At 52.1% G+C, this 111,118-nt stretch overlaps 8 protein-coding genes, 1 long non-coding RNA gene and 1 pseudogene across 36 annotated transcripts; 7 read left to right on the top strand and 3 right to left on the bottom strand.

The window, feature by feature from the left end:
* Nucleotides 1–337: 337 nt before the first annotated feature.
* RRAS (RAS related) lies at nt 338–4,202 on the bottom strand. Its single transcript, XM_077845193.1, has 6 exons — nt 4,017–4,202; nt 1,988–2,075; nt 1,758–1,860; nt 1,568–1,676; nt 766–884; nt 338–690 (listed from the first exon to the last, which is right to left on the bottom strand). The coding sequence occupies exons 1-6, from the start codon at nt 4,167–4,169 to the stop codon at nt 606–608; spliced, it is 657 nt and encodes a 218-aa protein (XP_077701319.1). The 5' UTR covers nt 4,170–4,202; the 3' UTR covers nt 338–605.
* Nucleotides 4,203–5,722: 1,520 nt separating this feature from the next.
* SCAF1 (SR-related CTD associated factor 1) lies at nt 5,723–19,344 on the top strand. Of its 3 annotated transcripts, none has more exons than XM_077845080.1 (11): nt 5,723–5,874; nt 8,542–8,655; nt 8,894–8,951; nt 9,703–9,797; nt 10,125–10,225; nt 10,320–10,435; nt 13,243–16,107; nt 16,764–16,846; nt 17,077–17,295; nt 18,495–18,623; nt 18,908–19,344. In XM_077845080.1, exons 2-11 carry the CDS (start codon nt 8,548–8,550, stop codon nt 19,097–19,099), a joined length of 3,966 nt encoding a protein of 1,321 aa, XP_077701206.1. In that variant the 5' UTR covers nt 5,723–5,874; nt 8,542–8,547; the 3' UTR covers nt 19,100–19,344. The 3 variants fall into 3 exon arrangements, with proteins under 3 accessions (XP_077701206.1, XP_077701216.1, XP_077701226.1); XM_077845090.1 differs by lacking the exon at nt 5,723–5,874 and adding an exon at nt 5,901–6,328; XM_077845100.1 differs by lacking the exons at nt 5,723–5,874; nt 8,542–8,655; nt 8,894–8,951 and having other exon boundaries at nt 9,703–9,801.
* A 1,121-nt stretch (nt 19,345–20,465) lies between these two features.
* Nucleotides 20,466–26,303, bottom strand: IRF3 (interferon regulatory factor 3). 6 transcript variants are annotated; one of them, XM_077845132.1, is made up of 8 exons: nt 26,065–26,303; nt 25,094–25,271; nt 24,234–24,405; nt 24,078–24,148; nt 23,001–23,193; nt 22,522–22,902; nt 21,200–21,315; nt 20,466–20,719 (listed from the first exon to the last, which is right to left on the bottom strand). In XM_077845132.1, exons 2-8 carry the CDS (start codon nt 25,256–25,258, stop codon nt 20,534–20,536), a joined length of 1,284 nt encoding a protein of 427 aa, XP_077701258.1. In that variant the 5' UTR covers nt 25,259–25,271; nt 26,065–26,303; the 3' UTR covers nt 20,466–20,533. The 6 variants fall into 6 exon arrangements, with proteins under 6 accessions (XP_077701258.1, XP_077701248.1, XP_077701246.1 ...); XM_077845122.1 differs by having other exon boundaries at nt 25,094–25,266; XM_077845120.1 differs by having other exon boundaries at nt 26,069–26,303.
* Nucleotides 26,240–34,538, top strand: BCL2L12 (BCL2 like 12). 3 transcript variants are annotated; one of them, XM_077845159.1, is made up of 7 exons: nt 26,339–26,505; nt 27,142–27,256; nt 27,467–27,609; nt 29,118–29,204; nt 29,300–29,391; nt 31,346–31,633; nt 34,318–34,538. In XM_077845159.1, the coding sequence occupies exons 1-7, from the start codon at nt 26,367–26,369 to the stop codon at nt 34,366–34,368; spliced, it is 915 nt and encodes a 304-aa protein (XP_077701285.1). In that variant the 5' UTR covers nt 26,339–26,366; the 3' UTR covers nt 34,369–34,538. The 3 variants fall into 3 exon arrangements, with proteins under 3 accessions (XP_077701305.1, XP_077701295.1, XP_077701285.1); XM_077845179.1 differs by lacking the exon at nt 31,346–31,633 and having other exon boundaries at nt 26,240–26,505; XM_077845169.1 differs by lacking the exon at nt 27,467–27,609 and having other exon boundaries at nt 26,329–26,505; nt 27,142–27,219.
* A 2,410-nt stretch (nt 34,539–36,948) lies between these two features.
* On the top strand, nt 36,949–37,080 carry LOC144289610 (U4 spliceosomal RNA; annotated as a pseudogene).
* Nucleotides 37,081–40,192: 3,112 nt separating this feature from the next.
* Nucleotides 40,193–50,252, top strand: PRMT1 (protein arginine methyltransferase 1). 4 transcript variants are annotated; one of them, XM_077845038.1, is made up of 11 exons: nt 40,244–40,343; nt 42,522–42,575; nt 43,130–43,231; nt 44,013–44,168; nt 44,310–44,373; nt 46,196–46,338; nt 47,107–47,194; nt 47,300–47,415; nt 48,330–48,480; nt 48,756–48,877; nt 49,951–50,252. In XM_077845038.1, exons 1-11 carry the CDS (start codon nt 40,308–40,310, stop codon nt 50,032–50,034), a joined length of 1,116 nt encoding a protein of 371 aa, XP_077701164.1. In that variant the 5' UTR covers nt 40,244–40,307; the 3' UTR covers nt 50,035–50,252. The 4 variants fall into 4 exon arrangements, with proteins under 4 accessions (XP_077701166.1, XP_077701164.1, XP_077701186.1 ...); XM_077845040.1 differs by lacking the exon at nt 42,522–42,575 and having other exon boundaries at nt 40,193–40,343; XM_077845060.1 differs by lacking the exons at nt 40,244–40,343; nt 42,522–42,575 and adding an exon at nt 42,783–42,883.
* A 113-nt stretch (nt 50,253–50,365) lies between these two features.
* ADM5 (adrenomedullin 5 (putative)) lies at nt 50,366–52,199 on the top strand. The gene is made up of 2 exons (XM_077892786.1): nt 50,366–51,760; nt 51,947–52,199. The coding sequence occupies exons 1-2, from the start codon at nt 51,657–51,659 to the stop codon at nt 52,197–52,199; spliced, it is 357 nt and encodes a 118-aa protein (XP_077748912.1). The 5' UTR covers nt 50,366–51,656.
* Nucleotides 52,200–53,131: 932 nt separating this feature from the next.
* Nucleotides 53,132–73,983, top strand: CPT1C (carnitine palmitoyltransferase 1C). 6 transcript variants are annotated; one of them, XM_077845004.1, is made up of 20 exons: nt 53,132–53,387; nt 53,921–53,983; nt 54,106–54,260; nt 60,308–60,447; nt 61,810–61,981; nt 62,252–62,353; nt 62,443–62,580; nt 66,104–66,181; nt 66,405–66,512; nt 66,642–66,726; nt 67,437–67,632; nt 67,768–67,950; nt 68,659–68,764; nt 70,727–70,843; nt 71,195–71,359; nt 71,596–71,730; nt 72,372–72,524; nt 73,101–73,214; nt 73,354–73,446; nt 73,663–73,983. In XM_077845004.1, exons 3-20 carry the CDS (start codon nt 54,120–54,122, stop codon nt 73,846–73,848), a joined length of 2,412 nt encoding a protein of 803 aa, XP_077701130.1. In that variant the 5' UTR covers nt 53,132–53,387; nt 53,921–53,983; nt 54,106–54,119; the 3' UTR covers nt 73,849–73,983. The 6 variants fall into 6 exon arrangements, with proteins under 6 accessions (XP_077701130.1, XP_077701115.1, XP_077701147.1 ...); XM_077844989.1 differs by having other exon boundaries at nt 53,921–53,997; XM_077845015.1 differs by having other exon boundaries at nt 53,145–53,255.
* Nucleotides 73,984–93,906: 19,923 nt separating this feature from the next.
* On the bottom strand, nt 93,907–109,387 carry TSKS (testis specific serine kinase substrate). 11 transcript variants are annotated; one of them, XM_077844887.1, is made up of 12 exons: nt 109,065–109,387; nt 108,469–108,694; nt 99,265–99,360; nt 98,955–99,038; nt 98,528–98,611; nt 97,703–97,989; nt 96,805–96,999; nt 96,213–96,386; nt 95,668–95,754; nt 95,388–95,523; nt 94,189–94,388; nt 93,907–94,086 (listed from the first exon to the last, which is right to left on the bottom strand). In XM_077844887.1, exons 1-12 carry the CDS (start codon nt 109,304–109,306, stop codon nt 93,930–93,932), a joined length of 1,968 nt encoding a protein of 655 aa, XP_077701013.1. In that variant the 5' UTR covers nt 109,307–109,387; the 3' UTR covers nt 93,907–93,929. The 11 variants fall into 11 exon arrangements, with proteins under 11 accessions (XP_077701013.1, XP_077701049.1, XP_077701069.1 ...); XM_077844923.1 differs by having other exon boundaries at nt 94,221–94,388; nt 109,065–109,386; XM_077844943.1 differs by having other exon boundaries at nt 94,189–94,345; nt 109,065–109,386.
* On the top strand, nt 96,724–101,492 carry LOC144281966 (uncharacterized). Its single transcript, XR_013350350.1, has 3 exons — nt 96,724–97,080; nt 99,172–99,383; nt 100,783–101,492. It is a non-coding gene; the product is annotated as an uncharacterized LOC144281966 (long non-coding RNA).
* Nucleotides 109,388–111,118: the final 1,731 nt, after the last annotated feature.

Raw genomic sequence — 111,118 nt, 5'->3', positions numbered from 1 at the left:
ACCACTACCCAATAAATTGAAATAGCCATGTGTAGCTTCTGGCTATCTTAAGTGAACAGTGCAGTTATAGAACTTTCCAGCAAAGAAAAACTTTTTTTCAGGTGTTCCACCCCTATCCCAGCAAAATGCCCACTGAAACACAACAGGGCAGAATGGCCCTGTTGAAGGTGAAACGGGTCCAGACACCTGGCCTGTCTTGTCTTCTGAACCCCCCCTCACCACCTCCCTACCGAGTCAAGGGTTCAAGATCCTATGGACAGAGGTGGAGTGAGGCTTTACGTGTTTGTACCCAGTCCACCCACCACCCTGGAGCCACTTTTCCCTTCTCAAGAAGCACTTTCTGACATTGGCAGTGACGTTTATTTCCCTGGGGGTAGAGAGGGGAGTTATATACAGCAGTGACCCAGAAGCCCGGGAGCCCCTCACCCAGGGGCTTGGGTGGGGAAGGAAGGCTTCGGCAGAAGGCACACAGTGGCGATGTCCTGGAGAAGGCCAGGAATTTGGGATGGGGGTGTAGTGTATCCTGGGAAACCCAGAAGGGGAAAGAGCTCAGTGAAGGCAGCTGGTCCCGAGAGCTCATGCTGGCTGCTCCTTTTGCACCCGGGCTAGAGGAGGACGCAGGGACAGCCTCCGTCTTTCTTCCTGGGGGCACTGGGTGGGCTGGGCGGGAGCTCCTGCTCCTGGTACTTCCTGTGGGGAGAAGCTGGTGAGTCTGGGTCACAGGGGCCAGGGGCATGGACAACAAGGGAAGGGCGCTCTGCTCACCGGACAGCCCGCACCAGCTGCTCAAAGGCCTCGTCCACATTGAGGCGCAGTTTGGCTGAGGCCTCGAAGTAGGCCACGTGGTGGGAGGCGCCAAAGGCAGAGGCTTCAGATCGGGGGACCTGGGACAGGGACAGGAAACAGGGAGGAGAGGTATCAGGTGTCTGTGCTCGATGCAGGGGGGGGGGGGAATGCAGCTGTGGGACGCACAAAGACACTATGCTCTAAAGGGGGTGACAGTGTGGGGGTCACATAACAGAGTTGAAGTTCCAAGGAGATCATGAGGAACATGCTAAGGAGGCTCGGCACCATTAAGGAGTCTGGGAGGGCACCACAGACCTTTGCACTTCTGAACATCTACATCAGATAACTGAGGTCACGCCACACTCCCACCCGCAGAGAAGTCAGGGTGCTCCCTACAGAGGCCTGAGCAAAGGTCCCAAGGCTAGAAACCCCCCAAAGGCTTCATTTGAAAGATGAGTTCTGTTGTGGCAATCACCATAGTCTCTGTGTGTAGGAAGTGCTGAGAGCAGAGAAAGGAAGGGACAAGACCTGGTGGGAGTCGAGTGCCAGGTGGAAGAGCTGGGGAGCCCTTTGTCCCATCCAGCCATGGTCTTCCAGGGAAGACCCAACTTGGAGGATTTAGTGATGTGCGTGACAACAGAAAGAGCAGGACCAGGGGAGCCAGAAGAGGATGCTGCAGTGAGGACACAGAATATGCACTGAAAGAAGCCTCCGAGGCTGAGATGGGGCCCCCTGGTGTGGCGCCAGGGGCAGGGAGTGGGGGGGATGGGGTATCCCAGACCTGGCGCTGTGTCTCCAGATCAGCCTTGTTCCCAACCAACACGATGGGGAAATCGTCTCGGTCCTTGACTCGGAGGATCTGCGTGAAAAGCTTGCCCACCTCGTTGAAACTGCGGAGGAAGCCCGAGGGTGAGGTCTAGCCAGCCGATCGGCGCGGTCTGCCCTGCTCCACCACCCTCGCCTCCTCTCACCTCTGCCGGTCATTAATGGCAAACACCAGCAGGAAGCCGTGGCCAGCGCGCATGTACTGCTCCCGCATGGCACCGAACTCCTCCTGGCCTGCGGTGTCCAGGACTGCAGATGGGGAGAGGGGCCGCTGTGGGGATGAGGCTCCCAAAAGCCACTCCAGGGAGCCCTCAGCCCCACCACGATCCCCAGCCCTCCCCCACCTCCCCCTGGGTCCACTCCCTGCTGCCCTCACTGTCGAGCCGGGCCGGGACACCATCCACCGTGCAGATCTTCGTATAGGAGTCTTCGATGGTGGGATCGTAGTCAGACACAAAGTAGGACTGGTGGGGCAGGGAGAAGATACTGTTACTGCAGCTCCTGCAGGACCCGCAGTGCCCCAGGAGAGATGATGTAGCCCTGCTCCTGGACTCTGTCTCCCCCTTCATTCTGGGTCCCTGTTCCCCTCTCTGTGGGTCTCTCTCTATCCCTTCCTCCCGCCCTACCCAGTCTCTCCTTTTTCTGAGTCTCTCCCAATCCTCAATCTTTCTGGTATAAAACACATCTCCTACATGGTGATTACATCCTGGCTGTGTGGCACTGAACAAATCACTTCCCCTCTCTGAACCTCAATTGGAAATTAAGGATAAAAATAGAACTACACTTAATCTAGCGTTTGTGAGATTCCCGGGAAATCCCTGTTAAGCATTTAATGTATGGCCTGGATATAGTAAGTGCTCAGTTATTGGGAACTCTTATTGTCCAGAATATCTGCCTGTCTGTATCTCTCCCTCCACCTCCTCCTCTTCCCTCTTTTTTTCTCCTTCTTCTTCCTCCTCCTCCCTCTCCCCCTCCTTCTCCTCAGGCAGCTTCTTGTGTCTCCTCCCAGGGGAAGGTCCCAGTTCCAATCCAGCAGCAGAGAAGCTGCCCCACCCGCAGGCTGGGCCCCTCCCTTCCTGCCTGGGTCACGCCAGCCTCCAGCCAGGCCTTTGGCCAACTTTGGGTCTGCCCCTGGGTGCAAGGGGCCCAGGGCTGGGGCCTTTTTCTGTTTGGGCCGGAGCTCCCATGCAGGCACTGGCTGGGGTCTCTTGAGGGGTCTGGGGCTCAGCAGTAGCATCTCAGAAGCAGACACCTTTCTAAGGTTTCTTTAAGGTGGGAGGGTTCCCCTTGGGAATGGGGTGGAGGTTTCCTGGGCAAAGGGTGGATTTTCGGGAGAGAAGGGGTAATCTGGTAGCTGGGGGTCTGAGAGCCGCATCCTGTCTGTTAGGGGAGGGATGCTTGGTGAGGGCTTGTCCTGAAAGGAGGGTACAGGGATCACGCCATGGGGGGGATTACTGGCATGTCTTCAGAACACATCTGGAGAAGTAATCAGGGTGAGAGCTGGGGAGAGCCCAAAATGCACACTTGGGAGGTCTGTCATAGAATATAGGTGCATGTCTCAGATACCCTGAGATGCATTTATAGGGTCAGAGAAAGTCCTAAGAAATGGGTCTCTCTGGGGGTGTCAAGAATCTGAGGGCTTCTTCATGGAGGTGATTTGGAGGCTAGCCAAGGTTTCTGAGAGGCGCTCAAGGAGTTAGACTGAAGGAAAACTCAACATGGAGGAGTGAGTGGTTTTCCCTGGGGGAGGGTGGAGATCTGGGTCTGGTGGGATGGGGGCTCCTCAGGACAGGACGTGTGGTCTTAAGAGTCCTCTGGAATGACCGAGGGGCAGGATCTTTCTGAAATCTCTTGGGTCTGAGGGGGTCTCCCTCAGGACCAGATGGTCCTGGATGGGCCCCAGGCAAAGTCTGGGCACAATTTCTAGATTCTCGGAGAGCTAAGTATCTAGACTGTGGTAATCTCCCAGTTAGGCTTTGGGTGGCTAAGAGAGGAAGCTGGGATCTGGGATCTGGGGGAGATGGGGCCCAGGGTAGGGGGAAGTGACACCAGAGGGGTGGGGGCCTATGAGAGCGCTTAGGATCAAAATGGGGTGACTTCTGGACTTAGGTGCTCCCAGGAGGTGCTCAGGGTCAAGTCAGCAGGGAAGCGGGGTCTTGGATACTGGTGGGAGGAGGGATGGTGGGTTTCAGGATGCCAGTATAGGAGGAAGGTCCCTAGTGTAGGGGGTGGAGGCCCTGGAGGGGAGGGGACTCGGGGTCACCATCTGAGAGGATTTTTTTAAGATTAGAAGGTCTCATAGGAGGGTCTCAGTGATGGATCGAGAGGAAATCGGGGTCTCAGGGATCTCCCAAAGGGCTCAGTTCTGGGTCCCGGGGGCACCCCCCCGGGTGAGGGCCCACTACCTGGATGAACTGGATGGTCAGCGCGCTCTTGCCCACGCCGCCGCCGCCCACGACCACCAGCTTGTGTGTCTCGCTGGGTGGGGGGTCCCCGGGCCCCGGCCCCCCGCCCCGGGGCCGCCCCCGCCCTGTCCCGGACGCCGCCCCGCTGCTCATGTCGCCACCGCTGCCGCCGCCGCCGCTACCGCCTAGGGGGGAGCCGGGCGGGGCCTAGGGGGCGGGCCACACTAATAAGGCTACTGCATAATCATGAGCTCCGGAGAGAAGGACTCGAGTCTCCGGACACTTACGAGGCCAGGCCAGGGAAAAGGAGGAGCTATGCTAATAAGGGTAGGGGAAAGGCTTTCGTTGCGAAGGGGAATTCCGAAAGGGGCGGGAATATGCTAATGAAAGGACTCTGCTCGCCCTGAGCAGCGCCACGCGCTCTCTGCCGGCGGGCCGTCTGGGGGCGTGGCTATGCTAATAAGCGCTCTCACTCTTGCAGCAGACAGGTCGGGAAAAGTGTTCGGAGAGGTGCTATGCAAATGAGAACCCCGGAGACACCTCTTCTCAGGGCACCACCCCAGAGGCCTCGTCTTAATAGGCGGGGCTGGTCGACTCGCGCGCGGCCGTATATAGGCGCGCTCCGAGGAAGGAGCTGGTCTTGAGGGAGGCTCCACCTCCGTCCTGGGATCTCAGCCAAACTTCCGACCCGGGCGTCTAGGCTGGACGCTGGAGTCTCCGCCCGCTAAGGGACCCAGGCTTCCGGTTCCCGGAGTCCCTGCCAAGCGGAAGACAGACTGGGAGGGGAGATGGGGCCCTGGAGGGGGACAGCGGGGTAACGGGACAGGGAGGGGCCGTGAGATCACTGCATTCCTAATCCCTGAGCCAGCTCGCCCAAGCCGGGGTAGCTGGGTCATGAAGGGCCCAGGGCCAGGATTTCTGAGTCTTGAAGGAAGAAGAGGCTGAGGAACCAGATTCCGGGGTCTCTCGGAGAGAATGATTACTGAAGGCCTGGACTCCTGGGTCCGGGGGAGGAAGGGATCTGGGAGTCCTTACTACTAGGTTCAGTAAAGGAGGGAGCTGAGGTCCCAGACTCTTGGGTACAGGGGTTGGTGAGGCCGGGAATTCAGAATTCTGGATCCGAGGGAATTCGAGTTGGGAACCCCAACATTTGTGTCTGTGTAAAGAACGAGCTTGAGACCAGAAATGGTCTGAGGAAGGAAGGGCCCTCAGGCCCGACTCAGGGTTGTGAGGAAGTCAGGGTTGAACTCCCAAGTCCCAGGGAGGAGGAAAATGGGAGTCTGGACTCCTGCTAAGTGAGAGGAAATCGGAATTTGGACTTTTCCATCCTAAAGGAGGAGCGGGCTCCTTGGTTCTAAATTTAGAGGGGACTAGAAGACGGGGATTCTGGGATCCCCAGAAGGTGGGCGGCGCAACTCCCAGCCAGTCCAGCTTTTTTTCTACTGTCCACTCTTCAGAACTACAATTCCCTTGCAGCGGCCCTGCTGAGTGCTCTTACGTCACTTCCTGTTCCGCAGCTCTTTCCGCGCGCGCGCAGGGCACCGTGGGGCCTTGTTGCGGGCTACCACAGTCCCGCCCACTTCACCTCTCACCTCATTGCTGTCCCCGCGCGACGGTGGCGACGTGCGGACTACGCCTCCCGGCGTCCGTCGCGCGCGCCCCTGCCTAGGTGCCCCATTGACTTCTGGGAAACTGAGTCCGGAGCCTTCCCACCAGCCTTCACGGCACCGTGCTCGGTACTTGAAGTCCCGGCAAGCTCGGCGGCGTTTTAGCTCCGCCCCTCTCCTCCCTCTGCTCGCGAGCCCCCCCAGCCCGCCCCGCCCCGCGCCGGGGCCGGAGCCGCAGCCCGAGCGGCGGGGTAAGATGGCGGCGGCAGTCTGGGCCGCGGGGCTCGGGCCTATCGGGGTGGGCGGGGCGGAGTCGGGTCGCTAGTTGTCCCGGGGTCCTCCCCGCACGCCGCGGGGCCTGGAGGACTTAGCGGGGCGGCCTCGGGCCCGGGAGCGGAGACGGAGCCTGGCGCCGAGCGGGGGGCCTTCTCAAGGCCCCGGGACGCGTCTGTGGGTTCCGGGGGGCATCTGCGGGGCGTCCCCGTGAGGACTGGGGACGTCCACCGGGACTGGAGCCTGCCCTCCATCACTTAGCTGACCTGGGTCATTTCTCTAGACACTGTTGATCGTCTTTATGGGCTGACCCGAGGTTAGGGTCTGTTGATAGGGTTCTGGGGCCATCTTGAGATCTTGAGATAATGTCCCAGGGTGAAGGAGGTCTGCAAGAGCTGAGGAGTATCTGCAGAACCATCTCTAGAGCCCGGGGTATGTCTGTTAGGGCTGGGAGTGTCTACATGGGCTGACTTGAGGATGCAGCTCACCTGCATGGGTCTGGGGCCATTTAGCGGGCCTGGAAGAACTGTTCGAGGGCTAGGAAGTCTTTTAGGGCCACCTAGAGGGGTGGGATATGCCCACCAAGGGAGGGAGGCAAATACTGAGATGTACTGAGAGGCCAAGGTGGGTCTCTAACATCTGAAGAGTGTCTAATCTAGGTGACAGGAGGCTGGGGGCAGTTAGAAGGACCTGGAACCATCTAGGTGGCTTTCAATGTGACTGCAAGAGTGCAGTCTTTATGCCTGGAGCAAATTCAAATGCCTTTTGGGGCTGGATAATTGCGTGGAGAACAAGACAAAGGAGAGTATTGGAAAATTTGCCCAGCTCTTATGTACTTGCACTTATGAATGCAGTTCAAGTGAAAAATGTTTTTAAATTCTGTATTGTCCTGGAACTATAGAGATTAGAATTAGTCCACATTAGGGTGGGGGAAGTCTGTAGGATCCTCTAGAATCACTTAGTGCAATGCTTTTCGAACTATTTTGACCTTGATCTATACAGTAAGAAGTACATTTTTTTTATTGAGACCCAGTGCATACTGATACAGGTACTTAATACCAAAGTCCCATTAATTAGTATCCCATTTAACTACTTGTGATATACTGCGAAGAATTTTCTACTGCGTTCAATTTTTTTTTTTTTTTTTTTTTTTAAATAACAAACTATTTGTGAAGCACCATACTGCTATCAGACTGTAGTTTGGGAAACAGTGTTCTAGAGGGACATAGAATGTCTGCAGAACCTTTTCATGTTGAAAAGATCTAAGGAGCCATGGGCGTGTCGGCAAAGTCTGGTGCTTGTCTAAATGGGCAAAGGAGCATCTTCATACACTGCAGAGGGCTTGGAGATCTGTGTGTCTGTACTTAGCAGATCTTGATTAGGTGACAGTCACTGTAGCATGTGCTTCCCCCAGAGGTGCTGGAGAGCAGCTCCAGGGACTGGGAACTGTCCATAGGGGTTTATAGGCAGGACATGTTAGTGGGAGTTAGGGAAGGAACCACAGGCTCACAGCTGGAAGCTTTGGCTTGGCTTGGAAATCTATGGTAGGAGTGAGACCCGGGACCTGGGTGTTTGCTTTGCAGGTAGGCAGCTGGGAGAGCGGAGGAGATAACCTGGGCTTCTGAAGACAAATAATGCTAATCATTGTTACTTTGTATCAGGCGCCTGAGCTGCATTAACTCTGTGGGGAAAGTCGGTCCCCTTTCGTTTCTCACAGTCCTTCTTGGAGGTAGATATTTCAGTTGTGCCCATTTAAACACAAGTTGGGTGGGGGGTGGTTGTGGTTTCAAAGCTCTCTGGGAATTCTGAGACTGGATATTGTTTCCAAAGTAGTAGATTTGATGGTTACAGGGAAGCCTGCCTCTGAAAGTTATGGGTTCTGAAGCCCTAATCCAGACACCCACCAGTCTGAAGGATAATCTTTCAATTTTAGTATAATCTAAGAATTTCTGTACTATCACGAAAGCTTGAGCCATGCTTTCATACAATGGGCAGATGGGCAAGAGGTAGATGCCCTCCATGGGGTCAGGTGGACAGCATGTCTTTCTGAAAGTAGTGTTTTCAATTCAGTTCTGGTCTTGTACATCACCCTATTGTAGTTCCATCTTTTGTCTATAAATAAAATTTTTTGGTTCTGTGCTACTGAGGAGAATTGATGCTCTGGGAAGTTGTGTGATATTTGAGGTGCACCCAGCACACTGGCACACATCTCGGTTTGGGAAAGGAGGGTATACGAGACTATGGGACACAGTGTTTGAAGTCACAGCTCAACCAAAAAAAGTCTTGGCATTGGGTTGGCTCTTAAAGGATGGTGGGCAGTGAGGTCTTAAAGCTTGGTCATGGGGGAAACTGGGGAATTTGGGAACATGGTGTTGAAATAGGAGGCTGGGAAGCCCTCCCTTCCACAGAGAAGGCAGCAAGCTGAGATCCAGGCAAGGGAAGAGAGCCTGATCTGGTCCCTCTGATGTCTGCACTGGGCCTGGGACTCACCCAAAGACTGGAGTGTGGCGGAAGAGGAGAGGGATGCCGGACAGCATGCTGATCAAAGCAATGTTGGAGGCCCTTGAGGTCTTTGTGTCCATTTCTTGCTTCACCCCTGCCCCCCGCCGGCCTCCACTCCACACTCTCACCCCTTCAACCACCAGGTGACCATGGAGGAAGAAGATGAGTCTCGAGGGAAGACAGAGGAGTCGGGTGAGGATCGGAGTGATGGTCCACCAGACAGAGACCCTACGCTTTCTCCTTCTGCCTTTATCCTGGTAAGGCTGCTAGACACCTGGGGCCAAGGGAGAGATGGGCTGCAAGTTTGGATTTCAGGGCCCAGGAGTTGGGGAGGAGGGGCTGGGGGCCTGGACTTACGGCTCCGCTGAAGGGTTCCAGTATGTTTGTATGGGTGTCTGGAATGGCTGTCTCCCAGGAGGAGAGCTTGTGACCATTTGCACGAGTTCCCTGACTGTCCTTTCTTTCCATCCCGTTCATCCTCCACCTTTTCTCTAGCGGGCCATTCAGCAGGCTGTGGGAAGTTCCCTGCAGGGGGATCTGCCAAATGATAAAGGTATGATGGGTTCTGATTCCTCTTAGCCTCCTGTCCCATCTCTGTGTTCTTTATCCTAACTTCATTCAGAACTGCTTTTCTGAGGTCTCCTGGGTACCACCCTTGTGCTGGCACAGGGAGCCAAAGATGGGTCAGACACCACAGCTGCCTCGGAGGGACTCCCATCTGGTGGAGGGGAGACCCTGTCACAGCAAAGAAGTAGCCCAAGCACTATGAGAGGGCAGGAGGCCCGGTGAAGCTAGCGTGGGGGGCAGGGGGGAAGATGGGGTCTGGTAAAGCTTCCTAGAGGGGGAGACAGGTGAACTGGGTCCCTAAGCATGTATTAGGGCTGCCTGGTAAAGAGGAAAGTTTGGTAGGCAGAGGCACCCAGCAGGCACCCAGCACCAGGGCATGTTGCAGGACTGAGTTGTGGTTCTCTGGGGCTGGTGGGCATGGAGTTGTGAGCAGGAGGCAAGGCAGGAGAGCTCTGTGGGGACTGGGTCACAGCAAGGCTCTGATGCCAAGCTGACTTGTCTGGGCATCATCTTGAGGGCAGCTGGGAGGATGGATGGGTGAGAGTGTTGATGCCTCAGCATGCTGTTGGGGATGTCCTTCTGGGACCCAAGCTGGGACATGGTGGATGAAGGCAGGGAGAGCAAGCAGGAGCTTGGTTCCCTTGACGAAATCTAGGGCAAACTCCTCTTTCCCCTGCCCCACGAAGTCTCTGCAACTAGTCCCTTTTTTCCAATCCCCCATGCAAATCTCTCTCCAGATGGCTCCCGGTGTCATGGCCTTCGGTGGAGGCGCTGCCGGAGCCCACGGTCAGAGCCCCGTTCCCAGGAGTCTGGGGGGACTGACACAGCTACTGTGAGTAAGAACAGGGGGCTGGGGGCCCAGACTCTTGGGATGGGGGGATGAAGGTCACTGGGGCCTGGATCCTAGAGATGGGTTTGGGGACCCAGACTCCCGGGGCTGGGGTTGATCAGCAGTGGTGTTGGAGGATCTGAGGGCATCATCTGTAGGGGTGAGCCTGGAGTCCCAGAGGCAAGTCAGGGTGAGGGAATTGGTTGGATCCCTGCATTTTCTTGGGGTTTCTCATGTTTGGGTTCCTGAGAGTTTAGGGCCTGGGGAAATGGGATTTGTGGGTCCTCACATGAGCAGGGTCAGGTTGGAGCCCCTCCTGACCTATTCTAGGTGTTGGACATGGCTGCAGACAGTTTCCTTGCGGGGCTGGTGAGTGTTCTGGATCCCCCAGATACCTGGGTTCCTAGCCACCTGGACCTGCGGCCTGGCGAGTGAGTAGTTGGGCAGCCGGAGTGGGGGAGGCCTTTGGCATGGGAGCCAGAAGCTTCCCCCAGGTTCACTCACCCCCTTTCTTCTGCCCTGCAGAAGCGAGGACATGCTGGAGCTGGTGGCTGAGGTCCGAATCGGGGACAGGGATCCGATCCCTCTGCCCGTTCCTAGCCTGCTGCCCCGTCTCAGGGCCTGGAGGATAGGCAAAACGGGTATGTGGGGCCAGGGTAGAGCTGAGCAGGTGGCCTCAGAGTTGTGCAGGAGTCGGCTGTTGTTGGTAGTAATAGTAGCTAGCCGTCATGTCACTTAGACAAAATCTTTAGGTCTTTGCCTGTTAGACCAAAATAAAGGCTGTGCATACATGCAGACTTACGTAGAGCAAACACTGATGTGATCACCAGCACATAGGAGTAGTTAGTGCGTGTGAAGCACTCGGTGTCTAGGGCTCTCCGTGGCAGTGTAACTGCACTAGAAATTCATTTCCCTGAGACCTGGGGACTCTTAGCATCTCTGTCTTCCAGAGGAGTAAAGTCTGAAAATCATTTGTTGAAGGTGGCACAGCCAGTTGCTTAGCAGTGGTCCTGGGTTCTGAACCCCGAGCCCAGGTCTGTTGGAGAGAAAGCCCAGGTTTTTGACTTCTGTGAGGACAAAAGGAAAGTCTGCTCCCCAGTCCCACATGCAGTGTGAGGCTGGTGAGCAGTGTAGAGCAGTGCTGCTCAAAACCTGGGTAGGTATGAGAATCACCAGGACAGGCTAATACACAGGTTGCTGCACCTACTCCTAGGGTTTCTCCTGCAGTGGGTCTGGGCTGGGGCCTGGGAATTTGCATTTCTAACCAGCTCTTCTTTGATGCCACTGCTGCTGGTCCCCAGGACCTGGTGGGAACCCAAGGTTTATACTTCCTTTTTTGCATGTACATCCACAGTTGGGATGGGTGAGGAGGAGAGGAAGGCTCAGTCAGCTCAGGTACAGGAATAGGGCAGCCGGGAGTCCTCTTCTGCAGCGGACAGTGGCTCACCCATGCTGTGCCAGTTTATGTTTCCCTTGCCCTTTCTTTATAGCTGTGGATTGATTTGTCCATTTGGCTCAGGGAACACTGTACCTAGGGCCACCACACGCTAGGGGGCCCACAAAAATATCTTCATTTCTTTTCAAATTAGAAGCCATAGAGGATAAGTAAACACATGGACATGGCAGTGTCCTAATAAAACTTTATTGACAAAGACAGATGGCCTGGGGGATTTGGCTCCAGGCCTTAAAGTGATATAGATGTATCTGGAACCTAAGAGCTGTTTTGCAGGGTGGGGAGGGGCGGGTTGCTTGGGTTATTCTCTTATTGCAGGCAGTTTCTTCCTCCATTTGGAAATTCTTAAAGACTTACGGAAAAAAAACAAAACTCATCTGTAATTTTATGTCATATAAAAATTACATAAAGAGGCAACAAGTCTTACAGTTCCAGACCACTCCAGCCTGAGGACTGTTTTGTACCTCTGGTGGTAGTAATAATTCAGAAGCAGGATAGTAAGAGCTCATGATCACTGAGTCCTTGTGCCGGGCACAGCACCGTTCATTCCACATAGCTGCTTATCTGGTCCCCTTGTTCTTATGATGTGTGAATGCTATCATCACCATCCTTTTTTGTTCGTTTCCTCTCTCTTATCTCTTTCTTTCTTTCTTTCTTTCTTTCTAAGATTTACTTACTTACTGTAAAGGGGTGGGGCAGGGCAGGGGGCTCGATCTCACAGCCCTGAGATCATGACCTGAGCTGAAATCAAGTCAGTCGCTTAACCAGTTGAGCCACCCAGGCACCCCCTGCCCCTGCTTTATCTTATTCCACAGCCCTCAGCGGCTGGTGCACTTTCTGTGTGGCTCATTGAGATTTCTCTCCCTGCTCAATGTGAGCTCCTTGAAGGCAGGGTCTTTGTCTCTTGTGTTCACTGTTCTGTTTGTAGTACTCCAAATAGCTCTTCGCACAAGATAGGTGATTAGTAAAAATGTACTGAATGAGTGAGTGGACCTCCATTGTAGAGATGAGGAAACCAAGGCAGGCAGAGAGGTTGAGTTACTTGTCCTTGGTCATGTCACAGTTGAGGGGATGGGATTGAGAGGTGGCTCTGGGACAGCCCTCTTAAGCCCTTGCCTTCCTGACATTGTCCACCTGGCCATCCTGATGTCTTAGCTGTCGCAGGGTCCCTATGGTGTGTGGTTGAGAGGGGCATCTCTGCATCCCAGTGTGTGTGTCCAGAGGTGCAGCCCTGGTCTGTTGTCTCCATGTGTGGGATTTATGGCCCTGAGACATGTCTTCAGAAAGCAGAGGAGGGAGCACAGGAAAGCACAATTACTGGCTGATAGGAAGAGGTGAACGCTGCTTGTTCCTGTCACCTGTCAGGGGTGTCTCTGAGGCCTGAGAGAGGTAGCCCTTTGGATGGGGCTTGTTACAGAGTGAAGTACGTGAGTGAGGGCTCAGGTGTTCAGGGCTTCCCAACTCTGCCACTTTCTGGCTCTCCGGGGGGAGCTTTCGCCTTCACAGCCGCACACTATTCCCTCAGAAAACAGGATAAATTTCCACAAGAGGCAGCTAGAGCAGCAGGCTGGAGCTTGGCCTCCAGGTGGCCTTAGGTTCAAATCCCAGCCGCCCCCACCATGGCCAGTGTCTTCTGCGGTAACCCCAGTGAGGGGCTTCTTGGGCTGCAGACCAGGGGCTATTTCAGGTTATGGGGGCAACAGTGACTGAGTCTGTACTCCAGCTTCTCCCGGCCATGTGTCCTTTGGGAAGATACTGCAGCTCTCTGAACCTCCACGTCCTCCGGTTAGGACACAGTACCTACAGTGGGGGTTTTGAGGAGTATGCTGTGTTGCGAGCCCTGTACAGTGCTGGGAGCAGTACCTGCTGGCGCAACGAGGGCTGCTGGAGGGGGGCAGTGGCTGGGGGGCTGTCCTGCTTGTGGCCCCCCTCTTGCAGACCCCAGGAGGAGGGTGTGCACCTGACTTGCTCTCCGTCTCCGCTGTTCCTTTGCAGTTTCTCCACAGCCCCACTCTTCTCGACCTTCCTGTGCCCGCCACCTCCTTACCTTGGGCACTGGAGACGGAGGCCCGGCCCCACCCCCTGCCCCTTCCTCTGCCTCCTCCTCGCCCTCCCCTTCCCCATCTTCTTCCTCCCCTTCCCCTCCCCCACCTCCACCACCCCCAGCACCCCCGGCCCCACCTGCCCCCCGATTCGACATCTATGACCCCTTCCACCCCACCGACGAGGCCTACTCCCCACCACCTGCTCCAGAGCAAAAGTACGACCCCTTCGAGCCCACTGGCTCCAACCCCAGCTCATCAGCGGGGACCCCCTCGCCTGAGGAAGAGGAAGAAGAGGAGGAAGAGGAGGAGGAGGAGGAAGAAGAGGAAGAAGAGGAGGAGGAAGGTTTGTCTCAGAGCATCAGCCGCATCTCGGAGACCCTGGCAGGCATCTACGATGACAACAGCCTGAGCCAGGACTTCCCAGGTGACGAGAGTCCCCGCCCGGACCCCCAGCCCCCACAGTCAGCTCCAGCCCCTGGAACGCCGCCGCAGGTGGACTCCACCCGGGTTGACGGAGCCACCCGACGGCGTGTCTTCGTGGTGGGGACCGAGGCCGAAGCCTGCCGGGAAGGCAAGGTATCGGTGGAGGTGGTGACAGCTGGTGGAGCCGCTATCCCGCCAACCCTGCCGCCACCAGGCGACTCAGAGATCGAGGAGGGCGAGATCGTCCAGCCGGAGGAGGAGCCCAGGGTGGCGGTGTCCCTCTTTCGGGCCAGTGGCCGGGCAGCTCGACCCCCTCCTGCAGCCTCAGCGCCCCCCGCGGCCCAGCCCCCGCCCCCGCCGCCTGCCCCCCGGGCCCCTGAGGGGGACGACTTCTTGTCTCTGCACGCTGAGTCGGATGGTGAGGGTGCCCTGCAGGTGGACCTAGGGGAACCGGCCCCTGCTCCCCCGGCCGCCGACACGCGCTGGGGCGGCCTGGACCTGCGCCGCAAAATCCTGACCCAGCGGAGGGAGCGCTACCGCCAGCGCTCACCCTCCCCGGCTGCCGCCTCCACCGCTGCCGCCACCACCGCCGCCGCCGCCCCCGCGGGCCCCCCCACCCGCAAGAAGTCGAGGCGGGAGCGCAAGCGGAGTGGTGGCGAGGCCAAGGAGGCTGCCTCATCGTCTTCGGGTGCACCGCCCGCCCCGCCAGCTCCGGCCTCCCCTTGGGACTCCAAGAAGCACCGCTCCCGGGACCGCAAGCCAGGCTCGCATGCCTCGTCGTCCGCCCGCCGCCGTTCGCGGTCCCGCTCAGCCCGCCGCCGCTCGCGCAGCACTGACCGCCGCCGCGGGGGCAGCCGCCGGTCTCGGTCCCGGGAGAAGCGGCGACGGCGGCGGCGCTCAGCCTCCCCACCCCCGGCCACCTCCTCATCGTCGTCCTCGAGGCGCGAGCGGCACCGCGGCAAGCACCGAGACGGCGGCGGTGGCGGCGGCAAGAAGAAAAAGAAGCGGTCGCGGTCCCGGGGTGAGAAGCGGTCTGGGGACAGCGAGAAGGGCCCAGCGCCCACCCAGCCTCCTTCCGGCTCTGGCTCCGGCTCCCTGGGCGCAGAGCGCGACAGCCGCCGCCGGGGGGCCGTGCCACCTTCCATCCAGGACCTCACGGACCACGATCTCTTCGCCATCAAGCGGACCATCACCGTGGGCCGGCCTGACAAGTCCGACCCCAGAGGCCCCTCACCGGCCCCGGCCTCGTCGCCCAAGCGCGAGGTCCTATACGACTCAGAAGGCCTGAGCACCGAGGAGCGGGGTGGCAAGAGCAGTGAGAAGGACAGGCGCCGCTCTGGGGCTGCCTCCTCCTCCTCTTCCTCCCGGGAGAAGGGATCTCGGCGGAAGGCGCTGGATGGGGGGGATCGGGACCGAGACAGGGACAGAGATAGGGACAGGGACAGGTCATCCAAGAAGGCTCGGCCTCCCAAGGAGTCAGCGCCCTCCTCGGGGCCCCCGCCAAAGCCACCGGTCAGCAGCGGCTCAGGCTCTTCGTCGTCCTCATGCTCCTCTTCCTCCCGGAAGGTGAAGCTGCAATCCAAGGTGGCAGTGCTGATCCGAGAAGGTGTCAGTAGCACCACGCCTGCCAAGGAGGCCGCGTCTGCTGGCCTGGGCTCCATTGGAGTCAAGTTCAGCCGAGACCGGGAGAGCCGTTCCCCCTTCCTCAAGCCTGATGAGCGGGCCCCTGCCGAGGTGGCCAAAGCAGCTCCGGGAAGCACCAAGCCCAAAAAGACCAAGGTCAAGGCCAAGGCTGGGGCCAAGAAAGCCAAGGGGACCAAGGGAAAGACCAAGCCGTCCAAGACAAGGAAAAAGATCCGCAGTGGGGGCAGCGGCGGGAGCAGTGGGGGCCCAGTGACACTAAAGAAGTCCAAGGCTGATAGTTGCAGCCAGGCAGCGGGGGCCAAGGGGGTGGAGGAGACTTCCTGGTCCGGGGAGGAGCGGGCGGCCAAAGCCCCCAGCACCCCACCCCCAAAGGCAGCCCCTCCACCCCCTGCGCTCACACCGGACTCACAGACGGTGGACAGCAGCTGCAAGACACCTGAGGTCTCCTTCCTTCCCGAAGAGGCCACCGAGGAGGCTGGGGTCCGAGGGGGGGCAGAGGAGGAGGAGGAGGAAGAGGAGGAAGAAGAGGAGGAGGAGGAGGAGGAGGAGCAGCAGCCTGCCACCACCACAGCCACCAGCACAGCTGCAGCGGCCCCAAGCACTGCCCCTAGCGCGGGGTCCACAGCCGGCGACTCAGGGGCAGAAGATGGACCGGCCACCCGTGTCTCCCAGCTGCCCACGCTGCCCCCACCCATGCCCTGGAACCTGCCTGCTGGTGTGGACTGCACCACCAGCGGTGTCCTGGCCTGTGAGTGTGCCCAGGGATGGGGTGGGGTGGGGCAGGCAGAAAGGATCGAGGGTGAGGTCATGTGGGGACGGACTGAGAGGCAGTGGGGATGCCTCAGAAAGGGTAGGTGCAAGTACATAGTGACCCCCAGATTGTGAGGGGCCTGGGTGGGTGAGGGTTGATTGGGATCTGTCCAGAAGGCTCCTAGATGTCAGTGTGCTGGAAGGGAGCAGGCAAATGAGTGTGGGGGGTGGCTAGCCCAGTACAACCTGGAGGGGCAGGCCGTGTCCTGGGGGCCACCTAGAGGCAGTTGAGGCTAGGTGTAGCAGAAGGACCAGAAAGAGCAGGGCGAGCAAGGAGCAGTGTCCCTTGGGGGGATAGCAACGGGCCACAGGGGGCTTGAGTCAGAATCTCCCCTCCACCACTACCTTACTCCGAGTGACCTGGCCGTGTTTTCCCCTAACCACACACATATCTAAAGTACTGAGAACATGTGGGGGTGCAGAGTGGTTTCCTGGGGTGGCCGGAGCCCCCTTTTCCCAGCTCTGAGCTCGGGACCTATAGCTTTTCCAGCATCTTCCAGGGTGGGAGATGGCAACAGGGGGCCAGGCACCCTTCACCGGCTCCTCTTGTGTTAACTCTTGATCTCCTTGTCCTCAACACTTTGCTCCTTGCAGTGACTGCACTTCTCTTCAAGATGGAAGAAGCCAATCTGGCAAGCCGAGCAAAAGCGCAGGAGCTGATCCAGGCCACCAACCAGGTGGGCTCCCTAGGGGAAGAGTCCTCATGGTCCCTTCCCTCATCCCCTGACTCCGGTTAAGCCAGGAGAAGAACTGCAAATCCCAACAGGCCTTGGGACAAGGAAGGGATTGGCCAGAAGAAAGCCTCTGCCCCTGGGACTGTCGGGAAATCAGGGTGGGAATAATGGGGGTGCATATTCCCTCTTCCCTGCCCCTCCGTTTGTTCATCATCTCCAACTTCTTCCCACAGATCCTCAGCCACCGAAAGCCACCCTCTAGTCTGGGGGTGACACCGGCTCCTGTGCCCACCTCTCTGGGTTTGCCCCCTGGCCCCTCTAGCTACCTGCTCCCTGGCAGCCTCCCCTTGGGAGGCTGTGGCTCAACCCCTCCCACCCCCACTGGGCTGGCTGCAGCATCTGACAAGCGAGAAGGCAGCAGCAGCTCCGAGGGACGCGGGGACACAGACAAGGTGAGCTGGGCTTGGGGGAAGTGGGTGGACAGTGGCAGCTTTACAGAGAACAGGAACAGATGCTGAGATGCAGGGACCCGAGGAGAGTAGGAGACTGCTGCCAGCAAGCGGGAATGTAGAGAAAACCACAGTCATTAAACTGTAAGGAACTAAACTTTCACTCCCAAGGGATGAGTGGGAGATGGGCACTGGGCGCATATATATATATGTTTTTTTTTTTTTTAAATTACGTGCCCACAGAGAGGGAGAAGGAGGTACAGAAATAAGATGTAAACACACCCACGTGCTGACAGACGTCCCTACGACTGTGGACTTACTGGCTTTTTGTGCAAGAGGGAGGGTGGTTTAGAAAAGGATGGATCAAGCGTCTATTCCAGGGCAGGAGGCAGAGTGGTTGCCGGGCAGATTCAAACAGGTTTTCGTTCAGCTACGTCTGGCTCCTGCTCCTGGGCCTCCTTTTGGTCAGGCTTCGTTCGGTGCCTTTTGTCATGGTCCCAACAGCCCAGGAGGTGGTATGCTGCCCCACTCTGTCTTCGCTTTGTGTAAATTTTTTTTTTTTTAAGATTTTATTCATTGGGGCAGTCCTGGTGGCGCAGCGGTTTAGCGCCGCCTGCAGCCTGGGGTGTGATCCTGGGGACCCTGGATCGAGTCCCACATCAGGGCTCCCTGCATGGAGCCTGCTTCTCCCTCTGCCTGTTCCTCTGCCCCCCTCTCTCTCTGTGTAAATAAAAAGATTTTATTTATTTATTTATTCATGAGAGACACAGAGAGAGGCAGAGACTTAGGCAGAGAGAGAAGCAGGCTTCACGCAGGGAGCCTGATGCGGGACTCAGTCCGGGGACCCTAGGATTACGCCTTGGGCCGAAGGCAGGCGCTGAGTCATCCAGGCATCCCGCTTCATGTAAATTTTGTACGGGCAGTGGACACGAGTATCCTGGTCCCGGCCACCAGGGACCACTCAGGGTCCAGCCTGGTGGATGCTCAAGTAACACTCAGAGGCCCTGCCCAGCCTGTAGTCTGGGGTGACTGCAGCAGGAGGAGCACAGGGCAGACCCTAAGCCGGACTTCTGCTTCCAGGAGTAGCTGGATGGTTGGGGAGGCTGAGCTGGCAGGCAGGGGGCAGGCAGGCCAGGGGTTCCTGCGGGAACTCATCTGGCCTCTGCCATCCGTTCTTCCCACTCCATCACCACTTCGACCAGTACCTGAAGAAGCTGCACACACAGGAGCGGGCAGTGGAGGAGGTGAAGCTGGCCATCAAGCCGTATTATCAGAAGAAGGACATCACCAAGGAGGAGTACAAGGACATCCTGAGGAAGGCTGTCCACAAGGTGGGGCCCAGAGGGGAACAGATCACAGAGGTGGGGAGAGGATGAGAAGGAGAGACGGACGTGCGCGGACAGATGTACACAGACGGGGAGCCGGGAATGGTGGGTCCGCCTGGAAGGTGAGGAGGGTGACAGGAGGGCCTATTCGGCTGGCCTCGGGGGTACAGGCAGGGGCGTTGGCCTGAACTTGGGGGGGTGGCTCCCATTGTGCCAAGCAATGCTCAGCAGTCCCGGTGGAGGGGACCCTGGGGGATGGGCAGTGACCGCAGCTGCCCCTCACTCCCTAGATCTGCCACAGCAAAAGCGGGGAGATCAACCCAGTGAAGGTGAGCAACTTGGTGCGGGCCTACGTCCAACGCTACCGCTACTTTCGCAAGCACGGCCGCAAGCCAGGGGATCCCCCAGGGCCCCCACGGCCACCCAAGGAGCCTGGGCCCCCTGACAAGGGTGGCCCCGGCCTGCCCTTGCCCCCCCTCTGAGACCCTCAGCCACCCCTTCCCTCCTTCACCTCTTTGGAATTCTGGACGTATTTATGGCTCCACCTCCCCACTTCCTTCCCCCCATCAGTGGGATGATGGAGGGAGGGTTGCTGCAGGGAAGAGGAGAGCCCCCTGCCCTGCCCAGCCCTGTGCCCCTTGCCCCCAGGCCTGTCCCCATTGCCCCGCCCTTCTGTTTGTGCCCCTCCCCCAATTTCATTAAAGATTTCATGAAATGTTAGCCCCAAGCCCCATGATTTTTGCCCTTTCTTTTCAGAGTGGTTTGGGAAAGGGTTGGGAAGAGGTACGTAGGAAGTCTGGCCCAGTCTGAGGGTGGTTATAGCAGGCTGTGACGGGGGCGGGGGGTTGGGGGGGCAAGTGTACTAGCCGTGCTGGGCCTCGGTCTCCTGATCGTTGTAGCAGGTGTTGGAGGGATGAAGACACAAGCAAGTGAGGCACTTAGAACCATACCTGGTACATGGTAAGCCGTTGCTATTGACAGGAAGTGGTGGGTGGGAGGTTGGGGGTCCCAGGTCCCCCCCTGTTCTGTGTCTTCCAAGCTCAGGGCAACTGAGTGCTACTTGTCTAGGCCTGGACTTGCCCCAGCAGTAGGATTTTTGTCTTTCATTGAGTTGGACTCTCTTTACCAGTCCTATGGGGTTGAGGTGATCTTATCCACTCTCCTGAAGTAGAGAGGGAAACTAACAGGGGCCACACAGTGAGTCAGGGCCACACTGGCCTCCACACCATCCCCATTACCCAGAACCCAGACATAGTGAGGAGAGGTGGTAGCATCAGGGGTGCAGGAGAGGGTGGGCTTTGAGGCCGGGACACAGAACTCCTTTACAGCTGCCTGTTCCAGCCCCATGCAGAGGGGAGCCCACAGCTGGCTGGGACAGGAGGACCTGCCTGAGGTCACCCAGCAGGAGCTGGGAGGGGACCTAAGTCCCCCCCCCCCCCCCCCCACCAGCCAACAGGCTGATCCAGCTTACTGGACTGAACAATCAGTGGCCTCAACTGTTCATAGCCAAAACTGGGGTTCTAGATTCTACCCTGGGGCCCCGATCAGAAAGTAGCAACCCTGCAGTCAGACTGGATTCTAACCCATCTTGTGTCTCCTGTCTTGCTTTATAACCTTTGCTCTTCTCTAAGCATCAGTGTCTTGGTCTGTAAAATGGAGGTGACTGTCCCCTCCTCACCAGGTCCCTGGAAGGAGGTCAGGAGGTGACAGGTATCAGCGGCTCCCTGCAGTGTCTGGTCCTCATGCTGTAAGCATCTGGGTTGTGAGTTGCTTGCCAAGGAATAATGCCTAGCCCACATCAGGGCTAGCCTGGACCTAGCTAACCCCTAACACCAGGCACACAAGTGGTAACAGTGGCAAGAAACAGTTTATTGGCCAGGGTGAAGGCACAAGAAGGCAGCACCGGTGAGGAGGGGTCAGACCTCCCCAGTGACCCAGAAATCCATGTCCTCAACCAGGTCCTGGAGGTACGCCTTGTACTGGTCCGAGGTGAGAGTGAGTGGGTAGCTGTTGGAAATGTGCAGGTCCACAGTGTTCTCCAGGGAGGAAGCGCCCTCTAACCGTGCCATTTCCAGCAGGGCCCTAAGGCACGTGGGAACAACCTACAGGAGGTGGGGGGCAGAAATAAGGTGGGGTTGAGTGGACTACAACTTCTAGCAGCCCCCACCATAAACCAGGAATAACCATTAGGCCTAGGGCTGCTGGGAATTATTGTTTTCTCTGTAACTCCCACCATGGGAGGCCTGGTAAGTTTACTAGGGCTGAGATGCTGGAGGGGTTCCTGGAATGTAGGGATCCCACTCAGCAGCTGTGGTCAGAAGGACCCCTTAAGAGCTGTAGTTCCTTAAAAAGGCTGCTAGGACTTGTATTCCACTGACTTCCACATGGTTTTGAGAGTTCAAAACAGGTTTTGGGGGTGAGGGGCCATGAGAAGGACACCCAGAAGCTCCTGGGGATGAGGAACTGGTGGTTGCAAAGACTCTTGGAAGTTGTAGTTTCCCAGAGGGGCTTCTAGGAATTGTAGTTTCTCTTCCCTTTGTTAAGATCCACCCCTTAGCTCCAGGAGCCCAGAAATGCTGCACCTTGAGCATCACCAGCTTCTTGGTCCACGGCTGGTCTTGGGGCCATGGCTCCCCCACACAGAACCAGAGGGTGTAGCGTGGTGAGTGTCGGCTTCCTTTGATGAAGGCAATCAGATCTGGGGGTCCGAGATCCTAGTCAGGCATGGGAAGAGGACCCTCCACCTGCCCCTCCCTGCCCCCAAACTTGACTAACAGCCTCACCTTCTTCCTTGACCAGAAGCCCAACATGCCTACAACACCTCGACCAGATGGCTGCTGATCTAAGAAAAGTCCTGGCATAATCTTAAATGTTTCCCCCCATCCCCGCCCCCCCCCCCCCCCACCATTTGGGATAGGAGTACACTCCCTACAAGGATGTCCCCTGATTCTGGAATACAAGGTAGTTGGCAGTTTCTGCTCTTTAACCCCCTAAGGCCACAATCTCCTGATAGTGGCCACTAGCCACTGTGGCTATTTCCATTTAAATGGTAATTAATTAAAATCAAATAAAAGTTCAAACTCTCTTCCTCAGTTGCATTGGCCTAAGTACTCAATAGCCACACGTGGCTGGTGGATACCACACCGGACAGTTCAACTCTAGAGCATTTCCATCCCTGCAGAGATATTTACTGGATAACAAAGCCCTAAAGGACTTCTCTGTCCTGCATCTGTCTATCCACCCTACTAACTGGTAATAATGAGGACGATGGCAGTTAATTCCTTGAGCACCTTCTGTGCACTGGGCCCTGTGCCTCCTACCAGCTCTAGCAGAGGAGACAGTCCTCTGACAGACTCAGAGCAGTCCATCTCTTGCCCCAGGTTATAGCACAAGCAGAGCAGCAGGGTCTGAATTAGAACTCTGGGGTTTGGGGGATCTCTGGGTGGCTCAGTGGTTTAGTGCCTGCCCTCAGCCTAGGGTGTGATCCTGAAGTCCTGGGACTGGGTTCCGCATCAAGCTCCCTGCGTGGAGCCTGCTTCTCCCTCTGCCTGTGTCTCTGCCTCTCTCTGTGTGTCTCTCATGAATAAATAAATAAAATCTTTAAAAAAAAAAAAAAAGAACTCTGGGGTTTGGAGGTTTGAAAATTTTTTTGTTTTTAGAGAGAGGAGGATGTAAGGAGAGTGGGGACCAGGGGCAGAGGCAGAGAGCGAGAACCTTAAGCAGGCTCCACACCCAGTGCAGAGCCAGACTCGGCTTGATCTTGTGACCCTGAGGTCATGACCCAAGCTGCTATCAAGAGTCAGATGGTTCATCGACTGAGCCACCCAGGCACTCCCAGACCCCAGAGTTCTTAACCACCGTGACCAGCTCTTTCTACAGCAGAGCTAAGGCTTTGCCTCCTCACCTGACACGAAGGGCCTCAGGTCGAACAGGTCTCCATCTTCATCCTTGGGGACCTCGCCGCCAGGCCTGGGACTGCTGTCAGGGAGAAGCTCCTCGCCCAGGGCCCAGTATGTGTGGCAGTGCCCCAGCCTCCGTGCCCAGAGCTGCTGTCCTGCCCTCCACAGAGCTAGTCCCCCACCTAAGCAGCTCAGTACACGCCTCACGTAGCCCATCACGGTCTTGTCTGTTACCAACACCCCGGGGTCTGGCAGTATTATTGGCTGTCCAGGCAGCATCGTGTCCCCTCCTGCTGCTGCCACCAGCCGCAGGCCCCTTGGGCAGGAGACTGTCTGCTGGAAGACTTGGCGGCCCCGATAGAAGGCAGTCACCTCGAACTCCCACTCTGGGCAGTGGCAGAAGTGACATGAAGAGGGAGTGAGATTGAGAGGGCATAAGGGGCCCTGTCACCCCAGCACATCCCACCCCAGAGCTGCCACTCACCTTCATCAGGCACCAAGAGCCGCTTCAGCGGGTTTTCAGGGGGTTCTGAGTTTGGGCAGGGAGCGGGGAGGTCTATGGTGGGGCTCAGCAAGAGTGGAGGCGTCTGTTCTGGGACCACCACCAGGCTCGAGGGCCCCTCATCTGGGAATGGGGTCAAGACCATGTCACCCAGTAACTCCTCTAATGTGTCTTCCTGGAGAGAAGCAAAAAGAAAAGGATCTGGGCATTTCTGTAGCCTTTTCCGGAGACTTCATGTGGACCAGGCCTTGGGACCCAGAGACAAGTCAGATCTGAGCTCTGCCCTCAAGGGGCTTCCAGGGGGATCCCTGGGTGGCTCAGTGCTTTGGCATCTGCCTTCAGCCCAGGGTGTGACCCTGGAGTCCCGGGATCGAGTCCCACATTGGCTCCCTGCATGGAACCTGCTTCTCCCTCTGCCTTTGTCTTGGTCTCTGTCTGTCTCTCTGTGTCTCTCATGAATATATAAAATCTTTTAAAAAGGGGGCGGGGGCTTCCAGTTGGGGCTGGCAGGGAGGTGGGGGATAGGAGGTAGGTAGACAAGCATGGGCACAGATGACAAAATATATGCTCTGGTATATGATGGATGCTACTATTGGCCCAAGGGGAACAGCTAGTTCTAGCCCAAGGACCTGGCCCTGGGCAAGCAAGACCTGGGCAGAGAAGGCTGGACACTATTTCAGAGGGGACCTGCCCTGGCATGGACGTCAGCAAGACCAAGGATAGGGTGGTTCTGGGTTCCCAGGAGGCTGAGGGTACTCTACATAGCAAGAGAAACTGTGAAATTCTAGAAAGGTGTATTAGGGCCCTAAATGCCTTGGTGAAAGCTCTGCATTTTTTTCCTGAGACACTGGAAGCATCCATGGAAGGGCTCGCTATGAGCAGGAGAGGGACAGGGTCATCTCTAGATGAGTGGGTGGACAGCCCACAGGGGATAGGATGGAGGCTCAGGAGGAAGATTTGATGTGATGGTCCAGGGGGAGGAGAGGAAGCCTGAACAAGGCTGTGGGGACACAGAAGATGGGTCATCCTGAGGGCAGGAAGGATGGGGTGCATTCTTGCCTGGGTATCCGAGGTACTGTATCTGCCATTGGTGTCTGGAAAGGTGTCCAACTCAGGCAAGTTCCCAGCTCCTGCCAGGGAAGGTGGTGAGTGGAGCAGAGTGTTGGGGATGCTCAAAATCCCATCCCTCCACATGGAGCCCCACTTCTGGCACACCTGAGATCACAAACTCATAGACCTTGTGTGGGTCGTGGGGGTCTTTGCTCCGATCTTCAGCTACACGCAACTCCTCCTTCCGGTTCAGGGCAGATCGGAAATTCCTCTTCCAGGTGGGCAGATCAGGTTTATCCTTTCCAGGAGTGTAGGCACCGCTGACCTCGGCCCACGCCTGGGGATCCAGTTGGTACCAGGATGGTGAGTATGACTAAGACCCCGGCCCAAGGGCGCTCTCCCCTGGCACGTTCTAACTTGACAAGGATCCATCCCCAAACTCTTGGACTCTGCATCGTAAGCACCCTCCCACCCCCCCCCACCCCCCCCACCCCCCCGCTTCACCTATTCAAAAACTTTGCTTTCTAAGCCAACCTTCCAGGTCCTACTGGGCGTCTAACTCTGCCAGCAACCTGCCCCAGGACAGGTTGTAATGGCCCCGCCCCCTCGTACTCGAACTCGGGTTACCACCACTGGTGTATCCGAATTTGGTGGGAAATCACCTCAGCTTTGGGGCCAGGTCTCGCCTCGAAGGTTCCAAAACCAGCCCTCAGAATTCTACGACCCAAAGCCCCGCCCTCTGCGAGCCCTCAATCCCCAGTTTGCATTTCTCTCGAGTTCTAACCCCGCTTTTCCGGTTCTTTTTCCGGAACCTGGCCGTTCCAGCCGTGCCCGCCTTGCGACATCCGTCCGCTGATCCTCCTAACCCTGCCCAGTCCTGTCCTAACTCCACTCACCTCCACCTGCCAGCGTCAGCGCCGGCCGACCCTACGCAGGCTAACCCCTCCCTCTCGGCTCCGCCCCCTGGGAGTCCACCCCTCGGGTAGGTTAGCTCAGGGCTCCCCGGCGGCACGAAGCTCTCGCACCTGGAAGATGCCGAAGTCCTCCTGCTGGGCATCCTGCCGCAAGCCATGCTTCCAAGGGATGCGAAAGCGCGTGCGGCGCTCGTCCAGCCAGGCCACCCCCTCCAGCTGCCCTAGGTCCAGCTGTGACACCAGCCAGGGCAGGATCCGCGGTTTTGGGGTTCCCATGGTCCGGCCTGCGCTTAGAGGGCAGTTCGTGGGCGCGGATGGCCTCTTAGCTACCCGCCCCCACCCCCGAGGGTTCCGCTCCCAGACCTTCCTCTCATGGGGCGGCGGTGCAGCGTCCCTCACTTATATTTTCCTGGGGTATAAAACAAGACAACTCCTCTTTTCACCTCCAGACAGTCCCCCAAGTCAACGAGGACTTCCCGCCCAATCCATTTGAGACGGCCCGTCTTTCCCCACCTCCTCCTGAGCAGATCCTCTACCTCCCCAACTCCGCCAGGGTAGATTCTTCCCTCTTCCGTTGTAAACCCTCTCCTCCCCTCCCCTCCCCCACATCACCTAAGGCAGTCACCTCCGCGTCCAAGGTAGAGACTCCCCTGGTTATTTCAGGGCAGACGTTATTACCTTGTAGATCTCTACCTCCCGCACTTATCTGTGTTGCGGACTCCTACAGAAGAGCCCCTCACCCATTTCCACGGTGGACCCTCCATCCACCATCCTTCCCCCCAAACAGCTTCCTTCCTCTAGGGCACCCCCCCACACACATACTCTATAGAGTGGACTGCCTCCCATTTTCAGAGTCTGCTCTTCTCTGCCTTAGATCCCCCCATGCAGACGCCTCCCCCCCGCCCCCGCTACTACTTTTTATTTCACAGCCGACCTCCGGCAGCGGCCATAGCTTCACTTTTACTCGAACTCTGCTTCACCTTCCCTAGCGTACACCTTGCTCCTCTAGACTCAGGGCAGACCCAGCACGTCTCGCGTTTCTCGCCCCGGGCGCCACCAATTCCCCAGATCTTCCCAGTTACCTACGTAGAGGGTCGGGGCGCTCAGGGTGCTAGAACCCGCCCCTGCCTTTGGGGTCCGATAACTCTCGAACTTGCAGCTGCACACCCTACTTCCCGTCAGCTGAGCTTCAGAGAAAGAGGGTTTTCTTTTCTATCGATTTCATAAAACAAAAACAACTTTATCTGCGATTGGTTGACAAGACTCCAGAGCCAAAGAGGCGGCACCAAGAACCCGGACGCCCCCGGTTCTCCCCTCCCCCCCCGCTATGCCCTTTATAGGTCTTCCGGCCAAAGGCATGCTGGGAACGCCACATGCAAATTAGATGGGTATCCAGCGCTCCGCCCCTCCCACTACGGGGCTGACACCAACCCGGCCCAGTGCGCAGGCGCGGGAAAGTTGCACTAATAAAAGTTTGCTCAAGTTCGGTGAAGGAGAGGGGGTCGGCGGCTTCCCGGCCCCAGGTAAGCTGGGCTTTTGTGCAGGCTGGGGCGAGAAGGGAAAAGGACGGGTCTAGGAGCGGGCACCTCAGTCCCGCTTCCTGGACATCTATGCACCCCGGGTCCCCAAGATTCCAGCGTGGGTCAGATAATGGAACTACACTTCCCAAGGAGGCTGCGCGGCGCACAAGTGCGGACCGAGGGGAAGGTTTGCCATGAAGCCTGCTGGGATTCGTAGTTCCTGATTCTCTAAGAGCATGAGCGGCTTGGCGTTATGCCTCCAGAAACCAGAAGTCGTTGCCCCAAGTTCCGTTCTTTCTCAGACTCAACAATTCAGATCCTCCAGCCCCCTTCTCCAAAAAATCTTCAGAGTCCAGCCCCCAGTCTTTTGACCCCAGGAACCCGGGTCCCTAAGCCTCTTCCTCTCCAAGGATCAAGGAGTCTTCGGCCTCATCGCTCTTCTCCCTCTGAGAACTCAAGAGTCTGGGTCCCCAGACCCTAACTCCCCTAAAGGATTTAGGAGTTGAGACTCTCACCCCCTTCTTCCTTCGGGAATTCGTGGGTCCTGGCGCCCTCCTTATTCAGGGACTAGGCATTTGGGCACCAATCCTCCACTTCAGTTCAACCCTGGAGCCCATCCCCCAGCTCCCTTTTTCACAGGTGCCCCCATGGCAGGCTCAGAAGAGCTGGGGCTCCGGGAGGACACGCTGAGAGTCCTAGCTGCCTTCTTTAGGCGAGGTGAGGCTGCTGGGTTCCCCAGCCCTACCCCACCCAGGTAAGAGGAGCTGCCTTCTTTCCGCTGGGGCCTGCATTTGGGGTGGGGCCCTCTCTAACTTTTGTACCTGGTCTCTGTCTGCGTTCCCCTCTTTTATATCTGGCCCTTTATCCTTGTCCCTGGGGTTGCAGTGACAGGCCCTCAGTGGGAGGAAGAAGGGACTGCTTGCAAGGGGCCTCTGCAGTCATTCTCTGAGGTCCCCTTCCCCAGGAGTCCTGCCCAGGAGGAGCCAACAGATTTCCTGAGCCGTCTTCGAAGATGTCTTCCCTGTCCCCTGGGGCGAGGAGCAGACCCCCCTGTGTCCCCTCGGCCTTGCTCCTTGCCCCTCCGCCCATGCTATGTTTCAGAGCCTGGTAAGAGATTTTCCTAGATCACCTGGACACCAGCAGGGCCAAAACTTTGAACCTTTTTTTTTTTTTTTTTTTTTTTTTTTTTTAAGATTTTATTTATTTATTCATGAGAGGCACACAGAGAGAGGCAGAGATACAGGCAGAGGGAGAAGCAGGCTCCCTGCAGGGAGCCCAATGCAGGACTCGATCCTGGAACTCCGGGATCAAGGCCTGAGCCAAAGGCGGATGCTCAACCACTGAGCCACCCAGACGTCCCCAGGAGCTTTGATTCTCAAAGCATAGAAAGGAGAAGGAGCTAGTCCAAGATCACTCAGCTAAGACAGGAGCTAGGGTGAGGACTCCCCTCACCACTCTCTGATCCCCCACCTCCACCCCCAGTTATTGCTGTCTCTCAATTCTGTGAGCTGGCTTCAGGGGGCTTTGTCCTTTTCTGCTTATCTCTCCTCCTGTGCATGCTTCCCTACTTCTAGGACTTTATTGCCACTAGTATCCCCCCATCATCCTAGGGAGGCAGGAGACCTGGTTTTCGGTCACGGATCCCTGGCTGTTCGGTTACACAACTCAGGGAAATTCAATTTCTTTTTTGCTCCTATGCTTCCTCAGAAGTAAAGTAGCAATGTGTGCCTATGTGTGCATGTGAGAGTGGGAGGGGGTGTTGTTGGATTCCATTAAGAGTAACCAAAAGGAACTGAGAGTAACCAAAAACTCCTATGTAAGCCTCCATAGACTAGGAATGGCTACTGGGAGTGCTAGCTTGAAAAGAAAAGGATTTCACAGCAGGGAGGAAAGATCTGTGATCAATTGATGAGGCCTGAGAACGGCAAGGGATACCGTGGTAATAGCTGGGGTGCCCTGTGTTTGCCTTTCTTGGATAGGATATTCTTTTTTTTTTTTTTTTTTTAAGATTTTATTTATTTATTCATGAGAGACATACACACAGAGAGAGGCAGAGACACAGGCAGAGGGAGAAGCAGGCTCCATGCAGGGAGCCTGACGTGGGACTTGATCCTGGGTCTCCAGGATCACACCCTGGGCTGAAGGCAGCACTAAACTGCTGAGCCACCGGGGCTGCCCTAGAATATTCTTTCTTTTTTTTTTTTTTTTTTAATTTTTTTTTTTATTTATTTATGATAGTCACAGAGAGAGAAAGAGAGAGGCAGAGACATAGGCAGAGGGAGAAGCAGGCTCCATGCACCGGAAGCCCGACGTGGGATTTGATCCCGGGTCTCCAGGATCGCGCCCTGGGCCAAAGGCAGGCGCCAAACCGCTGCGCCACTCAGGGATCCCTAGAATATTCTTTCAAGGTCTAGTTCACCTCTAACATTCTAAGTCTAGTTTGGGCAACACAATAAAATGGGAAGTACAAAGCCCTTTGGCAAGTGCACTCACTGCCTCAGTTTACCCCATTAGGAAATGGAAATCAGTGCTCCCTGGCAAGATGGTTGGGACAAGAAGAGAATCCATAGGTTCCTGATGTCCCAGAGACCCATCACTGGCTCTTTTCACTCCAGGCCCAGCCACTTCCGATTTCTATGCTCTGGTGGCCCAGCGGCTGGAACAACTGGTCCAAGAGCAGCTGAGATCCCCACCTAGCCCAGGTGAGATACAGAGGGGCCCCGGAGAAGGGTGAGGGTGGAAGGGTTGGCAGGGTTCTGCCTCCAGCTGAATTCTCTCCTGCATCCCTAACCCCCAGAGGTACAGGGTCCCCCCCTCACAGAGAAGGAAGCCCTACTGCGGAAGCTGGTTGCCTTGCTGGAGGAAGAGGCTGAAGTCATCAACCAGAAGGTACCGGGCAGTCTGTTCCATCCCTTAGCTGGGATAGGGATTGCGGGATGGTTGAGCTCTGGGATCAGAACCTAGGTCTGCATTCTCATTAGATGGTCAGGTGAGGAGACGGTGGGACTCGGCTTCTATGAAGGGTCTGTAAGGGGCTCCAAGCTCATTCTGCTTGCAGCACCGTGGGTCAGGAAGTCAAGAGGCAAGATGTTGGGGTAAGGAAAGTGATTTTATCTGGAAAGCCAGCACACTGAGGAGATGGCAGACGAGTACTGTCCCAAAGAACCATCTGCCCCAGCATGAGATTGGCGTTTCTTTTATGTTAGGAATGCAGGGGAAAGGGGAGGTAGTTGGAGTCACAAAGGTTCCTGACAGTCTGTAGACAACAGGGGAAGATTGTGTAACTTCTTTTGTCTTTGGTCAGTTTTTTAAAGAGGTTTTATTTATTTATTTATTTATTTATTTATTTAAAGATTTTTATTTATTTATTTGAGAGAGTCAGAGACAGCCTGAGCAGGGAGGGAAGGGCAGAGAGAGAGGGAGAAGCGGACTCCCTGATGAGCAGGAAGCTCCCAGCAAGCCTGGATCCCAGGTCTCTGGGATCACGACCTGAGCGGAAGGCAGATGCTTAACCCACCGAAACACCCAGGCACCCCCTCCTTGGTCAGTTGATCTTTGTGTACAGGTCATGTCGTTCCTGTAAATCTTAAACAGGGGCAGGCCGGGTGGCTCAGCGGTTTAGCGCCGCCTTCGGCCTAGGGCATTATCCTAGAGACCTGGGATCGAATCCCACGTCAGGCCCCTTCAATGGAACCTGCTTCTCCCTCTGCCTGTGTCTCTGTCTCTCATGAAGAAATAAATAAAATCTTAAAAAAAAAAAAAATCTTAAACAGAGCATAGTTGTTTCTGTAAGTACTCCTTTATATCCTCCAGCGAGGTGGATTTTGGGTAGAATAGAAGTTTTTGCGAGTCTTCGCAGTAATATGCCTATGTGCGGGGCTAAGCAGAAGTTTCTAAGCTATTGGTCCCAGCAGTAAGGGAAATAGAAGCAGTATGGAGCCAGAGTGCTGGGATCCCTGGGTGGCACAGCGATTTGGCGCCTGCCTTTGGCGCAGGGCGCGATCCTGAAGACCTGGGATCGAATCCCATGTCGGGCCCCCAGTGCATGGAGCCTGTTTCATGGAGCCTGTTTCTCCCTCTGCCTGTGTCTTTGCCTCTCTCTCTGTGTGTGTGACTATCATAAATAAATAATTAAAAAAAAAAAAAGGAGTCAGAGTGCTAAGCTTCTCCCCTATAGGTTGAGGGACAGAGTTCTGGTTAGGGTAGTCCCTTAAACAGGGGCTTACATTCCCCGTAAGAGGGGCGTGGTTTAAAGATCGGGGGTGTGGCCACCCAAAAAACTGGGAAACTCCCTAGGACCAGTTGAGGAATTAGGGACTGCATGCATGGTGGTGAGAGGGGGGGTTGGTTTTGAGAGGGCTGTCTAGAATCTGAAGCCCTGCTTAACTGTATGGGGGCATGCCCTATAATGTGGGGGGAAATTAATCTGGCTTATGATGATGACTTGGTTCTGGAATTCGATGGGCTCAGGAGCTTGGACAAAGTGTCTGATCCTATAATATTAATAGTAGAGTGGAAGGCGAGGTTGTTGTAGGCAGGAGCCTGACCTCTGCGGCTCTCGGGGAACCCGTAGGGGGCGTGGCTATAAGATCAGTAGTCTAGAACTCGGCTAAGTAGAGCATGGCCCTCATTGGCTGTCGAGGCCTTCCCTTCTCACCCACTGCCCTAGGAATAGTTTGGCGGAGACCAGAGTCTGGTTTATGATTGGCTGGTGTGATGGATGGGGCGTGGCTCTGAGCATCAGTGTCGGAAAAGGTTCTACCAGAAAGCCCCGCCTCCTAGCCCCCGATTGGCTGGCCGCGGGGGCGTGGCCGACCCAGCCTCTTGTCTTCCTCACCCCCAGCTGGCCTCGGACCCCGCCCTGCGTGGGAAGCTGGCCCGCCTCTCCGCCGGCTCCTTCGCCCGCCTGGTGGAGCTGTTCTCTAGCCGGGAGGACAGCCCTCTGCCCAGCCGTCCACGCCCCTCCTTGCCCTGCCCAGGGCCTCCACCGCCTTCCCCGGAGCCCCTGGCCCGCCTGGCCCTGGCCATGGAGCTGAGCCGCCGCGTGGCTGGGCTGGGGGGCACCCTGGCCGGACTCAGCGTGGAGCACGTGCACAGCTTCGGGCCCTGGATCCAGGCACACGGGGGCTGGGTGAGCTGCCAAAGCTTCTCTGGGCCTCCCTTTATCCAGTTGTAACTTGTGCCTGTGTGGTAGGGGGTTGGCGTCTTTGGCTTCTTTTCAGACGTGATGCGTGTTCTCCTAGCCCTACCACTCATCCTTTCTGTGTTTATTGAGCACCTACTGTACACCGGTAGGTAATCGGTGCAGACACTATGCCTGGCTTAAACCATTCTGGTGGATACTGACAGTTGAGTGGGAATCAAGTGAGACCTCTTCCTGGGCCTCTGTTTCCTTATCAGTCAAGAGGGAAGAGGAGAAGTACCCATCTCAAAGGGTTATTGTAAAGATTAAAATGGAATCACCTCTGTAAGTCCTTGGCATCCTGTGGGCATTTGCATAGTTATCTTGTGCCTGTCTGCTTCTCTGACACTGCCTGCCAGAATGCGCTTGCCCAGGTATCCCCCTGCCTCGGTTCCTCTGCTCCATTCGGGTGTCACTCCCAGTGAGACCTCCCTTGGTTCCCATATAAAACCGCAGCCACCTCGTACCCTCCCACCCACTCCTTTTCCCTCTTCATCGCTTTACTTCCTTCCATAATACTCTGCACCTTCTAATACACAGCTTCTATCAGATGGTAGGATTGACCTGCTTTACTTACTTGTTTTTGGGTTTTTTTGCATGTTCTCTTGCCCCTGACCTATCAGTTTCACAAGACCAGGGAGTCTTACCAAGCTCGCTCACTGCTTTATTTATCTGTCATTTATTTATCTGAGGGAGAGAGCACAAGTTAAAGAGTTAGAGAGAGGGAGAGAGAGCACATGAGAGCGCAAACGCAGGGGGAGCAGCAGAGGGAGAGGGAGAAGCAGGCTCCCTACTGAGCAGGGAGCCCAACACAGGGCTCAATTCCAGGACCCTGGAATCATGACCTGAGCTGAAGGCAGACACTTAACCAGCTGAGCCACTCAGGCGCCCCACCCCCCTTTTAAAGATTTTATTAGAGGGATCCCTGGGTGGCGCAGCGGTTTGGCACCTGCCTTTGGCCCAGGGCGCGATCCTGGAGACCCGGGATCGAATCCCACATCGGGCTCCCGGTGCATGGAGCCTGCTTCTCCCTCTGCCTGTTGTGTCTCTGCCTCTCTCTCTCTCTGTATGACTATCATAAAAAAAAAAAAAAAAAAAAAATGTTAAAAAAAAAAAAGATTTTATTAGAGAGAGTATGTATATACAAGTGGGGGTGAGGGGACATAGGGAGAAGCAGACTCCCCACCGAGCAGGGAGCCTGTTGCAGGGCTCCATCCCAGGACTCCAGGACCTGAGCCTAAGGCAGAAGCTTAACCACCCTGAGCCACCCAGGCACTCCTTGCTCACTGCTTTAAATCCAGTGCCAGGCTCAGAACTTGATTGGGCTCCAGAGTACTGACAGTGTGACCTTGGCAACATCCCCAGCTAGCTGAGCACCAGTCTCCCCCAGCCCAACGGGCACTGTTCACTTCCCTGCCTGGTTGCTGTGGGGATTTGGTGCTCTCAGGTTGTGAGTGTTGCTTCACAGGCTGGCAGGAGCTGGCCAGGTGTGTTTGAGGAGCAGAGTGGAGGCCAGTAGGGCTGAAGCAGGGTAAGCGAAGGGGAGAGGGCGAGAGATGAGGTCAGGAAGGGCGGCCGGCCAGATCGCGTGGGACATTGTGAAAGTGAGAACTTGGACTTTGACTCTGAGCGGGCCTGGAGTCCCTAGACTAGCTCTCTCTGCGCCAGGGGCAAAGTGAGCTGACTTAGGTGTTGACTTGCGCCCTCTAGCGGCCGCATGGGGGAACACTAGCGGGCGAGGCGGAAGTGGGGAGTTGGAAGGAGGTATCCGCTCTGGTTCAGGGAGGGAGATGAGGGTGGATCACACCGCGGTGGAGGCGGTGGAGGAGTCCTCCAGTTAATTTAGAGGTAGAGTTGACAGATTTCGCTTATCGAGTGGATTACGAGTGCTATTTATGAGTGCCGATGAGGGGAAGACAGGAGTCAAGGATGCTGGCCTGAGCACCTGGAGGGCCGCATCTGGTGCTCCCTGAGATAGGAGTGAGGAGCAGGGGGAGCACGTTTGAAGAAGAGTCAGAGATGATTGGAAATGGTCCAGTTAGGAGGAGAGATGACCTTCAGACCCCAAAGGGAGATGAGGAGGGGACAGTGGATAGACGATGTGTCTGGAGCTCTGTGCAGAAGCTTGTTTATTGGTGAAAATGTTTTTCTTTTCGACCACGTGCATAGCCAAGGACTTAGGTGGAATGATTCCATTTAAATCCCACAACCACCTTATGGGATTGGATATTATCCCGATTTTATGGAGATGGATGAAGGGTCCCCCATGCAGAGGATTGGGATCAAGACTTTGACACAGCACCAGAGCTTTGCATCCTTAAAACCCCAGGACCCTGTTCCCTTTCTCTGGATCTCTCTTCCCTGTCTCTCTGTCTACCTGCCACTGGTGCTCTGCCCTCCACCCTGGAGCTTTGTCTTTCCTCCCTTTTACCAGGACTCTGGCCCCATCCACCCGTGGGCCTCTGATTCTTTCTTTAGATCTCCATCCTCCCACCCCATCCCTGTCTGCCTCCCTTCTGTGGTTCCTTGCCTCCCCTGTCTCTGCTCTCACTGGGCTGGTGGAGATGCCACTGCGAATGGAGGACAGGCTCTTACTGTGAGCGCTCACAAGCTCTTCCACTTTTCCCTTCCAGGAGGGCATCCTGGCCATTTCACCTGTGGACTTGAACTTACCCCTGGACTGAGATCTTCCTCAGAAGCCGCTACAAGATTAGACCTCATGTCTCTACATTCTTTGTGTGCTTTTCCAAGCCTTCCTTTCTCTACTCAGGGTTGTGGGGTGGTGGCTGCCCTCCCTGTGTTTGCCAAAAAGAAACTGTTTAAATTTTTTTCATATTAAAAACTTTTTCAAGTATTTGTTTCTCCTTTCTCTCGAGAACTAAAGTTCTAAGTAGGAGATTTGGCTCAGATCTCTCTCTCTCTCTCTCTCTCTTTCTTTCTTTCTGATTTACAAAGTGAGGAAAGAGCCAGTTCATTCACTCTAGAAATATTTATTTGGAGCACTCCTTCTGTTAAGTCAAATGGAGCTCGGTTGGTTCCTGCTAAAGTTGAGATAAACTCTATTATGATTTATCAAGTGCCTATCTCCTGAACATACAGCATACTTGAGGATATCTGTAGATACAATTTCAGCTAATCACATTTTTCTCACCTGTTGCATGATTTATTTATTCCAGCTTATCCTGTGTTGATGGTCCTGGGGTCTTTCCAGCCAGCTCCAGAAGAAAGCAATGACCTTCCTACACAGGGCATTCAGAACACCATGCTCTTCTCGTTTTTCTCCTCCTGCTGCTCCTTCTGAAAACCTTTTGGCTGGTTACTCCTCTATATTTAGACCGAGGGGTAGTCACCTTTTTAGGGCTATAGCCCCCTTCACAAAATTATGTTTGTAAACATATAAAATGAGAGGCACAGGATTACAAAGGAAGTCACTTAACGGTTGATCGTCATTATTCACGGATTCCATATTTGTGAATTTGCCTACTCGCTGAGATTTTTTCCCAGTCCCCATGTTAACACTGACCATTATTTTGTGGTTGTTGGTAGGCATGCAGATGCTCAGAGCAGAAAAGATTTCACTCACCCAACGTGTACCTTTTCAGCTAAGATTGAGGAAGATGATACTCTGCCTTTTTTTTTTTTGTTTTTGACACTCTGCCTTCTTACTTTAGCTCTCATACTGCAAATAAGCATCCTTTCCTCAAACTACTTAGTGCCACATTTCTTGGCATATTTGTACTTTTAGGGATGATTCCATTGTTTTTCTTTGAAGATTTTATTTATTTAGTAGAAAGAGCACAAGCAGGGGGAGCTGCAAAGGGAGAGGGTGAAACAGGCAACCCTTTGAGCCTGATGCGGGGCTCGATTCCAGGACCTCGGGATCATGACTGAGCAGAAGGCTGATGTTTAACCGACTGAGCCACTCAGGTGCCCCACAAAGGCCCCTCTCAAAGGGCTTCCATGTGGGGCTCCTGGCTGGCTCAGTCAGTAGAACATGTGACTCGATCTCGGAACTGGTTGTGAGTTCAAGCTCCATGTTGGGAGTGGAGTTTACTTAAAAAATAATAAAATAATAAATCAGTAAATAAATAAAGGGCTTCGGGGATCCCTGGGTGGCTCAGCAGTTTAGCACCTGCCTTCGGCCCAGGGAGTGATCCTGGAGTCCTGGGATCGAGTCCCACATCAGGCTCCCTGCATGGAGCCTGCTTCTCCCTCTGCCTGTGTCTCTGCCTCTCTCTCTCTCTCTCTTGTCTCTCTCTGTGTGTCTCTCTGTGTCTCTCTCATGAATAAATAAATCTTTAAAAATAAATAAATAAATAAAGGGCTTCTATCTGGTTAAGTCGGGCCTCTCCAGGATAATCTTCGTTTTAATTAAGGTGATCTGATTTGGGGCCTTAATTACATCTGTAAAATCTCTTACCCTCACCATATAAGGTAGCCTTGCCAAAGGAGTGACATCCATCCCTTTTGTCATGTGAGTCAGCCTACACCTTGGTATATCATGCCAGGGGCAGAAGTCCTGAAGGCCATCTTAGAATTCTGCTCACCACATGAGTATCTGCAACAATTTCATGTGACATCCAAGCACTGTAAGTTATGTTGCGGACCAGGCCACAGGAACTAATTCTACTTTGATACTTTGATGTGTTGCCCACATTCTTAACTGAAGGAAGAACTGAGTTGTGGTTGAGGGAGAGGTGTAAATTTCTCCTGTCCCCTTCAGGAAGCCTGAATTTTCAGCCTGACCCAAGTCAAGAACCTCCTAGATCTGCGTGCCTTCTTGTAATCACACCAACCCCATAGTGATTTTGTCCACTCCCATCTATGACCTAAAGCAGTGCTGACCAATAGAAATAAAATATGAGCCACATATGTCATTTAGAGTGCATTGTTACTTTGCTAGCACCATTAAAGGAAAGTAAAAAGTAACTGGTAGGGGTGCCTGGGAATTGCAGTCAGTTAAGTGTCTGATTCTTGGTTTCAGCTCAGGGTCCTGAGTGGGGCTCTGTGTTCAGTGGGGAGCCTGCTTGAGATTCTCTCCGTCTGCCTCTCCTGCTCTGCTCGCTCTCTCTAAAATAAATAACTTTAAAAAAAGAAACCTGTAAATTAATTTTAACAGTTTTTATCTGCCCTGCTTTGTATCCCAAATACAATCTTTTCAACATGTAATCAATATAAAAATATTAATGAAATAATTGCAGATTTTTTTAAGCATGAAATCTTCACCACTTGGAATACATCTTATTCAGACTTGCCACAGTCCAAGCTTTGCGCAGTGGCAGTATTGCAGCCAATGAGGTTTACCCAAAGCATGATTATTGCTAATTGAAAACTTTCCCCAAAGTCACCACAGTCCAGTGTGGAGTGGCTGCCATCTTCGAAATACATAAATTAGACACTGACAACTCCCTCATCTCTGACTTCAGCTCAGACCTCTTTCCTGGACTCTGTACCTGTATATCCTTCTGCCCAGTGCCACCTCCTTTTCTTCTTTTCTTTCTTTCTTTCTTTTTTTTTTTTTTTAAGATATATATATTTGTTTGTTTATTTTTGAGAGAGAGCACAAGCAGGGGGAGTGACAGGGAGAGCAAGAAGCAGGCTCCTCCCTACTAAGTAGGGAGCCCAATATGGGGCTGGATCCCAGGACCCTGGGACAATGACTGGAGCCAAAGGCAGCTGTTTAACCAACTGAGCCACCCAGGCACCCTGCCACCTCCTTTTTAATGACATTAGGTTATGTCCTAGTGTTATAGTTTGTTACAATTTTGTTCCTAGTAGCAACACAGAGCAAAAAGTAATTGATTGGGCCAAATACGTGGAAGTGAGGGGGAAAAGGGTTAAAAAATCTTGCTGGGAGGACCTGGGTGGCTCAGTGGTTGAGCATGTGCCTTTGGCTCAGATGGTGATCCTGGGGTCCTGGGATCGAGTCTTGAATGGGATACCCCTCAGGGATCCTGCTTCTCCCTCTGCCTGTATCTCTGCCTCTCTGTCTCTCATGAATAAGTAAGTAAAATCTTTAAAAAAAAAAAAATCTTGCTGAAACATTTGGAAAGGAGCTGTAGGATCCACACAGCCTCTATGTAGAGGTCAAGACATGCACTGATTTGATCAGTTGGACTTCATCAAAACTTAAAATCTCGGGATCCCTGGGTGGCGCAGCGGTTTGGCGCCTGCCTTTGGCCCAGGGCGCGATCCTGGAGACCCGGGATCGAATCCCACATCAGGCTCCCGGTGCATGGAGCCTGCTTCTCCCTCTGCCTGTGTCTCTGCCTCTCTCTCTCTCTCTCTGTGACTATCATAAATAAATAAAAAAAAAAAAAAATTAAAAAAAAAAAAAAAAACTTAAAATCTCTGGGCATCTAGCTGGCTCAGTTGGAAGAACATGAAACTCTTGATCTTGGTATTGTGAGTTCGAACCCCATGTTGGGTGCAGGGATGACTTAAAAAAAAAAAACTTGGGATGCCTGAGTGGCTCAGGCAGTAAAGCATCTGCCTTCAGCCCAGGTCAGAGCCCTGCAATGGACTCCTGGCTCAGCAGGGAGCCTGCTTCTCCTTCTTCTGCCACTCCCCCTGCTTGTGCTCTCTTGCTGTCTCTGTCAGATAAATAAATAAAATCCGGTCAGCCCGGTGGCTCAGCGGTTTAGCGCCGCCTTCAGCCCAGGGCGTGACTCCTGGAGACAAGCGATCGAGTCCCTAGTTGGGATCCCTGGGTGGAGCCTGCTTCTCCCTCTGCAAAGACACAGGTCTTTGCCCCTTTCTCTCTCTCTCTGTGTCTCTCATGAATAAATAAATAAAATCTTTAAAAAAAAAAAAGTTTACAATCATGAATACAAAAAGAACACCTATTGTAAAACTAGGCAAAAGTGCTCAACATTAGTGGTCAGGATGATGCAAACAACAGCCACAAGGAGAAACTTCTTCATACCCACCAGGATGGTTAAAATTAAAGATTCCTAAAAAAAAAAAAAAAAAAAAAAAGATTCCTTGTAACAAGTGCTGGTGAGGATGTGGAGCATGAGGCTCTTCATCCATTGCTGATGGGGATGCAAAATGGTAGAACACATTGGAAAACTTTTTGGCAGTTTCTTATAAAGTTAAAGGTATGCCTAGCATACAACCCAGTTATCTGCTTCTAGATTTACCCACGACAAAAATATACATCCACAGAAAGACTTGTACATGGGATAGCCACTTTATTCATCATAGTCCTGTAAAGTCATATGGGGGCACCTGGGTAGGCTCAGCCAGTTAAGCATCTAAACTTGACTTCCACTCAGGTCATGATCTCTGGGGTCGTGGAATTGAGCCCCATGTTGTGCTCCACTTTGGGCGTGGAACCTGGTTAAGATTCTGTTCCCCCCCCAAATAAACAAAGAAAACTTTATATGAATACAATTACACAGTACGTTCTCTTTTGTGCATTCTTTCACTGATTTTTTTTAAAAAGATTTTATTTATTTATTCATGAGAGACACAGAGAGAGAGGCAGAGACATAGGCAGAGGGAGAAGCAGCTCCCTGCGAGGAGCCCCCCGGGAGCCCCGCCCATGTAGGACTTGATCCCAGGTACCCGGTATGGCTGAGCCAAAGGCAGCCGATCAACCACTGAGCCACCCAGGCGCCCTAGGTGGATTAAATTTGAATGCATTTTCAGTTTATGATGTTTTCAATTTATCATGGGTCCCTGTAAGAGGAGGAACGCTTCCTGGAGGAGGTGGCATCGAAGGTGTGCCCCGGCTGATATATAGGAGTCGGCAGACAAAGGGAGGTGCGTGTTTTTAGCAGGGGGAGGGACTCGGCAAAGGCCAAGTGGCTTGAGTGGGGTTGTTGGATTTAAAAAACTCGGAAGTTAGGTAGAGGGCTAGGTGCTTATATGTCTCGAGGCCTGAGTCCTCTTGCTGACTTGCACCGCACACCAGACAAGCCCTCCTTTTCTCTGGACCTCTCAGGTCTCCAGTCTGTCCCTCAGGTAAATGACCACAAGCTCCCTCCTTCCTCCTGAACTTCCCCCCCCTCCCCTGCGACTGGGAGAATCCACCGAGTGGCTGAGGAGTGACTGTTCATTGAGCCAATCGCTGGAGCCTAAAGGCCCGTCTCTCCTCCCCTTCTCATGGGCCAATCGCCGCGTTCTCCTTGAGACCAGCAGCTTGACGGGGGCGGTGCAAAGGCTTCATGACGTCACGCTCAGGATAAACCAATAGCATCTATTAAGAGGCGGGTTGTTTTGATGATGGACAGCTCCCTTTCAAGATGTCCGCTTAACGCGGGGCCCGCCGGGAAGCTTTGAGGCGGTGCTGGGGGGACAGGGGCGGGAGCTTCTGGTAGACTTTGCCCAATCAGCAGTCACGGTTCTTGCGATAGACGGGCAGTCTTTCCCATCCCCGGCGACTTAAGGGGGCGGGGCTCCGCACACCAGACTGGGCGGGCCCCTCAGCTTTGATGGGCGTCTCTCTTTGCCCAATTAGCAAGCGACATCCTCAGACGGGCCGCCTCCGTTGCCAATGAAATCTCCTGGCGGGGTCGTGGTGGGCGGGTCGTGGACCCTCCGGTATAAGGCGGTCCCGGGGGAGTGCGGAGAAAGGGGGGGGTCTCGGCGGCAGGAGGAGGAGTAGGTGCGGGTGAAGATGGCGGCAGCCGAGGCCGCGAACTGCATCATGGAGGTGAGCGCCTGGAGCGCTGCCGGGGGTGGGGGGCGGTTTGGGGGTCGATGTTTTGTGCCTCCGTCGTGGGGAAGGGGCCCCGAATGGGCGGATTGGGGCTGAAGGTTCTCAGCCGTACGGTGGGGACGCCGCATGCTGCGGATCGCGGGATACAGTCAGAGGTTCGGGTTTCCTAGCTTTCGGGGGTCTGCGGCACTCTGTCGAGCCGAGGGTGTCGTGCCCCCTCCCACGTGGAGGAGGGCTGGGGGCGCTTCCGGCCTGGCCCCCACGTGGCCGCGGCACGGTGGGTGGGGAGGGGGTGTGCCGTGCCCGGTGGCCCGGCGGGCTCCACGTGCGGGACAAAGGCCCCGCCCCCGGCCGGGGGAGGGGCGCCCCGGGGGGGGGCGGAAAGGAGGCTCCGACCCTCCCTCGGAGGCCCCCTGCCCTTTCCCCCGGGATCGCGACGTACCCCTCGGCGTGGGCTCACTTCTGTCCCTCCGAGAAGTAGAGTCTCTCGGGAGGGGCAGTGTAGCTCGGCCCTCCACAACCCCGTTCCCGATACCGCGGCATCTCCTTAGGCTTCGGTCCAGGTTTCGTGGACTCAGGGGTTGGGATTGGAGGAAGAGGAAGGATTGGTTCCCTCCGGGCCCCCGGTTTCCTGTCCCTGGATTCCCCCCTTCCCGGGGCTCTGGGAGCTGGGGGGATGGGGCATGCCCCTGTGACCTCCCTCCGGGTGGTGGGGGGGCCTCTGGTTGAAGGAGATTCTTCCCGATAAGGCGTCGTGCACCCCCTTGTGGCCATTTCTGGGTGTGTGGGAGGGACATCTTTTTCATGGGGCGTGTCCCAAAGCCCACCTCCCCTTTGGAGCCCTCCCGGGCTAGGGGAGGGAGAGTCTCTGCTGGGAAGAGCTTGTGGGGGAATATAAGCTACCTCCTACTGGAGACTTTTCTCTCCTCGGCGCCTAGATACGCGAAGGTGGGAGATGACCTCCCCCTTTCTGAAGCCCTGTTTGAGGGTCCTGAGCCTGGAGGCTTGAAATGGTGTCCTGAGAAGTTTGATTCTTGTGCAGCCATGTGGGCTTGGTTCCGGTGCTGTTTCAAGCTCCCTTGGGACTTGCTCGGCTGTGGTGTTAGTGGTATTGAGAAATGGGTCCCAGTGGGAAATCCCCTTACCCGTCACCCTTCTTTGTAGGTGTCCTCACTGACTTGGGAGAATGGGGGCGGGGCTTGGAGCTGAGTGGGTCTTGTGTGTGACTTCGTGCTTCTGAGGGGCCTGGAGAGTGGTCATATCCGGAAGAGATGTCATCTGATGGGGCCTGCATGATCCCTCCTCTTACCTTGTAGCATTGGGGGCCAGCGGCCCCCAGGGGTCACTCCAATGACTTCCATCCCCCTTGGCTCTCTCCTGGACCAGAGTCTGTATGGGTGGAGGAAATATCTCTTTTAGAGGTTGCCTCAGGATTTGGCCCCACACCCCAGGGGCTTTGGGCCCTGGGATGGGTGTCAATGGGTTTGAGGGGCCAGAGTTTGGCCTCCTCCCTGGGACTCTACCTTCCTGGGAAGAGGGAACGAAGCTTGGAGATTGGCTCCAGCTGGTGGTTTTGTTTGGGGCTTCCTGAGCCCAAGGCAGGAGCTAGGGGTCAGGGTGCCAACTCTGGTAGGGGTGCCTGTGTGCCACACCTCCTTTCTGGAATCCTCTTAGACAAGAGGCTTGTTTGCAAAGGTGGTAGATGCCCAGTGGGTACACACTGCCAGCGGCCCCCCCCCCCCCCAGCTACTCTTGGCACCCTGGGATGGGGGTGTGTGTGTGTGTGTCAGGAAGTGTCACCTAATCTGGGGGGGATTAGATGATGAGGGGGAGTGACAGCTGGCAGTGCCTGTGTGCCTGGCGGGTGCCAGCTCCTCTGGCCTGGATGGGGGAGGTGTGTATGGTCAGGTGCCTGGCCAGAGAGGGCAACGTGGGGGCGGGCCACCATCTCTCCAGCCGTAGCTGGGACAGAACCCCATCTCTTCTCCCCCCACTTTTCCCACCCCCTTTTGAAAACAGCCCTGCCTCTTTACTCCCTCTGCCACCACTCCCCACCAAGGAAAAAGAAAATTGCAGGAAACACCCCCTCCCCTGTGAGCTGGGGTCCCCTGGCCTGGCCCTCCCCTAGCCACTCCCAGTAGCTAATCCTTTCTCCCTGTTACTCTCTCCTAGAATTTTGTAGCCACCTTGGCTAATGGGATGAGCCTCCAGCCGCCTCTTGAAGAAGTAAATATCCTTTTGTGAGACCCTTCCCCACATACATATATCTTGCCACATTATCAGGCCCTTTCTAGCAGGCTAACCATGATTTCTCTCGCTTCAAACCAGTTTACCCTGTGCCCCCAAACCGTTAGTACAAACCACCCTCCAGGTCTGTGGCTCCCATCTGGCCTCCCCAAATACCGTGGCTACTTCCTTAACTCCATTTCCAGCCCCCCCACCTGCCCTTCCCGTGTCTGCCCCAATTCTGCCTTCCCCTCCCCTCCCCAGCTGTGGGCTGAGCTAGAGACGGGGGCAGAAAGACTGGAGAGATGGTAGGCGTGGCTGAGGTATTGGGGTGCTCCCTTGGATGGTGCTCTGGGGGGGTCCTGGAAGAGGAAAGTGGGGTTGTAAGGTTTTGGGGCTCGTGGGGGAGGCAGGACGGCAGGTGGGGCCTTTAGGGTTGCCATGGTATGATTGGGGGGAGGATCTGTTCTCCAGGGAGAAGTAGGGACCTGGAGGTTTAAGAGGCCTTGGAGAGCCCCCAGATTTAACCTCTGCTCCCGTCCACCCTCTCCCAGGTCTCCTGTGGCCAGGCAGAAAGCAGCGAGAAGCCCAATGCTGAGGACATGACGTCCAAAGATTACTACTTTGATTCCTATGCTCACTTCGGCATTCACGAGGTGAGTGTGAACAGCTCCTAAAGCTGCTGGATCTTGAGGGGGTTAATGTTTGGGAAGGCTGGGGCTGAATTTCCCACGCATGCGCACTGCCTCCCCTGGCAGCGGGCTTGGCCGCCCCTCTGGGTGTGAGGCACACACCCCGGGGTCGCCTCTCCCAGCCGTTGCCTTGGAGACGGAGCTTAGCCTGGCGCTCCTGGGAGGCTGGGGAGGGGGGAGCACCCCTCAGCCTGCCTGAGACTGCGGAGGTCAGGGCCTGCGTGTCTCTGCCGCCCTCTAGTGACTGGCGGTGGGACTGTTCCCCTAACCGCCCCGCCTTTGGTGCGCTGGCTTCCCGACCCTTTTGCACTGAGGTCCCAGAACGTGGTCGAGATGGGACTCTGAGAATTTTTTTCTTTTCCTTTCTCTTTTTCTCTCTTTTTTTTTTTCTCTTGCTGAGACCTTTTCTTTTCCAAATTGTGGTAAAATCCACGTAACAAAATTTACCTCTTAAGTGTACAGTCTAGTGGCGCTAAGTTCTGGATAAAGCCAAGGATCACTGCGGCTTGGGAGGCAGTGGTAGAATCAGGCCAAGCTGTTAGTCCCTCCGGTCTGGTTTTACAAACAGAATAACTGAGGTACGCGGAGGAAGGAAAATGATTTGTTCCAAGAAGACGAAGCAGGAGGACTGAGCTCTAGCTTTCCAAAGTGCCAGTGTGTCAGAGGCCAGGGCACCCCATTTTCTAGCTGGGGGCGCAGGCCCCTTCATGGCATGTTTGTATCTTGTGCCCGCTCTCCCTGCCAGGAGATGCTGAAAGATGAGGTGCGCACCCTCACCTACCGAAACTCCATGTTTCACAACCGGCACCTCTTCAAAGACAAGGTGGTGTTGGATGTGGGCTCGGGCACAGGGATCCTCTGTATGTTTGCTGCCAAGGCTGGAGCCCGCAAGGTCATTGGGGTGAGTGTCCTGGGCAGGCGGGTGGGCCAGGGCCAGGGGACAGAGAGGGGCCCCTTAGGGCTCAGGGATTGGACGGAGGGGAATGGGGGCTGAGGGTGGGAGTGGGGGGGGTCTCACCCTCCCTTCTTCCTGGGCCCCCAGATCGAGTGTTCCAGTATCTCTGATTATGCGGTGAAGATCGTCAAAGCCAACAAGTTAGACCATGGTGAGCCCAGGAAGAGAATGGGTTTGTGGGATGGAGTGGGTGACCGCCCCGCTTCCCCAGGGGCCCTTGGCAATGGGGTGGGGGTCGTCACTGAACACAGATTCAGCTGTTTCTCCCACCATGGGCCCTGAGCTGCTGGCAGCCTGCGTATCCCACCTTCCCAGAACCTATAACCAGTAGTGACGGGCATGCTCTGCCCTTTTAGAAATTGAGTGGTGAAGTCACAAGTTTAGTGCCTTACTCATCAAACACTAGGGCAAGAAGCAGTCTTTAGTTCGTAGAGGCATGTGGTTGACACCCGAGGGTCCATGGTGAGAGATCTTCCAGCTGCCCTTCTAAGTTTAACCCACATTGCCTTCCAGAGAAGTCTGCACCTACGAGCACATACACGTGTAAATGTTATCACGCTTACATGCATGGCTTCTACATAAATAGCATTTCACGCAAGCCTTTTGCCCTTTACTTTTTCCACCTGCTCATCATGTAGTTTCACACATTTTGAGATGTGAGAGGCTCTTAAAGACCCTTTTCAATGACCATTGTCTGCATGTACCCCAACATTTTTGATCAGGCTCGGGGGGCGGGTTTTCTAGGCACTCCTGAGATGCTCATCCTTGAGCCTGTGATGTCATTTCATGTATCAGCTAGGGGAACTGGGAGGTCAGTTTATTAAAGGAGGACTGCTTGGGTCAGAAATGTTCTTTGTGTGAATGTTGCCATGTGGCTTTTAAGTGCCCATCTGCCAGGTTCCAGAGGCAGAGAATGTGGGAAGATGGTAGGTTTTTCGGATGTGGAGGCTCCTAGCATTTAGAAAGTGAAGTGATTATTTATAAAGATTTTATGTATTTGCTTATTTGTTTAGAGAGAAAAACGTAAGCAGGGGGAGGGGCAGAGGGAGAGGGAGAGAGATCTCAAGTGAACTCCCTCTTGAGGTCAGAGCTCCCAAGTGGTGCCCAGTGCCATGACACAGATCATGATATGAGCCAAAACCAAGAGATGCTTAATGGACTGTGCCACCCAGGCGCCCTGAAGTGATTTTTTAAAGAGATTAGCATATATATATATATATATATATATATATATATATATATGAGAGATTAGTATAATGAACCCCCAGATACGCATCACTTGGCTTTAAATACATCCATTTGAAGCAAATTCTAACTGTGATGTCATCCTTCTGCAAATCCCGCTGTGTGTGTGTGTGTGTGTGTGTGTGTGTAATAGAGCCTTTCAAAAACATGACTGTACTGTTAATGACAAAGTCTTATTATCATTTAATACCTAATCCACTCAAAATTTCTGCTTCTGTCTTAAAACTATCCAGAGTGATGAATGCACTTCAAAACAGAGTTAACAGGGGATCCCTGGGTGGCTCAGTGGTTTAGTGCCTGCCTTTGGCCCAGGGCATGATCCTGGAGTCCTGGGATCGAGTCCCACATCGGGCTCCCTGCATGGAGCCTGCTTCTCCCTCTGCCTGTGTCTCTGCCTCTCTGTGTCTCTCATGAATAAATAAATATAATATTTAAAAAATAAAAAAATAAAACAGTTAAGAGAGGGGGACCTGGCTGGCTCAGTCTATAGAGTGTGTGACTCTTGATCTTGGGGTCATGAGTTTGAGCCCACGTTGGGTGTAGAGTTACTTTCAAAAAAGTAAAAAAAAAATCTGAGTTCAGAGTATGGCTTCAGCTGACAGAGTTCTTTGAAGAAGCCCACATGTAGCCCCTAGCCTTTCCTTGAGAAGATGGGCTGCCCCCCAGGGAAGGCAGGCGGACGTGTCTCCTTAGAGCTGGTTGCATGTCCCTCTCTGTGCCCCCTACAGTGGTGACCATCATCAAGGGCAAGGTGGAGGAAGTAGAGCTTCCGGTGGAGAAGGTGGACATCATTATCAGCGAGTGGATGGGCTACTGCCTTTTCTACGAGTCAATGCTCAACACCGTGCTCTATGCCCGAGACAAGTGGCTGGTGAGGCCCCTAGTGGGGCGGGAGTGGTTCCTACAGGCAGGGCTCCTCCTCCGACTGTGTGCAGGACACCTGCCAGTTGGGATCTGGGCAGAAAACCAAAAGCTGTGCTAGGTATTTCCCACACAGGGGACTTGATACAGGGGATTGACCGCTCAGATGTTGGAGGGTCCAAAGCCAAAATGGGATGTAACAGGCAGCAGTGTCCAGGAGACAGAGTCATGAGGTAGTTGGTGCTAGGAAGAAGATTGTAGCAGGGCAAAAGATGGGGAGAGGCTAGAGGGCCATGGTTCCAGGTGCTCAGATCCAAGCAGGCCTCCTGGTGGGGGGAGGTCACAGACCTGAACAAGGGGAAAGAGCTACATAAGATCTGGGGTAAAGAGGAACTGGTGCAAATGTCTTGGGGCAGGAGTGTTTTTACTGTGTGTTGAGGAATAGCAGGGAAAACAGAAGGGAAGGAGTGGATGGGCCTGAGTGCCTCCCTGTCCTCTCCACCATGAGACTAGTTTTCCTCTCAGGAGCCAGGGAGGGTTCTGCAGAGCCTTTAGAACCTATGAAGGACAGCCCTGACTTTGGTGCTGCTGGATGCTGCCTGGCAGCCATGTGGAGAATAGATGTGGGCATGAGGGCAGAAGCCAGGAACCAGCTAGGAGGCCATTGTAGGAAGCCCGGTGGCTCAGACCAGGGTGGGGATAGAGACCCAAGTTGTTGTGGTCTGGGGGCACGGTTCCAAGGCCCCCCCCTTCACACCCTCACCTGACCCCTTGGCAGGCACCTGATGGCCTCATCTTCCCGGACCGAGCCACGCTGTATGTGACAGCCATCGAAGACCGGCAGTACAAAGACTACAAGATTCACTGTGAGCTGGGGGGGAGGGGGGCATAGCAGCTTGAGGTGGGGGGGAGGCAGGTTTGGCCTGGGCACCCCTAATGGGCTCACCCCTCCTCCCTGCCTGACACCCCAGGGTGGGAGAATGTGTACGGCTTTGACATGTCCTGCATCAAAGACGTGGCCATCAAGGAGCCCCTGGTGGACGTGGTAGACCCCAAGCAGCTGGTCACCAACGCCTGCCTCATAAAGGTGAGGGGGGCGGTGATTGTGGCCTGGGGTCCCCAGGGTTGGAACCAAAGAAGGCCCACCACCTGACCCCAGCAAGACATCAGGTCCCTCAGTTCCTACCTGAGATCTGGGAGTCCAGCCTGTGACTAGAGGTGGCGCTAGAGGCCTGGGGAAGCTGCTTCATTGCGAGCTAAGCCTGGCGAGCTAAGCCTGGCGGGTGGTTCCAGGCCCCCAGCGAGCAAGACCAAGACCGGACTAGCTGGCCCTGCTCCGGGGGAGAAGCACTCCAGAGGGGTGTCCCTGAGCCAGGCAGCTAGGACCCTTTGCCAGCACACAAAGAGCAGGAAGCCCAAGGCCTAGAGTGAGTTTATACACACGGGGGCTGCTGTTAATCCTTTGTTGTGACCAGTTCATGAGCCCCTTGGTGTCCGGCATGTGCTGGGTTGGGACCGCACTGGGAGCTGGACAGAGGGGTGAATCCTAGGGTTGCTCTGACTGTGAGGGGCGGCCCAAACCTGGTGGAGGAGGAGGAAGTCTAGAGCGTGTGGACACAACAGCTGGGAGGGTGGGCGCCAGGGAGCCCTCGGAGGGTGTTGAGCAGGGCTTTGACATGATCTAATTGACAGTGTTTCAAAATTATTGTGTTGATTGGTATGTCGAGTTTAGGGCTATGGTGGGGGGAGGGTGGAAGTTGGGGAGTCCCGAGAAGAGCCACTGTGTGGGTGGCCCCGGGCAGGGCGAAGGCCTTGGAGAAGAGGAGCACCAGGCAGTTCTCCCAAGCAGAAGCAGGGGCTCTGGAAAGTAGCACTCTCTAGCCTGGGGCTTAGGATGTGGGAGAGAAGGGAATGGGGGCAGCAGCGTGGCTCCCCCCAGGCTTTTCTGCTGAATGCTGGGCTGGGTGTTGGGGAGTGGGGCTCACGGGGCCTGTCCCGCAGGAGGTGGACATCTATACTGTCAAGGTGGAGGACCTGACCTTCACCTCCCCCTTCTGCCTGCAAGTGAAGCGGAATGACTACGTGCACGCCCTGGTGGCCTACTTCAACATCGAGTTCACCCGCTGCCACAAGAGGACGGGCTTCTCCACCAGTGAGCATGGGGCAGGGCCTGGGGGATGGGGGAGGACCAGGAACCAGTGGAGGGAGCCAGGGGGACACTGGGGACCCAGGCTGTGCTGCAGGCTCTGCTGGCTCCCCTGAGCATGTCATGTCTTCATTTCCCTACTTGGAAACCATAGACAGCAGGCCCTCTTCGAGGCTTGTGGTGGGTAAAAGGATTCAGGGACAGCGGACCCCAGTCAAGGCTCCATAAAGGTCATGGGGGGTGGGCAGGAAGCCTGGGAGCTGATCTGACTGTATCCCCAGGCCCTGAGTCCCCGTACACGCACTGGAAGCAGACCGTGTTCTACATGGAGGACTACCTGACCGTGAAGACGGGCGAGGAAATTTTTGGCACCATTGGCATGCGGCCCAATGCCAAGAATAATGTGAGGCGCTGCTGGGGGGTGAGGGGGTGGGCTCAGGTGGGGACACCTCTCTCGACCTGTTTTGGAGCCCCAGCAGCCCTCAGCCAAGTTGAGTCTGCCACCCCTGGGGAGACCCTGAGTCAATGGGAGGCAGAGGGTCTGGAACCTGGAGTCCAGGGCAGGGGCCCAGGCTAGGAGTGCCAAACTGCGGGTGTGGTGGAGGGGGTGCCCCAAAGCCATGCCCCTTTTCTAAGGGAGGCTAGAGGTCCTCCACTGCCCACCAGGGGCAGTTTTGCTGCCACCAGTGCCCCCCCCCGCCCCGGGACATCTGTTGCTATCTGGAGACATTTTGGATTCTCACACAACTGGAGGAGGGATGCTATTGGCATCCAGCACAGGACAACAAAGAGTCCTGGACCCTGGCTCCCGGTGTCCATAGTAACAGAGTGTGGGAAACCCCAGAGTAAAGCAACAGGAGGAGAGGCCTAGAGGAGCAGGGAGGAAACCTGGGGGCCTGGGGCGCTGCGCTGCGCTGTGCTGCGCTGCGCCAGGAGGCCTGAGGGCAGAAGTCATCAGGGTTACTGGCGACCTTGGCCCAAGCTTTTCCAGGGAGCACTGGGGGGTGGGGAGCCCGGAAGGAAGATCGGCTTCCAGGAAGCTTGGAAGCAGAGGACGTGCGGACAGTGGGGTTGGGACCAGTGGATCCTGCCGAGGAGGAGGAAGTGTGCTGGAAGAGAGGTTTGCTTCTCAGAAAAGAGGGAAGGAGCAACTTCCCTCTGCTTTACTGATGGGAATGTTTTTGATGGGGAACAGTCTTTATGCAAGAGACAGAGCAGCTGGGCTCTGCCCTGAGCGGGGGCAGGTCTGGCTGGGTTCCAGGTGCGTTTGAGGGTGTCCCAGGAGCTGTCACTGGGAGGCAGGGTTGAGGACATGCTGAGGGAGCAACAGTGTGGAGTCTTCCAGCCTGATGTGGGGTCTCTGGGGAGCCTCTGGGAGGGCTGGCCCCCCTCCCCCTGCTGCTGCCTGACTCAGACAGTTCCAGATATCTGCCCGGTCCGTGTCCGGTCCCCTTCACACGTGCCCTCTCCCCACAGCGTGACCTGGACTTCACCATCGATCTGGACTTCAAGGGCCAGCTGTGTGAGCTGTCCTGCTCCACGGACTACCGAATGCGCTGAGGCGGCGCCCGGCTTCTCCCACCCCGCCCGGGCCGGCCCTGCACGGGCCCAGGGGCTGCGGCGTTCTTAGGCAGTTTGGGGGCTCCCCCTTCCTCTCCTTCCCTCCCTCAGAAGGGGGTTTTAGGGGCCTGGGCTGGGGCGGGGCACATCGTGACTGTGTTTTTCATAACTTATGTTTTTATATGGTTGCATTTACGCCAATAAATCCTCAGCTGGGATGGCTTGGCTTCCTGGGGGGCGAAGGGGGGTTTGGGATTCCATCTGCAGGTGCGGAGTTGGCAGCCGGAGCTGGCAGCCTGAGCGGTGGGGGTTGCGGTATGGGGGAGGGGGAGTTCTGGGACAGTACCTGCTGGAAGCTGTCAGGTCCCCATCCCCACATCTGTTTCTTAAGGTCTCCTCCCTGTCTCTGGCCTCTTGTAGTCTCTGATTTCCAGGGCCCTCCTCCTGGCTGTGTTCCCCCATCTCTCTCTCCAGTCCACGTGCCCTCCCATCCCCCTCCCTCATGTGCCCCCTGAGGCCCTGTTCCCTTTTGGTTGCCCTGCTGGGCTGGAGGGGGGTTGGGGTGTGGGTTCCCAGCAGAGCTGGGCTCTTGGGTTTCCCAGAAAGCCATCTCCCCCGCACCGCCCCCCCCAGGCACACATATTGTTCCACTGTCTGGCTGTTTTTTCCTGTCCAGGACCCTCCAAGGCCAGGCCAGGGCTGACTGGCAGTGACTGCTGCCCTGCCCTTTGCAGCTGGGGAAACTGAGTCATGGAGTGTAAAGGGGATAGAATTCTTTGTGGGGGAGTGTGTGTCTGTTTCCTTCTCCAGCCTCGCTTGGGACTTGGGAGACAAGGATTGGGGGGGTGTTCCACCTTAGGGCAGCAGGAAGGCTCTGCCACCCCTACCTTCCAGAGATAGACTCAGGCCCTACTGACAGCTCCCTGGGGACTGCCTTTCCAGCCTCTGCTGCAGGTGTGGCATCTACACCTGATCCTCTCCCCCCGGCATGTGCACAGAGCCCCCAGTCCATCTCCCAGGATGCTGTTATACACAGGACACCTAAGGGTCACCCAAGCCACCATGACTTCACCACCACACCTGGAGCCCTGGGCCTGGGGGCACTTCACACCTGGCTGCACCTACTCCTCTCCTGGGATAGTGTTGCAGGCTATGCTAGGGCCCAGACTCCCTTTGCCCACATCCCTTGGTGGCTGGCACCCGCCCTGCATTGCCCAACCCACGAAGGACCCCGGCCTATGAGACATCAGTTCCCCATGGGTTGAGGCTGAGGTCCCCAGAGTTCAGTGCCTCCCTGCCCCCACCCCTTTCCTGGAAGCTCTAAGCTGTGTCACCAGTAGCAGGTGTCGGCCGCCCCGCCCCTCTTCCCTCCGCCTTAAAGGGGTCGCCCTCCCGAGGCTTCCCAGGGTCACAGACAGCTCCGCTGTGTGACCATACCCGTCAGGGCTCCTAGGACGTGGGAGTCCGGATTCTGAGCTTTCTCCTGGCGTGGTGTGGCCCCCTGGACTCTTGCTCTCAGTCTTCCCTACCTGGGGAGTGGGGACTGGCCCCCACGCGAGCACCGAGGGGATTACTGGACTTGGACAGGGGCGGGGCCGCACCCCCGAGGGGTCGCTGCGCCCATGGGTTTCAAGGACCGCGCGCGGCCCCACCCCACGATGACTTCCCACATCCTCCTGTTGCTTCTCGCCTCCTCCATCCTGGGGGATCCGGACTCCGTGGGCAGGTGAGAAAGGCGGGGGGCAGCGGGGACAGGGCGGGAAGGAGATCGCGAGGAGCGTGCGCCCTCTTCAGGTCACTGCTCCCCGCGTCGGTGGAATGGCGATCTGTAACCGGCTGCCCCCACCCCACCGAGACTCCTTTCTCCAGAGGATTCTGTGTGAACCCGGCCTTCTCCCATGCTCTCCCCCAGGCAGCCCCTGCACCAGGTCGCCCAGCACCGCAGGCGCCTCTGTTCCCTGGGCACATGCCAGACCCACCGCCTGCCAGAGATGATCTACTGGCTCCGCTCGGCCTCCACCAAGGAGCTCTCGGGGAAGGCGGGCCGCGAGCCCCAGGACCCCCACAGCTACGGGCGCCGCCGCCGGCGCGAGGCCAGAGTCCCGCTCCGTCTCCAGGACCCTGGCTTGAAAACAAGCTTGCGCAGTGCCCAGCTTGCTGGGTGACGTCAGGCACGTCCCTGCCCCCGCCCCCCAGCCTCAGCTTACCCATCTGTGTATTGGGGCCGCCACCCCAAGTTTCTTTTCCCCTCAGTCCATCTCCTGGGTTCACTCAAAAACTGTCTCCGCGCCATGACTGGGCTGGACCCAGAGGCACACCGGACCTCGCATGTACAACGAATACTAACGTCCAGAACCTAATAAAACGATTTTCCTGGGACGCCTGAGTGGCTCAGTGGTTGAGCGTCTGCCTGTGGCTCAGGGTGTGATCCTGGTCCTGGGATCGAGTCCCACATCGGGCTCCTTGCAGGGAGGCTGCTTCTCCCTCTGCCTATGTCTCTGCCCCCTCTCTCTGTGTGTCTCTCAGGAATAAATCAATTTTAAAAAACTAACAAATAAAACGAGTTTCCTGTTTCAGCCTCTGCTTGTCTCTGCCCATTCCGGCCTCCCAAACTGAGCCTGGTCTCCAGTGTATTCTTCCCCTCCATCTATGCCCTTTTTCCCACACGGAAGTCCCTCTGACTGTCTAACTTGAATCCAATCCGCTGTAGCATCTCCTTCGCACCAATCTGTGCAGCTGCATTGTCCGTGGGCGGTTTTGGTGGGCTGACCCAACCCCCAAAGCAGCCCTCCCTCCTGGGGACGGTAGAACTTGGACTCGCTCTATCTGGGCACCCACGCGCGTGACTACGTGTACCCAAAGGTGGGCCGTGAGCTCCAAGCTGAGCCTCGTTTTCAGAGAGAAAAGAGAGTGAGACAAAGCGGAGTGGGAAGCCCAAGAACCTGGGGTTCGGAGCAGAGAAGCTGCTTAGAACTCGGGAAACCAATGATGGCGAAATCAGGCCGAGGAGAAAAAGACTGAGGACCGGGGATCGAACGGAGGGAGAGGATTGGATGCTGGGCTTCGAGGGGGCGGGGATAGAACGCAGAGGGTTGGAAAGGGGCGGGGATAAAACCAGAGACTCGAATACCCGGCAAGGCACTCGCGAGGAGGCAGAAATCGGGGTTCCTGGATGTTGGATAATCGGGGGCGACCAGGAGCTCCGGAGGCCCGACGACCAGGTCGTGGACTCGTCGCACTGGGATTGGACAGATGCAAGTGGGAAACTTGGGTCTGGCGCTCTAAATCGAGGGTGGGGGGTGTGCTCGGGCTTGGTCTCCAGGATCCGATCGGCGGACCCCTGACTCAGCGTGGTAAGTATCGGAGGGGCCCGAGCTCCTGCGGGGCCTGCAGGCCTGTGGTTTGGGGTGGGCGTGCGGGCCTCTCCATCACTTGTCCTCGAAGCTCGCATCCGCTCCCAGCCTCAGCATCCCTGGCCGGGAGGCATGCGCGGTAGGGCGCTCCCTCCCCCACCCCTTCCAGCCCCTGGCGCGGGGGAGGGGACGCCGGGCCACTCTAGAGCGGATGAATTTATAGACATTGCCACCACCACCCCCGCTCCTCCCCCGCCAATCCCACCCCCACCCCATCCCTCCTCCTCGCCCTGGCATGGGAAACGGAAATGGGGCGGACCGTGCCAACGTCCGGCAGGTGTTCGTTACAAATGGGTCTCGGGACTAATGTTTTTCTCTAGACCCTGCAACTCAACCCTGGACCAGTTTCCGCCCCCAACCCTGAATCTTGAAAATCCTTCATGGGGAGGGGCGCACTGCCTTGAACCTCGTTCTCAGCAGAGCCGCAAAAGGGATTAACGCGAGTTGTCCCTCCTGCCTCTATGCGTTCACAGAGGTCCCCAGTTGATGTCCCTCCAACACCGGAGTCTCTGGCCGAGTCCTTCAAGAACCCTCAGGTGGTTGGGAAAGGGTGAGCCGCAGTCCTATATTCCCGGGTCTGTAGGAGGAGGGGCTTGGGGGCCCGGACTCCTGGGTCTGAGGCTGGGGACCTGGTAGTGACCCTCCCTCCACCTCCCAGGGCTCTAGCGTGACATGGCTGAGGCGCACCAGGCCGTGGGCTTCCGACCCTCGCTGACCTCGGACGGGGCCGAAGTGGAGCTCAGTGCCCCCGTGTTGCAGGAGATCTACCTCTCCGGACTGCGCTCCTGGAAAAGGCACCTCTCCCGCTTCTGGGTGAGGAGGGCCACGGCTTGGTTTCCTTCCAGGATCCAGTTGCCAGAGCTTCTGGGTTCTCCGAGGCTCACTGGGGAACCCTCAACCTCACCTACTGGGAACATCTACTCACCTCCTACACCACTTTCTGCACCACTTCCTTTTTCCTCACACCCCCAAACCCAATTTCTAGAATCTAGACCCCTGATGCCATGGTGCTCCCTCCTCTCACCCTTTACTTCTGTCGCCAGGTTCTAAACTAGGTGCTCCTCCTATCAGAACACTGTGATCTGATCAAGATCTTGGTCAGGCCACACCCCAGTCCTGAAGGGTCCTTCTTCCCCCTAGCGGGCACCCCTGGATCTGGGGGCCGCCTCCCTGCCCTTGCTTCTGAATCCCCCACACCCTCTCCAGTATGCGGTGCAGCGTCCTTGTGGTTCTGAGACGTGAACCAACAAATCTCTGTATCTGCACTTCTCCATCACTTACAAACCCTGCAGTCCCAGTCTGGGCTCATTGTCCTTGCTCTAGAATCCCCATGCCTACCCTGAGGTCACCAGTTCTGGAACTCCGGCACTGCATACATCGAGAGCCTCCCTGTTGGGTCACATCCTATCTGCTAACACAAGTCTTGAGCCCTTGTGGGGTTAGCCAAGACTGACTTTGGATCCTGGCTCGGCCACTTACTAGCTGTGTAGCCTTGGGCAAGTGTGTCTTTCTGAGCCTCAATTTCCCCACATGTCAAACGGGGGTGATGATAACACCTCCCTCAGGACAGTCGCGAGGATTAGATGAATTCTTACATGTAAGCGCTGAGCGAACTGTCCATGTCAAGTGCAGAGTGTTAGCTTTTGATAATACTTTTCTTTTAAAAAAAAAAAAAGATTTATTTATTTATTTATTCATGAGAGAGAGAGAGAGAGAGAGAGAGAGAGGCAGAAGGAGAAGCAGGCTCCATGCCGGGAGCCTGATGCGGCACTCGATCCCGGGACTCCAGGATCACGCCCTGGGCCAAAGGCAGGCGCTAAACTGCTGAGCCACCCAGGGATCCCCAATAATACTGTTCTTTATTCATTAACCAGATATCTATGGGACATTTTTTTTTTAAGATTTTATTTATTTGTTCATGAGAGACACACAGAGAGAGGCAGCGACAGAGGCAGAGGGAGAGGCAGGCTTCCTGCGGGGAACCCAATGCGGGACTTAATCCCAGGACCCAAGGATCACGCCCTGAGCCAAAGGCAGATGCTCAACCACTGAGCCACCCAGGCGCCCCTATGGGCCATTTATTAAGGGCTTGCCACTACTTGGACAGGGCAGGGAGCAAGACAGCCAGGGTTCTGCCCTCATGGAACTCTGGATTTAGCCGGAGGAGAAGGCAATGAAGGAGACGCATAAGCAAGATGCTGAGTATGTCAGATCATGTGACATGTGCCATGGGAGAACAGTAAAGCTGCCAGGAAGAGGGAGCATGGGGGCGTTGTGGGTGGCCCCATTATTTAATCTGAAGCTGAGACGTTTGAGCCGGCTGGATTGAACCTCCGTAGCCTTGCGAGTTGTTAAAACAGAGAGATATCTGTTCCAGTGGATAATAACCACTACCCCAAACCCCCAACGAGCTTCTTCTTTAGAAACATATATGTTTATTTATTTGAGAGAGATCGAGAGAGTACGATGCGGGAGTGGGAGGGTGGCAGGGAGAGGCAGAGGAGAAGCAGATTCCAGGCTGAGCAGGGAGCCTGACTCGGGGCTCCATCCCAAGACCCTGAGATCAAGACGTGAGCCAAAGTCAGATGCTTAATAGACTGAGCCACCCAGGCACCCCTCTTTTTTTAAGATTTTATTTTTAAGTAATCTCTACACTTGATATGGGACTCGAACCCATAACCCCAAGATCAAGAGTCACATGCTCTACTGACTGAGCCAGCCAGGTGTCATGTTCCACCCCACCCCCACCCCCGCAAAGAGCTTCTTTAGCCCTGACCCTGGAATCCTCTGGGCCTCAGGCTAATACATCAATTAAAACATTACCATGTAGCCATTAATCTGTGGTTAAATATATAAATACACATATACATACACGGGTAAATATGTATATGTTTATTAAATTAAGATATAGTTTCATAAAAAATGCACAGGTTTTTAAAATGTACAATCCTTGAATTTTGACAATACCTGTGTAACCCGGCAGCCCAGGTGGCTCAGCGGTTTAGTGCCGCCTTCCGCCCAGGGTGTGATCCTGGAGTTCTGGGATCAAGTCCCACGTCGGGCTCCCTGCATGGAGCCTGCTTCTCCCTCTGCCTGTGTCACTGCCTCTCTCTCTCTCTGTGTCTCTCATGAATAGAAAGATAAAATCTTAAAAAAAAAAAAAAAAACCTGTGTAACCAGCTTCCTATCCATACAGCATGACCACTGTTCTAGAATGTTCCTTTGAGCCGTTTACGAGGGAGCACCCCCCCACTCAGGGCAACCACTGTTCTGATTTCTATGCTTGAAGGTGGATTTTGACTATTTGTTGAATATTGCATTGTTGAATATTTTGACCCTTAGTTTTGAGTCAAAACCCAAAACCCTTCTCATAGTCAGATGTCCCCTAGGTGTGGTGGCCCCCACCAGACCTTCTCGTTCATATTAATCGATCATTGTATTAATGATCATTCTTGCCTTTCTGTAATATAACCAACTCTCTATCTATTGGACACCTGATGCTCTTAGGTCCTTCCTCTTCCATTCTGGGATCCTGGGGGCCACCCCGAAGTTGTGGCTCCTGGAACTCAGTCCTAGGGTGAGGGCTATGCCCTCAGCAACCACAGAGCTGAAATTCTGTAGTTTCATTTGACAGTCCCTCCCTCAAGGGATATCCATGACAGTCCCTCCCTCAAGGGATTGTGGTAAGCATTAGTTGTTTTAGTAGAAGGCCTGACTCACAGAAGTGACCAGTCCAATACTGCTGCTTCTATGGTCCTGGAGGCGGTTCCACATAGGTGCTGGGTGCCCCCCAGGCATGTTCTTAACTTCTCTGAGTTTCTGCTCCCTCCTTTCTAAAGTCACATTAGGTAACATTTAGTGTGTCCTAGGTTCTATACTTACCAGGCCCTTTAAATCTATTGCTTGTTATTGACTCTTGATCTCACGGTCATGAGTTTGAACCCCACATTGGGTGTAGAGATTACTCAAAAATAAAAGCTTTTAAAAATAAAAAAATCAGGGCACCTGGGTGGCTCAGTGGTTGAGCCTTTGGCTCACTACCTTTGGCTCAGGTTGTGATCCCAGGGTCCTGGGATCAAGTCCCGCATGAGGCTCCCCATGGGGAGCCTGACGTGGGACTCGATCCTCCGTCTCTAGGATCATGCCCTGGGCTGAAGGTGGCGAGCCACCGGGGCTTCCCTAAATAAAATCTTTAGACAAAAAATTAAAAAAATAAATCTATTGGCCATCTGATCCTTGTTATAGCCTCCTAAGGTAGACATATTATTAATCCCACTTTATAGATGAAGGAAGAGGCCCAGAGAGGTGCTTCCATTTTCTTAAGGTCACACAGCTGCTAAGAGGCAGAACTAGAGGCAGAGCTAGAATGAGCAGTGTGGCTGTGGGAGCCCATGTTCATGCCTGCTAGCCTGGGCTGCTTTTCTAGAACGTGGTCCCAGGACCTATGCCATGGGGCTGTCGTAAACTACGTGCAGTGGGGTCATTTGAGCCAAGCGTGTGGCACAGCATCCATGTGGATTGTTCATCAGCAGGAGGTCAGAGTATTTCCTGAGACGGTTTCCAAATGAATGAGATACAGCAGACCCCAGAGTGTGGAGCCTTGCAGCACATCCTATTGCATTAGGGTTCCAGAGGCATCTGGATGATTTCAGGGATTGAGAGTGGACCCACTGTGGCTTTGGATACATTCAAGCTTCTTGTCTTCTCAGTGTCTTCACCCATGTGATAGGCACAATGGTTTTCTTTTTTTTTTTTTATTAAAGATTTTATTTATTCATGAAAGACACAGAGAGAGGCAGAGACATAGACAGGGGGAGAAGCATGATCCCTGCAAGAAGCCCAATGTGGGATTCGATTCCAGGACCCCAGGATCACGACCTGAGCTGAACTATTTTTAAAAAATTTTTTTTTTGAGCCGAACTATTGAGCCACCCAGGTGCCCTGGCACGATGATATTTACTACTATCTTCCTGAGTTACAGGGCAATGAGATGAGTTATTGATGCACCTGATCCTTGGGAAGTGCTCTGGAGACATTTCCTGTTATTATGAAGCCCCTGTTCTACTACAATCCAGAGCACCAGATAAAGGAATTGATCGTTCCTTTTTTTTTTCTTTTTAATTTATGATAGTCACACACAGAGAGAGAGAGAGGCAGAGACATAGGAAGAGACATAGGCAGAGACATAGGCAGAGGGAGAAGCAGGCTCCATGCACCGGGAACCCGACGTGGGATTCGATCCCGGGTCTCCAGGATCGTGCCCTGGGCCAAAGGCAGGCGCTAAACCGCTGCGCCACCCAGGGATCCCCTGATCGTTCCTTTTAAAAAGAAATAATAATCGGGATCCCTGGGTGGCGCAGCAGTTTGGCGCCTGCCTTTGGCCCAGGGCGTGATCCTGGAGACTCCGGATCGAATCCCACATCGGGCTCCCGGTGCATGGAGCCTGCTTCTCCCTCTGCCTGTGTCTCTGCCTCTCTCTCTCTCTCTATCATAAATAAATAAAAATTAAAAAAAAAAAAAAAAGAAATAATAATCAACGAAAGAACCATGTTTGCCAGTAAGTTTTTCTTGCCAAACCAAAGAAAGACTGTCCAGTAAATAAATCCCAAGAAGCAGAGTAGCAATAGAAAAGATCATCATAATAATGTTTATTGAGCACCTACTGTGTGCCAGGCTCTGAGCTATGCAATTCGTCCTCCACCCCTGTGCCCCCTTTGCTTTATTTTTCTCCACAGTCTCTATTGCCATCTGTCACATGACCCTAAGCCTTTTTCTTAGTAGCTATTGTCTCTGTCCCCCAGGAGAACAGAAATCTTGTTGTCTTGTCACTGCTGTAATTGCAATTGGCATTTGTGGAAGTATTTTCTCTCTCTCTAACTTTTTATTTATTTGATACAGAGAGAGAGAGCACAAGCAGGGAGAGCAGGAGAGGGAGGAGCCGACTCCCCGCTGAGCAGGGAGCTTGATGAGGGACTCGATCCCAGGACCTCTGGCTCATGACCTTAGCCAAAGGCAGATGCTTCACCAGCTGAGCCACCCAGGTGTCTGGAAGGACATTTTCTCATCTGACCCTCGGTGACAGCCCTATGAGCCCAGTATTGAAATTGTTCCCATTCTACAGATGAGGAAACTGAGACTCTTGTTTGTGGTCACTTAGCTTTTTAGTGACAGAGTAGAGATTTAAAGCCTGGGGCTCCAGAGTCCGAACTCAAAACTGGATCTCTGAGCCTTGCTTGTTTGTTAACCTTGGGAAAAAGAGAGAACGTGGTTTCTTGAGCTCTGATGGTGGTAAGCAAATAACAAAGCTCATCTCATGCTGTCTGTGTGACCTTGAACCTAAGTGTTTTCTTTTGTAAAATGAGATCGCCTAAGTACCTACCTCACAGGGTCGTCGGGAGGATTTTAAGAGTTCATCCTTCTAGATAGCGCTTGGTCATGGGCCTTGGTTAAGCGTTAGTTATGTCCATGGCACTTGCCTGTGAGTCTGATTAATAGCCCAAGACTTTCCTTCATTCCATGACCATGTAGTTCTAGAAGGCCCCCCAAGTTCCAGACCCTGCTGTATATGGGGAATCATTTTGCCCGAGAGTAACCTCCTCCAGGGAACCCTCCCTGACTCCTTCAATTTGAGCAACCTGGCTTCATTGGGTTCCTGTGCCTTGTTTTATGTCCATGAGCACTTCACTTCATTCTTGACTGACTTCCCCCATCCTAAGGGCAGGACACAGCTCTGTCTGGTCCCCACTGGGTCTTGAGCACCCAGCTCAGGGTTCAGCACACACTGGGTGCTCTGTCAATATCTAAGAACAGTGCTCAGCAGAGGGATAATTGATTGAATGAGTGCCCTTTCCTTCCCACAGAATGACTTTCTCACTGGTGTGTTCCCTGCCAGCCCCCTCAGCTGGCTCTTCCTCTTCAGTGCAATCCAGCTCGCCTGGTTCCTCCAGCTGGATCCTTCCCTAGGACTCATGGAGAAGATTAAAGAGTTGCTGCCAGACTGGTGAGCTTCTCCATTTGAGCCCAGTAACCTCCCTTATTCTTCTCCTTCCACCCAGCGAGTTTTTCTATCAGGGTGTTGTGGCTGCTAAGGAATAGTAACCTCTGGGACTTATTTTTGGTCAGATTAATAAAGGTACAGTGTGAGTAACATGGAGGTGATTTCTTCCCTTCTTGCTAAGTGGGATGCTGACAAGCTAGAAAATGTCCAGATAGGGTTAGAGTGCCCTGGCAAAAGTAGAAGATCTGCTGGGCTCCAGTTGTGTAGTCTCAGGCAAAAGACTTCACCATTCCCTTGTCAGTCTTCATTTATAAAATATAGGTAATAATAATTGCTTCCTAGGGTGTTTGGAAGAATTAAACAAGAGCATGCACATGGAAGGGCACCTGGCTGGTTCAGTAGGTGGAGCATGTGACTCTTGATCTCAGAATTGTGAGTGTGAGCCTCACGTTGGGCATGGAGACTGGATACATACATAAATAATATCCTTAAAAAAAAAAAAAGAACACATGCACATGATCCATTTGGTACAGTGCCAGGAGGTTACTAATTGAGAATGGTTGTATTATTATAATTGGCATTTGGGGGCAATGTTGGAAGCCAGGTGCAGGTGAAGGGACAGGTTCTAGTGGTTCTAATTCTTGGCTTAGTCTTTCTGGGGAAGAAGGTTCAGATTTTGTACAGACAGTCCCAAAGGGCAGACCTAGGATCCGAGGTAGGAATTTCCAGGAAGGCTAGATATACCCAAGTCTACAGAGGGGAAGTAACGCTCCCCAAGTCTTCCTGGTGGGCTTCGCTTGCATGTCTGGTTGCCATTTTTCAAACATGGTCATCTATTGTAGTTTTTGAACAGCATGTCCTAAACTTGAGGTTATACTGGAGCCACCTGAGAGGCTCCTTAAAACACAGATGGCTGGACCCCACCCCAAGAGATTCTGTCTTAGTAGGTCTGGGTGGTGCCTGGGGATTTGCATTTCCAACCAGCTTCCAGGCAGTACTGATGCTGCTGGGCCAAGGGCCACACTTTGCAAACCACTGCCTTAGAGTAGAATTTGATTTCTAGGAGAGAAAAGTAGGTGTCCTTTCAATAAAATAAAATAAAATAAAATACCAGCTCCCACTTGTGAAGTACCTACTGATTTTAGGAGCTTGGGGTCCTCACACACCCAGGGAAGGAGGGGAGGCACAGACAGAGGATCCATGCCCACTTTACAAATGAAGACATCGGATATCTATGATTGACTCCAATTCTAGGTTTGCCCCCCATCAAAAGGCCAGGGTCAGAGAATGTTAGGAAGAGCAGGGGCTGGGTGGGGCTGGAGGGGAGGCCAGGAGACCCAGGCCTGTCCTCTCTTTCACTCCCAGGGGTGGACAGCACCACAGGCTTCGGGGAGTCCTGGCAGCGGCGCTGTTCGCTTCGTGTCTGTGGGGAGCCCTGATCTTCACCCTTCACGTGGCCCTAAGACTCCTTCTGTCCTACCATGGCTGGCTCCTTGAGCCCCACGGAGCCATGTCCTCGCCCACCAAGACCTGGCTGGTATGTGGGGGGCAGAGCCCTCTCTGCTCTGCCCTCCGGGGACCCACTTCTGGCTCTGCTTCCCTCCGGCTTCCACCTACGACCTTTCATGGGTCTCTATCCCCCTTTCCCCGGGACCCTGCCCACCTCTCTGGTCTCTATTCCACCTCCTGGGTTTCTGCCCCCGCCCCCGCTTTCCCTGGGTCTCTATCCCATTCTCTCTGTGGGTTGCCACACAGCTCCCCGACCCCAGCCAGGGGTGTAACGACCCACTAATTCCCCACCCCCCAGGCCCTGGTCCGCATCTTCTCCGGCCGCAAAACAATGCTCTTCAGTTACCAGCGCTCGCTGCCACGCCAGCCCGTGCCCTCCGTGCAGGACACCGTGCGCAAGGTGGGCCTGCCAGGTACCTCCGCCTGGGGCGCTGGGGGCGGCCGGTGGCGGGCGGGGGCGTCAGCTACCCTCTTCTCCTTGCCCCTCAGTACCTGGAATCTGTGCGGCCCATCCTCTCCGACGAGGACTTCGACTGGACGTCCGTCCTAGCGCAGGAATTCTTGAGGCTGCAGGCGTCGCTGTTGCAGTGGTACCTGCAGCTCAAGTCCTGGTGGGCTTCCAATTACGTGAGTCCCGGGCCCTGAACGCCGAGGTTCCGAGCCCTCCTTCCTAACCTGGAGGTCTACGCCCCGCCCCCCGCCCCGCCCCCTACCGTTTAAACCCAACCCCCAGATACTCCAGCTTGCTGCTCCAGCTCTCCCATACTCTGAACCCCAACCCGCGTGTGCCTGCATTTTGAGCCTCCCCGCCCCCACCTCCAGCTCCGACACTCGGAGCCTGACTTCAATCACCTAAGCTCCGCCTCCAGGGCCTGCCCACACCCGCAGCCCCGCCCCCACGCCTCCAGGATTGGAACCAGAATTCCAGGATTCATCCAACATTTCCGCCCTCCCCTGGCAGGAGGCAAAAAACATTTTGCGCCTCCGCCCCCAGAGTAGCTCTTGTTCTACCACCACCCCCCCCCCCCCTTCTGCTCAAGGGCACCTCCCCCAGATGGGCTTCTACTCTGAGTTCAGGAGCCAGGCCTTTGGTAGTACTCTGACTTGGAGTTTCTTGCACAGAGCAAGGCAGCAATTCACCCAAACCAGGGCTAACAGGCCTCCGGTTCGGTAGGAAGTCCTAAATAGCCGTCAGGCAGCGTGGGATGAGGTGGAGGTAGCGATGAAGAGACAGGGTGGTGTGAGTGTCCGGAAGGTGGGATCGCCTGCGGACACAGTCATTGGATGGGAGGATTAGGGTTCCAGGAGGAGAAATTATTAGGGTTGAGCCCTGAGGGTTGGACAGAACTTGAACCTGTCTGGTTAGTAGGAGGGAATAGGGTGGGCAGAGGTGAGCAAGTAAGAAGGTTGTAGGGCACGGGCTGGGAAGCAGGAGGGTGATCCTCAGGGGGAGGTGATGGTGGAGGAGAGGTGGGAGAGGCCTGAACTCCAGCCGAGGACCCTGGACTCTTTTCTCGGGGTGCCAAGGAGCCATGGGAGGATTCTGAACAGGGGAGGGTCAGGATCCCCTGTGGTGTCAGGGAGACACTGGAGGCCAGGAGGTTGGAGAGGATGCTAGGGTGAGGATCTAGGGGAAAGGATGAGGCCTTGCAGGGGAATTGGGACCAAGGGAAGGAGGCAGAGTCAGGGGGCAGGAGGGTGGGGCTGGGACTACCAGGCTGGGGGTGGGGAGATGGCAGGATGGCATTCACAGGCCTTAACTGATATTGGGAGGTGGGGGACTGCCAGGCTCTCCCTAAGATGGGGAAAAGGGGAGCATCCCTGAGGGGAAGGCACTGAGCTTGGGGGGTGCTGGGAAGATGCCCTGGAGCAGCTGGACATCTGAGTGAGGGCTCAGGAAAGAGGCCTCGGTGACAGGAAATGGGACCTTTAGCTACAGAAGGAAATTGAAACATTGGACTTGGAAGGGAAGCAGATCTGGGACACAGCCCCAAGGGGCAGCAGCATGGAAAGGTCAGTCAGACAAGCTCCGTGGAGGGGACTGAGTCATGTCTGAAGGGGTAGGAGAGAAGCCAGGCCTTAGTTTTTAAATTTTTTTCCCTTCAAGCTGTTGGAGCAGATTCTTGGTTTTGTGTGTGTGTGTGTGTGTGTGTGTGTGTGTGATTGTTTTTCCCAAAGATTTTATTTATTTGAAAGAGAGAGAGAGCACGAGCAGGGTGAGAAGCAGACTCCCTACTGAGCAGGGAGCCAGACACAGGGCTCAAACACAGGACTCTGAGATCATGACCTGAGCCAAAGGCTGATGTTTAACTGACTGAGCCACCCAAGCACACCTGTTGGACCAGATTCTGTGCTAATACACATGTACACGTGTGCACAGACACACACAATGTATATATTTCATTGTACATCTAGGGCACTGCCAATTATAATATACTCCATTATCTTATGCACAACAAAGAAAAAGAAAATGAACACCAACTAAAGTCTGACACAGGGCTTCCTTATTACAGATTTTTTTTTTAATTTTTATTTATTTGTGATAGTCACAGAGAGAGAGAGAGAATGAGGCAGAGACACAGGCAGAGGGAGAAGCAGGCTCCATGCACCGGGAGCCCGACGTGGGATTCGATCCCGGGTCTCCAGGATCGCGCCCTGGGCCAAAGGCAGGAGCCAAACCGCTGCGCCACCCAGGGATCCCTTATTACAGATTTTTTATCTATATTTTTTAATTGTTATATGAATTTTATTTATATATATATAATTTTAAATGATATAACATAATATGCTTGTACATTTTATAATTTATAGAAACATATTTAATATATCATAAAGTATATAGAACATATAGATGTACATATAATTTTTATTGTGGTAAAATGGACATCATGTAAAATTTACCATTTTAACCATTTTTAAGTACGCAATTCGGTGGTATTAAGTACATCTGCAATGCCATGGAACCATCATGACAGTCTGTTTCCAGAACTTTTTCATCATCCCAAACAGAAACTCTGTACCTATGAGGGAAACACATCCCCATTTCCACTTCCCCGAAGTGCCAGGTAACTTCTAGTCTACTCACTACCTTTAGGAATTTACCTATTTTAGATTTTTCATATAAGTAGAATCATACACGATGTGTCCTTTTGTGTCTGGCTCATTTCATCTGGCATAATGTTTTCAGGGTCCATCCATGGTGTAGCACACATTAGATTTTCATTCCTTTTTCTTTTTTAAAGATTATTTATCTATTTATTCATGAGAGACACACAGAGAGAGGCAGAGACACTGGCAGAGGGAGAAGCAGGCCCCCCACAAGGAGCCTGAGGCAGAACTCGATCCAGGACCCCGGGATCACGCTCTGAGCTGAAAGCAGATGCTCAACCACTGAGCCACCAAGGCGTCCCTCTTTCCTTTTTCTACTAACATTCCATTGCAGGGACACCTGGCTGGCTCAGTTGGTGGAGAAAGAGACTCTTGATCTCACGGTTCTGAGTTCAAGCTCCATGTTGGGTGTAGAAATTACTTAAAAATAAAATCTTAGGGAGCCTGGGTGGCTCAGTCAGTTAAGTGTCTGCGTTGGCTCAGGTCATGATCCCAGAGTCGTCTGCTTCTCCCTCTGCCTCCCCACGCCCGCTCATTCTTGCAGTTGCTTGCTTGTGCTCTCTCTCTGAAATAAATAAATAAAATCTTAAAAAAATAAAATATTCTTTAAAAACCCATTCTATTGGATGGATAGACCACATTTTGGTTGTCCATCTATCTATTGATGGACACTTGGGTCTTGCTGGTATTTTTTGAAATCTCATATGAGATCATTTCACATATCTTATTGTGCACCTAGCTTTTTCCATTTAGCTACATGACTTGGTGCTCGCTCCTTCTGTGTCAGTGGTACAGATGTCCCTTGTTCTTGAACAGCTTCGTAGTAATCCAGGACATGAGTGTTAGTGAGGTTTAGCTAACTGATCCCCAACTGATGGACTTCTAGGTTACTGCTAGTTACCGATCATGATGGCCTCCTTCATTGAACTCTACCCTCCCTGTTTGACACAGTAGAGTCTTTGGGGTCTTGCCACTCTTGCTGTCCCTGCCAACCCCCCTTGGCCCTAGCTGCCCCAGCCATGTCTTTCTGTCCCACTCCTAGGTCAGTGACTGGTGGGAAGAATTTGTGTACCTGCGCTCCCGGCACTCGCTGATGGTGAACAGCAACTATTATATGATGGTGAGAGGGGGAGAATGGGACTAGGAGCTGGGCAGGGGCTGAGTTCAAAGCTCCCCAGATTTAGGGTTGGGATGTCTTTGTGAGAAGTGGGGTTTAGGGTCAGTGACTCAAATCAGAGTTTTATTCATGCTGCCATTTGTTGGGGGTCATGATTTGTGTTTGGGGTCAGTGCCCCCATCAGGGGCAAGCCTAACCCCAGGCATTCCCCTCGCCTGGCCGCCAGGACTTCCTGTACGTCACTCCCACACCAGTGCAGGCTGCTCGTGCTGGGAACGCAGTCCATGCCCTCCTCCTCTACCGCCACCGCCTGAACCGCCAGGAGATCCTGCCTGTAAGATGGGCCCCCCAGCCCCCCACTGGGCTGGGGCCGTGGGCTGGGGACATGGGCTCTGGTCCTGTGGCCATACGGCCATGTTGGTCCTGGGAGGCAGTGTTCTCCTGAGCCCATGGTCTCTTGCAGACTTTGCTGATGGGAATGAGGCCCTTATGCTCTGCCCAGTATGAGAAGATATTCAATACCACACGCATTCCCGGCATCCAAAAAGGTAAGATTCCTCTTGCGTCCTCACTGACAGAGGTGTAACAGTGTAGTAGGTGAGAACATGTTCTCCTGTTTGAACCCCAGCTCCATCGCTCCCTAGCTGTGTGACATTGGGTAAGTTACTACCCTCTCTGAGCCTTGGTTTCCTCATCTCTAAAATGGGATAATAAGGGTGCATAGGGTGGTGAGGATTAAATGAGTGTTTAGAGGGCACCTGGGTGGCTCAGTCGTTGAGCATCTGCCTTTGGCTCAGGTTGTGATCCCAGGGTCCTGGGATCGAGTCCCACATCTCCCTCTGCCTAGGTAGATAGATAGATAGATAGATAGATAAATAAATAAATAAATATTTAGAACAGTGCAAGCCATACAGGAAGTATGGTTCTTATTATCTAATAATAAGTAATAAATGATTCTTATTCTTTTTTAAAAGATTTTAAAAATTATTTTAGAGAGAGAGTGCACGTGTGCATGTGCTAGCTGGGGGGAAGAGCAGGGGTGGTGAGGGAGAGGGAAGGAGTCCCAAGCAGACTCCCTGCCCAATGTAGAGCAGGGAGCAGCTGGATCCCACGACACTGAGATCACAACCTGAGTCGAAACCAAGACTCAGACACTTAACCAACTGACCCACCCAGGTACCCCTAAATGGTTCTAATTTTTATTTTTATGATGTGTCTGACCTTCCTGCCCTCTGCACTCTGCCCACCCCACCTCTAGATCACATCCGCCACCTGCGTGACAGCCGACATGTGGCCGTCTTCCACCGAGGCCGATTCTTCCGCGTGGGGACCCACTCCCAAAGTGGCCTGCTCTCCCCGAGGGCCTTGGAGCAGCAGTTCCAGCGAATCCTGGATGACCCGTCCCCCGCCTGCCCCCAGGAGGAGCATCTGGCGGCCTTGACTGCGGCTCCCAGGTGAGAAGAGGAGGTCAGGGGACCCAGAGGCCCAGGCAGCCTCAAGAGGCTGGGGAAGAGCAAAGTGTGTGGGGGGGTGGATGGAGTCTGGGCAGGGTGCAGGGCCAGCCTGAGCTCAGGCACATCCCCCGATAGGGACGTGTGGGCCCAGGTGCGGAGTTCCCTGAAGGTCCAGGCTGAGGATGCCCTGGAGGCCGTGGAAGGAGCTGCCTTCTTTGTATCACTGGACTCAGAGCCTGCAGGGCTCACCAGAGAGGACCCTGCTGCTTCACTGGATGCTTATGCCCGCGCCCTACTGGCTGGCAGGGGCCATGACCGGTGAGCCAGCCCCTGAACTTGAACCTCACCCTGGCCTGGTGACCCCAGAACCTAGTATCTAGACCTAGGACTCTGGACACTAGACAAGCAGACCCTGGACCCCAGACCTGGGGCATCCTCCGGTCTAAGGACCCCTTCAATCTGAGGACCCCCACCCAATGCCTTGAGACCCAGGGACCTCTAACACAGAGAGCTTCTGGGTCCCAGGGTCTGGCATCCCTGGGACCCCAGGTCACCGAACCTAGACACCAAAGACCTAGAGTCCCAAAGCCAAAAGCCCAAGCCCAGGGACCTTAGGCCCAGAACCACAGAATCCTTAGATTTTAATGTAGGCTCCCTAAACCCAGAACCCCATACCTGGGGCTTCCCATCTAGAGAGCCTCAGACAACTTTCTAGATGCACACCAGGCATCAACTGTAATTTCTGAGGTTCCCAGGAAAGATCCCCTAACCTCTTAGCTCCTTGTGAGCCTTGAACCTTTCTTGGCATGTTCTCTCAAAATCTTCCAATTTCCCAAGCCCTAGACATGTCTCAGAAACCATCTAGACCACCTGATGGAGAGCCCCCCCTGTCTTAGGGAGTTCCACACCATCCTTGATTCCACAAAGATCTGCCCACCCTGACACTCCTGCAAGTCCTACAAAGACTACCCAAGTTCCATCCTGGCCCTGGCTCTTTGGCGACCACTTTGAATTCTCCCCCTGCAGCTGGTTTGACAAATCCTTCACTCTAATTGTCTTCTCCAATGGGAAGCTGGGCCTCAGCGTGGAGCACTCATGGGCTGACTGCCCCATCTCAGGACACATGTGGGAGGTAGGATAGCCAGCCCACCCCCACCCTGGGGACCATCAGCCCCATTTCCAAAGACCTTCCCCTCCAGGGCCTCACACTCAGCAGGAAGACAGAGGGGACGCCTGGATAGCTCAGTGGTTGAGCATCTGCCTTTGGCTCAGGTCGTGATCCTGGGGTCCTGGGATCAAGTCCTGCATTGGGCTCCCTGCAGGGAGCCTGCTTCTCCCTCTGCCTTTCTCTGTGTCTCTCATGAATAAATAAAATCAAAAAGAAAAAGAAAGAAAGAAAGAAAGAAAGAAAGAAAGAAAGAAAGAAAGAAAGAAAGAAAGAAAGAAAAGAAAAGCAAAGCTCAGAAACAGGCAGAGACTGGACTGGAATCACCCAGCAAGGAAAAGGGAATCTGGGATTATGACCTTCTTTTGATGAATGGGCCGTTGGGGCTCAGAGAAGGGAAGTGATCTGCCCAGAGTCACGGCGCCAGGTGTTGCAGAGCAAGAATATGATCCTAGAATGCTCTGAGACCAGAATGGAGGCCTTTCCACCACATCACACTGAATCAGAATGATCTTCCAGCTCTGGCTTGCTGTGTGACCTTGGGCAAGTTCCTCCCCTCTGAGATGAAAAAGTTGGGTTTCTTTTATCTGTAAACTGCCATCCAATCCTGAGAACTCTAGCATCTCTTTTTTCTCTATTTCATTTAATTCCTAAATCATAGGGGGTGGTGTCCATACCCTATGAGGTTCACACTCTTTCATGGCATTACATAAGGCATTGGATGGAGCCAAGGGTGGGATCTGGAGAAGTGGAGGCCCCTTTCAGATTTTAGGAGCATCCCCTGGGATTAAGCAGTGACTCTTCTGTGCCTATTTCTCGTTTGTAAAATGGGAGAATTTCCCCTTTGATTATATTGGTAGAGGAAACCATCAATTCAGTTGAACTTGAGACTCTTCAGACCCTTCTTGTCCACATAGGGTCTCTGCCCATCAACTTTGAATGAAGAGATATCACGTAGAATATGATAGAGAGGGGATCCCTGGGTGGCTCGCGGTGGTTTAGCGCCTGCCTTTGGCCCGGGGCATGATCCTGGAGTCCCGGGATCAAGTCCCACGTCGGGCTCCCTGCATGGAGCCTGCTTCTCCCTCTGCCTGTGTGTGTGTCTCTCTCATGAATAAATAAATAAAATCTTAAAAAAAAAAAAAAGAATATGATAGAGATCACTGGAAACTCCAAGGCACCAAGCGGGGGAGGTTCTTCTTCAGATAGGTTTCTAACATTGCAATGGGGATATGGATCCCTTCTTCCTAAGTGATTATGAGAATTAAATGGAAGGCTGCCGGGTAGCACACGTGCTCCATCAGTGCTGATTTAAAATATTGAACCACCAGCAGGGTGTGGGCACCACCCCCCAATCAGAATGGAGGTCACCCTTCCATTCTGGAGACTCATGCTGTGCACAGCTCTATCTCTCCCATCTCAGGATCCTGGTGGGGGCGGGGGGATGGTGGTGGTGGGGTGTCTTGGGAAGGCTGGAATAGCTGTGGGTGACTCTTTGTCTACCAGTCAGAAGTAAAATGTCAGTAAGCACCCGCAGCATATTAGTATCAATCCTGCTCTCCATGAACTTGAACCTGAGAACACACCTGTGAACATCAGAGGTTTCTGTTTCTTTTTTTTTTTTTAAGATTTTATTTATTTATTCATGAGAGACACACAGAGAGAGGCAGAGACACAGGCAGAGGGAGAAGCAGGCTCCCTATGGGGAGCCTGATACAAGACTCGATCCCAGGACCCTGGGATCACGACCTAAGCCAAAGGCAGATTCTCAATCACTGAGCCAACCAGGTGTCCCAAGAGGTTTCTGTTTCTTAAGGACTGTCCCCTTTGCCCCCAGCCCCAGAAACGACTTATGAAAAGAAGTCCCTGGTTAGAGGGCCCTCAGCCCAGAGGGAGGAAGGGACTCTGACAGCCTCTGTTTGTGCACAGTTCACTCTGGCCACAGAATGTTTTCAGCTGGGCTACTCTGCAGACGGCCACTGCAAGGGGCATCCTGATCCCTCGCTGCCCCAGCCCCAGCGGCTATACTGGCACCTTCCAGAAAAGGTGAGATCGGGCTCTGGGGCCTCTTCTCCAAGTCCCCAGACCTTCCTGGCTCTGACTCTAAATTCATCCCCACCTCCAAACTCAATTCCACCCCAGCCCCAACTCTAACCTTACCCCGCCCATCCCCGCCAGTCCCATTCTCAATCCCAACCCCATCCCCAACCCCAGTCCCACAGTGACCCCCACCAAAAATCCAGCCCTGCAGCTACATGTTCGTTTCTGTCCTCATTTCCACATTCCACCCCTACCCTGATTCAATTCCCACCTCCACTTCCAGCCCCACTCCCGACTCTCACCCTACCCTATCTGTAACCCCAGCCATCCCTCCCTCCCTCCCTCCTCCTCTGGCAGATCCATCTGTCCATCTCTCTAGCCCTGAGGGGAGCCAAGACCCTGTCTGGAAACATCGATTGCCACGTCTTCCCCTTCTCCCATTTTGGCAAGAGCTTCATCAAACGCTGCCACCTCTCTTCAGACAGCTTCGTCCAGATGGCCTTGCAGCTGGCCCACTTCCGGGTCAGTTGGGTCCCTTGACCTCAGCCCCTTGCCAGAACTTTGGTTCTCCTGGGCCTGCCCTGTCAGTCCCTTTAAGAACTCTTCTTGGTTATGCCTTTGTGGGTTCTGCCATCTTGATTTCTCTCCCAACCACATGTTCCCTGAGCAGGAAGAGGTGGGAGGTCCACAGAGGTGGGTCAAGTGTGGGAATATTTCCAGAGACCAGCTGACAGGCTCCTCCCTTCCTTGTCCCCCAGGACAGGGGTCAATTCTGCCTGACTTATGAGTCGACCATGACTCGCTTGTTCTTGGAAGGCCGGACAGAGACGGTGCGATCTTGCACGAGGGAGGCCTGCAACTTTGTGAGAGCCATGGAGGACAAAGAAAAAACAGTGGGTGTAGGCCTCGTTTGAGGCTTTGGTCATTTCCACATACTCGTTCCTACATTTGCAAATATTTTTGGAGCACCTTCTGAGGACCAGGCCCTCTGATGGGTGTTATGGACAAAGGAGGAACCAGACCTGGTCTATGACCTCAAGAAACTCTCTGGTGGGGAGAGGCGGAGATATTTCAGCATAGTGCGACGGATGCTTTAATGGGGGTCAACCAGGGTACTGGGGGAGCACCCATCAGGGATCCTTGGTTCTCCAATGTAGCTCTCTTAGATTATTTAACTTCTATGTGACCTTGTGACTTCCATTTGTACCCTTCCATGGATTCCCCATATAACCTCTCAGCTCAGAAACCCCCTAGGACACCTTTCCCTCTCACCCTACCTATAGTGGTTTAATGGAAGGAGTTGGGGCCCTAGATCAGACAGTCTCACCTGGGGACCCACTTGATTCTGCTTTGCTGTGTGACCCTGGGCAAGTGACTTCCCTCCCTGAGCCTGTTTCCCCTCTGTAAAATAGAGTCCATATCTCTGCCTTGCAGGGATTTTGCAAGCTGGGTTGAAGCCAGGGGTGTGACAAGCCCCAGCAGTAAGCCCACTTCCTGTCTTTCCATGACCTGTGACCACCCCGGGGGACCCCAGGAACCCCAGCGCCGCGCACTATTCCGCCTGGCGGTGGAAAAGCACCAGTCTCTGCTGAAGGCTGCGATGAGCGGACAGGGAGTGGACCGTCACCTCTTCGCACTCTACATCGTGTCCCAATTTCTCCACCTGCGGTCACCCTTTCTGGACCAGGTTGGGGTGCAGAGAAAGGGTTAGAGAGGGAAGAGGGGAACCATGGGAGAAGGGTACTTCTCAACCAGGAGAGAGAGGTTGGCAAAGGGAGTTATTAGAGGAGTTGGGGGAGGCCGGAGTGGTGCTGGGGCAAGAGAGGGAGGGGGCGGCGAGGGAAAAGAGGTAGGAAGGTAGGGAGCACGGAAGGAGGCGGAGTCGGGGAGACAACCGGGACGTGGTTAGAGAAAGAGGCGTGGTCAGGAGAAGCCGAGAGGGGAGACGGAGGTGTAGTCCGAAAGGAGGCGAGCAGAGGCGCGGGGGTCAGGAAGATGATGGGGCGCGGTCAGGGGAGGGGGCGTGGTCAGGGAAGCGGAGAGGGTGTGGTCAAAGGAATGGGCGTGGTCAGGGAGAAGCAGAGAAGAGGTGTGGTCAGAAAGGAGGAGACGCAGACGGACCGGTGTCAGGGAGGGACCCGCAGAGAGACCCAGTAGTTTAGAGGAAATGGGCGGTCGGAAGGGGCCGGGGCTGCGCGGAGCTGAACCACGGAGGCGGGGACTGGCGGGTCTTCATTGCGTACTTGACCATCCTGTCTGTCAGGTTCACTCAGAGCAGTGGCAGCTGGCCACCAGCCAGATCCCTGTTCAGCAAATCCACCTGTTTGACGTCCACAATTACCCCGACTATGTTTCCTCCGGGGGTGGATTCGGGCCGGTGAGTGGAACTGGGCCTGATCCCGCCTCCGTGGGCCTTCGGGCCTGAGAGAGGAGGGCGTGGGGGGTCTGCGCTCTGGCTGAGAGGGGTTGAGGGGCACTGGAGGCTATTTACTTCCCTTCACTCTGCTCATCTCCAGGCCGATGATCACGGTTACGGCGTTTCGTACATTTTCATGGGGGATGACACCATCACCTTCCACATCTCCAGCAAAAAGTCAAGCACAAAAACGGTGAGATAGACTTGCACACACCTCCCTGTAGGACCTCCTCCCTCAGGACCCAGGGGTCTAGAATCCTAGCTCCCTGCTGTCCCATGATCCAGGAATCCCAGTCCCCAGCCCCCTCCTCCCTCAGACCAAGACATCAGGGATGTCAGCCCTCCTGATTTTCAGCACTGAGGAGCCCCTCCCCCAGGTTCTCCTAGACATACCTATTTTTCCTTCTAGGACTCCCATCGACTGGGGCAGCATATTGAGGATGCACTGTTGGACGTGGCCTCCCTGTTTCAGGAGGGGCAGCGTCTTAAGCCCAGGTGCGGAGGATTACAGGAGGAGGACTTGGGGCACAGGTGTGGTTCTCTCCCCTGCCACACTAGGGGCTCCAGGGCACCCACAAAATCCACCAACTTTTGACCCCTTCCTGCAGGGAGCTGGTCTCCCCATGAACTAGGGAGAGGGTCATTACAACTGGGCTGATGCAGAACAGAGGCAGCCTGTTTGGGTTTGGGAATCCCACATCTGGGCCAATAAAGATATATAAGCTAGGTATATGGTGTTTGCTGTGCTGTTGTGCTGGGCAGGGGTGGGAGAAGTGAGGATCAGGGTGAAGGAGGAGAAAAGTTCCCCTCCATCCCCAGACCCAACTGTGAATTGTCAGTTACAGTTGATTTCATCTACAGCCCCCAATCAAGCCCCTTCTACTGCATTCCTAGCTCCAGTCACACCAAACCCAACCATCCAAGGCCAACCCCAATCAAACAACCTCCCAAACTCTCATTAGTCCAGTTCCTGAGGCCCCAACACCACTGCCCACCCCAAAAATAAAGATCGACACTATTTCACCCACCTGAGTTGACACCCCTCAAATGAACCCCTTTCATTATTCAACCCCAACCCCAGGCATTTTAATCTCCACCTCGATGATGGATTCAACTCCCATAACTAGGAAATGCACTACCTAATGTTTGCCCTTACTGTCATGATTCCAACAATTCCAAAACACCACACACAACCCACACCTAACAACTAAACCGCAATTTGAAGCATGCAACCAACACAGATATGTCCAACCCCAAACTCCATCACCCCACCAAAACTCCCATCTCATCCCCATCATAACCCCAATGTAAACTTGGCCCACAGTTATGACTTTAAAACCCACCCTCCTTGATTGCACCCCCTACTCTAACCCCCAACCATTACAAACCCCACCAGCTCAACGGCGGTCATATCAACACCTACCCCATCTAACCACACCAAAACCCTAATAACTCAATCCACCACTGCCATGATTCCCATACGCCATGATACCAATCCCATTTTTTCTATCAAGTCAAGCATAATGGCACGAGCCTAACAACACAATAAAATCCTGAACACCTTAACTACCACCAGCCCAACCTCCATACCCAACGCACTAACTCTAGTGGTTTTGAAAAATGTCCACAAGTGGGGCGCCTGACTGGTTCAGTCAGTAGAGCTTGTGACTCTTGATCTCGGGGCTGCGATTTCGAGCCCTGTGTTGGAGGTCGAGTTTACTTAATTAAAAAAAGAATTCCACAAATATTTTGAAACTTTTCACAAGTTGGACTTTAATCCTTCTCCCATTGAGAAGGGGATTGGAATTAGTGACTCTTTTCCCTAAGTAAAAGAATATGATAGAAGCAATTGTGACATGAAAGACATTCTGGGTTCCTTCTTGCTCTCTCTCTGAATCACTTGCTCTGTGGGAAGCCATCCACCATGTCGTGGAAACCCTCAAGCAGCCTGTGGGGAGCCCTGCTTGGTGAAGAACTGAGGCTTCCCACCAACCACCAGTGAGCAACATGTGAGGGAACTATCTTTAAAGCAGATTCTTCCATCCTAGTCAACCCTTCAGATGACTGCAACCTAGCTGACCTCTTGGCTATAATTTCATGCGAGACTCTGAGCCAGATTCCTGACTTGCAGAAACTGTGAGATAATAAATGTTTGTTGTTTAAAGCTGCCATGTTTTGGGTTTTGAGTTTGTTTGCTTTTATATACAATGGTAGAAAAGTAATGCAAACTCCAAATACCTCGGCTTCAACCCCATATCCCTAACTTTGTCCCATTTCCAAATCCCTCCCTATGGTGGACAGATCCTGAGGTTACCCCCGATGATCTCTTACCTCTTTTTTTTTTTTTTAAAGATTTTATTTATTTATTCATGATAGTCACAGAGAGAGAGAGAGAGAGGCAGAGACACAGGCAGAGGGAGAAGCAGGCTCCATGCACCGGGAGCCCGATGTGGGATTCGATCCCGGGTCTGCAGGATCACGCCCTGGGCCAAAGGCAGGCGCCAAACCACTGCGCCACCCAGGGATCCCGATCTCTTACCTCTTAATGTCCACACCTTTGTATACATCCCCTTGAATGTGGGCAGACCCTTGGCTTACTTCCAATCAATAGTACATGGCAAAGGTAATGTCATGTCACTCCCTCAATCTCTCCATGGGGTGAGAGATTGTCATTGTCGGCTTGCAGCCTTTTTGAGAAAGTCTCCTTATCAAAGATCTGTGGGTGGCCTCTAGAACTTGAAAGCCACCACCAGCCAACATCCAGGAAAGCTCTAGAGCCCTCAGTCATACAGACAAAAGAAAATTAATGGATTCCACCAACAGTCTAAGGAAGCTTGGAAGTGGCTCTCTCTCCAGTAGAGCCTCTGATAAGACCACAGCCCTGGACAGCATGTAAATTATACCTTGGGGAGACTCTGAAATGGAGAATCTTCTTCTTCTTTTTTTTTTTAATATTTTATTCATTTATTTGAGAGAGAGAGAATGAGTGGTGGGGAGGGGCAGAGGGAGAAGGAGAGGGAGAGGGAGAGGGAGAAGCAGACGGAGAGGGAGAAGCAGACTCCCTGCTGAGCAGGGAGCCCAACACAGGACTGGATCCCAGGACCCTGAGATCATGACTTGAGCCAAAGACAGGTGCTTAAATGACTGAGCCACCGAGGCATCCAAGATTTTATTTTAAAGTAATCTCTACACTTGGGGGATCCCCGGGTGACTCAGTGATTTAGCGCCGCCTTCGGCCCAGGGCGTGATCCTGGAGTCCCGGGATCGAGTCCTGCCTCGGGCTCCCTGCGTGGAGCCTGCTTCTCCCTCTGCCTGTGTCTCTGCCTCTTTCTCTCTGTCTCTCCTGAATAAATAATAAAAATAAAATCTTAAAAAAAGTAATCTCTACACTCAATGAGTGGCTCGAACTCACAACTCTGAGATCAAGAGTTGTATTCTCTATCGATTAAGTCAAGTGTCTCTAAGAGAATCTAACTAAACTCTATCTGGACTTCTGACCTATGGAAGTTATGAGATAATGTGTTTTTTTTTAAGATTTTATTTATTCATGAGAGATACAGAAAGAGAGAGACAGAGACAGAGGCAGAGGGAGAAGCAGGCTCCATGCAGGGAGCCCAACATGGGACTCAATCTGGGGTTTCCAGGATCAGCCCTGGGCTGAAGGCGGCGCTAACCTGCCAAGCCACCCGGGCTGCCCTAATGTGTTTTAAGCCTCTAAGTTTGGGGTAATTTGTCGTGCAGCAATAGGCAATGAACATAATCCCCTGTTTCATCTCCCACCAAACCATACCCATTTCTGGTGAGAGAATAAATTCTGTTGTTTAAGCCACTTTGTGATGGCAGCCTAAGAAAACTGATATAAGGGTCATTGTTCAGCCCACTGTACTGAGTCTCCATCATTGTACTGTGGTTAGGCAAGATGTTAAAATTAGAAGATGAGTGAAGGGTGTGCAGGAGCCATCTGTATTACTGTTGTCATTGTTTTTTTTTAAAGATTTTATTTATTCGTGAGAGACAGAGAGAAGCAGAGACATAGGCAGAGGGAGAAGCAGGCTCCATGCAGGGAGCCTGACATGGGACTCGATCCCGGGTCTCCAGGATCATACCCTGGGCCAAAGGGGGCGCTAAACCGCTGAGCCACCCAGGCTGCCCTGTTGTTTTTTAAAAAGTATGCTCCACCTCCAACGTAGGACTTGAACCCACAACCCCCAGATCACAAGTTGCATGCTCTAGTGACTGAAAAGAACCAGATGCCCCCGTATTGCTTTTTAAAAAGACTTTATTGAGGCACCAAGGTGGCCCAGTTGGTTGGGTGTCTGACTCTTGGTTTCAGCTACGGTCATGATATCAGGGTTGTGAGATGGAGCCCTGCATCTGGTGTGCTCGGCTTGGAGACTACTTGAGATTCTCTCTCTCTCCTTCTCCCTCCCCCTCTGCTCTCCGCCCCCTTGCCTTTGCTCAATCTAAAATAAATAAGTAAAATGAAATAGACTGTATTATTCTTAAGATTTATTTATTCATGAGAGACACACACACAGAGAGGCAGAGACATAGGCAGAGGGAGAGGCAGGCTCCATGCAGGAAGCCTGACTCCAGGATCTCGCCCTGAGCCAAAGGCACTCAAGTGCTGAGCCACCCAGGCATCCCTAGACTTTAATTTTTTAGAGCAGAAAAAAAAAATTTTAGAGCAGGTTTAGGTTCATGGCAAAATTAATCAAAGGCACAGAGTTCCCATTTACCCCCTGCCTCGCCTCCCCCAGCTTCCCCCATCCTCTCCGTTCCCCCACCAGAGTTGGACATTTGCTACAATTGGGGAACCTACACTGACACCTCATTGTCACTTTTGTGAGTTTTCTCTAATCAGAATTATTTCCAAAAAAAATTTTTTTTAAAGAGAAGCCTGTGCTTTTATTGGCCAAATAGGCTCCTCCAGAGGGATGAAGGAGCGGGAGTGGGCGGCCCATCCAGGCCTGCCGTGTTTCACCCGCTTGCAGGTGTTGGAGAACTCACCCAGATAGTGGTCATTTTTGGCTTGATTTCCACCTGGGGAAGGTCTTGCCCTTGTAGGGCACCCTGCTGCCCACAATTTCAGGCAGGATGATTACCTCCCAGCAGGTGTGTCTAAACCATGTGTCTAAACCCGCTTTTCCGGGGAGGAGTCACCCTCTTGGCCTTGGGCAGGCGCTTCAGCAGTGAGTGCGGCTTCTTGTGCAGACCCTGGCCACTGTGCAGGTGCATCTGCCATGCCAACTGCTCGAGGACACCTGAGGCAGCTGGTGGAGGTCCACCCTCCTGTAGGTGAACTTGGGGAAGGTGGGCTTCTTCTGTGGCCCCACTTCCACCATGTTTTCAGCTCTATGGAAAGATAAAGTAACGATTTTTTATTTTCTTATTTTTTTTAGAGGTTTGTGTATTTATTTGAGTAGGGGGAGGAGCAGAGGAGAGGGAAAGAATCCCCAAGCAGACTCCCCACTGAGCCCGGAGACCAAGCGGGGCTTATCCCAGGATCCTGAGATCATGATCTGAATGGAAACCAAGAATTGGCTGCTCAACCGACTGAGTCACCCAGGCTCCCCTATAATAACTATTCTTAAGGTTATTGGAAATACGTGCTAAGGGCTTCTCATGACAAGGTTAACGAGTGTGGATCAGAGAATCATTTGAGCAGCATAAATATGGTCAAAGACCAATTTGTTCATGTATTTATTCAACAAACAGTATTAAATGTCAAAAAATATATATAATTGTTATTAAAGTTCCCTCCTTGACTGGGTATTTGCTATTAAGAATTTCCAAAAAAAAAAAAAAAAAAAAGAATTTCCATTAATTCTTTATGGGTGATAATGGCAGTGTGGTCATGTTAAAAAGAACCCTTATCTTTAAGGCAATGCACAGCAAAGAATTTATGGATAAAACAAGACAATAAGGGTAAGCTTCCTGGTGATCTGGTGGAGAGGCTTTACATTATTCTCTATTGTGGCTGCAACGAGTTGCCACAAATTCAGCACTTTAAATAATACGAACTTATTATCTTATATCCCGGAGGCCAGAGGCCATTATGGGTCTCACTGGGCTGAAATCAAGGCGTTGGCACCAGTAGAGTTGAGTTCCTTCCTGGAGGCTTGAAAGGAGAATCCACTTCATTGTCCTCTAGAAAGCCTCTAGAAGCCGCCCATAATCCTGGGGTCCTAGATGCTTCTTCCTTCTCTCTCTTTTTAAAAAGATTTTGTTTGTTTGTTTGTTTGTTTGTCTCGTGTGCATGCATGAGTGGAGGGAGGGACAGAAGGAGAGAGAATCTAAAGAAGACTTTGTGCTGAGCTTTGGGCTTGATCCCAGGACCCTGAGATCATGACCTGAGCTGAAATCAAGAGCCTGATGCCTAACCAACATCAGAGCCAGCATTGTTGTCTCCGCTGCCTTTCTGTTCTAGTCACATCTTCCTGTGACTGATGCCCTACCATCATCTTTCACTTATAAGGACCCTTGTGATTGTTTTAGGACGACTTAGAAAATCCAAGAATGGTTCCCTGTCCTAAAACCAGCCGTTGAGAAACATTAATTCCTTCTGCAACCTAATTCCTTTTTGCCATGTAGCAGAACACATTCACAGGGCCCAGGGATCAGGACATGGATTCTTTGGGGAGACCATTGTTCTGCCCACCACAGGGGCATGAGTGAGACAAGATTGGATACAAATTGATAAGTAGTGAAGCTAGGGGATGGTCACTGGGTCACCATATTATTTTACTTTTGTATATGCTTCGAATTTCTGTAATGAAGAATTAAATGAGTAAAAATACTGCCCAGACCTTTTCTACCTCTGTCAGCTGATTTTAGAGAACCCCTCTTCACTTCAGCCCTGCTCAATGCAGTCTTAAGTTACAAGTCAAGGACAGGGGTTAGTGCAACAGTGGTCAATGTCACAGGGGTCTAGTCCAACTGCTTATGCAGTTTATTTGTGTCCTCTGGCTCTGCTTGTCCGATCCCAGGTCTATCTTCTGATCCACTCAATCTAAAATACTTGAGGAGGTCCAACAGAATGAGCTCATGATGGGCCATGCTGGCTATATGTCATGTAGTATCCTGTGTTCTGAAGCTCCATCTCCACCAGTAGCACACCAAGAATTCTCTTTTTTTAGGGGGGTAGAGGAGAGGCAGAGAGAGAGTATAAGCAGGCTCCTCATTCAGCACAGAATCCAAAGTAGGGCTCAATCTCACAACCCTGAGATCATGACCTGAGCCGAAACCAAGAGTTGGATGCCTAACTGACTGAGCCACCCAGACTCCACCTCCAAGAATTCTTTTTCTTAAGTAAAGATTTATTTATTTATTTGAGAGAGGGAGAGGATCTCAAGCAGACTCCATGCTGAGTGCAGAGCCCAATGTGGGGCTGATCTCAGGACCCCTAGATCATGAGCTGAGCCCAAACCAAGAGTTGGAGCTTAACTGACTGTGCCACCCAAGTGCCCTTAGAATACTTGTGTGCGTGTGTATGTGTTTTTAAGATTTTATTTATTCATGAGAGACAGTGAGAGAGACACACACACACAGACACAGGCAGAGGGAGAAGCAGGCTCCATGTTGGGAGCCCGATGCAGGACTCGATCCCAGGACTCCAGGACCACACCCTGGGCCAAAGGCAGGTGCTAAACCACTGTGCCATCCAGGAACCCCCATAAAGATTTTAATTATTTATTTATTTGAGATAGAGCAAGAGCACAAGTTGGGGCAGAGACGCAGAGGGAGAAGGAGAAGCAGGTTCTCCATTCAGCAGGGACCCCAACGGGGGCTCGATCCCAGGACCCTGAGATCATGACCTGAGCTGAAGGCAGATGCTTAACTTACTGAGCCACCCACGCACTCCCCTATAATTCTTTCTGAATGTTGCTTCAGAACATGGGGCCTTGCTTCAGAGTGCTGGGGTTGGCAATTTGATGCCCCTACTGGGAGAATCCTCAGCATAAACTCTGCATGCATTTTTGCCAACCCAGAGATATTTCTACTACCATGGAGTCTGTTGAGTCCCCTGACCCAATGGGTAGAAATGGTAGCATTGCAGCTTATCCCTGCTACAGGGCCTTTCCTGGCCTGGGAAACCACTTAAAGCTGGAAGTCTTCCGTGTCACCCAGGAAATGAGTAGAAGTGTATTTCTAAGTGTAGAACATGGTGATGCCCGCACCAGTGGAATGAAGAATATGTTTTTCTTAGGGATGAGATGCAGTATTTTACCTTTTACTTTTGAGGAGGTATGACTTCTTATGCTCCAGGCTACTGGACTCCAAAAACTTTCATGGATGTGGCAGGTCCCTGAAACATTGTAGAATTTACTTCCCACCCTTTGGAGGGCACATGTCTTATCAATACCTTCAGTGCACTTGCTGCTTCTTGCTCATCCAATTTGACTAACGTGATATTATTGGTGGAGTGAACTAAGGTAGTGTTTTGAGGAACATTTAAGCCAGTACTGTGAACCATATATGTATTGAAAAATTGTCAACACTTGTGTACCTGGATTAGAAGGTGATTTTTTTTTTAAGATTTTATTTACTTATTCATGACAGACACACAGAGAGGGAGAGAAGCAGAGACACAGGCAGAGGAAGAAGCAGGCTCCATGCAAGGAGCCTGAGGCGGGACTCGATCCCAGGTCTCCAGGGTCACACCCCGGGAGGAAGGCGGCACTAAACCGCTGGGCCACCGGGAAAGTCCAGAAGGTGATATTGTTAAGGTGTCAACAATATGCAAAGTGTCCTACAGATTCAAAGCAATCCCATTGGCATTTTTTTTTTTTTTTTTAATGATAGGCACACAGTGAGAGAGAGAGAGGCAGAGACACAGGCAGAGGGAGAAGCAGGCTCCATGCACCGGGAGCCCGACGTGGGATTCGATCCAGGGTCTCCAGGATCGCGCCCTGGGCCAAAGGCAGGCGCCAAACCGCTGCGCCACCCAGGGATCCTGGCATTGTTTGCAGAAATAGAAAAATCCATTCTACTTTGGAAAGTCAAAACAACCTTGAAAAAGAAGAACGGGGACGCCTAGGTGGCTCAGCGGGTGAGCATCTGCCTTCACCTCAGGTTGTGATCCTAGGGTCCCGGGATCAAGTTCCGCATCAGGCTCCCTGCATGGAGCCTGCTTCTCCCTCTGCCTGTGTCTCTCTGTCTCTCTTTGTGTATCCTGAATAAATAAATAAAATCTTTAAAAAAAAAGAACGATGTTGTATATCTCACACTTCCTGATTTCAAAACTTATTACAAAGCCACAGTAATTGGGCACCTGGGTGGCTCAGTAGGTTAAACATCTGCCTTTGACTCAGGTTATGATCCCAGGGTCCTGGAATCAAGTTCCACTTTTTTTTTTTATTTATGATAGTCACAGAGAGAGAGAGAGAGAGAGGCAGAGACATAGGCAGAGGGAGAAGCAGGCTCCATGCACCGGGAGCCTGATGTGGGATTTGATCCCGGGTCTCCAGGATCGGGCCCTGGGCCAAAGGCAGGCGCCAAACCGCTGCGCCACCCAGGGATCCCCCTGGAATCAAGTTCCATATCAGGCTCCCTGCTCACTGAGGAGTCTGCTTCTCCCTCTATGCCTCCCCCTGTTCATGCTCCCTTTCTCTCTCTCTTAAATAAATAAAATCTTTTTTTTTTTTTATTTTAAAAAGAAAGATACAGGGATGCCTGGGTGGTTCAGTGGTTAAGCCTTTGGCTCAGGGCATGATCCCAGGTCTGCGGATTGAGTCCCCAATCGGGCTCCCTGTGAGGAGCCTGCTTCTCCCTCTGCCTATGTCTCTGCCTCTCTCTGTGTGTCTCCCATGAATAAATAAAATCTTTTTTTTTTTTTAAAGAAAGATACAGTAATCAAAGTAGAATGGTACTAGCATAAAGGCAGACATGGCAACCAACAGAAAAGAATAGAGAAGTCAGAAATAAACCTTCATATATATAGTCAAGTGCTCTTTGACAGGTGTCCCAAGACTACTAAATGGGGAAAGGGCAGCCTTCTCAAAAATGATTTTAGGAAAAATGGATATCCCCACACAAAAGAACAAAATTGGACCTTAACGTTACCCTAGGAACAAAAATTAACTCAAAATAGACCAAAGACCAGAATACTCCTAAACTCTTTTTAGGGGATCCCTGGGTGGCTCAGTGGTTGAGTGTCTGCCTTTGACTCAGGGCGTGATCCCAGGGTCCCGGGATGGAGTCCCATGTTGGGCTCCCTGCATGGAACCTGCTTCTCCTTCTGCCTGTGTCTCTGCCTCTGTGTGTGTGTGTGTGTGTGTGTGTGTATTTCTCATGAGTAAATGAATAAAATCTTAAAAAAAAAACCCACTATTTTTTAAAAAGATTTTTTAATTTATTTTTAAGTAAACATCCAGCATGGGGCTTGAACGCATGACCCCCAGATCAAGAGTTGCATACCCCACTAACTGAGCCGGCTAGGTGCCCCTATTACATTCTTAAAACACAGAGCAAAAGCTTCATGAACATTGGATTTGATGATGACTTCCTGGATATGACAGCAAAAGCACAGACAACAAAATTCAAAATATATCAAATAAATTAAAAAAATAAATAAAATAGATAGATAAAAATAAAAAAAACTTCCGTACATCCAAAGACACAGTCAACAGGGTAAAAAAGCAGCCCACATACTGGAAGAATATATTTCCATGTCATCTATCTGATAAGGAGTTAATATCCAGAACTCCTACAACTCTACAAAAACAAAACAAAAAAACAAATGACCCTATTCAAAAATGGGCCAAGGACTTGAATAGACATTTCTCCAGAGAAGATACACAAACGGCCAAAAAGCCCATGAAAAGATGTTCCTGGTGGTTGCCAGGAGCTGAGAGGAGGGAGGAATGGGGAATGAGGCGGTTTTGTTTAATGGGCACAGAGTTTCTGCTTGAGATAATGAAAAGTTCGGCAAATAGATTGTGGCTATGGTTATACAACTTTGGGAGAGTAATGAATGCCACTAAGTTGTAAACGTAAAGATGGTTAAAATGGTGACTTTTCTGCTACGCATATTTTAACTGCAATTTGAAAAGCCACAGATTCCATTTGGTCTTGATCCCGAGACCTGGGTTGGGCTGGGCTCACTCATCTTTTTTTTTTTTTTTTTAAGGATTTTATTTATTTGTTCATAAGAGACAGAGAGAGAGCAAGAGAGAGCGAGAGGTAGAGAGAGAGAGAGAGAGAGAGAGGCAGGGACATAGGCAGAAGGAGAAGCAGGCTCCCTGTGGGAGCCCGATGTGGGACTTGATCCCAGGATCCCGGGATCATGACCTGAGCCAAAGGCAGACACTCAACCACTGAGCTACCTAGGTGCCCCTGGGCTCACTCATCTTGTGATGGTCACCAATGGGTCTGCATTGAACTGGAGGGTCATCTGGCACATGGAATGGCCTGGATTCTCCCCCTTCATGGGCTCTCTTCAAGAGATCTCCCCAACCAGGCAGCCAGCCTTGTTTTACGGTTGCTCAAGGCTGCCCAGCATTAAAAAATGGAGCTGCCAGGTCTTAAGCTTAAATCTAGAGAAAGGCATAGCATCATTTCCATCTTGTTCTATTGGTGAAAGTAAGTCACGAGGCCAGGTTAAAGGGGCAGGGCCTATGCAGGGTGTGACCCCTGGGGTTTCTGGCTCACTGGGCCTCTAATGAGACAGACTATCACAACAGCTAACTGTGTGTTCCTGCGGTGACCTGCTCCCTAGTTTCCACCTCCAGGTGGTAGAGGAAAGCCGCTGCCCTGGAGGGGATGCTTCAGCAGTGTCCTTCCGGGAGGTTTTCCTGGAGGTGTAGCCCAGGGTCCACTCCTCCGACCCTTCCTGACATTTTCTGTGTTTATTTACTTGTATTAAATCCTTTCTGTTTATGGGGTGCCTGAATGGCACAGTTGGTTAAGCCTTGACTCTTGATTTTGACTCAGGTCTTGATTTCATGATTGTGATCCAATGGTCGTGAGACTGAGCCCTGAGTCAGGCCCCTTGGTCAGTGCAGAGCCTGCTTGAGATTCTCTCTCCCTCTCCCTTTGCCTCTTCTGCTCACTTGCTCTCTCTCTCTCCAACAAATAAATAAGTAAATAAATCATGGTCGCTCTCTCCAATCAATCAATCAATCAATCTTAAAAAAAAAAATCCTCTTGGAGCACCTGGGTGGCTCAGTGGTTGAGCGTCTCCCTTTGGCTCACGTGTGATCCTGCGGTCCTGGGATTGAGGTCCCTCAATCAATTGAGGACCCCTCCATCGGGGTCCCTGAAGGGAGCCTGCTTCTCCCTCTGCCTGTGTCTCTGCCTCTCTCTCTGTGTCTCTCATTAATAAATAAAATCTTTCCTGCTTAAAACAAGGAGAGCTTTTGTAGCAAAGCCCCACAGCTGAGGTGGCTTCAATGGCAAACTTCTCACAGGTGGAGAGACTCGCAGTCTGAGATCAGAGTGTCTGGCGGGTTCATTCCTTCTGAGGCTGTGAAGGTGAATCCTATTCCCTACCTCTCTCCCAGCTTCTGGTGGTCGGCTGGCAATCTTTGGAGCTCCTTTGTGTGTGGAAGCATCACCCTAATCACTGCCTCTATGTTCACAGGTTCTCCTGTGTCTGTCTGTGTCCCTTATGTTTTCCCTGTATACTTTAACCATGAACCCTGTAATATAATAAGAAATGGTTGGTCTTTGCCCTTAATTCTTAGAGGAGAGGAAGGAAAAGAAACCCTTTTTCATCTACACTCTCATGTGAAGTGACTGGGGTCCTGCTAATTAGACTGGTAAAAAAAAAGACAGATAAACAAGAGAAAAAGTTTATTATTAGGTATGCCTATGGACCCAAAGAAGTGGATAAGCCTGAGAACTTATATACCTTTTTGAAAATATATATTTATTTTATTTTGAATTTTTTTGTTTGATGGCACAAGCAGAGGGAGTGGCAGAGGGAGAGGGAGAAGCAGACTCCCCATTGTGCAGGGAGTCTGATTCGGTATTAGATTCCAGAACCCTGGGATGATAACCTGAGCTGAAGGCAGATGCTTAACTAACTGAGCCACCCAGGTGCCCTGTACATACCTTTTTTAAAAAAAGATTTTATTTATTTATGCATGAGAGACATAGAGAGAGAGAGGCACAGGCGGAGGGAGAGGCAGGCCCCATGCAGGGAGCCCAACATGGGACTCAATCCCGGGTCTCCAGGATCCCACCCCGTGCTGAAGGTGGCACTAAGCCAGTGAGCCACCAGGGATGCCCTGTACATACCTTTTTAACAATGAATGATAAATTTTGGACAAGCCATATGACAAAAGAAAAAGGATTTTAGGTTAGGGCTGATAAGTTGTGGGGAAATGACTAAGAAATACACAGAGGGAAACTAATGGAAGATAAGGATTATCTTATAAATCTTTGTTCGCAGAACAATCTGAGTGCCAACTTCCCATCTTATCCATGGCCTTAAGCTCTTCCAGGTGGGGATTTACAGAAGTCCTAATTTCTCAGAAGTTTCTGCCTTTGGTTAGATGAAAGAAGCTCCAAGAAGGCTTCTTTCTGACTCTATTGATTCTCATTTGCCTCCAGCTCAAAATAATCCTATGCCAAAGTGGTATATTTTGGGGTGGCTATTCTGATCCCCTCTCTTGGCACAGAGCTCCTAAAAATCCCTTTCAAAAGGAGATTACTTGGAATCTCCTGAATGATAAAAATGTTTCGGGCGTACTGATGAGATATGTCTTGGCTGAGAAGCCTCTGGGTACCTTTCAGATAGGAGCTGGTCTCCAGAAGGAATAAGACATGATTAGATAGTTGGTTCCTGGGGCACCTGGGTGGCTCAGTGGTTGAGCATCTGCCTTTGGCTCAGGTCATGATCCTGGAGTCCTGGGATCAAGTCCCACATGGGGCTCTGCGCAAGGAGCCTGTTTCTCCCTCTGCCTATGTCTCTGCCTCTCTCTGTGTGTCTCTCATGAATAAATAAATAAAATCTTAAAAAAAAAGATAATTGGGACCTTCAGCCACACCCCCTAACCTCTGGATGGAGATGTCAGAGGAGGGATTGGCGATAAGAGTTCAATCACCAATGGCCACTGATTTAATCAATCATGCCCACATAATAAAATCTCCATAAAAAGCCCTGAACAACAGGGGGGCACCTGAGTGGTTCAGTTGGTTAAACATCAATATCTTGGTTTCAGCTCAAGTCATGATCTCAGTGGTCAGTTGATCCAGTAAATTATTTAACCTGACAGGCAGGTGTCATGGGAACTCTTGAATTTGTAGTTGGCTGGGTAGAAATGTGCGTGGCCTGGGGACCTTATTTGCAGCCAGCATCTGAAGCAAGGCAGTAGTGGGGAACTGAGCCCTTAACCTGCGGGGCCTGGGTTAACTCTTGACTGCTAACATCAAAATTGAACTGACTTGTTGGACATCTAGTTGATGGCAGAAAATCAGAAAAGTAGTTGGTGGGTGGAAAACCACAACATATTTGATGTCAGGGATGGAAAAAAAACCTTTCAAACCTCAAAATAAGCTTTTGAATAATTTCAGTATTCTTGATTGGTTTGTGATAATAATATGTCAAATATTATTATTCATGAAGTTTTAATGTTTGTCATCTTTCTAATCTTTCAGAACCATGCTGATTAGTATTATGTGATAATTAAATATATTGGCTTTAGGCACATATTATTGCTCTTCTATAGAAAATAAAATCTTTGGAGCACCTGGGTGGCTCAGTCAGTTAAGCATCTGACTTTGGCTCATCAATCTCCTTCCTCAATGAGGAGTCTGCTTCTCCCTCTTCCACTGTCTGCACTCTGCTTCCCCTGCTTGTGCTCTCTCTCTTTCGAATAAATAAATAAAATCTTAATTAAAAAAAGAAAGGAAAATATTTGCTTCTCTCATCTATTTCCTCCGAAGATAGATTCTTCTTTAGAATAATTGGGTCAAATCTTTTAAAAATGGCCTCATTGGAATTTTGATTGAACTTGCATTAAAACCCTGATATAGTTTGGGTAGAATTAACATCAGCACAGCATTCAGACTAGCTATCCAGGAAAACAATTAGTCCATCACGCATTCAAGTACTCTTTTAAAAGTATATTTGGGCCTTAAGGGTATGGAAATGGATTACTCATAGTCGCTGGTCCTTGGCATGCACTACTGTTATGTGTGCCAATTACTAAGCTATTATCTCTTGGCTTCAAATCCATTCCCTGGTTCTGAGGTTTGTGAATCTGGGATGACAGCTCTGCTAACCACACTGCTGCTTTGCCCATGGGCTGTGTTGGACTCTGCCAATAGGGGGCACCAAAGAGACCGTGGAAGCCTGGAGGAAGCAGGAGGGAGCACATTCCTTCCTGTTTGTTCTCTGCTTCTTTCCTGACCCTTGCTTGTTCCCATCAACATCAGCATTAGCCAGCACAGCTACTTCACCCCGGGAGGAGCCAGTTCCTTCCTGTAGCAGCTGCTAGATAGAGTTTGCAGTTTTCCCAAACCTTGGACATCCCTCAGAGATGCCAACACCATTTTACCAACATGTTTCCCAGAGAAGGTCCCAGCCTCTCATGGTCCTCTGAGCTCACATGATGCACTAGCTGGGCAGTAACCCCCTCCTCATTATCTGAACTTCATCGCTAGTGGATCCACCTCATCCAAGTCTTTAGTTTTAATAATCCTAAACTTTATCCTTTGTTTTTTTTCTGTCTCAGGGGGCAGTAGCTGCTTCTTGTAGTTACTGCTACCATGATACCGTTGGGTTCTCTTTTTGCCTTTCAGTTACCTGCTTACCAATCCTTTATACCTAATTAGCATATATTTATATATATGAAATCATCTCTGGGGGCACCTGGGTGGCTCAGTTGGTTGGGCGTCTGCCTTCAGCTCAGGTCATGATCCCAGGGTCCTGGGATTGAGTCCTGTATTAGGCTTCCTGCTCTTAGGGGAGCCTACTTCTCCCTCTCCCTCTGCCTGCTGCTCCCCCTGCTTGTGCGCACCCTGTCTCTCTCTGTCAAATGAATAAATAAACAAAATTTTTAAAAAAGAAAAAAGAAATCATCTCTGCTACAATCACTGCTGTGACTTCTGTCTCCTGAGTATACCTTGATTGACACCAATATTTGCAACCGGAAGTAGATTCTCAAAGGTAGGGTTTGAGGGATGGTTTCATTGTTTTTTAGGGGCTGGACACAGTGATGAGCTCCTTGCCAATGAGAAAGAAGGTGTTAGTGAGTCATAATATGCAGTGGCATCATGGTTTATCATATATTATCACCCGGGTTGACTTTGATGAAGTTCCAACTGGAGTGGGTGACTTGGGAGATCACTTGGCTACTTCGATTGATCATTAGTATTAATAATGGCTACAAGGATATGAGTATTCGTGGTTTCTTCTGAGTGCCCTGACATGCTTACTGAACGAACATTTTAAACTCTCGGCTTCAGTTGCACTCAGGGTTGTGTTTGAGCCCCAGTTGGGTGTGGAGGGTGTATTTTATTTTAAAAATAAAATCTTTAAAACAAAGCAAAGCAAAAACACAGGTTTCCCTCACACTATCCAAACATTCGCTTTACACTACTTAACTTTTTTAAAAAAGATTTTATTTATTTATTCATGAGAGACACACACACAGAGAGGCAGAGACATAGGCAGAGGGAGAAGGAGGGTCCCTGTGGGGACCCTGATGTGGGACTTGAACCCAGGACCCTGGAATCATGACCTGAGCCAAAGGCAGATGCTCAACCACTGAGCCACCCAGGTGCCCCAACATTACTTCACTTTTACAAAAGAGCCACATTAGTACCTTTTAACTCTAATCAAAAGACATCCAAAGAAGGTCTTCACTTTTATGAAATGCTAATTGCTTTTATGCTTTATGCCATTTCTGCTCATGAAAGGTTTATGTTTTTATTTTTAAAAAGATTTTATTTATTCATTCATGACAGACAGACAGAGAGGCAGAAGGAGAAGCAGGCTCCAGGCAGGGAGCCCAACCTGGGACTCGATCCTGGGACTCCAGGATCATGCCCTGGGCTGAAGGCAGGTGCTAAACTGCTGAGCCACCCAGAGATTCCCTCATGAAAGGTTTAATATGACCACTCTACTTCCAGACAGTGAGGGAAATCTGTACACTCTTCCAGGCTTTTCCTACCACCACTCCACTGAAATTACTTTTGTTGCTCAATCCTATGGTTGGTTTCTATGGTTGGTGACCTGCAAGGTATTTGATTGCTCCTTCCCAATTATTGATAACTTTGTTTTTAAAATTTTTAAATTAAAAAATTTTTTTAATTTCTTTAAGATTTTTGTTTATTTATTTATTTGAGAGAGATAGAGAGCAGGGGCAGAGGGGCAGAGGGAGAGTGAGAGGGAATCTCAGACCGACTCCCCACTGAGCAAGAAGCCAGACCTGGGGCTCAAATTCATGACCCATAAGATCATGCATTGAGCTGAAATCAAGAATCAGAACCACCAAGGTGCCCCTGAACCACCCAGGTGCCCCTGATAACTTTCTTCACTGGCTCCCAGGACATTACCTTTGCGTTTTCATCCTACTTTTCAGTCTTCACTGAGAGTTCTTCCACTTATCCCATGTTTCTAAATTTTGGGACTGCTACAGGGCTGAGAGTTTTGTTGTCTTTCTCTTTTCAAAAAGTGTACATTGATTTTTTTTAATAGCTTTATTTAATGTTATGACTTTAACTACTACCACTGTCAATCATTTCCAGATTTATATATCCGGACCCTACCTCTCAAATTTTTTTTTTTTTACCTCTCAATTAAAAAAAAAAAGATGTTATTTATTTATTTGACAGAGAGAGAGAGCAAACACAAGGAGGGGGAACAACAGAGAGGGAGAAGCAGGCTCTGCACGTAGGGGGCCTGATGGGTGGCTCCATCCCAGGACCCTGGGATCATGACCTGATCTGAAGGCAGATGCTTAACCAGCTGAGCCACCAGGAACCCCTCTCTCCTTAAAACTCAACAGCGTATACTCAGTATCTCCTTTTGGCTGTCTAACAAGCATCTCAAAGAATATTCACATGCCAGTTCTTGTTTGACAACTGATTTATTTCTTTACCTTTTTCAGTATCTGCCCTACATCACAGAGAGTGACCCTATGGGATCTATTCCCCAACCCTCCATGCCAACCAGCTTCTGCTGCTGGGAGGCCCTGGCTGGAGATTGACCAACATGATGGAGAGACAGACAACAGGACATTTCTTCTACTCCCTCTGTGCATCAGGGTGCTTCTCTTGAAGTGGCCACAGCTCTTACTAGATAGACCTGCTGTGATTTCTGCTTCTATCAGGTGACCCCAGTCCTTGGACATCACCACCTCCTCCATTTGTCTGTCCTTCTACCCTAGGGATGGTTATAGCTTCCTGCTGAAGCTAATCTCGTTTCCCTCACCATCGCCTTTTGCCCCTCTGGTCTTCCATCACCCATCCAACCAACCACTGCATCAAATGTTCAAAGTAGTTGCCATTTATTGGTTTGGTCTTAATTGTTACTTTTTTTTTTTTTTAAAGATTTTATTTATTCATGAGAGACACACAGAGAGAGGTAGAGACATAGGCAGAGGGAGAACCAGGCTCCCTGCGGGGAGCTCGATGTGGAACTTGATCCCAGGACCCTGGGATCATGCACTGAGCTGAAGACAGATGCTCAACCACTGAGTGACCCAGGCGTCCCAATTACTAGTAGGCGTACAAATTTTTCTTGGTGTCAAGAGTTGCTTCAGGAAACAGATCCTCAAACTGGGATTCTGGGATTAGGTTGTTCACCCGTGTGAGCTTTAGTGAAATGATATCTTTGCAAGCGGAAAAGGGGAGTACAGTTATCTCTAGACTATATTGTCTCTAGGAGGAATGTGGTTTGGCAGTAGACAAATGTGTTGCAATAGGAAAGTTCTTTCACTCATTAACTACACATCCTTATGTGAATAACTTACCTTCTCTGGCCTTTTTTCTTTTAAAATACTTTATTTTTATGTAATCTCTACACATACAATGTGGAGCTCAAACTTACAACCCTGAGATCAAGAGTCACATGTTCTGCTGACTGAGCCGGCCAGGCGCCCCTCTGACCTTATTTCTTCCTCTGTATTTTAGTCAGTTCTGGTTGAGATAACAAAATACCATAGACCAGGCGGCTTAAATAACAAACATTTATTTCTCAGAGTTCTGGAGGCTGGGAAGTCCAAGATCAAACTGCTGGAAGGTCTGGTGTCAGCTTCCTGGTTTGCAGATGGTTGCCTTATGTGTCCTCACATCGTGAGAGGAGAGAGAAAGGGAGAGAGGAGTCTGTTTCTTCTTAAAAGGCCACTAATCCCTGGACACCTGGCTAGCTCAGTCAGAGGAATGTGCAACTCTTGATCTCAGGGTTGTGGGTTTGAGCACCAAGTTGGGTATAGAGATTGCCTAAAATTAGAATTTCTTTTTTCTTTTTTTAAAGATTTGTTTATTTATGATAGACATAGAGAGAGAGAGGCAGAGACACAGAAGGAGGGAGAAGCAGGCTCCATGCAGGGAGACCGACATGGGACTCGATCCCAGGACTCCAGGATCACGCCCTGGGCTGAATGCAGATGCTCAACCACTAAGCCACCCAGGGATCCCCTAGAATCTTTAACATATTAAAACAAATGTTAAAATAGTACATTTTAGGGGCACTTGGGTAACTCAGTGGTTGAGCGTCTGCCTTTGGCTCAGGGTGTGATCCCTGGTCCTGGGATCAAGAGCCTGCTTCTTCCTCTGCCTATGTCTCTGCCTCTCTCTCTCTCTGTGTCTCTCATGAATAAATAAACAAAATCTTTTTTTTTTTAAAGAAAGACTAGGAGCTATATTTGGGGTGGACAGAAAAGGTAGTGATTGGTAGAAGGCATGAGGGAGCTTTAGTGGGTGCTCATTAGATGCAGTTTCTAAATCTTGGTTGTAGTTGGAAACACAGATCCATTTTATGACAATTCATTGTCATATTCACAGGTTATACTTTTAACCTGTGAACTTTTCTGCTTATACTATACTTCAATTAAACTTTAAAAAATAGTATTACTGTGGTGGTTTAAATATGTCCACAAATTGACATGCTTTCCAAAATATGTCTGCAGGAGCACCTGCCTCCCTCAGTTGGTGGAGTGTGCAACTCTTGATCTTGGGGTTGTAAATTTGAGCCCCACGTTGGGCATAGAGATTACTTAAGTATTAAATAAAGTTAATACATAATATATAAATGAGTATTATATATATAATTTTTAAAATAACTCTAAAAACATTTGGATTGAAGGCCCAAACTGTACCACAGAAACTTATTGCTTTTTTTTTTTTTTTTTTTTTAAGATTTATTTACTTGAGAATGAGAGAGAGAGAGCACTACCAGAGGAGAGGAACAGAGGGAGAGGGAGAAGCAGTCACTGCATTGAGCAGGGAGCCTAATGCGGGACTCGATCCCAGGACCCCAGGATCATTACCTCAGCCGAAGGCAGACATTGAACTGCCTGAGCCGCCCAGGCACCCTCAGAATCTTATTTCTTTACTTTTCAAAGAGCTGTACCATTATCAGCACGTCTCTAGAAACCAAGATATCCCCTGGCTCAGGATTGAGTCCTAGTAAGCAGAGCCTAGTACATGGTATGTGTGCAATTTGCAGCCCTCTTGAGGGGCCAAAAAGGAGACAGAATTCATGCCAGCATGAGAGGCCATTTATTGTTCAGGGGTTGGGCCCCCACGTTTTGGGGGAGTTCCCCCTCCACTTCCTCCCCCCATTGTCCCTGTAGACCCCTCAAGTGGCAGGTTGCTGAGTTGATCGTGGAGGGAACACATCTTCAAGTGTAGATAGTCCAGAGCGGCCACCTTCTCCCTGTAATGACAGAGGTTGGGAGAGCTGGTGCTGATGAGGCCAGATGCCATGGGAATGGTGTGCAAGAAGAGGGTGACTCAGGCCCTTTCCGCAAGACCTCACCCTCCTCCCACGCCCTCAGCCTCCTTCCTCACTCCGGCTTCATCTTGTCCGTCAGCAGCAGGTTCTTGGCCCGCAAAGCTTCGTCTTGGGCCAGCCGAAGGGTGGAGCTCAGGGCCTCTGCCCTGACGTGTTTGGCCAAGGCCTGGCGCTCCAGCTCCTGGGGAGAGGAGTGTAGGCGCGGCTGGGCTTGCTGGACTGGGCTGGGGGTGGAGGGGGAGCTGGATCGCGGAGAGCAAGGGGCATGGGGCCCATGGGGCCCATGTTCCTCCCCCCAGGGCATCCCCTCATACTTTGGGCCTGAGACTGACCCCAGCATCCCACAACAGGCTGGCTTTCCAAATGCCATTGTGTGCTAAGCCCGCATCTGTCCAACTGTCTGTCCCCTGAGGTACTGGCTTCCTATGTCCCAGCAAGCACTGAATCAGAACCTAACACATTATCCCCTAATGCCCATAAGCCATCATGCATTTGACATGTCTGGGGCCCAGTATCCCATCATGTGGTGAACTTCTATACCCCCTAATTCATAAGACCCCACATCTCTCTCTTAGGTAGCATCTCAATTACAATAATAGCCCTTGGTGCTCTGGTTCCTTATTTTCCCCAATGTCCCAGGCCCCATGTCCTAACAGTCCTATAACCCTGCCACATCAATGCCTCACTGCAACTTGCACCCCATCATACATTAGGCCAGTATCCCATAATATATTAGATATCTATGTTTCAGAATGTACACAGGCCCCAAGTCCCATCAGCTATTGGGTGGGAGTCTGGGGTGCAATGACCTCACGAAGAGCCTCATTCCACTTTCCATAATGCATTAGCTTCCAACGATCTATATTTACTGGGTCGCCTATCTGTCCTCAGGGATCCCATATTGCCTCTCTTAAGGTCTATAGAGAATCAGGCTTATATTCCATAAAGCTATAGCCTGGTGTCATCTAATGTATCATCGTGCTTTAGGCCCAAGTCCATCACCCAGGGTTCCATGATGACTGACCTATGACTTACTAACCACCAAATTGCTTGCCCTTCTCCTCACCCTAATCCATCAGAGTCCAGTGTTTCCCCTAAACACCTGCTGCCCACAGCTTAGTGGTTCCTGTCCTGCCACACACCAACAGTATCCTTGTGTCTGGGACTCCCCTCCCGCTCCCCTGACAGAAAAGTGGGGCCTGATAGCCCATGGTCCCTGGTACCAGAATCTTCTTGTGTAGCCTCTGGCAGCTGGGGCAGGCGGGAGCCAGGGCCTTCTGCTTCACTTCATCCACTAGTGGGGTCAGTGCTCGCTCCAGCAGCTGCTGCAGGGACTCTGTGGACAGCTGTTGCCCCTGGCTGAGGGATGGTCAGTTACCAGGTGTAAGAAGCCTAGTCCCTACTCTGTTCCCAAATGCCCCATCGCCCAGCCTCCATCCACCCAGATCCTGCTTTCATTATACACCCATGCAACCTTCCCACCATACACTGGGGCCAACCTACAGTGCATCAGGTATCCTTTGATTTTCACAGTGTGGGTAGTTCCTACGATGCCTGGGGATTCCTACTCCCAAAGGGTACCAGACAGCCCTCGGTTCATGGAAAAAAAAAAATTTCCCACAATCACTAGTTAAACGTGATCCCATATTGTATTGGAAGTCCCTCACTTCCTAATAAGGACCAAGCACCCTATCCCCTGGTTCTCCAATGCACCAAGGTCTCATCTTTCCCACAATGCACGGAGAAACCCAGTCTCCTACCAGGTACCACATCCCAACCTTCCCACAATGCACTGGAAATCCAAGATGCTCTAAATGTATCACGTCTTGTGTTCCCCAAGACACTGACATCATTTCGTAGGGAGGGGGAAAATCTGGCTCCCATAACGCAGCAGGACTAGCCTGTCCCCAAATGCATGGAGATACCTGTCTCCCAAAGTGAACCCCACCCCCCTCAGCACACTCTTGGCCAGTGCCCTGTCTCCTTCAATGCTCTGTCCTCAACAGGACCCAGAATGCGCCAGGCCCCGCGAGGCCCCATCCCCTTACCTGGCACAGCGGACACAGGAGCCTTGGGACGGCCGGTCCAGGTTCATGGAGAGGTCAGACCCTCTTCGAGAGCTCTGAAGTTGCCGCCCTAGCTCCTCCAGAATAGGTTTCACTGGGCCCAGGCCCTCCAGGTCGCTCCTCAGTGAAGCCACAGACACTGCTGATCGCTCCACCCTGAGGTGTGAGAGTAACCAGTGCTGCGAGGTCGCCTCTCCTACAGTAAAGTCCTCTCCACATTGCACCATTATCAGCCGAGCTCCTAGGTTCCTGTCTAGCCTGTGGTACTTCGGCCCCGCCCCTCTCTGCTCTCATTGGCCCTTCCTTTGTGTTTTAAGGGTCGGGATGCCCCTCCCTGTTTTCTAATTGGCTTTCCCTGTCCGACTTGGCCCCTCCCCTTGTCCTTTTAAGGTATGGACCTGGGCCCTTCTCGGTTTGGCCCCGCCCTTCAGTCCTTATAAGGCAGACCACGCCCCCTGTCTTCTAATTAGAGCTCAGTCCATGCTCTCTACCGCTAGGCCCCAGCTGATTGGCCCATCCCTTCCTTCAAGGCCCCGCCTCCAACCCCTGACCTCGCACTCGCCTTGGCTCTTACATGGTGCACAGCTCGTCCGCGCGTCCCCGCAGCTCCTGCAGGCCCCGTGCCGTCTGCGCCTGCTCGCGCTGCGCGCGCTCCCATTGGCCCAGGAAGCCGTCGAGCCTGCCGCCCAGGCCCCCAAGCAGCCGCAGGGCCTCCTGCACTGCCCCCTCCTCCTGATGCCAGCGGGCAGTCAGCGAGGACACTTCCCTCCTGGAGAGGGAAGAGGTAAGAACCGGTCAAGGCCCGGGTTTGGACGCGTGCCCAGCGGCCCCGCCCGGCCCATGGCTCTGGGTGAGTACCCAGCCTCCAAATTCTCCCGTCCTGTCCATTCCTTGCAATCCTCCCATGTCGTACAGAACCCTGCCAATAGGGGATCCCTGGGTGGCTCAGCGGTTTAGCGCCTGCCTTTGGCCCAGGGCGCGATCCTGGAGTCCCGGGATCGAGTTCCCGGAGTGGAGCCTGCTTCTCCTTCCTCCTGTGTCTCTGCGCCCCGCCCCCCCCCCCATGTCTATCGTAAATAAATAAACAAATCTTTAAAAAAAAAAAAAAGAACCTTGCCAATATCCCCTTCTCTGGTATCCTGGCCCTGCCCCCCAGCTCCACCCAGACATTGCTTCTTTAGGGCACCACTCACCCCAACTTTGTCCGGTGAAGTTGGAGACTCCGAGGACCTGCCCCCTACCCAAACCCGCCCACCCTACTTTCACCAGACGAGAACCTTGCGTCTGCCAACCTTATACTCAAACTCGGTTCTTTGAAGTCTGGCCTTTCCAGGTCACCCAGTGCACTCCCTCCTAGACTTTTTGAGGTTCCATGGCGTAGGCCCTGTCCCCCTAAGATCTTCCAGGTTCCATCCTCGGGCCCACCTATTTTAGCTCCTTGAGGCTTCCCGCCGCCCCCCTTTCCCACTCGCCTCAGATCCTCAAGGCCGGCAGAGACCTTCTGCATCTCCTGCTCGCTTATGATGGGGCCTTCCCCTGCTCGCGGCCCCATTCCCCAGCCACCTGGGGCCATGCTGCGGGGTCGTGGGGGTTCGTCGGGACTCCCTGGAGTGCCAGAGCAGCCGGGGGACTGGGCGGTGGGGCCCAGGCCATGCCGAGAGAGTCCAGCCTCCAGCTTCTGCTCCAGCTCCTGCAGCTCGGCCTCCTGCCTCCGTGGTGTCTCATCCTGCAGTTGCTGCTGGAGGTAGCGCAGCTTCTCCTGGGCGGGGAAGGAAGGCAGGGTTACAGCGTCCAGCCCCTTGCCTCCCACAACCTCCTCCACCCCCAGATCTGCGCAATGAATCCTGGAGATTGGAAAGCAAATGGATGTGGAGGAGGATATTGGGAAGTCCCGCTTCAAGTCTAAGTGGACTCTCAACTGCTGTCACTAGGGAGGATTGTCACCCTCTGAAGCCTAGCTGGAATCCCCCAAATGCCTACCTTGGAGTCTCCATCCAGCCCTCCACCCCTACTCCAGTTCTCCGTGGTGTCAAATTCCAGCCCCTCCTGTTTTCAGAAGAACAACTGAGGCTTTTCCAACCTTTTTTGGGAAGAGTGGGAATGTGGGCAGGATGGGCATTCCTGCACAAAGCCCTATACGAGTGCTTCACTGAATGTGACTTTGTGCGTGGAGGAACATGACCAGGAACGTGAAAGGGGCCAGTGTGGTGGTAGGGGTGGCAGGGCAGGAAGTCCCACCTGAAGTCTACCTCAAGTACCTTGAGCGTCTGATCCTCTTCCCCAAATCCCCTCCTCACCTCCAGCAGGGCAGAGTTCTGCTTCAGGACGTTGGTTTTTATTTCAGCATCTTCCACCGACCGGGTCACCTTCCGGCAGTTCTCCTGGGTCAGGACACCAGGGCGGGGGGCCCTGCCTTCCCATTCCAGTTCCGCCTCCCAACCCTTACCCTTGCTAGTCGCTAGTTCCATATAGGCTCCAACCCCTCACTCAAGACACACCCGCTTCTCGGAAAGTCTGCCTTCTGCCCATTGGTCTGTCCCTTATCCACCTGGTTCCCTTGACTTAAGGGATGGGTTCCTCCATCGACCCCCTCCCATGCTACTTTTCCACTTCCACCTCTCTCCTGTCTGTGACTCTGCGCCTCCTCACATTTCTTCCTGCTCTCTTCTTCTTCCTACTTCCACTCCCATCTCCCCATCCTGCTCTTGCCTACCAGCTACTCACCTTGAGTTGACTACAGTACCCTTCCAGTTCCTCTGCTTCTTGCCGCCTTCTTTCTAGATTCTCACTGAGCACAGAACACTCACTCTGGAGCACAGAAGGGAGGAGAGGTTAGTCTAGCCAAGGGCCACAGGAAGCACCCCCCCACCCCCCGGGGAGGAGATGCTGGGCCTGGGAAGGTCCCCTTCCCTTCATCTGAGCCTCAACTGTCTCAACCCAGGCTGTGGATACACCGAGTTGGAGGAAATCTAGAAGAGGGGAACTTGGCTGAGGAACAGGAAGAAGAGGTGTTGTGGGGGAGGGGTCCCCACACCTGCAGCGTCTGCACGTGCTGGTTAACCCTGGTGGTCTTTTCCTTCAAGCTGGTGATGGAGTCTTTGGCGCGGACCAATCCACTGTTGACCCCACTCTGGGGAAGAATGAGAGAAGAAGGTGGGTCAGTGGGTGTGTGGGAGCACCCTGCAGTCCCAGGAAGAAGGTTAAGACCTGGGAGGAGGCTGGGTTTACCCCTTGATTCTACACTGGAACAGTGGGAGCTCAGGCCAGAGCTGCTCCTCTTTGTTTTTGTTTTTTTTTAAGATTTATTTATTTATTTGTTCATGAGAGACAGAGAGAGGCAGAGACATAGGCAGAGGGAGAAGCAGGCTCCCTGCAGGGATCCCAATGCGGGACTCAATCCCAGGACCCCAGGATCATGACCTGAGCCAAAGATAGATGTGTAACTACTGAGCCACCCAGGTGCCAGGGATTGCCTCTCTTTGATTCTTGGTAGCCCTACTCTGTAAAACTAGGTAGTTAGACTCATTTTCTGCTTGGTGGGATGGAAGGAAAAGAAGTAAGATCCAGGAGAGGGGGGCATCGCAGTAGCACTCAGACACAGGGGAGAAGAAGGATGGTCTCAACCAAACAGAGATAAATGGCCTTGAGATCCACAGACGTGAATAAACTGTTAAGGGACACCTAGGTGGCTCAATGGCTGAAAGTCTACCTTTGGCTCAGGTCGTGATCCCAGGATCCTGGGATCGAGTCCTGTATCAGGCTAATGAATAAATTAAAAATTAAAAAAAAAAAACTGTTAAAACACATGCTCTTTCTCTCCAGAAACTGGAAAAAAATATTTTAAGATAACCCACTTTCTGGGTATAAGCACTTATTATGCACCAGGCCAAACACAAACCTTTTCCCTTTTATTCCTCAAAGCCACACCTCTTGAGGTTATTTGGCTCATTTGGCAAGTGAGGAAAATAAGATTTAGAGAAGCACTGCCCCTATACACAGCGCATGAGATGGCTTTTCCAGAATTTAAACCCAGAGCCTTTGTTTTAAATCGTGACATCACTCAGCCTCTGATCATTGTAGTCAACTCAGAAAATGCTTTGCAACTCATGCCAAGCAAACTGTGGCTCAAGGGGGCTGCGCATGGCAGGATCCACTTTCTGCTCTTCCACATTTAAAGAAGAATCAGCCCAGCCATGTCACTATCCAGCCAAAGACTGCATTTCCCAGACTCCCTTGCAGCTGTGGCCGTATAAAAAAGTTTCAGCCAATGGGATGTAAGAAGCAATCACATAGGCAATTTTTTCCCTCTTCCCTTTTTAAAAAAAAACATTAATTTATTCATAAATAATGGCAAGAATGCAAAGTTGATGGCTAAAGGCAGAGCAACCATTTTGGATTAGTTGGAGGATGCAACAAGACAGAAGCCTGAATCCCCAACCCTGGTGGAGCTGCTGTGCTCAAATTCCAATCACTTATAAAGACTACCAAGTGAGAGAGAACATCTTCTACCTTCCTTAACCTGTGCTACTTTGTGTCTTTTTTGTCACTACAGCCAAACTTGTGACTTAGTATCTGAACCACCAGAACACAGGAACCTGGAGCCTGCTGCATTTGAAGAGCAAGCCTGCTATGCTTGTTAAGACTTTTCTGTGAGAGATAAACTATCTTGCTTAAGCCAGTTCCTTTGGTTTCTCTGACAGTTGGTGAGCTAATACACAAAGAGAGAAGAGAACAATTTCCTCCACTGTAGGAAAGAGACAATATCATGTTGCAGTGAAAGCAGTACTTTGAGAGAAATCTAGAGCTCTAAACATCTTCAAAAAAGAAGAAAGAATTCAGAGTTAATAAGCTAACTTTCCTCCTTAAGAAACTAGAGAAAGAAGAGCAAGACAAACTCGAAGGAAGCAATAAAGACTGGAGTGCAGAAATAACGAAATTGAGAATAGATGGAATCTAACAAAACTGGAAGTTGTTTTTTTTTTTTTGTTGTTTTTGTTTTTTTTTAAAGATCAACACAATTGACAGATCTATAGCAAGACTGGCCACAGAAGAGAAGACTCAAATTACTAAAAGGAAGGAAAGAGGGCACATTGCTACCAAGTTTGGGGGAAGAAAAAGAACTATCAGAGAATACTGTGAACAGAGTGCCTGGCTGGCTCAGTCACTGGAATGTGTGACTCTTGATCTCAGGGTTGTGAGTTTGAGCCCCACGTTGGGTGTAGAGATTGCTTAAAAATAAAATTCTTATTATCTTTGTTTCTCTTTTTTTTTATTTTTTTTTTATTTTTTATTTTTTTTATTTATGATAGTCACACAAAGAGAGAGAGAGAGAGGCAGAGACACAGGCAGAGGGAGAAGCAGGCTGCATGCACCGGGAGCCCGATGTGGGATTCGATCCTGGGTCTCCAGGATCACGCCCTGGGCCAAAGGCAGGCGCCAAACCGCTGCGCCACTCAGGAATCCCTGTTTCTCTATTTTAGAGGAGAAAGGGAGAGAGGGACAAGCAGACTCTGTTGAGAGCAGAGCCTGATGCGAGGCTCAATTCCATATCATGACCTGAGCTGAAATCAAGAGTTGGATACTTAACCAACTGAGCCACCCAGATGCCCCAACATATTTTTTAGAAGCAAATACTATGAACAGCTGTGTACCATCAAGTTTGATTATTTCAATGAAACAGGAAAATTCCTAGAAACACACAAACTATCAAAAGCGATTCAAAAAAATGGGACATCTGAAGAGACCCACAAAGAGATTGAGTTAGTTCCAACAAAGAAAAGCCCAGTACCAGATGGCTTCACTAGTGAATTTTACCAGTCATTTAGGAAAGAACTGCTACCAGTGCAACTCAAACTCTTCAAAAACAGGAGGGGAGAGTGTAGTTCGTAACTTTTTCTATGTGGCCAGTGTTACCCTAGTACCAGAACCGAAGAAATTACCAAAAAAATAAATAAAACTAGAAGCCAATATCCCTTCTGAATACAGCTACAAAATGCTCAACAAAAGACTAGCAAGCCATATCCAGCAGCATAAAAACAAGAATTTACACCATGACCAACCAAGTAAGATTTATCTTACGAATGCAAGTGTGATTAACATGAAAATTAATTTTAATTTTTAAAAAATATTTATTTATTTATTCATGAGAAACAGAGAGAGAGGCAGAGATACAGGCAGAGGGAGAAGCAAGCCGCTCACAGGGAGCCTGATGTGAGACTTGATCCCAGATCCCAGGATCACGACCTGAGCCAAAGGCAGGTGCCCAACTGCTGAGCTAAACAGGCTTCCCGAAAATTAATTTTTAAAATCATATGGAAATCACTGTAAAACCATATTAATAGAATAAAAAGGAAAAACACACAGTCATGTCAGTAGACAGGAAAAGCATTTGACAAAATCCAACACACCTTCATGATACCACTCATCAACTGGAAATAGAAGGGAACATCCACATCCCGATGAATGGTTTGTACAAAAAAAAAAAAAACCCACAAAATATGTTTTGAGATATGTCCACAAATTCCTTGACATTCCTTTAAAATGAGGAGCCTTCTCCCCTTCACTTGAATGTGAGCTGGACTTAGTGACTCTTACACCTAGTAAACAGAAGGCTAGCATGATGGTGTGTGTGATTTCACAGACTAGTTAGTTAATAAATAAATAAATAAATAAATAAATAAATAAATAAATAAATAAAATAAAATAATAAAAAACATGGCTTCCTGCTTGCCCTCTCTCACTCTGGGGAGTAACTGCCATGTTATAAGCAGCCACTTGTGGGGAGGCCCACGGGGCAAGGTAATGAGTCTCCCGCTAAAAGCCATGTGAATGTGGATGTGCAACCCCAGCTCCAGGCAAGCCTTCAGATGGCTGTAGCCTCTACTGAAATTTTGACTCCCAATTTCATGAGTGTCCCTGACTCAGAACCACTAAGCTATGCCATTCCCGGTTGGTTAAGTTCGAGGATAATTTGTTTCACCGCGATAGCTAACCAATACACAAAGTGATATTTTTAATTGAAGACCCAGAAGATCTTGGGCTTCCTGTAACCATTCTGGGAAACAAGGAAAGCAGGTACTGGGATCAACTCAGTTCTCCTACTTAGTAGTTGTACAACCTCAGGGAGGAGACTCTGTGTGATCTGTCACATGGAGGTGGGCTGCTGTTGGGAGGAGCACAGGCCTGCCCAGAAAGGCTCTTTGGAATAGACCCTGGAGGTGCTTCAGCTTCACAGACAGTAGATCAGGGTGTGGTGACAGTAGGGCCTGTCAGCCCTGGCTGAGAAGTGAATGACATGATGGTGAGGGGGAGCCAGAGATGGGGACAAATCCCTCCATGGCCATCCATAGGCTACAACTCAGCAGTCCAGCCCCCTCACTCTGAGCCTGCTTCAATTTTCTTTCTCATAAAATGGGAATGATGGTACCTTGGCTCAGATGGCAGTGAGGAAGGATCAACCAGATGGTATGATCAATAAGGCGACCTCAGTGATGAGTGTCAGCATTGTTAAAAAATAATGACAGCAGGGGCAGGAATTAGCAAGAAGGGGCTTAGCACCACCATCTACAGCAGCCTCCAGGAATTCTGCAGGCAGCAAGCAAGACAAGTCCCAAGCCGAAGTCAAGAGCCCTGCCTTCTGCATCATTGCTTTGGTTCACTGAAAGCACGACCACCATCTCAGTTCCTCCTCTGGCCTCATAAAGGTGTCAGAGCTTAAGACAGGAGACAGCAAGCTGTCTTGCTTCATGTTCTGCTATTCTCTGTCCAGTCTCGGACTTGTCATCTCAACCAGTCTCCAAGCACCCAATTCTCTTCCCTCTCTCTGGGTCCTTGCCCCTCTGTCTCTGAGTCTCTCTCTGTCCCCCCTCTCTCTGTCCCCCTCTCTCTGGGTTTCTGTCCCCCCTCTCTCTCTCTGGGCCTCTGCCCCCCTTTCTCTGGGTCTCTGTCCTCCCCCCTCTGGATCTCTGGCCCCCTCTCTCCCTGGGTCTCTGTGCCCCTCTCTCTACCGGTCTCCAGCAGCCTCTCCTGATGTAGCTCAGGTGCTGAGAGCCAGGATGTGCTCTTGCTGTCCACACTCTCCCTGCTCTGCCCATACCCCTGAGTGTTGGCCACCATTACTTTTCCATTTCACAGAGAAGGAGCCTCAACCCCCTCAGAGGCTGATGCATCCCTGCACCCCACAGCGAGCTCCCTGGCCCTGGGGCTCTTCCCTGGGTGTTACAGTCCACTGTGGAATGTAGTGACTCAGAAGCAGCTCTGGTGGGAGGCAGACCTCTGCAGGTACTGCCTGAGAAATGCTTGCAGAGAGGGAGGACACTGATCTGGCTGGGAGAGATGTCTCCCAGGGCAGGCGTCCCACCAGGACTCTCTCTACTCTGTTTCCTTCTCTCCATCTGGCCCTTCTATTCTGGACCCTCGCCCAGCCTCCTGTCCCGCCTCCCTGCCTCCAGCCTCCGCTTACCAAACATCCCCACACCAGCTGCAGAAGAGTCTTCTAGAAAAAGAAAGGACCTCTCTCTCACATCACCTGGCTTCCAGAACTGGCCGTGTCTCCGACTGGATTTCCTACCTTGTGAAGTTCACTCCACCTCTCTGTACCTGGTATTTTTGTTTTCATCTTTATTTTTTTTTAAAGGTATTTTTATTTATTTATTTATGATAGTCAGAGAGAGAGAGAGAGAGAGGCAGAGACACAGGCAGAGGGAGAAGCAGGCTCCATGCACCGGGAGCCCGACGTGGGATCCGATCCCAGGTCTCCAAGATCGTGCCCTGAGCCAAAGGCAGGCACTAAACCGCTGCGCCACCCAGGGATCCCTGTTTTCATCTTTAAACTGCTAATTAGCCCAGTGGTTTAGCACCGCCTTCAGCCCAGGACATGATCCTGGAGACCTGGAATCGAGTCCCACATTGATCTCCCTGCGTGGAGCCTGCTTCTCCCTCTGCCTGTGTCTCTTTCTCTCTCTCTCTCTCTCTCTCTTATGAATAAATAAATAAAATCTTTAAAAGAACCCTGCTTGGATCCCCGGGTGGCTCAGCGGTTTAGCACCTGCCTTTGGCCCAGGGCGCGATCCTAGAGTCCCGGGATCGAATCCCACGTCAGGTTCCCGGCATGGAGCCTGCTTCTCCCTCTGCCTGTGTCTCTGCCTCTCTCTCTCTCTCTCTATGTGTATCATAAATAAATAAATAAATCTTTAAAAAAAATAAAAAAATAAAAGAACCCTGCTAATTATACCATTTCCCTGACAGAACTTCTAGGGGAAGATCCCTATCACAGGGACATGACACAGTGCCCAGGACATAGTGGGTACTCACTAAAGGGAATGGACTCAAAACTCCTCTCCTGAACTGTTCCTCTCCCCTACCCAGAAACCCTCAATGTCTCCCCATTGCCCTCAGAAGTGCATCCACACTTCTCAGCTTGTGTGACCTCTGCCCTTCCCACTCTGGCCTCATCTCTCTCACACGCCACACTCCAGCCCCATAGATCAGTTTGTAGTTATTCCCCTACTCCTGGCCCTTTAAATCCCTGCCCTTCAACAAACACATGACAAAATGCTCAACATCACTCGGCATCAGGGAAATAGAAATCAAAAGCATGATGAGATACCACCTCACACAGTCACAATGGCTAAAATTAACAAATCAGGAAATGACGGATGTTGGCAAGGATGTGGAAAAAGGGGAATCCTCTTCCACTGTTAGTGGGAATGCAAGCTGATGCAGTTGCTCTGAAGAAGAGTATGGAGGTTCCTCAGAAAGTTGAAAATAGAGCTTCCCTACGGCCCAGCAATTGCACTACTAAGGATTTACCCCAAAGATACAGGGCAGCCCAGGTGGCACAGCGGTTTAGTGCCACCTGCAGCCCAGGGTGTGATCCTGGAGACCCTGGATCAAGTCCCAAGTCAGGCTCTCTGCATGGTGCCTGCTGCTGTCTCTACCTCTCTCTCTCTCTCTGCGTCTCTATGAATAAATAAACAAAATCTTTTAAAAAAAAATACAGATGTAGTGATCCGAAGGGGAACCTGCACCCCATTGTCTTTTAGAAGCAATGTCCACAATAGCCAAACTATGGAAAGAGCCCAGATGTCCATTGACAGAGATGAATGAATAAAGAAGATGTGGTCTATATACACAATGGACTACTACTCAGCCATCAAAAAAAAAAAAAAAAAAAAAAGAGGGATCCCTGGGTGGCGCAGTGGTTTAGCGCCTGCCTTTGGCCCAGGGCGCGATCCTGGAGACCCGGGATCGAATCCCACATCGGGCTCCCAGTGCATGGAGCCTGCTTCTCCCTCTGCCTGTGTCTCTGCCTCTCTCTCTCTCTCTCTCTGTGTGTGTGTGACTATCATAAATAAATAAAATTTAAAAAAAATGTTAAAAAAAGAAATCTTGTCATTTCAATGATATGGATGGAACTAGAGGGTATTATGGTAAGCAAAGTAAATCAATCAGAGAAAGACAATTATCATATGATCTCACTCACATGTGGAATTTAAGAAACAAAACAGAGGATCATAGGGGAAGAGAGGAACAAATAAGACAAAATCAGAGAGGGAGACAAACCGTAAGATACTCTTAATCACAGGAAAGAAAATGAGGATCATTGGAGAGGAGGTAGGTGGGGGATGGGGTACCTGGGTGATGGAGATTAAGGAGGGCACGTGGTCTAGTGAACACTGTTATATGCAACTGATGAATCACTGATCTCTACCTCTGAAACCAACAATACATTATATGTTAATTTGAAAAAAATAAATAGGGATGCCTGGGTGGCTCAGTGGTGGAGCATCTGCCTTCAGCTCAAGGTTGAGCGTTTGCCTTTGGCTCAGGGTCCAGCGATCGAGTCCCACACTGGGTTCCCTGTAAGGAGCCTGCTTCTCCCTCTGCCTATGTCTCTGCCTCTCTTTCTCTGTGTCTCTCATGAATAAATAAATAAAATCTTTTATAAATAAATAAATAAATAAACCCCTGCCCCTTTGCACTTGCTGTTCCAGCTAGCTAGAACACCATTCCTTGTCTTCTGCTTAGGGGAACACCTTCCTTATCTTCAAGATCCAGCTTATTTGTTGCCTTTTCCAGGAAGCATGGCCTTGGTCATGGCCAGCTGGGCCAAGACTACCATTTCCAGGGCTCCCACAGTAGCCTCTGCTGCCCCAATGAGTGCATCCAAGGTGCCCCCCAAATCCTAAGTCTGCCTCCACTACTTACAAGGTATGTGACCTTGGCCATGCTATCTAACCTTTCTTAGGCCTCAATAGCTTTATCTGTGAAATGGGGATAAGTAATAACAATAAGCAGCACTTACTCTGTGCTCACAGTTGGCTAATGTGCTAAACATTTTACATGCAGGAGTGCCACTTCATTGTCATGACAACCTTATGAAGTGGGTGTGGTTACATCCAGAACTCTGTCTTGCTATATTTCCCACTCCTACGCCAGTTCCTGGCAGATCATAGATGTTCAAGATATAGTTGTTGAAGGAACAAATGCAACCATTTCTATGTTACAGATGGGGAAACTGAGGCTCCCGGAACACAGAAAGTGGTCAGTAAATGCTAGTGAATCTGATTAGCATCATTACGACCATGATTATTTTCATGTCATTCTCAGAGTCCATGTCAAGCCCAGTTCAGGGAACCTGGCTGGGGTGGAGGTTGGCAGGCAAGTTAAAGGATCAAACTGTATCCATTCTATGCTCTAGCCAGGAATCCTTGAAATCCTCTTAGATCTTGCTCACCTCCTAGTTTTGCCTCAGATTCTTAGGGGATCCCCTTGGAGAACTCTTACTATACCATCAAAGTCCAAGTCCAACACTGCCTCGTCCAGGAAGCATTCCCTGATATTCCCTGCCTGGTTTGAGTGGCCCTTCTCTGGGATACCCAGTGTTAGCTCCATTATGGAAATGTATCACTCCAGTCTGTCTCTGTCGCCCCCACCAGACTAGGAGCTCCCCACGCTCAGGAACCAGGCCTAACTCCCATCTGTGAACCCAGCCTCACCCAGGACATGTGGAAGTGAGTAGATGAACTAAAGACCAATTCTTAGGCAATGAGCATCATTCACCCAGGATGGAACTGAGTCACAGCTGGTCATTAGGGGTGGAGGAGGCAGTTCTGGGCCTCGAGGGTAACCAGAACCTTCCCATTCCAAGTCAAGAAGACCCCCCCACCAGCTCCATCCCAGCATTTGCCTAGCACCAGGGTGAAGACCCTCATCTTCCCCAGCTAGGGTCCCTCACCAGTATTTCCGTGATGTCTGGGTCATCTGAAGCCCAGGGTGGGGTGGGAGAGGCAGGGGGCACCGGCAGTGCAAGTGAGCCACTGTCTTCTGTGATTGAGTCTGTCCCTGAGGAGTCAGTGGGCTCCACAGCAGCCAGGTTGAGCAGTGACACATTGGTGCAGGCCGAGGACCGTTTGAGGTTCAGGCACCAGTGCATTGGCTCATGGGACATCCGAGGCTCCACCCTGGGGAGAAGAAACAGGGAGGGTGCTCAAGAGGCAGCCCTGGTGGGTATGGCCTCTTCTGCCTCCCTGTCTCCCCACCCCCTGCTCTCTTCCACTCCCACTTCACCACCCACTTTCTTCTTCCTCCTCTGTCCCCGCTGCCTAATTTCTTCTGTCTTCTCCACCCCCACTGCCTACTTTCTTCTCCCTCCCTTTGTCCTCGCTTCTCTTCCTGAGTCTTCTCTTCCCCACTGACCTTTCCCTCCCTCCCTCCATCCCCACTACCGTCTTCCTCTCCACTTCCCACACTATGTCTCCTCTGCCACCACCCTCTTGTCTGCCCCTCCTCTGCCCCCTCCTCTTCTCCCCCTCCCCTTCCTCCAGCACCCACGGTGGGACTCGTGCTCTGTTGGAGGCAGTGCTGGGCGCTAGGACCGTCCCCGACAGGGTGCGACAAACCCACCCGTGGAACGACACGGCCTTCTTTTTCTTCGTGATCCCCTTGGCCGGGGTGGTCACCCCCCCAGGAGCCTCAGGGACCAGTTGGGCGCGGCTCTCGACCCCCGCAGGGGGGTCCCCAGCCTCATGGATCTCTTTGGACTGCCAGATTGTCTTCACCACCACGCTCGCCATGGTGTGTGGGTGGCCCTGCTCCCCGGGGCTCCTTCCTCTGAGACTCTCCACCTACTCTGATCACTAACCTTCAAAGTCCCTGACCCCCACCAGCCTGCCTCATAAAGGACCCAACCACTGGGCTCCAGTAAAGAGGGGGGGGTGCATAGGAGTAGAGAAAGGCAACCAGCATGTTTTCCCAGGGTCTCCATGAACACTTCCAGCTCTACCAGATATGTCCCTTCTGTTAGAACTGCAATGGATTTGTTCTGGAACTTACAATGGATGGGCCCCCTGGTTCTTGGGGGGCGTTCAACTTCCCTTCCCCTGAGCCTATGGGGTGACCCAGCCCCCTATTCATACTTGATTTTTCATGTAATACCTTAGACTTGGCACTTTCTGGGGTCTGGGAGACTGTGATGAGTGAGGATTGAGTCCCATTGCTGGAGGATCCAACATTTTGGGGTAGGGGGCAGCAGGCAGGCAACAGGCGGAAATAAACCAAAATACCAGATGTTGGTAAATGATATCAGGAGAATCAATATGAGGTGATGACCTGTGCTCATCAAAGCCCATCGATTTATGCACTTTGAGATGTGAGCCTTTTACTGCAAGTGGCCTTTGCCTATTAAAAAAAAAAGGGGGGGGGGAATCCCTGGGTGGCCCAGCGGTTTAGCGCCTGCCTTTGGCCCAGGGCGCAATCCTGGAGACCCACGTCAGGCTCCCAGTGCATGGAGCCTGCTTTTCCCTCTGCCTGTGTCTCTGCCTCTCTCTCTCTCTCTCTCTCTCTCTCTCTATCATAAATAAATAAAAATTAAAAAAAAAAAAGAAACTAAACTGACATTGAACTATAGTCAATGATAGACATTTTGAAGGGTTTGGGTTTGTAGTAGTTTCCTGGGGCTGCCATCACAAAGTCCCACAAACTGAGGTGACTCAAAAAATAGACATTTATTGTCCCGGTTCTGGAAGCCAGGAGTCCAAGATCTAGGCATCTTCAGGATGGCTTTCTTCTGAGGCTGTGAGAGAGGGGTCTGTTCCTCACCCCTTGCTTCTGGTAGCTCAGGCATGACTAGGCTTATAGATGGTCATGTCCTCCTGTGTCTTCTTGTCCTCTCTCTGTAAGTATCTATTTCTGTAGCCATGCTTCCCCCTTTTTAAGGACATGGTTATGGGGGCATCTGGGTCACTCAGTTGGTTAAGTGTCTGAGTTTGGCTCACATCATGCAAGCAGGGGGTCTGCTTGTCCCTCTGCCCCTCCCTCCTTCACTCATGCTCATGCTCTCACTCTTATAAAAAAAAAAAAAAAAAAGACACGGTTGTGGTGCCCGGTTGGCTCAGTCAGAGGAACATGAGACTCTTGATCTCAGGGTCATGAGTTTGAGCCCCATGTTGGGTGCAGAGATTACTTAGATGAATGAATAAATAAACTTAAGAAAAAAGACGGACTTGGTCATATTAGATTAGGGAGCACTCAAAAGACCTCAACTTCATCATCTGCAAAGATCCTATTTCCATAAAGTCAAATTCGCAGGTCCTGCCCATTAGGACTTCAACATACATACAGGATGATGGTAGGACCCTATCCAACCTACAACAGAGATGAACTGCATCGATGTCTGAAAAATTATACTTCATCTGCATCAAAACACAAAATGGATCGATGGAAGGAGGGAGGGAAGGTCAGCTGGAGAAATATGTGCTAGAGAAAGTGGAGTATGATGTTAATAACAGAATGAAGGTTGAAAGGGAAGCTATATGTGCATTCACTGTACAGTTGTTTCAACTCTCTGAGTAGGAATTTTCATAATAAAATCTTGGGATAGAAATTCC

The sequence above is a fragment of the Canis aureus genome, chromosome 1 (genome assembly GCF_053574225.1).
Source record: "Canis aureus isolate CA01 chromosome 1, VMU_Caureus_v.1.0, whole genome shotgun sequence".
Classification (NCBI taxonomy): domain Eukaryota; kingdom Metazoa; phylum Chordata; class Mammalia; order Carnivora; family Canidae; genus Canis; species Canis aureus.
Note: the sequence above shows the minus strand (reverse complement) of the source record. Positions and strands in the feature narration are given on the sequence as shown.

What these genes read in the sequence shown, in the direction of transcription:
- IRF3 (XM_077845132.1), bottom strand. Translation starts at nt 25,258, where the DNA reads ATGGGAACCCCAAAACCGCGGATCCTGCCCTGGCTGGTGTCACAGCTG. An exon ending in AGGACTTCGGCATCTTCCAG is followed by an intron (nt 24,406 to 25,093) that starts GTGCGAGAGCTT and finishes CTGGATCCCCAG; the next exon opens with GCGTGGGCCGAGGTCAGCGG. An exon ending in GCTCTTGGTGCCTGATGAAG is followed by an intron (nt 22,903 to 23,000) that starts GTGAGTGGCAGC and finishes GCCACTGCCCAG; the next exon opens with AGTGGGAGTTCGAGGTGACT.
- ADM5 (XM_077892786.1), top strand. Translation starts at nt 51,657, where the DNA reads ATGGGTTTCAAGGACCGCGCGCGGCCCCACCCCACGATGACTTCCCAC. An exon ending in GATCCGGACTCCGTGGGCAG is followed by an intron (nt 51,761 to 51,946) that starts GTGAGAAAGGCG and finishes GCTCTCCCCCAG; the next exon opens with GCAGCCCCTGCACCAGGTCG.
- PRMT1 (XM_077845038.1), top strand. Translation starts at nt 40,308, where the DNA reads ATGGCGGCAGCCGAGGCCGCGAACTGCATCATGGAG. An exon ending in TCCAGCCGCCTCTTGAAGAA is followed by an intron (nt 42,576 to 43,129) that starts GTAAATATCCTT and finishes ACCCTCTCCCAG; the next exon opens with GTCTCCTGTGGCCAGGCAGA. An exon ending in CAAAGACTACAAGATTCACT is followed by an intron (nt 47,195 to 47,299) that starts GTGAGCTGGGGG and finishes CTGACACCCCAG; the next exon opens with GGTGGGAGAATGTGTACGGC.
- TSKS (XM_077844887.1), bottom strand. Translation starts at nt 109,306, where the DNA reads ATGGCGAGCGTGGTGGTGAAGACAATCTGGCAGTCCAAAGAGATCCAT. An exon ending in AACAGAGCACGAGTCCCACC is followed by an intron (nt 108,695 to 109,064) that starts GTGGGTGCTGGA and finishes TCTTCTCCCCAG; the next exon opens with GGTGGAGCCTCGGATGTCCC. An exon ending in CAAAGGATACCTGATGCACT is followed by an intron (nt 95,524 to 95,667) that starts GTAGGTTGGCCC and finishes ACCATCCCTCAG; the next exon opens with CCAGGGGCAACAGCTGTCCA.
- SCAF1 (XM_077845080.1), top strand. Translation starts at nt 8,548, where the DNA reads ATGGAGGAAGAAGATGAGTCTCGAGGGAAGACAGAGGAGTCGGGTGAG. An exon ending in CACCAGCGGTGTCCTGGCCT is followed by an intron (nt 16,108 to 16,763) that starts GTGAGTGTGCCC and finishes TGCTCCTTGCAG; the next exon opens with TGACTGCACTTCTCTTCAAG. An exon ending in GACGCGGGGACACAGACAAG is followed by an intron (nt 17,296 to 18,494) that starts GTGAGCTGGGCT and finishes CACTTCGACCAG; the next exon opens with TACCTGAAGAAGCTGCACAC.
- RRAS (XM_077845193.1), bottom strand. Translation starts at nt 4,169, where the DNA reads ATGAGCAGCGGGGCGGCGTCCGGGACAGGGCGGGGGCGGCCCCGGGGC. An exon ending in TGACCATCCAGTTCATCCAG is followed by an intron (nt 2,076 to 4,016) that starts GTAGTGGGCCCT and finishes CTGCCCCACCAG; the next exon opens with TCCTACTTTGTGTCTGACTA. An exon ending in TGTCCCGGCCCGGCTCGACA is followed by an intron (nt 1,861 to 1,987) that starts GTGAGGGCAGCA and finishes CCCCATCTGCAG; the next exon opens with TCCTGGACACCGCAGGCCAG.
- CPT1C (XM_077845004.1), top strand. Translation starts at nt 54,120, where the DNA reads ATGGCTGAGGCGCACCAGGCCGTGGGCTTCCGACCCTCGCTGACCTCG. An exon ending in TGCAGGACACCGTGCGCAAG is followed by an intron (nt 62,354 to 62,442) that starts GTGGGCCTGCCA and finishes CTTGCCCCTCAG; the next exon opens with TACCTGGAATCTGTGCGGCC. An exon ending in GCTGGCAGGGGCCATGACCG is followed by an intron (nt 67,951 to 68,658) that starts GTGAGCCAGCCC and finishes CTCCCCCTGCAG; the next exon opens with CTGGTTTGACAAATCCTTCA.
- BCL2L12 (XM_077845159.1), top strand. Translation starts at nt 26,367, where the DNA reads ATGGGTATCCAGCGCTCCGCCCCTCCCACTACGGGGCTGACACCAACC. An exon ending in CCCAGCCCTACCCCACCCAG is followed by an intron (nt 27,257 to 27,466) that starts GTAAGAGGAGCT and finishes CCCCTTCCCCAG; the next exon opens with GAGTCCTGCCCAGGAGGAGC. An exon ending in CTGAAGTCATCAACCAGAAG is followed by an intron (nt 29,392 to 31,345) that starts GTACCGGGCAGT and finishes CCTCACCCCCAG; the next exon opens with CTGGCCTCGGACCCCGCCCT.